Source organism: Monodon monoceros, unplaced genomic scaffold (genome assembly GCF_005190385.1).
Source record: "Monodon monoceros isolate NGI ecotype Baffin Bay Population unplaced genomic scaffold, NGI_Narwhal_1 Super_Scaffold_18, whole genome shotgun sequence".
In the NCBI taxonomy this organism is placed as follows: domain Eukaryota; kingdom Metazoa; phylum Chordata; class Mammalia; order Artiodactyla; family Monodontidae; genus Monodon; species Monodon monoceros.
Genome location: NW_021703774.1, coordinates 173846265 through 173989730, shown reverse-complemented (window position 1 = coordinate 173989730; position 143466 = coordinate 173846265). Strand labels below are relative to the sequence as shown.

General features: G+C 48.5%; 1 protein-coding gene and 1 pseudogene across 2 annotated transcripts; one reads left to right on the top strand and one right to left on the bottom strand.

Moving 5' to 3' along the window:
• Positions 1-62860: 62860 nt before the first annotated feature.
• Positions 62861-111252, bottom strand: LOC114898055 (annotated as a pseudogene).
• On the top strand, positions 111071-141428 carry SLC25A33 (solute carrier family 25 member 33). Of its 2 annotated transcripts, XM_029227136.1 has the most exons (7): positions 111071-111369; positions 120399-120578; positions 132208-132285; positions 134443-134543; positions 136510-136576; positions 139485-139765; positions 140940-141428. In XM_029227136.1, the coding sequence occupies exons 1-7, from the start codon at positions 111314-111316 to the stop codon at positions 141140-141142; spliced, it is 966 nt and encodes a 321-aa protein (XP_029082969.1). In that variant the 5' UTR covers positions 111071-111313; the 3' UTR covers positions 141143-141428. The 2 variants fall into 2 exon arrangements, with proteins under 2 accessions (XP_029082969.1, XP_029082968.1); XM_029227135.1 differs by having other exon boundaries at positions 139485-141077.
• Positions 141429-143466: the final 2038 nt, after the last annotated feature.

Sequence of the window (143466 nt, the reverse complement as noted above, 5' to 3'; positions counted from 1 at the left end):
TCATTCTCTGGATGCACCGGCGGGCCCCACCCACAAGGACAGGGGACAAGCCTCCCCAGCCCCAGTGGATCCCAGGGCATCCCACAGCCTGGACTCACATCCCGCCGCTCTCTGCCACCCCCGTGGGCTGCTCCTTCTTCATTCTACCCCCAAAGCATCCAACACCAAGCCAGGCGGGCGACTGGGTGGCAGTAAATGCCAGGGTCCTCTCCTCCTTAGTATCATGACACACAGTCTTTCCAGTGTCCGCTTTGCCCCAGTAGGGTCACTCACAGATCGGAAAGTAAATAATCAGCAAGAGCTGGTTTGCGTGCCCTTGGAGGACGTGACCGAGGAGCAGCCTGGGCTCCCCCTGCCCTGGCCCCACCCCAGGGAGATGTTGGCGGAGCCCCTGCCTGGGCCTGTAAGTGGAGCCGCCCTCGAGCCCCACTCCCTGGGAGGATCCCGCTGTCACTCAGATCCGCAGGCTGCCTCTGGGCACCGTCCTTGTTTGCAGTTTGGCGCTTCGAGCAAGCGGAGCCCTGTTTTGCCAGCTGCCGGACTGGCAGCTCAGCCCATCCTGCAGCTGGGGGCCCGAGCCGGGAGCCCGGACGAGCCCTTGGAAGTCCCTGTCTCTGCCGACAGCCCTTCCCTCTGGCCTCCCACTAGGGGATCCCACTGCCTCTGGTGTGGACAGACACCCCCAGAGCTCGGAAGAGAGCAGCCATCTTTCCAGAAAACATGCAGCCAGGAGGGGCCTGCTGGGAGCCGCTGCCTGCAGCTCTCGGGGCTGGGACCATAGGGGCTGTGGCTCTCTGCAAACTGACGTGGGCTTTGGGGTGCAAAGGGGAACCACAAGACCTCAAGGTGTCGAGGCCAGCCCGTCCCAGCCACCTGTCACACAGGCAGGGCTGAGGAGAACCTTGGGGGGATGTTTAGTGCCAGCTGCTGCCTTGTACCCAGGACTAGAGGTCGGGCAGCTGGGATTAGTCAGAGATTCCGAGTTGGGTCTTCGGCCAGCCCAACCATGGGGATCTTCTCCAAGTGAAAACCTCGGCCCAGGCTTGGCTAGCAGTTGGCTTATGAGCTGGAATCAGACCGGCCCACCTGGCTGGACACACCGATGGCCCAGACCACGTGAGCCTCTGGGGCTCTGCAGGGAGGAGGAGTTTGGCTTTGAGATCTCTGGCCCCCGGAGGACAGGAGTGGGCTCCTTCCTGCCAGGACCCAAGAGGGGTTTGGGGACCAGCAGCTAAGCCCCCAATTCAAGCAGCCAACAAATGCCCCTGAATTCTGCTCTGTGCCAAGCCCTGTGGTTGGTTTTGAGATGTGGAAATACACAAAACCAGTCCCTAGCTTAGAGGAATTCCCTGGAGACAGGTAAAATTACAGCATCACAGTATGTCTGCACAGGTGCACAGAAGCCCAGAGAAGCCTCCAGCGAACCACCTGAGAAGTGCCCCGGAGCTGGGCCCTGCACAACGGGCAGACTGGGTCAGCAGGAAGGGGTGAGGATGCTGGAGACAGGGCTCTGCAGGGCTGAGGGGGCCCGGGGCTCATTTGTTCAGCCATCCCTCCCTTTCCAGCGTCCAGGGTTCAGGCGCTAGGAGGCATGAGCCAGCGCGCAGGCCCCCGCCCTGGAGCCTCTGCCGTCCAGGAGGCCGCAGCTGCACCTGCCCAGCCGGCGGCCAGGGGAAGTGACTCGCCTCCCAGGCTCCTGCCGGCCGCATCCCGGGGGAGCCCACAGGAAAGAGTTTGCAAGTTTTACGGCCACTGAAGTCAGCTCAGGCCTGGGCCGGGCGCGGGCCAAGCCGGCCGGTTCTAATTAGGGGATTGGGCTCCTTGCAGGAGCCCTCGGGGCCGGGGGCGGCGCCAGGTTTGCAGAACGGCCAGCACTGTTTTGTACCGGTGTCTCCCAGCAACGGGGGGCACTCTGATACAGGCTGGGCGGTGGGGGGGGCGGCACCCCGGGAGCTGGCGAGAGCCGAGGCCAGCCTGCTGCACAGGCCTGTGAGCGGCCAGGCCTGGACACCCTGGGCTGGAGGCGGTACTCCCACTCTTGCGGCCCCCTTGAGGGCTGACCTTGGGGAACAGAGATCCCTGTTGGGCTGAGGGAAAACTGCTCTCCCTTGCCCAGGGCACCAGTGCCAGGATGGGGGCAGGGCCTGCTTCTGGGATTTACTTTATTGCCTTGGGTTGCCCTGAGAAAGCGTTCTACTACCATGCCTGGCACACACGTTACAGTAGGTGTTCAAGAAAATGAAGGACAAATAGCTGGAACCTAGTATCCGGACAATGCCTAGCACACAGTAGGTGTCCAAGAAAGGTACACTGAAGAGCTGAATCCAGTGCTTAGAACTTTGCCTGGCACATAGTAGGAGCTCAATATAAATGTGTTGAACAAAGGAAAGAATGAGGTTTGTCTTCAGCACGATGCAGTCGGCTAGAAGCAGGTACCCTGCTGTGCCCCCCGCCCAGGTTCCCACAGCCAGAGTGCCCGAGCCTGGGCAGGATGGGCCCCAGCGAGGTTCCTGCCCCACTGCTGGGGGTGGGGGTAGGGGAGACGCCGGCAGGCAGCTGGTCAGACAGTGTGAGTCTGGACTTTGAGTGCTATTCCCGGCAGTTCCTCTGATTCACAGCTGTCCCAGGAACAGTCATGGCTGTGTCAATAAATATTGGTGACTCTGAATGACCTCTCCATCTCGCAGGGCCGTTCGGGCCTTCCTGCCCCTCCAAAGATCAAGTCCAGGCCATTGTTATTCCAGCCAGCATGTCACTCTTCTTGCTAGTGAGAGGGCCTTGGAGAATGAATGGCCTGGCGAGCTGATAATCCAGGAAGCGTGTGCCGCGTCCCAGCTTTGCATTTTCACATACCCAGAACTGTCCAGACCTTCTGGGAATTCATGAACCTGGGTGCAGAGGGATGGGTGACACTGCGAGGCCCAGACTCAGAAAGACCCAGAAAGATGCTCAACTTTGACCCTGCCCTTCCCCCCACACCCTTGCCTGGGTGTCCCTTGCTTCCCTCTGTGCTCCGAAAGGACAATATCACGTCTCAGACGGACGCCACCTACCGGGCAGAGACAAGCTGCCCTTGCCGTTTTCAAGGTTCGCACTTCCCATGGTTTAGACTGAGAGTTTGAATTCTCAGTATTTCCTCAACTGCTCTCCCTTTACGGGGTACAGATTTTATCATGAAAGGAAAGGAAATTCTGTGAGCACACAGAATTAACGGTCGTCTCCAGATTCAACTTCAAGAAATACGGATTCCCTGCTTTCTATATGCCAGGAACTCCGGGGAACAGAACCAAACCCAGGACGGGCTCGGCCTTGCCCTTAGAGTGTGTGCAAAGCAGAGGACTAAAGAAGCCGCTCCATGGGGAAGGATCAGGGCTTTGCTGGGCAACCTCTGGCGGGTGCTGCCAGAGGGGTCACCAAGGTGAAAAGGTCTTGCGACCAGACACCGCGTGTAATTCTTGCTTGGATCCCGGATTGAAGCAAACTAAGGCCAGTCGCTAATTTTAGGGACTATCGGAGATTTAAATCATGGATCGTATATTAGATAATATTCCTGCATCAAAGTTAAATTCCTGGAGATGAAAATGGAATGTGGGTCATGCAGGAGAACTGATCTTGATCTTAGAAGACACTTGCTTAAATATTCAGGAGTGAGGGTAATTGTGCCTGTGATCGGCTTGAATATTTAGGTGTTTTTTGAGGAGGCAGGCACCTGCAGCCTGAGCAGGAATTAGCTGAGAAAAGCAGAGAGAAGGTGCCCGGGACAGAGGACAGCCTGGCAGAGGCCAGCACTCAGGGGTGGCTGCACGGAGAACAGCTTGGAGGCTGGGAATCTTAGGACGTGGCAGGCAGGATGCAGCAGGATGGAAGGACAGGGGTGCTGGTGGTGGGTGTGGAGAGAAGCAGGGGCTATCTGGGACGTAGAATTGACAGGGCTTGGTGTTGGCTTGTATGTGGGGAGAGGGGGTGCAGAAATATCGAGAGACCTGGTTTCCGGCTTGAGATCCAGGACGATAGAGGTGCCACTGTCAGAGGCGGAGACCCCGGGGAGAAGCAGATTCGGAGCGGGAGAAGGTCAGAGCTCGGCTCAGACCCGCCAAGTTTGGGGCTTGTAGGGCATCTCTGTTAGCGTCCCAGGAATTTGAAAGTGCCTCTGGCCAAATACCCGGGAAACCAGAACTCTGACCTCAGGCATGGGCCGTGGGATGCTGTGTCCTTTGGCAACACCAGGCAGGCAGGCTGGACGCTGCAGAGCTGGGGCCTGATGAGGACGGACAGAGGGACGTCTAGAACAGAAACTGTGTGGCTGCCCATCCCACATCTGTTTTCCCAGGTTCCTCTTCATCTGCCGGGAGGGATGGGTTGGGCTGGGACCGTGCCATCCCTCATCCCCACAAGGCCCTCGATGGGAGCCAGGATTCTGAGATGCACCCAGAGGCCACCCACCTCCTGTCACGGGTCTGATTTCCCAGAACTCAGTGGAAACGAAGCCACACATTTCAGCCTGGATTTTCTGCGTTCCCACGTGTCTTGTTTATTTATCACCAGGGCAATGCCGGGTGGCTTGGTCAGGTGGGGGCGGGCTGGGCCAGCCTCAGGGATCAGGCTGGGTGCCTGGGCCCTTCCCAGCTCCCTGGAGGCAAAGACCTTTCCCCCACTATATAGTCACTCAGCGCGTAATTACTGAGCACCTACTGTGTTCCAGGCATCATTCTAGATGCTGGCAATAGAACAGTAGGCAAAACAAGAGGCCAATCTATAGTAATAATCATTTTTTATTGTGGTAAATAATTAACATAATATAGATAATAAGGGGTCAGTATATGGTCATGGCTACTATTTATTGAGAACTCAGTACATGCCAGGCACTGTGCTCGGCGCCCTCCATCCCCCGTAACCTTCACGGCCACCTACTGTGTAGTATTAGTATTCTGATCTGACAGGTGGGACAACATGGGCTCAGAGAAGCTAGCTGCCAGCCCACCCTCTGGCAGGTGGAAGTTAAGAAGTTTGAGACCACAGACGTACTGGAGAACGGACTTGAGGATATGGGGAGGGGGAAGGGTGAACTGTGACAGAGTGAGAGAGAGGCATGGACATATATACACTACCAAACGTAAGGTAGATAGCTAGTGGGAAGCAGCCGCATAGCACAGGGAGATCAGCTCGGTGCTTTGTGACTGCCTGGAGGGATGGGATAGGGAGGGTGGGAGGGAGGGAGACGCAAGAGGGAGGAGATATGGGAACATATGTATATGTATAACTGATTCACTTTGTTATAAAGCAGAAACTAACACACCATTGTAAAGCAATTATACCCCAATAAAGATGTTAAAAAAAAAGAAGAAGTTTGAGACCAGAGCCTGGTTCAGGTGCAGGTCTGCCCCCAGCGGTCCAGCCTGACACATCACTTCGGCGTTCTCCCGCTCCTGGGCTCCTCCTTGAGTCTGGATCCCCACCCAGAGGGATGGCTGGAGAAGATGACCCAGGGTAGGTTCAGGTAGGTGCCGGTGGCAAAGAGTCGCCAAACATTGCGAGGGATGTACTTAGACTAAAAAGTTATTTGTCGTTTATCTGAAATTCTAATTTACCTGGAAGTCTTCTTTTCACTTGCTAAATCTGGCACTCTTAGGGGCGGGACTGCAGAGCAACGTGGCAGTTCCCAGCAGGTGGGGGCAAGGGAAGGGGGTTTGGATGAAATATCCTGGGAAGATTCACCTTTGGGCCTGCTATTTATCTATTTATTTGTTTATCATTGAAGTCTAGTTGATTTACAGTGTTATGTTAGTTTCAGGTGTACAGCAAAGTGATTCAGTTATACATATATGTGTATATATCTATATTCTTTTTTCAATTCTTTTCCATTATAGTTTATTACAAGGTATTGAATATAGTTCCCTGTGCTATACAGTTAAGCCTTGTCGTTGATCTATTTTATATACGGTAGTGTGCATCTGTTAATCCCATATTCCCAATTTATCCCTCCTCCCACCTTCAGGCCTTCACCAGTCCCCCGGTGCCAGTCCTGTCAGGCAGGAGATGCGTGATCTTAGTCGAGGACCCACTGCACCAATCATCCTCCCGGGTGGACTGGTCCTGCCACCAGGGATGTGCTTTTAGCTTGTGCCTGCTCAGGCGGGGGTCCTTGCAGGCTTTGAGCCTCCTGCCCGGCTCACTCTCCCAGAATGAGGCTCACGCAGATTCTCAGACATTTGAGAACCTTTCCTTCCTGCCGCCTAGAAGTTCAGGAGTCAGCTTCCTGTCTCCTGATGGTTTCGTTCAACCAACATTCGCTTATGAGCTTCACTAGCAAAAGAGTGACATGGAAGCCTGGCTTAGAGCTTACTATTTACAGCGGTCACTGTGACCCTTCTTCCCCATCTAGCCCTGCACATGCTGCCACTCCCCCATCCTCCACCAATTCCAGCCATGCTGTAGAGCTGCCGGGGCCTGTCCCTTCTGCCTGGAACACTATCTCCCCAAGAGAAAGAAAGATAAATGAGCTGGATGACAGCACCCGGCCCAGAGCCGGCACAGACAGGATGTTTTTTGAATGGTGTTTGAATAAATGAATGACTCAGTGCAAAGGGCCTGGTGCCCAATATTTTGCCTGCTAGGCTGGACTCACCCTGAGTGTGCCCCTCGAGGTCACCCCCCCATCCCCAAAGGTCACCTAGGCCCACATCCTGCCCTTCCCACCAGCTCAGCCCAGGTTCACCTGGGGTCTCTGGGCCATCTCCCAGGATGGGTGGGCACTGGACCCAGCCAAACCAGGAGGCCCTCACCTTGGGTTCTCAGATGCCTCACCTGCACACAGGACACAGCCTGTGTGTGTGCCAGGAAGCCACAAGGATGCCCAGCCAAGGTGTCTTGATGGGCAGGGAGAGTGGACCCTGCAGGCCATGGCTACAAGAACCAGTCCCCGCCTCAGCTCAGACGCAGGTCACCTTCCCACGGGGCTCCGGCTGCAGGGCCATCGGCTGAACTGACACTGTGGATGGAACACTGTCTCTGCATTAAGAATTTTGACATCCACGCTCACGTTCTGTGCTGTGCTGATAAATGCTTAATGACGGGCTCTCTGGGGGGAGGTGTGCCCATAAATATATGTACATAAGTTTAGTATAAATTTTACTACAAATAAGTGCTTGATTACCATCCACCTCAGCAAAAGAAATCATTCACATCATTGAACAGAGAGTGCTGTTCTGACATGAAGGTTGATTAATATTTACACTTATATTAATGCATGAGGAAGAGTGAAACAGTGAAGATATGCATCGGAACTTCACTTTTTTGCTGAATTGCATCACAGTGTTTGAACACAGGAAGAATACGTCCTTAATTTTTTGTGCTCTTCACGATGCAGTGACCCGAGACACAACTCACTTTCAAGTTTAACCTGCATTATTACCATTTTTCCTATCACCTTCTTAAACCTAGAAAATAAACAAAACAACAAAGCAAGCCCTGACTAATGGTGTTTACCCACTTCCCTGGGGTAAAGCTTCCACCAAGGCTGATTCCAAGCCACCAAGGCAGTGTCACTGACCGCGGAGTTGAGAAGAGACACAAAGCAGCCGCCCTTGTACAATGTTTCCACCACGCAGGTGCGACAGACGTAAATAACCTTCAGAGCACAGACAATAGTAAAATATAGTAAAATAATGAGGAGGTGCTGAGTTTTGAGTATTTGCTTTGTTTTTAATAGAATTTATTGAATTGTAAGTTTGTAAAACTGAATTGTTCATGATGGCCATATTTAACTGCTGGCTCACGAAATTCCTGAAAACTGACAATTCCACCCTCATGAGCCGGCCCAAGCTGGCTCCAACAATCCAGTGAATGCACATCTCATCCCCCTACAACTCTGTAGGGTAGGATTTAGTCTCCCTGTTTCACAAATCAGGAAGCTGGGGCTCAGAGGCCACAGGACAAGGGCTTGTGCCCAGGACGGTCTGATGCCATGGTGACATTAGACATGTACCCGTGGCTCAGTGGGGCCGACATGAGCAGGGACTGAACAGCAGGTGTGTCTGGGGAGTTGCTATTGTGTCAGGAATCCATGAACACACTCCTCTCAGTCTGGTGTGGCCTGCAGATGTCACAGCCCCAGGACGTAGAATCCACTAGAATAAAGTTAACAACAGGAGACTTTCAAAAGAAGATAACATGGTGGCAGATTTTTCCTTTCCATAACACAGTACAGGAGAGCTTTGCCCATCTAGTTCTAAAAAGAGGGGTCAAGTCTCATAACCCAAATGCTGAAGCTCTTCAGCCAAAAACATTGAATAGTTCAAAAGCGTGGAGTCAGGCCTCAGGGTTCCTCAAGCTCAGGACTACTGACATCTGGGGCTGGTCATTTCTCTGTTGTATTGAAGGGAGCTGGCCTGTGCATCAGAGGATGTTGAGAGGCATCCCTGGCCTCTACCCACCAGATGCCCCAGCACCCCTCCACACCCAGAGTTACGACAAGAGCCAAAAGTGTCTCCAGAGGTTGCCAGGAGAGGAGGGAAGAACCATCCCCATGTTGAGAACCGTTGGGCTTGGGAAAGGAGGAGCAGGGAGAACCCAGCTCAGAGTGGACACTTTGAGGGCACAGACTGATGAATGGGCTACATGTGCCCTGGGCCCCAGAGTTGGCCTTGGTTGCTGGCTGAGCAACAGGAAGCCTTGGCAAGAGTGGGAGGAGCCAGGCAGTGGGAGGAGCCAGCAAAACACACTCCAACGTATCTGCCAGCCTTGAGTCTTGAAGTCTGGGCTTTTTGCAGAATGGCAGCCATAGGGATTTGTGTGAGAGAGAGGCCTGGAACGGTGGACTTCTTTCAGACTCACCCACTGTGTCTCTGATTAATTTAAGAGCTATGGAGTCCACCGGGTGCCTGACACTGCCAGGTGCTGGGGATACACAGCTGAGAGGGGAAGAGACCCTGTGCTCTGTCCCTTGCTGGAACAAAAGCTCCATGGGGACAAGAATGTTGGGTTTTGCAGAGCCCACAGTAGGCGTTCAATATATACCTGCTGAATGGAGGAATGAGAGATGGGAGTTTTCAGCCTGGCTGGGGGACGGACACATAAACACATAGTTATACGAAGCCAAGGAAAACTTTGTGGACCCCTGAGCAGAATCAGGAAGCATCGGAAGAAGCCAGCCAGCTAGGAGTGCCAGGCAGAAGGCACAGCATGTGGGAAGCCATGAAGGTGAGAGAGAGACAGAGAGAGACAGAGCATTGCTGGCTGAGTGTATTAGTTTCCTACTGCTGCTGTAACAAATTACCACAAGCTTAGGCACTTAAAACAACATGTTTACTCTCTTGTAGTTCTGGAGGTCAGAAGTCTAAAATCAGTCTTGCTGAATGTTATAGACTAAATTGTGTTCCTCCTCCCAAATTCATATATTGAAGCCCTAACCCCTAATGTGACTGTATTTGGAGAAAGGGTCTTTAAGGAGAAAATTAAGGTTAAATGAGGTCATAAGGGTGGGGGCCTAATCCGATAGGACTGATGTCCTTTTTCTTGGCCATGCTGCACAGCTTGCAGCATCTTAGTTCCCCGAGCAGGGATTGAACCCTGGCCCTTGGCAGTGAAAGCGCAGAGTCCTAACCGCTGGACCGCCAGGGAATTCCCAGGACTGGTGTCCTTATAGGAAAAGGAAGAGATACCAGAGAGCTCTCTCATTTTTTCTCCGTATGCACAGAGAAAAGGTCAGGTGAGGGCACAGTGAGAAGTCAGCCATGTCCAAGCCGGGAAGAGAGCCCTCACCAAAAATCAAATTTTCCGGCTCCTTGATCTTGGACTTCCAGCCACCAGAACTGTGAGAGAACAGATTTCTGCTGTTTAAGCCACCTAGACTATGATATTTTTTTATGGCTTACCCAGTAGACCATACCCAGGGCTAAAAGCAAAGTGTCAGGGTTATGTTCCTGTGGAGGCTCTAGGGGAGAATACGTTGCCCGGCCTTTCCCAGCTTCTAGAGGCCACCTGCATTCCTTGTCTCATGGCCCCTTCCTCAACTCGCTCCAGCCTCGGTTCCTGTTGTCACCTCTCCTTCTCTGACTCTGACTGTCCTGCCTCCTTCTCTGACTCTGACCGTCCTGCTTCCCTCTGATAAGGATCCTTGAGATTACAGGGCCCCACCGGAATAATTCAGGACACTCTCCCCATCTCGAGGTCCTTAACTATAGTCACATCTGCAAAATTCCTTTTGCCATGTGAGGGCACATAGTCATGGGTTCTGGGGACCGGGATGTGGACGTCTTTGGAGGACCCTTATTCTGCCTACCACACTTTGGTCAGCCAAAGAGCAGCTTGTGCAGTGTGTGTGTTAGGGGCTGGGGGTGCCATGAGGACACAGAAACAATCTGGGTCAAGACTTTGTGTACCGGGTCTAGTTGTTTAAAAAATCAACTTGAATCGGTTCCTCCTGAGGACCCAAGCCATATCCAGCAGAGTGGAGCAGCAACAATAACCCCTGTGGTCTTCTCTCTTACTTACTAGTACCAGAAACCCAATTCATTCTAGCTTAAAGGGGGAAAAACCTATGAGCTCTGATCTGAAAACTTCACGATGGGCCAGCTTCAGCTTCAGGTACATCAAGATCTATGAGGTCAAATGATGTCATCAGGTCTCCATCCCTCTCTAAGATAAAGTCTCTCTAGGAGCAGATTGTGGGGGCGGGGGGGGTCACCTGAAACCTAAAACTTGCCGTTTTTCCAATTCACCTGCCCTCACCAGCAGGAAGGAGAGCTCCTGCCCAGCAGAAAATTCCTGGGAGGGCTCTGATTGGCCAGCTTGGGGCATGTGCTTATGCCTAAGCCAATCACTGCAGTCAGAGGTGTGAATGGGTACCCTGATTGGCAGGCTCTGAGTCATGGGCCCACCCCTGAGGAGAGGAGGGCCGGGTCTTGGAAATGCTGGGAACAGCGTGATGGTAGGCTGCTGCTCCCAGGGGATGGGAGGGGTGCTGGTCCTGCAGAAACAGCAGTGCCCCCTGGTTGGGGTGGCCTTGTTGAGGCTCCTCCCAGCTTTAGCTGTGCAGTCATCCTTCCAGTGGACACCCCAGTCTCTGGGTACCTTTCTGTCCCTGAAACCAGAGGAGTCCGATCACAGCACATAGGGTGGTTCAGGCCTCCTTCCTCTGCCTTCTGGGTCACCACCTTGTCCTGGGTGAGCGGCCACCTTGTGGGTTCTGCCACTGATTCTGGGGCACCTTGGTGTCTGAGGCCCCCTCGTACCACCCACAAGGATGTTAGAAATACAATCTCAACCTAAAATAAATGTCTAATAGATTAAAGGGAAGTCGCTAAGAAGTTTTACTTAAATTCCAACACACCAGACTTAGACAGGAGGCCAGGTCTACAGAGCATCACTCCATCCCCTGAAGGGCCTAAGACGTAAGAGACAGCATCGCTCCAAGTCTGGGCTAGAGGTGAGCAGTGGGATGACAGAGGTTTCCTTTGAAAACAAACCATATATTCTGCACCCAGTAGGTGATTAGCAGATGTTTTCTGATGGATGTAGGCTGTTAGAGAATGGAACCAAAATAATTCCCATCACTGAAAAATAAAAACGTGGCCATATCCTGTGCCACATCCCCTTGGGCCTTGGGGAAGAGCATCTAGTCTACAAAAGTACTCTGAAGTTCCTCTGCGTGCCAGGCTCTGGAGGGCAGTGCAGCAGGCAGTCCTTGGGTGCAGCGCCCCTCCCTCCCATGCCTGCTCTGGTCCCTGGTCCCTGGTCCCGAGCCCAGCCTTCCCACCCTGTCCTCACCCTGACCCAGCAAGCAGGGCTTGGCTAGCCTGACCTGTTTTGCCTTCTAAGTGGAAACAGTCTGCTGAAAAAGAAAGTCAGCTCAGGGCAGAACCCAGTAACTCTTGATTCATGTTCACCTCTGACCAAGACAGAAACCCAGCTGTGGTTATCAGAGAGCAAGTGAGAGGCTGGGAGTGGGAGTGGGGGGGCAGAAGGAGGAGGAGGGGTTACGGGGAGGGATGTTGGGGGGAATAGAGAAGTTCTGAATCACGGGATCTTATTCATGGGGCAGACGTGGCCACAGGATGGGATGGGGCGAGGGTAGGGAGTCCGAGTCCTGTGCTGAGGGCAGGCTGCACGGAGCAGGGCTTCTGCATCCCCTGCCTCCCTCCTGCCCCCCTCCCCAGAGTGCACGGCATTTCCTAGGAAGAGTGGAGGCAGCAACTATCCCTGAGATCAAGGGCGTGGAGATGGTCCCAGGCCTGAGAGGAGTGAGCTGGCCTGGTCTATGGGGGTGAATGAGTCAACAGTCACCTGAATCCTGCTAGCACATTACCAGGGGACCAGGGAGGTGGCCTTGGCAGAGCTCTGGAGCAAACGTCCTCAGCTGAGCAGGGCGAGGCCGGGCAAGGCCCAGCAGGCCCGGGACCCACTGAACCCCCAGGGCCAAACCTGCCTGATTGGCCAACCCATGGAACTGAGATGGAAACCCCCAGCCTGTGGCCAACAACTGCCAAAACCATTTGAAAGGGAAAGTCTCCCACTGGTTAGAAACTTCAGACTTTGCAAAGGTCAGGATTAATTAGCAAATCGGTTGCTTAGAGATCCTTAGACAGGCAGTGGAGGGCGCAGGACCAGGACCTAGAGGCCAGAATGGAGAAGGTGGGCCTGGGGGCAGCCCGTCAGCAAGCTGGTTCCCGGGGCGTCAGCTCTCAGGTTGGCGGTGGTGGCCTCACCCTGGCCCGAGACTCCACACAGGGAACAGCTCTCGTACCAGGAGCCTGAGCCAATGTCCTAACTCTTCCCATAGTCACAGGAAACTTCCAGGGAACTGGGACCTCCAAGCCCAGAGAGAACGCCTCCAAAATTCCTTGGGATTTTTCTTTTCTAGTCAACCGAGTGTCTATTTATAGATGTGGAAATATGCATGGAGAAAGGACTGGAAGGAAATACGTAAAATGTTCACATGCTTGTTTTCTTCTTTTTGGTGCTGTTTTATAAATTTAAAAAAAGACTCTCAAGATAAGAAAAAAGATTATTTTAATAAAATTAATCTTGATATAAGTATTCATGCTTGTTATAGAAAAGTGGGAAGGGGAAATTAGAAATCACCCACGGCACTGTCAACCATTAACGTCTCACTGTGTTTTCTTTCACTATTTCTCCTATGCAGACATGTCTGATGTAAGGTTGTTGTTTGTTTCACATAGCCGTGATCACCTTACATTATTACAAACCTTTTTCATGTGACCACAAAATCATCAAAGCATCTTTTAAAATGTCTATCTAATATTTATGCAGTGGATAATACCATTACTCCTGTAGCCATTCTCCCATGTTAGCATACACAGGTAGTTTCCAGTTCTTCACGGTTATAAATAACACTGCTGTGAACATCTTCATCTGGAAAAGTCTTTCATTTTTTGGAGATTATTGTCTTCAGATTCTCACATTTCCAGATGTGGGATTACAGTGTGAAAGGTAGTCACACATGAAGTAACAGGGTGAACTTGAACCCAGTTAGTCTCCCTCCCAACTCCCCAGCCTTTAATCCTAACAAAGGGCGTTGAAAGAAAAATAGGAATGAGGCTCCTCTGGGGACAGGGCAGGGGTGGGATCTCTCCTGCCTCCCCCATGCCCCCTCCCCGACCCCATCCACCCAACACATGTGGTTTTCATCGTTAGCAGTGGTGTTGGCTGTGAGCCCAGCCCTGCCACATTTGACAGGATGCTGCGGGGGGGTGAAGAGGACTGAAAGACTCCCCAGCAGAGTTGGGGAGCTAAGGTCTTAAGAATGAGCAGCTTGGACCATGAGGGAGAAACCCCTTGTGCCACGAGTGGGAAGGCTTCTCACACATCATGCGCCAGCCACATCTTCCAAGTTGGGTAGGGTTCCTGCTGTCAGCAGGAGGAAAAGCACGCTCCCAGGGCTGGGGCCCCGGGGCCCCGGGTTGGCAGTTAGGGCCCATGCAGAGGAACCCAGGAGGTAAGAAAGCAGTGAGAGGCCAGGATGACATAGGGGCAAGTCAGTTCCAGGTGGGCACGTACGGAACTTATCCCCCAGTACATCCCTGGGGACGTGAGGCAAAGCCCCACCCCCCCCCTTCAGTGTCTTGGAGCATTTCCGAAGTTTCTTCACCTTGCAAGTATCCCAGCCCCTGATCTCCCCCACCCCACTCCAGGCCTATCTCCCACCCGACCCTCGCAGCCACTGCCTCCCTCAGGTCCCTCCCTGGTTCCCGTTGTTCTGTGGAGACCACAGCATCCTGTCCTGGCCCAGGAGGGCTGCTGCATATGCCGAGGGTGAGCGACCTCCTGTCCCAGCCAGACTCCACGGGGGGTCCTGTCTCCTGGCTGGCCCAGCCCCAGAACAGAGGGCAGGCTCACGCTCACACACACACACACTCGCTCCCACCTTCACACACCCTCTCCACCCTCCCCGTGGCTCAGAACACCTTGCCCTGCTGCCCCACGAGAGGAGAAGGGTCCTGGTCAACGGGACCAGCTGGCTGGTGTCCACTGCCCCCGGCAGCTGCAGCCCCCGCCTCAGCTCCTGCCCCTCCATGGACACAGGGGGACACGCCCAGAGGAAGGACCCAGGTCCCAGCCCCCGTCCCACCACTTGGGAAGAGACTGGGCTCGGAGCCTGTTTCCCTGCCTGCAGGGAGCTTGGGCAACTAAAGGACATAACGCGTGCTAAGGGCTGGGCATGGTGGGAGCTATGTGAGTCACACGGATGGGATTGTAAGTGGCAGAGTTAAACATCACCACCATTAGAAGACCTCACACGTTAGGTGCCAGGCCGGCACCAGGGCCCCGGGGCTGAGCGCCCTGCCGCTGCTCTCTGTGCCCCAGGCTGAAGCCCAAACCCAGCAGCCCGGGCCCTGCCCAGCTTCCTGCCAGCCAGACACACCCAGACAGCACTCATCCCCAAACTGGGGCAGCTCCACCCTTGATCTGGGGACCCCTCAGCCCCTCCTGCCCAAGGGACTTGATCAATAAGCATTTTATAACTATTTTATAACTGCCCTCGGCTCTTCCTCTTTGCTCTGATCACCGTGGTGCTTTCCTTCCCTCCAGCCCTGGGGTGCACGCTGCCCCCTCCCCCTTTTCTGGCCTCAGAGCCCCTTTCTGCTCCATCTTTCCCTGTCCTCTCTGCCCACATCCCACCCCGAACCGCTTCGCCACTTCACACCCATCCCCACCTCCCTCTCCCCCTCCCACCTCCTCCACACCTGCAGACCCTTTCCATGACCTCCTCCCCCTCCCCTCTGACGGCTGACCATCCTCGCCACCTAATCAGACCAAGCTAGCTCCCTGGAACCCGGCCAAAATTTCAGCCCAAGAGAGTCCTGTCCTTGGAGCAGTCTCTCCGCAGACGAGGGCTGCGGTGGGGAACGAGGTGATTCCAATGGGAGCGTCAGGAGAGCAGAAACGGGCGTGACCAGTGTGAACCGGGCTCAAGGGCCACACCTGTGTCCATCCTGCCGGGAGCCCCAGATGGCTGGGGAACTCTCATTGGCTCTGCCCTCCCTCTCTCTGGGGCCAGGCGGTCATCCGAGAGGCACATGTGGGGCAGACTGGGCTGAGGCCTCCTGCCTGTCCTGGAATAGCGCTCCTGCTACACTTGGAGAGATGCCCACAGCCAGGGACAGCGCAAGCACCCAGCCCCTCCTGAGGAGCCGTGAGCCTGTCCCAGGCTGATCTGGCCCATGGCAGCTGGGAGGCCCGGCTCTGCCCCCAGCAATCTCCCCAGGACCTTCCTGTGGGCTGCAGGTGGGGATCCGTACCTCGGCTGGGAAAATTCTACCCTGGCCATGGTGCCCAGGGCACACTCACACTGGTGGCAGGCATTTGAAATTCATCTGCCCAGGATGGTTCACCTCATGTGGGGCTGCTTATCATGAATTCGGTGCCACCAGGTGAGAAACACAAATGCAGTTCACTCTGCTTTGCACTCTGTACAGCATGGCAGCCAGGTTTGGGACCAGACAGACGTGAGTCTGAGGCCCAGCAATGCCTCTTCTTAGCTGTGTGACCCCAGCAAGTTACTTAACCCCTCTGAGCATTGGCTTCCTCACCTGTAAAATGGCGACTGTCAGAGAACGTACCTCTAGGGTTTGGAAAGTGAAATCAGCTCGTGCTTCTAAAGCCAGGCACGGGGTGGGCACTCAAACGTCTCCTCGGAAAGAAGTAGCAGTAGATGCTGTCACTGATATTATTTCTCAGCTCGGAGTATAGGAAATGAGGCGTTGTCCCGGACGCCCAGGTGGGGACAGCAGCCTCAGAGCCCCAAGCCAGGACCAAACGGTGGAATTTGAGCACGAGGCCTGACCCAGGATTTCCCCGTCTTTGCAACCTGGAGCCCACCCTCTCCCACACCCCAGAGATAGAAAGGGAGAATGAGTCCATAGCAGGTTTGTTTCCACTCGCTCTCAAAGGAACAGCAGGCCAAGCTCTGCTGGGCTGCCCATTTGCTTTCGGCTGTTGTCACTGAATGAAGGATCGCGGTAACCCTGCTGGTTTCCAGGGCTTGTGGAGGAGATAACACCCGACTTCCGCTCTGCTTCTCCCTCTTCCAAGAGGGCTGTTTCCTTCCATCCTTCATCCTTTTCTTCTCCAAGAGGTCCCAGGTGGTAAACGGGTGGGTGGATAGACATCACAGTTCAGGTGGAAGCAGGAACCGGTTGCTGTGAGAGATAGAACCGTCCTCCTAGTTTCACCTTCTTTTCCTATGTGAGCCTTTGCCCGGCAGAATAAGGTATGAGAAAACCACACACCCCCACCACATACACGCACCCCAATTTTTAAAAAGTTTTTAACATCTTAATTGAGATATAATTTACTGACAATAAGCTGTACCCACTTAAAGTGTACAATTCAATGAGTTTTAGCAGGTGAATATGGCTGTGAAACTACCACCACAATCAAGATAAAAACCAACTCTATTTAATTGGCTATGGGTGGCCCATCTGTATTATTCACGGCATTTTTATTGGCAGATGGCAGGAACTCAACTCACACTGCCTAGGCAAAGAAAGGGGAATACTGATTTGTGTAACTGGAACATTCAGGAATATATCAGCTTCGGGTATGACTGGATTTAGGAGTTCAAGTGACATCATGAGTGTCCCTTTGCTCACTCGCTTTGTCTCTAAGAAATTCTCTCCCTGTGGCTGGCAAGATGGCTGCTGAAAGCCCCAGAATAACATACTATATCTCTTTATCAGTGCCAAGGGAAAGAAATGGTCTTCTCTGATGGCCCTAAGAACTCTGATACAGCACCTCTGGGTCACGTGCCCATCCCCGGATGGGGCAGAATCAGCACCACTGATGTGCTGTGAAGGTTCAGTAATGACATGTTTGTAGCTTGAAACTGGCCATGGTGGGAGCACAGGCAGACCTCAGAGATCCTGCGGGTTCGGTTCCAGACCACTGCAATAAAGCAAATATCACACTTAAGCGGGTCACGTGATTTTTCAGTTCCCCAGTACATATAAAAATTACGTTTACACATAATTTTTATATAATTATGTAGTCTATTATAGACTACATAATTATGTATTCTATTACGTGTGCAATAGCATTATGCCTTTAAAAACAATGTACAAAGCTTAATTTCAAAATATTTTATTCCCCAAAAATGTCAACCATCTTCTGACAACGCCAGGTTGCAAACACACCACGGAGTCAGCCTACCTAAACCAATGAAACAGGTTCTCCTGAGGAAAGACACATTCTGTTACCGAAAGAGGGGAAGTAGAGGGGGGTCAGACAGAAAGAACAGAAGAACTCCACTTTGTTCATGCAGAGCTGCCTAGAGCAGATTTCAGAAAGGAATCTTCCAGGGTTTCCTCCCACCCAAAACCCTCGTGAGAACACTGACCAGGCCAAGGCCGGACCCGCCACAGAAACAGTCCAGCCAACGTGCAGGAGAAGCGTCCAGGCTCTGTTCCCCAGCCTCCACCTCCCCCCACCACTGCCAGTCACGGAAAATTCAGGAACTTTCTGAGCCCGCCACTTTCTGCAAAGCCATACCAGCAACCAGAACCATGATTTTCAGCTTGTTCAGCTATTTTAAAACAACTCTTTCAAAGCAGCCCAGAAATGGGGGCTGTGGCTTGATTTGAGGTTAAACAAATAAGTGTCATTTATCCAGCGACACTCTAGGAATGAGAGATTTCTTAAGGCAAATTCCCCAGCTACGTGCTCCAGAAAAACTACTGCCCCCAGTTGCTGGGTTCTAGTCCACTGTTCTCCATTTCTGAAGATATCTGGGTTGCTTTCGGCTGCGCTCTGCACAGAGCATTTGGAGTGAGGGTGGGACTGGCAGCCGGGCACACAGCCTCTAGGCTGTGTCAGCCTCCCACCCAGTGCCCACAGGACCCTGGAGCTCCGGGGTATTTCTTGGCCTGCTGGCAGATGGCTCCCCTCCAGCCAAGGGAGCCAGGCCAGACTGCTGGCTATCTGAAGCAGACCGCTTTTCTTCCCATGTTTTGAGGGTAGGCAAGAATGAGAAAAAGGAAGAAAAGAAAAAAAAAAACCCAACAACCACATTCTCAGACAAATAAAACTCAGCTCTACCAGACAGGAAAGCTGAGCTTCTCAGCACATAGGGTGCAGGAGCAACTCAACAGAGAAATTTTCCTTTTCTCTCTGAGAGATAGCAGTCTTTGGGCCCCTGCTGGAAACCTGGGTCAAGAGTTTTCAGCTCTCCCTACTCTACGCACGAAGTACCCGGCAGCAGAATCAATGGTGCTCCCCAAGTATGCCATTTGCTCCCCTGCCTTTCCCAGCTGTGCCGTGTGACTAGTTTTGGCTGATGAAATTGAGCAGAAGGGATGCATGTCATTGCAGGCTGAAACAGTAAAAAGCCCAGGCCGTGATCGCTAGTCTCTCTTTCCTGGCCACTCTGACCATGGAAGCCAAGTGTTCCAGACAGTGCGGCTATAAGATGACGGAGATCCCGCCCGCCTGGGTCCCTGAGTGAGTCTGTGGAGCAGAACTGCCTGCTGATCTGCTGGGATGTACAGCGTGAGCAAAACCCTTGTTGTGTTCAGCCACTGAGACCCAGGGTTGGTTTGTTATTGCAGCATTACCTGGCATGCCCTGACTGATTCAAGCTCTGGTGTACTTTGCCATGTTGTCACTGGGAGAGCCCAGCATGCAAGAGGTGGAAAACCACACTTCCTCCCTTTCTGGCCAACAGCCTTCACCCAAAGGATTGCTTATATTCAGGGGCCCACGGTTCCCTGTCTCACCAAAGATTTAAGGAACTTCTCTGAGGCTTGGGCCTGGGTCTGTGCCTTCCTTTGAATTTCTTTGCAGCACTTGGTTGAACACAAGCATAGAAATGGTCATCTCTCACACTCTCTCATTGAACAGGAAATGAAGCACTGTCACTGGTGATCCCCCATGAGGAAGGTGGGATTGCCTTAATTCCTATGTTAAAGATGAGAACATTGAAGCTCAGAGGGAGTTAATTCCTCCTGAGGTTGCACAGCTAATTAAGGAACTTGAACCTAGGTCTGTGCCTGTCATCACAACACTGGTATTTCTCAAAATGTAGCTCATAGACTCCGAGGTGGGGCCTGGGAATCTGCATTCCCAGAGCCCAGCGTGCTAACCATTACACCATGGAACTGCACGGGAATATGCATTTTCAAAGCTCCTCAGGCAATAATGATGCTCGCTAAGTCTGAGAACCTTTACACCACCTGCTTCCGTCAGACAAAGCCACCACCAGAGAGGTGGGGTTTGAGGGGCACAGCAAAGGATCGCCTCTCCAACTAAAACAACGTAATGTCTCCCCTGCCAGACAGCTCGTGAAATTCTCCCCAAAGAGCCCTTTCTTTGGGTTCAAATACAAGTTGTCCTAGAAACACGTGAGGCTTTCTCGTGAATTAACTCAGATTATCCCCAGCTAGGAACAACCGTCTGTAAGACGTCACTCTGCAAGGGAAGTTTCTGCAGGGAAACAAGACCTTGCTCTGAAAGCGTGCATCCAGCTGGAGGCTGCAGACGGCGATGTCCTGGACTGCAGGAAGAGGCTGAGCCTCATGGGGTTGGGGGTGGGAGGAGGACTCCAAGGAGAAGAAAGAAATGCAACTGCAGGAGGTGGTTAAACCCTCACACAGGAGAAAGAGTCAGAAAGAACTGGAGTAAAGTCTCAGCCTTACTATTTACTACCTGGGTGAACTTGCAAAAGTTACTTCATCTCTCTGCGCTTCAGTTTTCTCATCTGTGAAATGGAACTACTCCCAGAACCTACCCGTAGTTAGGCTGCTGTAGGAATCAAATGCATTTGCACATCCATAACAGTTATCTTTTATCCATCCCTTACCATCTGCCAGCAGCCGTTCTAAGTGATTCACATATATTAACTCACTTAAACATCACAACTATCCCATGACGTGGTTATTGCTTTACCCGTTTTATAAGTGAGGCAACAGAGGCACAGAGAGGTGAAGTAACTTGCCCAAGGCTGCAGAGCTCATAAGTGTCAGAGTCAACATCTGAACCTAGTTGGTCAGACTTCAGAAGCAATGACCCTGGGGACTTCCCTGGTGGTTCAGTGGTTAAGACTCTGAGCTGTCAATGCAGGGGGCGAGGGTTCAATCCCTGGTTGGGGAACTAAGATCCCAAATGCTGTGCGGTGCGGCCAAAAAAAAACCCCAAAGAGGCAATGACCCTAATGGCTACATTCAGGGTGTAAGTGGAAGCCTTATCTCAAAGGGAAGGATGCCACTGGAGGAGGGCTGGAGTGGAGTCTGTTGAAGGCTGGAGTCCCCGTTGCTCATGTCCAAATGCAGTCTGAATGGCAGCCATAATTATCAACACAAATACCAGCACTCTTGCTCTGCCTCCAAGCCAGGCAGTGTCCTGGGAACAATGTTTTGGTTGTTGTTTTATCTCTTTTGCCTTTTTAGTGCATCCCCTTAAATAAACTGCAGTGTTGCAAGTAGAAGAGGGAACCAGCATGTCTTGAGCAGTTACTACAGGCAACATTCCATATCAGGCAAATCCATGTGTCTCATTGGGCCTCACAATTTCATGAAACAGATATTATTGTCTCCATTTTATGGATGAGGAAAGTGGGCCTAGAGAGGTTAAATGACTTGCAGCAAATCAGTAGCACGGTGCTGCTTCAAACCCTTGTCTGTTGAATCCAGAGCCACTTATGAGAAGTGATGGCAAGCCAGGGCTTTTAGATCCAACCCCCGAAGATGAAGCTCCCTGTTCCTCACCCATTCCTCCACGTGCTGAGTGTTTTTGAATGGCTGCTCTAGGCCAGGCACCAGCTTAGTGACCGTGGCAACCCGGCTTCGGCTTCATTCTATTCAGCAGGGATGCAGGTCTATCTTAATAGTATATTTGGAGAGATTTCTATTGTCCCCGGGATCTGTGAGGGCCGACCATCAGCCCAGGGGCTGCTTCGCGGGGCTAGGGGGACTCAGCCTCCTCCTGGGAGAATCCAGGCTCTGGGTGTTTCAGGAAATGTCTGACCTGCCAGGTTTCCGTGTGACTGATCAGTTAGAGCTGAGGAAGGGGGGTCGGCGGCCGGGAGGGGAGGTTTCCCGTCAGCCCAGCTTTTGTCTCGCACATGAGCCCGAGACAGACAAACCACACCACAGACTCGACCAGCTGTGGAAGCATTGAACAGGAAACCCAGAACATCTGGTGCCCCACTTCCTCTGAAGGCTGTGCAAGTCTGGGTGTGTGTGTGTGTGTGTGTGTGTGTGTGTGTGTGTGTGTGTGTGTCCCTGCCTGTGTGCACGTCTGTTTTCTCTCCCTCTGTTGTTTAGTGGGATGGGGATGCAGACAGGGTTGGAAACCACAGGACTTGTGGTGACAAGGGAGCCTGACACCCGCTCCCCAACCCTTACGGTGCCTCAACCCTTCTCAGACAGTGACCCAGGATCTGACCCACCCTCACAGGCCACCCTCCAACACCTAGCTTCAAGTCACCACGCACTTCAAGGAAAGGATTTTTTTTTTCCTTTTGGATTTGGGTGGTTTTAGTGGAATTTGTTTGGGGATGAGGTGGGAGGGCTCTGCTTAAATCTAATTTGGCCTCAGCACACAGACTCACAGAAAGCAGCGTCTGGATGAAGGCTGTTTTTAAAACAATTTGAGGAGAACCTGTGGATGACCTCTGAGGCTGTGTGCCGGTCAGGGGGCTGTTTTCCCACTAGTCGTGTTGTCCTCTGTGTAAGGCCTGAGAAAGACAGGCACCGAGAGGGGAAGAAATGTAAGGAAGTGGAAAGAATACCCCCCACCCCCCAACCAGGGCACGAAGTTTAACTCTCACGTCTGTCATCTTTAGGAGGTAGGGTTATGCTCATTTTTACAAATCATGAAATTGAGGTGCAGATGGAGTTCATAACTCACCCAAGATCATTCAGCAAGAAAGGAGCAGGGCCAAACATCAAGACCAAACCTGACTCCTGGCTGCACCGTATCTCCTAGATCTCACTTCATTCTTTCAATGAACAGTAATCATGCCCCACACACAACTGGTGTTCAATGAATGTTTCTTGAATGAACCAATGAAATGAGCTGTCATGGATGGCAGGGGCTGGCCTCATCACTGTGTCCCCAGGGCTCAGCACCAGTGGGTGCTTCCTAAGTTCCAGAACAGTGACACTTCATTTACCTGGAGGTCATTTACTTAGCCAGGTCAACTGCTTGGATCCTGGCTAAAAGTCTGAGCGAAGGTAAAAGGAACCACAAGCTGTCCACAGAAGTCGCAAATGCTTAAAAGTTCAAATACTTGGCTCGGAGACCTTCTCAGGCCCTCAGTCGGAGTCTGGTTACCCTTTCTTTACAACTCGTGCTAATAAGTTTGCTTGCTGACCTTACAAGCGTTGGCTGAAAAGCTTCCTGCTAGAGGAAGCTTGCTGGCAACACAATCTGGGAATTCAACTAGCATTTTCAGACTAGTAGGTGGCATTATGGATGGAACAACGCACCAGGAGAGGTAACAGGCGAGACAAACTGCCCGATTCTCCGATATCTGCTAGCTTTGAGAAAGCCAGTTGGAACTACAGCATCTCTGACGATTTCTCTGGCCAAAATTAAAGGAACAGCAGCGAGAGCACGCAGACCTCAACTGTGCTCGCTCACGACTTGGTGTTTAAGAGCTACACATGCGCCAACCTGAGATGACACATGTGCAGTGTCCGAGGCCGTGCTCGTTTTAGTCGGCAGAGCCCACTTCTGAGCTGGGACTGACGTCATGCAAAGCGCCGCGGGGGCATGACGTCATCCGAGTGCGCCTCCCACGGTGCCGAAGCCCCCGGGCTCCTACTAAGGTGTTGCTGTGGAGACGGGGCGTCGAGCCCCACTCCCGAGACGGGATTGGAGGAGAGCTGGTCATCTGACGTTGGTGAGGTTTCGAAAGCGCGCGGGAGGCGCTATGGGGCGCTCTCTGCGCGGTTCTCCTGGCAAGTCAGATACTTCCCCGCAGTTCTGCCCGGCAATTTCCGGGAACGCCCTGCCCCCCCCCCCAAATTAGAGTCAGAGCCCAAAATTCAATTTGAGGGGCTTCTTGACTTACGGTAGTAAATTTCGGATGTACCTCTTGTCCAAGTAAAGTACAAATTCAAAGTGCCCTAGACCCTATTCTGCGTGGGGCAGGAGGCCCCGTTAAGGCTTAAGTTTATCACTTAAACAGCGTAGGGATGGGAAGAAGCGTCTGTACCAGAAGACTTAGTCCTAGGGGCAACCTAACCTTTCTTTAAAATAAATTTATTTATTTATTTACTTATTTTTGGCTGCGTTGGGTCGTCGTTGCTGCACGTGGGCTTTCTCTAGTTGCAACGAGCGGGGCCTACTCATTATTGTGGCTTCTCTTGTTGCGGAGCACGGGCTCTAGGTGCGCGGGCTTCAGTAGTTGTGGTGCGTGGGCTCAGTCCTTGTGGCTCGCGGGCTCTAGAGCGCAGGCTCAGTAGTTGTGGCACACGGGCTTAGTTGCTCTGTGGCATGTGGGATCTTCCCAGACCAGGGCTTGAACCCGTGTCCCCTGCATTGGCAGGCGGATTCTTAACCACTGTGCCACCAGGGAAGTCCTCAATTTCCTCATTTTTAATGTCAGTGAAATGATACTTCTTTCATTCAAGAATATGGAACCCCCCTCCATGTGACCAGCAAGCACTGTGCTAGTTGCTGGAGACTCTACAGAGAACCTAAATGCACATTTCCTCACTGCTCTGGAGTCTAGAGCCTGAGGAGGGGATACAGATAATATCCCTGTAGTCCTCCAAGTAAGTGACTATTTGCAAACTGTGATAAGTGTGACAGAGGAAAAGCAATATAGTGCTGAAGGGGGAGGGGTGGGGGGAATCTCTCCGGGGGAGTGACTTCTTAACTGTATTAGTCAGCTTGGGCTGCCGCAACAAATACCACAGGCCAGGTGGCTTAAAAACAACAGACATTTATTTTCTCACAGTTCTGGAGGCTGGAAGTCCAAGATCAAGGTGCTGGCAGGGTTGATTCCCCCTGAGGCCTCTCTCCTTGGCTTGCAGGAGGCTGCCTTCTCCCTGCGTCCTCACATGGTCTTTCCTCTGTGCACTTGCAACGCTGGTGTCTCTTCAGATGGTTCTAATCTCTTCTTATAAAGACTCCAGCCAGATCGGCTTTGGGCCCACACTAATGGCCTCATTTTAACATACTTACCTCATTAGAGGCTCTATCTCCAAATGCAGTAACATTCTGAGGTCCTGGAGTTAGAACTTCAACATATGATGGGGCGGGGGGCACCGTTTAGCTCATGGCATTAATTAAGATCCAAAGGATGTTGGGCTTCCCTGGTGGCACAGCGGTTAAGAATCCTCCTGCCAATGCAGAGGACACGACTTCAAGCCCTGGTCCAGGAAGATCCCACGTGCCCCGGAGCAGCTAAGCCCATGCGCCACAACTACTGAGCCTGCGCTCTAGAGCCCGTGCTCCACAACAAGAGAAGCCACCACCATGAGAAGCCCGTGCACTGCAAAGAAGAGCAGCCCCCGCTCACCGCAACTAGAGAAAGCCCACGTGCAGCAATGAAGACCCAACGCAGCCAAAAATAAAATGAATAAATTAAAAAATAAAAAAAGGATGCATAGGAAGGAGAGATGGGACAAGGGGAACCCCAGGGAGAAGGAAGAATATGCACAGAAATCCCATGGCTGGAAGGAGTGTGACAGCTTGGAAGAAATGACAGCCCCATGTGGCTTGAGCTCGGGGTGAGGGGTCTTGGTACGAGATACGCTGGGGTTTGGGGGGAGCAGCCCACACAGAGCCCTGGAGGCCACCTAGGCCTGTGGTTGGTGATGTGGTAGGTGTCATCTTATGAAAAGATTCCTCTGACCACGGTGGGTGGAGGGAGGCTGTCCCCAGCTCCAGGGTTGTGGTGTGCTGAGGGCTACCTGATAGGTTACACAGTGAGTGTCTCACTCAAGGGCTCAATAAAGGGTGAACTGTGGGTGTTTTAACAACGCCCCCCCGACACAGCTGATGGGAGACTGATGAAAAGGAGACCAGGCAGGGGCTTAATAAACTGAAGTGATAAACACAGTAAGGAGAAGCATGAAGAAGGACGGAGTCTCCACACTTGGGGGCTCTGGATATAATACAGCTTAGACAGATGTGATTTATGATGAAAACTGAGAGTTTTAGATGAACCTAACGCAAAAGAGAAAAGGTGTAGATAGAGCAGTTGAATGCTTACCCCCTATGTCTGTCTCCTAGAAGCCAAAATACAGTGGAAGTGATCTGGTAAGAAGGAGCGCTCATCTTTTTTATTTTTTTTTCAGGACCAGCTAAAATCTTCTTCCCTTAGGTTTTACCTTGGGGAAATGGATACACAGCAGGTAGTCCTAAAAGACTTGGAGGGAAGAAGGGGTGGTCATCTCCCATAGGCTCTCAGTAACGATGGGGGTGTGGGCGGTGTTCCCATTTCATTCCTAGAATTCGTATCAGGAAGTGAAACCCGGTGTCACTTCCCTCCCACCTTCAACTTGAGTGGTGAGTCTGCCCTCTGATGACTTAAGGCAGCAAAGACTCATTGCCTCTTTGCATTGGAGGGAACCAAGATGAGCATTTCATCCCAGTGGCGAAAGAGCAATAACTATCCACTGTGATACTCCGGACAGAGGGCCCTCTGCCAGCGACTGGGAATCTACAGGGCAGCCCATCCTAATCTGGGGTAGAATGAACTGTTAGAATCTGCTTTGTAATATTAGGCCACATCTATGTCTTGTAAGTCTTGGCCTGGCCTTGAGGAGCTACACAGACCATGATCCCTCCTCTTTATAGTGTCAAGTATTTGACAATAGCTGTATGGTCCCCTTCTGAGGCCTCCAAGACTTCTGTCCCCAAACCGAACACCCCCCCTCCCCCCAAAAGTGTTCTTTTCTTAACAGTAATTTTATGAATATCCTCGTACATAAATCTTAACATAACTGTCTTTGGGTACATTTCTATAAGCGAAACTACTGGGGCAAATGGTACGTTTTATAGTTTTTGCTCTGTGTTTCCAGATTACCCTCCAGAAAGGGTGATTTTGTTTGTACCTCTTACAAAAGAGCCTGTTTCCCCACACCCTCGCCACCAAACTGGGGAATTTTCATCCTTTTAAGCACTGCCAATCTGATAGGGGAGAGTGATTATCTCATGCTTGCTTTCATTTGTATTTCTTTGATTACGGGTGAAGTTGGACATGTTTTCCAATCACATCCTATACTTTTGCAATCAAGTTTTGGAGCTGGACGCAGGAGCTTACATGTATTCCAGTTAAATTTTATCTTGCTGGATTCCACCAATCATTCCTTCCTGCTGAGATAATTTGGATCCTGGTTCTGTGATTCCAACATATTGGCCTTCCCACACAGCCTTGTGTTATTTGCATGGTTGATAAGCAGTTATCTTTGGCTTCATCCAAGTTGTTGATAGAATGTTAAAGAGTTTAGGGCCAAGGATAGAACGGCTTGGCAGGTCACTGGAGAAAGCCTTGGGAGGACACCGTCCCATGTGCTGTTAGGATTCTACCTGACCACGCCCAGGAGCCGTGGCCTGTGGGTGGAGCCTTCACCTGGGACAGGGGCCAGGCACAGACTCCAGCCCGGACACTAATCGGCTGTATGGTCTTGAGCAAGTGGTGTCGCCTTAGAGGGAGATGTGACACATGATTATCTATTTTCTCTTCAGGCTCTGGAGGCCTTTTTGTCACTATTTTGTCCATAAAGATTTCATGAGAACCTTTCAAACTATTGTCAAAAGTCATCACTCTGGGACTTCCCTGGAGGTCCAGTGGTTAGGACTCCATGCTTTCACTGCAGGGGGCACAGGTTCGATCCCTGGTCAGGGAACTAAGATCCTGCATGCTGCACGGTGCAGCCAAAAAGAAAAACGATATATAGATATAGATATAAAGTCATCACTCTATGGCAAAACGCTCACCAAATTTACTAATCTAATGAAAGACATTCCTTCGATGATCAATATTGACCCTTATGCTCGCCCTTTCTAAATGCTGGTCAACCATTCATGTGATTATCTGCTTTAGAATTTTGCCCAGGATCAACACTAAGCTCACTGGCCTTCCATTTATCCAATTCGTAATTTTTTTTTAATTTGGGACATTTGCCTCCATTCTGCATGATTCCTGAAAGGACTCTGAGCATCGGAAGTGTCCCGTGCTCCCCACGGAGACAGGGCGGTTCTGCCTCCCTGGTTGTTTTCTTTCATATCATGAAGGGGCACATCACTGGGATTGTCTCCTCTGCTCTCAGCATGGACAGAGGGTCCAGGGAATCTGAGGAGGGTTAATAAATAACTTGGACAGTATTGACAAGGAAGCAGGTAGAATGGCCCAGTTTGAGGGGAAAGAGGGTCTTTGTGAGGCTGAGGTTTGCCAACTGTTCTCGTCTTTGGCTGAAGAAACAGCTCCAGTGGGCCTGGGAGAGGGGCCTCTGGTTATCCAGCTCCGGGCGTAATGAAGAAAACAGGCATCAACAGAATCGCCTTGATGACACACGATGGCACTTTTCTTTGAGTGGCTTCCATATCAAAAATCAGACAAGACTATTCTAAGGAAGGAACAGTAAACACCCCCATGTAACAGATAAAGAAACTAAAAGAGAAATTAGGTCACTGATTTAAGTGACATAATGAGTCAGTCCTAACTCTGGCCATCTGACTTCTTACAGCCATGTCTGCGAGGTAGCTGTTGATTTTCACCTTGTAAATTTACCACTAACGTACGTAAAAATGGTCATTCCTTACCGTGTGTTGTTGCTCAGACTAATAATAACCATAAGAATGATAATAAAGACTGATACTTAGCTCTCCTGTGTGTGTGCCAAGCACTGTCCGAAGTGCTGCACGTGAGTTAACCCTTTAATCCTGACAGCACCCCTGAAGGGTCAGTGCTGTTTTCACTTGGTTTTTTCACAGATGAGATGGAGGCACAGAACAGAGTTTAAGCGACCTGCCTGAGGTCACACACCCCTGAAGGGGCACAGCTGGGGTTGGGACTCAGGCAGCCCGGCTCCCCAAGTCAGGAGAGGTGAGTAAATGAGGACGAAAATGGAATAGCTAGTGGAAGTTATTTCTCCCCCAAATTATGAATGTCTTGCCAACAGTGGTCTCAACTGCTGTGGAGGAACAAACCGACTCACCCCCTGAACGAGCTGCGTGAAAAGGAAGGAGGAGCCACGTGGAAACTGGAGCTCGGGATGTGAATAACCTGTCGGGTGGGCGCACAGGCTCTGCGGAATCCCGAGGGGACGGCGTAAACCGACGGTGAGTGTGACCATGGCGTGGGACACACAAACACCAGGACCCGGGATTACACCCAAGCCAGATCCGTGAGACGGGGCCTCGCTCCACGGCCCCCCGCCTTCCAGTAACAGGATTGCGAGTGCAGTGGCCACTGGCGCAGGGGAAGGAAGGGCTGCAGACCCGGCCAGGACTGGGCTCTGATCGGCAGAGTCCCAGTATTGTCTTCCAGTCGCTAGACTACACTGCTTTCCAGTACACGACTAGGGACATAAAAACTAAAATGTAAGGAAAGCATTTTCATACAAATAATTTCAACCGCAACGAGGCAAACTGGCTTCTGATGAAGTTGGCAAGGGCAGGTAATGAACTCACTCCAGTTGACATATTGAGAGTTGCTCTCTCCAGATCCAATTGGCAGCTTCATAATTATGGAAACGTCCGTGTTGTTTCCACTTATCCAGGGTTAGGCCTGCTGGTATCTGATTCAGTGTTTACTTCATGAATGAGGTCAGTTCCCAGCACAGCTGGGGTTTCAGCAAAGGAACCAGAGCCGCTGGTCAGCAGACAGCGTTCCCAATCACCTCTGAGCGTGGATGTCAGGGCCGCCTTCTCACAGCTCACCCACGCTGGCCATTCTCTCTGGCATTTTCTGGGGCTTGGCTCTCCTCCCTGCTCTGCAGACGGAACCCGAGCTGCAGCCTGAATGTGATGAGATCACATCCAAGTTTCCCACAGCCCAGCGGTTCACTCTTCAACCTGCCCCCCGGCATTGCGACATCTCGCCCCTTCTGAGGTTCAGAACTGCCAGGAAACCGGGTCGCTGTTTAAAATTATTTATTCCAGGCTGGTTCCACTTGTGTGGCGTGAGAGTGACTCAGAATACCTTGGAAGCCACCTCCAGAGGTAACTATGTCCCACAGGCCAGAGCATTCTCTGGGCCAACTCCCCACACTGGGGAAAACAAGAACAAAAGCTCACGAGGGCTCAAAACACTCGTTTACGGAGTGACATCCCCAAAGTTCACGGAGGTGACAGGGAAGCCTGCTGAGGGCAGAGAGGAGGGGCGGCGCTCCACGGCAGGGCTCGGCTCCAGGTGACTGCGGCGGCAGCAGCAGGGGTCTTCAGCGTCATCGATCTGCTCCCCTGCGTCCTGAGCCGCAGCCTTGGGACAGCAAGCAGCGACAAAGCGTGGGGTCCAAGTCTGGAGCGGCTTTCTCAGCTCTGGCGGGGATGGCTTTATCTCAGTGAGAGAAGGTGGTAGGAAGCTTAGGGACAGCGATCTGGTTTGGACTGCACAATGATCGTGGGAATCATATGCTGAGACAGTTTCACGCAAAATCTGTGGGCTGTGGGGGGAATCTGGAGTAGGACGTGGTTTAGGAGCACGAGGCAAAGGCAGATTCAACAAGGAGGCTTCCTCCTTCTCACGCTGACAAGGCAGAGTATGTGCCACGACCCACGTTGTCACCGCCTAACAGACCGGGGGGCTGCTGACACAGATGCGAGAGAACAGCGTGGAGGAGCCACAGTCCCAGATGTGAAGAGGTGAGCTCTCTCCTCCACTGACCTCAGCAGAGGGCGTTTTAGGATAAAGACTTCATTCTCTCTCTCATCCCAAGGGTTGGTCCAGCGGCCACAGGAGACTTCAGAACGTCTCTGCCCACCGGAGGGTCTAAAGAGCCTGTTCGACTCGAGTCAGATTCAGATCACTTCCCTGACATGCTCCCTCAAGAGAAAACCTGCCTCAGCCCCAAGATGTTCCGTCCACCGATTCCTGTGACCCAGACCCCCGTTACTTGCTGGCGATTCTGTTGCCCGTTGTATCCACTGTTGTCATGTCAACTTCTAATCAAAATGATCTTTTCCCTAGAATATGCTTCTGGAAGTTTTTGGAGATGAGGCCCTAAACAAAGTTCATTCCTTCACCCTCTCTGGCCTCATCACCTTGGCCCTCCGCCCACTTGGCTGCAGTTGCTGACACTTGGACGTACCAGACACACATGCACCCCAGGGCCTTGGCACGCGCTGCTTCCTCCGCCTGGAATACTCTCCCTGGGTTGTCCACGTGGCTCCGTCAATCAATCCCTTCTTTTAGGTCTTAATCCACATGCCTGCTGGCCAGTGAGACCTTCCCAACCACTCTCCTCCCCAGACCCTCCCATGTGTGTCCTCCTTCCATACATGTTTGTCCCTGGAGCTTTTAACCCCATCTCAGACAGCACCCACTACCTGTCTGTTCTCCACCTACCTCCCCCATTGGAACGCCAACTCCACGCGGGCAGGGATTTTTGACTCTTTTGTCCACTGTCGCAGACTCATGCCTGTAACAGTGCTTGGCTTATCCACCCTGAAATATTTACTGAGTGTTCCCTGCACACCAGGCACCGATCTAGACACTGGATGTTTTTGCAAAAGTTTGTCCAGGGCTTCCCTGGTGGCGATGCAGGGGACACAGGTTCGCGCCCCGGTCTGGGAGGATCCCACGTGCCGTGGAGCGGCTGGGCCCGTGAGCCATGGCCGCTGAGCCTGCGCGTCCGGAGCCTGTGCTCCGCAACGGGAGAGGCCACAACCGCAAAAAAAAAAAAAATTGTCCACTGATTGAGGCATTGTCTCAGTAGGTCCTATAAGCTGAAAGAAGCTGTGTGTCTCCTGATTCCTCGCAGAGATTTGAGGACTTGGATAAATACTTTGCCTCTCTCCCTCTCCTTCGCTGCCCCCTTACTTCTGTATATTCTGCTTTCCCAACAGACACAGGAAAGGGGGCTCATTCCAGAGGAAAGGCAGAACCTTCTATGATTTAGGAACACAGGTGCTCGCTCTGCCGGGGCCAACTGAGCCTGCTTTTTACGAGCTTCTGAGGAGGAAATGCATCTGACGTGTTGTCACCTCCCGGTTGTTAAGAGAGAGCCCTGGGACTGGTTGAGCTGTGGGCGAGGCAGGCGGCCGGGCCGTTACACAAGCTTTCCAGAGACATGGGGGGGGGAGGTTGGCGGGGTGAGCTGATGCCTCAGCCACAGCAGAGGGACTGAGGCCGCAGCCTGCAGCCAGCAGCCTGGCTGGAAAGTCTGCGTAAAGGACACCTAGAGGAAGAGGGGCCTCCGTCCCTCTCCACCTCGCTGTAACCCTGCATTTCTCCCCCCCTCCCCACCCCAGAGATTTGCAGCCCGGGAGGCTCACTGCATCTTGATCATTTAAAAGCTCGCTGGTTTCTCCCAACAAATCAGAACTTCTTTTCTTTCCTCCCTTTTGAAAAGCCTTTTGTGAGATTGGGAGTGACCCAAAAGTAACCTCTCTATTCCTGTCTGAAGGGAAAATATTTCCAGATCAGAGTGAGCAGTCTGCAGTGCCAAGCCCGGGCATATATGAATACTCTCGATTATGCCTCCTAAGCCGCCAGCCGGTCTCAGTTTCAGAAACGAACCAGAAGCAGAGAAAAGAACTTGCGAATCAAGAGGTTTATTATTTTCCCCTATGCAGTATTTTGAAACCGAAGTTTCCACATTTTTAAGGGTTTGATGTCATAAAATTCCCATGTATGACTGCATTTTGAAAAATGGAGTCATTGTGTGTGTGTCGGAATGTGAGAGGTTTAGCATATCACTTAGAACCAGGAATCTGAGATGCACAGACAAGACAGGCCACTGGGCATTTGCTGTCATGAGTTCATGTGATGGTAAGACTGTTCCGGGACAGTCTGGAAGTTAAGTGTCAGTCTTCCGAAAAGAACTGGGACCTCTGAGTGCCAGCTGTTGTTATGACAAGTGCAGTGTAAGCAGGTTTCTATTTAAAACGTTCACAGCTGGTACTTGGCCATTTCTTGTTTTCCAAAGGGCACCCTCTCTCCCTCGGATTTTTTTCCACGCTAGTCTGGTTTAACCCAACCTGCTGGGTCCAACCCAACCCAAAGGCATGAAGAGAAGGACATTGATAAAAGGAGCAGGGAAGGTGTGGTCTTGTGCTGCTGGAACCAGGCTCAGATGAAGACAAGACAGCCCTTGGAGACAGTGCTGGAGGGCGAGGGGTGGAGAGCCGCCAGAGATGGCGAGGAAGGAGTGTTTCCCTGGCTTTGCGTGAAAGAGGCGGCAAAGGCAGACACCCAGGACTTATCCCTTCACAGCCTGTCTGGTAAGGCCCTTGGGTGCCCCCTGGGATCCAGGACGCCTAATCTAAGTAAACTCCAGATCTGTCGACAGCAGTTGCCTATGGCGGGCAGGGGACACTCAAGAGAGGAAGAAGGAGAATTCAGAAGTGGGGTGCGCGGGGCTGGAAACGGGGAAATGGAGGGATCTGCAGCACAAGCAATCGAAGGCAGAGACCAAGGATGAGCTGGGTGTCAGGACGGGAGCCCAGAGTCTTTGTTATCATTTAGGTCCCCAATCTTCCTCGCCTTAATTACGGAATGAAAAGTGGTGAGGCTCGGATACTCGAGGACCGGGGCTTTAAGGCTGTGGATTTGGTTCCTATATTTCCCCAGTTGTGTAAGACTTCTCCCTTCTGATCTTCAGAGGGCCCTCCTCTCCGTCCTCCCACCTCCATTCTCCCTCTTCCCTCCTCCCTCCTCCTTCATCAGCCCTCCTCCCTCTCTTCTCCCTCCTCCATCCTCCATCCATCCTCCATCCTCCATCCTCCGCCTCCCTCCTCCCTCCTCCCTCCATCCCCTCCCTCCTCCCTCTTCCCTCCTCCATCCTCCCTCCACCCCCTCCCTCCTCCATCCTCCCTCCTCCGCCTCCCTCCTCCCTCCTCCATCCTCCATCCTCCCTCCTCCGCCTCCATCCTCCCTCCTCCCTCCACCCCCTCCCTTCTCCATCCTCCCTCCTCCATCCTCCTCCCTCCTCCCCCTCCCTCCTCCCTCCTTTTCTCCATCTTCCTTCCTCCCTCCTCCCGCCTCATCTCCCTCCTCTTCCTCCTGGGCACAGCCAGTCACAAAGGGGCAAGAGTGACCCCAGTGGGGACAGAGGTGTGCTGGAGCTGGGCCTGCAGTAGTCAGCCCTGGAACAAGGCAGCACTTGTGTATATAGAAGCTTTTCAAGGCGGTTTCACAGATACAGGGACGTTGGAGTGAGAGGAACAGAGAAATTCCAGAGATTTTTCACGTGCAGGCGGATATTTCCTTTGAGAGTTCGTAGACTAAATACTACTCCTTGTGTCTGAGGGACGGTGTATACTGCTGACCTGGCAATGTTCTCTGCGCGAGGCAGGCACCAGGAGCCCCCGGCGGCCTGGAGGGAGATGGAGGCAGAGGAAGGTGAGGCCGCCTGAATAAATGTCTTTATGGAAGAACATCGGGGGTGTTCTCCCCCCGCCGGACAAGACATCCATTTCAAATATGGAGGAAGAACGTGTTGGCAGATCTTGGGAATGAAATGGGCTGGACTTCTCAAGATAAATATACCCAGGCCTCTCTATTAACCATTTTCACATATGTACATATATTTTCATCGACTTTATTTTTTAGAGTAGTTTTAGATTTACAGCCAAAGTGAGTGGAAAGTACAGAGAGTGCCCATCTATCCCCTGTCCCCACACGCACAGCCCCTCACTATCAACGTCCCCCACCAGAGCGGCATGTTCGTCATGCTCAACAAACCTACACTGACGTCACTGTCACCCAAAGTCCACACCTCACATTAGGGTTCACTCCGTGTTTTGTATATTCAAAGATGTTGACAAATGTATAATGACATGGTGTCACACGGCCTAAAAATCCTCCGTGCTCCCCGTATTCATCCCTCCCCTGCCTCCAACCCCTGACAAACACGGATCTCTTCACTGTCCACATGGTTTTACCTTTTCCAGAATGTTCTATAGTCGGAATCATGCAGCCTTTTCAGATTGGCCTCTGTCACTCAGTAATGCATGTAAGGTTCCTCCATGCCTTTCATGGCTTGATGGCTCCTTTCTTTTTCGTGCTGAATAATATGCCATTGTCTAGATGTAGCCATTTTCATATATATTTAAGCAGCCAGATTTTTTAATGGGGTGACATAAGTTACTAATAAAATCTATGATAAGATAAAGGCAACACTTGGCTTAAATGGAACAACCTCTATATCAACCCTATTAATATGAGGGCTATTATCAATCCTTCTGGTTGTAATAAGTAAACTGAGGCACAGAGACGACCTGACAGTTAAGTTAGTGTGGGGAGAGCCATAAAAAGAACAGAAGAGTCTAGAATCCCAGCTGTTTGCTCTAGCTCAGATCAGAGCGTAATAATACATTAGTAGTGTGTTTTTTTTAATATAAATTTATTTATTTATTTTTGGCTGCGTTGGGTCTTCGTTGCTGCGCGTGGGCTTTTCTCTAGTTGCGGCGAGCGGGGGGCTACTCTTCGTTGCGGTGCACGAGCTTCTCATTGCGGTGGCTCCTCTTGTTGCGGAGCACGGCCTCCAGGCGCGCAGGCTTCAGTGGTTTTGGCTCGTGGGCTCTAGAGCGCAGGCTCAGTAGTTGTGGTGCATGGGCTTAGCAGCTCCATGGCATGTGGGATCTTCCCGGACCAGGGCTCGAACCTGTGTCCCCTGCACTGGCAGGTGGATTCTTAACCACTGCGCCACCAGGGAAGCCCGTTAGCAGTGTTTTAAGTTGATAAATGTGGGGAGGGGGACGGACCCTTACTCCCAGCTCTTCAGGTTGCCGGGCAAAGGGAATTCCTTAGAGTAACACTCCTTGCCTCTCCCCCTCCCCGCACCACTTCCTCCTTTCACCCCAGGGGAGGAGGAGCCACTTTCTGAGTTGGGTAGATAGGGAAGAACTGGGCATGCTCAGAGTATCCCCCAGCTCCTCTCTGGGATAGCCTGGCTGTGGAGCACACACTGGTCAGCTGGTCAGCTCTCAGCCAGCCTGTGTAAATCAGCAGGTCCAATTCAGGAAGGTGACATCAGCAAGCCCACTGGCCCACACACCCAAGCCATGTCCTACAAACAGGTTCATAAGAATAATGACACTAGCATCCCAATCTCATTTTCTCTGACTCCTACCTCTGACTGGTTGTCCTGATTTAAGTGGGGAGGACACCCACTTCCAAACCTATAATGTCATCATGAGTGGCTCTGACAGGCTCTTAGCACCTTATCAGCCAGATTCTTACTGGTGCCAAAGTGTCTCCACCATCACTGAATCTGGTAACTCTGAAGCTATTTTAGGCCCAAGGGACAAGATTTAGTGAACTGAGGTAGTAAATTACATTAAAAGCACTGAGCTAGCCTGGAAGCACAGCCAGCCTACTTTCAGGTAATCATTTGATCCCTTAGAGAAATCCAACTGAAAAACTAATTTTAGACCAGAAATTTAACTGCTTACAGCCTATACAACAAGTCTATCTGGAAATGTCTACATAGAACCAACTGCAAACTAAAATTTCCATGAAAGAAAACAGATATTAAGACTACATCCAAATTTTTATCAGTAGTTGCAGAAAACTTCCCTCTTCTGCCCTAATGCTTTTTTTTTTTCCTAAATGATGTTTTATTTATTTATTTATTTATTTTGGCTTCGTTGGGTCTTCGTTGCTGCACATGGACTTTCTCCAGTTGCAGCGAGCGGGGGCTACTCTTTGTTGCGGAGCATGGGCTCTAGGCGCGCGGGCTTCAGTAGTTGTGGCACGCGGGCTCAGCAGCTGTGGCTCACGGGCTCTAGAGCGCAGACCCAGTAGTTGGGGCACACGGGCCTAATTGTTCCACGGCATGTGGGATCCTCCCAAACCAGGGCTCAAACCCACGTCTCCTGCATTGGCAGGTGGACTCCCAACCACTGCGCCACCAGGGAAGCCCCCATCCTAATGGTTTGATACACATTTTCATGCCTTGAGTCCATCCCAGTACATCCAGGTCATTTGGTAACATCTGAGTTCTCTTGAGCCAAGGTTGAAATACCACCATGGCTTATTAACGTCGACAGCGACAGTAAAAAGTGTAATGTTTCTGTATCTGCCTACGTAGGGACTACACAAGAACCACGATGAGCCCCTTGAGAACAAAATCTAATTTACATATATGTCGTGTGTCTAGTCCACACAGCATCATTCATGAGAGCCCATTAATATTTGACAATTAGGGGAAGGAGGATGGCGATGATGATGGAAAAGGGTTTCCCGAGCTCAGTTACCATCTTGGCTGAGGTGGGCTGCTCAGTGAGACAGACACTGACTCACTGTGACTAACAAGTTACCATTCCCAGCCCCCTCCTCCCTTGTCTACCTCAACTCAGGCTGCAAGAGCCAAATGCACCTGGCCCAGTTCTACCAAAGGACACAGGCATGGATGTCTTCTGGAGGCCCTCTGCAAGAGGTTTTGCTTTTCTTCTATGAGGTGGATAGAACTGGTGATGCCCCTTCCCCTTCTCCCTGCCTTGACAGTGGGCATGATTCCTGGAGCAGCAGCAGCCAATCATGACCATGAGGTGACCAACCAACTCTCTAAAGCTGCTAGTAGCCTAGTGCACAAAAGCTACTCTAGCTGCCAACCTTCTCTCCCCTGGGTGTAACTATGGCCATCACAGGACATCAGAAATGCCTGGAACGTCATTAATCCAAAGAAGACAAGCTGCACTATTAAAATTAACTGCTGGCCTACTACCCTCAGCTAATACGAATGGAACAAGATGTTAAAAAGTGATTCTGTTTCAACTCTGGCGAAGGTCCTGAGGCAGTACCAGTAGGTCCCAACTACTCTCATGTTGCAAGGAGGCACTAGACCACGTCTGCATGGCCTGCAGAGCTGTGACCACCCACGGGTTGGAGGTGGCAAGGCCTAGAGGGAGAGATTGGAAATTAGATGATTTCTTTAAAGGTAGTTGTTGGATGCTGTGACCCCAACTGTGGACGAGAGGAGGGGGCCTAGTATGGAGGGCTTTGAGGAGGCCATTCACAGGGCTGGCATACATACCCAGTAGTTTGGGGGACCAGACAACTGGTGTCTGTCACGTGCCCGAGAAATCTTAACAGCAAGAAGCCCTAAAGTTGGGACTTCCTTGGTGGTCCAATGGTTAAGAATCTGCCTTCTAGCGCAGGGGACTCGGGTTCGATCCCTGGATGGGGAGCTAAGATCCCACATGCCTCGGGGCAGTTAAGCCCGCGCGCCACAACAAAGATCCCGCGTGCCACAGCTAAGACCCGACACAGCCAAAGAAAGAAAGAAAGAAAGAGGCCCTAAAGTCATTACAGGGGAGGTGGCTGCACAATTAGGGACAGAGTCCCACCCCTGGTTTTCCCACGGAGCAGAGCTGGCCCCAGAGGGCTGCCGGCAGAAAGGGGCTGAGCCATGAGGCTAAAACACTGGCTGAGCAAGTCTCCATCCCCCTCGAGGGAACCACATGTGAGCCAATCCCCCAGCTCATGGGGAGTCTCCAAGAAACCCCAAAGCCCATCACAGCTTTGAGTGGCCAAAGGAGGTAATGGCTGATTACATGGGGCCCCAATCACTGCACCCTGGAGGGGCCCAGTGAGTGGGAGGGAAGAGAGTAGACAGAAAATGTGGAGAAACCAAGTGTGAGGGTTCATTTTATGTGTCAATTTGACTAGGCCACGGGGGGCCTAAATACTGGGCCAAACGTTATTTCTGGGTGTGTCTGTGAAGGTGTTTGTGGACGAGATCAGCATGTGAGTCCGTAGACTGACTGAAGCCGATCGCCCTCCCCCCAACCCGTGAGTGGGCCTCATCCTATCCATTGAAGGCCTGAGTAAGAAAGAAAGTTCCCTCTCTGCCCGACTGTCTTCCAGCTGGGACATCACCTGCTCCTGCCTTTGGACTCACGCTCGCACTGGGACTCACGGCTTCAGCTCTCCTCAGTCTCCAGGTTGCTGTCTGCAGATCTTGAACGGCTCCACCTGCATGATCCGTGACGGTCAGTTCTTTAGGGTAAATATATATCTCTGTCTCCTATCCGTCCTCTGGAGACCCCAGCCTAAAACACAGGGGGAACTTCGAGAAGGGCGCCTCTGCCGTCTCCCACCGCAGGTTGCTGGCGGGGCGCGGAGTTCTGGAGCTGAGTGGGAAGAAATGTAACCTCTATACATCCATGTTGCACAGAGACCCTGTGGACTTGAAATGACCAGAAGACTTTCTGCCATCCAGCGGCTGCTGGAAGGTCACAGAGCTGCAGAGATTGCCCTGGGGAGGGGGGTGGCGGTGGCTAGAGAGAAACCAGCCCCCCAGGAAGCGTGGGAGGGGCCCTGGAAACTGAAGAAGAGAGTTTCACTCTGCTGCGCCCACAAACCCCATCAGCACCGCACCTCGTTTCACAGACCTGGTGCGTGATGCCTGCAATTGATTTGTGGTTTTAGGCAGAACCCAAACATGTCCCAGGTCCCTTCTCCCAAACGCTAAACTCCTTTGTCCCTCCTTGGCAATCTGTGTAGGTTTTAGAGCACAATAACGTGTGGAATTGAGACCTCTGGTTTATTAAAAGTAAAAAGTAGCTTCAAGGAGCATAGAATTACACAGTTCCGTTTTAAATGTGCTTGAAAAGCAACTCCTTCCAAAGCCGTATCATTTCCCATCCTGCAAGAATCCCGCTGGAATTGGGAGGGTGGCCTCAAATCGAGTTCCAAGCTGTGTCTCAGCCGGTGAGAGACACGGCAGACAGTGTGTTGAAAACCACCAGACCAGGAGTAGCTGATGTTTATCTGTCTCTGTCGAATTCCCAGGGATACCACGGGGGTTTCCAAGCCCGTGTGGGAAGCGTCGCCAGCCTGTGTCCAGAGGTGCCAAAAGCATGAGATTGGGCAATTTCTGCGTCTTCACCCCCGCGGCCCGCATCTCGCTCGGTGCTGGCTCTCTCCGAGTCCTCTGGGCCCCTGGGCCAAGGCAGGCTAGATCCAGCTGGATACTTATAGCGCCGCCACATGAGGGTAGCTAGTGGGAGCAGGTGGTTTCTGAGAGGGGGAAGGGAAGCTGTTTATACCGGGAGTTGGATGAAAATTAGCCAGAGGGCGGGCTGCAGCCATAGTTGGTGTTCCTTGCCTTCTCAACGCTGGGGAAAGTCCTCGGGACCCTCAGGTGAAAATACCTCTCAGCCTCGCTGCCTAGACAGTTCAATTCAGCAGGTGCCGGTGGGGCACCGGGTGCCGGGTAGGCCCTGAGGTAAGACAGGCCCCTCTCCTCGTTACAGTCCAGGAGGGGAGAACTTGTGAAAGTAAACCGTGACGATGTGGTCCAGCTCTGCCCGCTGAGAGCGCCTCGGGAACACAGACACCAACGTGATGGAGGCTGCTGGGCCTTGGGGAATGGAGATGGGGTGGGGAGAGGGGAAGGAGTGGTCAGGGAGGACCACAAGGCCATGACTGCTAACCTGGCTTGGTGGGATGGACAGGAAAGGTCCAGGGAGGAAGGAATAGAATTCAGGGTGTGGAGGTTTTGCAGCCTGACCTGGTGCATTCTGGGAACATCCAGAAATCAGACGTGACCTGAGGGGAGAGGGGCTTCCTGAGGGATTTCGGAGGCGAAGGCTGAACAGGTGAGCAGGGCTGGGCCGAAAAGGGTCACTGTCCATGCCCAGGAATGCGCACTAATGCCAACTTCGCCTTCAGGCAGGAGGAGCTGGCAAAGCTTTCTAAGCCGGGAAGCGGTCATTATTCCAGGGAGCAGGGGAAACTGTGGATCTGTGGGCAAGTTCCTCCTGTGTCTCTGGTGGCACCACTCCTGGCACAGCCGGTACAGCATAAATGCCTGTTGAAAGAGCAGACTCACCAATCTACACCCCTGTCTGGAGGTAATGTGTGCAGACCATCCATGAGATGAGTCCAGGCAGGCTTGCTGGGCGCCGGATGGCGGCTGCAGGCACCGTCCCCTCCAGCCCCTTAGGCGGGTCCAAGCCTCCCCAAGGTTTCTTCCCATCTCACTTCTCTGCCCCACAGTCCAGCTCTGCTCTGCCCCCGCTCTGATTCTGCCCGTTGCTTTATCTCCACCTTGGCATCCACCCTGGCACGGGTGTGGCCTCAGGCCTTCTATTTGAAACCCAAGTAATAACCATAACAACAACAAAAGACACTCCTTGTGCTCTGGCTGAAGGTTTGGGGAGTTGAAGCAAGTTTACAAACGCTAACAACTTAAAACGGAGTATTAGCCTTCTGCTTGTTCTTAAGCATCCGTAAGCCATTTCTGCTTCCCCCCACTTCTTGCTTCTTCCTCTCCCTCCAGGCTTCTCCCCTTCTCTCTCTTCCCAAGTGCCTGTTCTTTGATTACGCGGGATAGTTTAAGGTGTTTGGGGTTTGGTTTGGTTTCTTGGTCTCCTTTCCTGCGAACTCTGACCGGTTCACCTTTCACCCTTTAGTGGTGTACTTTCGTAAACAAAGACCTTTTGTTCCCTAAGAAGAATGCTGGTCCCGTAAGGTAAGAAAGTCATTTTTCCCATATCACAGCATGATGGAGCAGCTGTGTGATTTAGTTTATACCTGGCACCATAGGGGACAAGAAAAATAAGAACTGTCCTTGGGGCAAATGTTGGAAAACGACAAAGATTCTTTGCTTGACCAAATTTTTTCAGACTCCTGAACCTTCTAGGCCCATCTGTGCCCTTCCTTGTAAAATCCGGTTTTAGCAAGAACCCTGCTAAGTCAGTTCAGCAAGAGCCCCCCAACCCTTGATATCTGATCGGTTTCTTATACCCCATTAGCCCCCAGGGCTGTCTGCCCAACCTGGCCTGTTTTCAGCAAGAATCCTCTGAGGTTCGTTTAGCCAGAACTCCCCTAAGCCCTGATGTTTCCTCTTAGGAATTTTCCACCCACCGACCCCACCCCTGCTCCTTGGCTATAAATCCCCACCTGGCTGCGCTGTGTTCAGAGCTAAGACCAATCTCTCTCCCACTGTAAGACCCCACTGCAGAGGTCCCTGCGCCCGTCGCCATGGGCCCCCTTTGAATAAAGTCTGCTTTCCCATCTTCAACAACTGTCACTGAATAATTTTTTCTTTAGCAGGAAAAAAGACTTAACCTAGAGCACTTTGACTTGGTATTTAATCACATGTTCCATGGGTGGCCACACTGTATAAAGTGTAGAAAGCAGAGGTGAAACATGCCCGTGGTGCTGGGAGCAGAGAGGACGGGAAAAGCGCTCTTCCCCATTACCTCGTATGAGAAGAATTAACACTCCAGGGCAGCTAATTGGTTTTCCGAGATGGTGCTGATGGAGGGAAGAGGAGGGGCTCGCTGGGTCAGCTCTGGGGATGAGGGAGAGTGGGGAAGGGCAATGACGAAATGGGGAAGGTGGAAAGAGAAGCCATTTGGAGGAAGGAGAAAATACAAGTTTTTTTTTTTAATCTTTATTAGAGTATCATTGCTTTACAATGGTGTGTTCGTTTCTGCTTTATAACAAAGTGAATCAGTTATACATATACATATGTTCCCATATCTCTTCCCTCTTGTGTCTCCCTCCCTCCCACCCTCCCTATCCCACCACTACCAAGCTAGTGGGAAGCAGCCGCGTAGCACAGGGAGATCAGCTCGGTGCTTTATAAGTTTTAAATGTATGAAGTAGAAGAAGCCGAGAGGCAGCTACCCGAGCTGTGAACAAGAAGTGCCTGGCAGCACCAAGGCCAGGGCTGGAGAATGCTCTGGACCAGCAGGTGTGGGCCGTGCTCAGCAGAGAACATCTCCAGGGGCAGCACCTGGTCCTCAGCCCCCAGCGGGTGTCAGATTCTCAGTGTGCCTTGTCTTAGAGGGATTGGGAACTTGCTGAAAGTTCTGGTATGTTCCCGACCCTTTGATGTTTGACTCAAACTCTTGGTTTCTTCTTGGAATGCTTCAAAGGTTTTCAATGCAAATCCAGACTTTTCCCCCCTCACTTATATATTTCTGTTCCATATCCATTTGGCTTGGTCAGGGCTTAGCAGAGGAAGCGAGGAAACACACGAGCTGGGTGCCACCGGTCCAGCCACTCTGAGCAGCGCCCCCACCCACCATGATTCAAGGTAATGAGGCCACTTTGGAGGAGCCTTAGAGACATGCACTAGGACAAGCACGCAGAGACGTGCAAAAGGCTACAATGCAAGTAAGTGTCTTTGTGACAAAGCAGTGCCAATCCCACCAGAGGCAGACACAGGACCCAAGGTAGAAGAGGACAGTAAGAGAGAGGCCCCAGGTCTGCAGGGCTTGCTGGGCCCTGAGGACAGGTCACAGGTGAGCAGGGAAATGCAAAAACACCAGGGCAAAGGTGGCAAGTTTTTCATAAAGCAAACCTACATTTCATTTAAAGGCCATCTGGGGGCTTCCCTGGTGGTCCAGTGGTTAAGACGCCATGTTTCCGCTGCAGGGGGCACAGGTTCGATCCCTGGTCCAGGAACTAAGATCCCACATGCATGTGGTGCAGCCAAAAAAAAAAAAAAATAAGGCCATCCGTTGGTCATTCATTCTAAGAGTAAACAATTCCTTGGGAAGAGCTTTCTGTTTCAGAAATGATCAGCTCAGCATCACTAATCATTAGAGAAATGCAAATCAAAACCACAATGAGGTATCACCTCACACTGGGCAGAATGACCATCATCAAAAAACCTAGAAACAATAAGTGCTGGAGAGGGTGTGGAGAAAAGGGAGCCCTCCTGCCCTGTTCGTGGGAATGTAAATTGATACAGCCACTATGGAGAACAGTATGGAGGTTCCTTAAAAAACTAAAAATAGAATTACCATATGACCCAGCAATCCCACTACTGGGCATATACCCAGAGAAAACCATAATTCAAAAAGACACATGCACCCCAATGTCCATTGCAGCACTATTTACAATAGCCAGGTCATGGAAGCAACCTAAATGTCCATCGACAGATGAATGGATAGAGAAGATGTGGCACATATATACAATGGGATATTACCCAGCCATAAAAAGGAACGAGACTGAGTTATTCGTAATGAGGTGGATGGACCTAGAGTCTGTCATACAGAGTGAAGTAAGTCAGAAAGAGAAAACAAATACCGCATGCTAACGCGTATACGTGGAATCTAAAAAAACGGTACTGATGAACCTAGTGGCAGGGCAGGAATAAAGATGCAGACATAGAGAATGGCCTTGAGGACACAGGGCGTGGGGAGGGGAAGCTGGGACGAAGTGAGAGAGTGGCATGGACATATATACACTACCAAATGTAAAATAGATAGCTAGTGGGAAGGAGCTGCATAGCACAGGGAGAACAGCTCGGTGCTTTGTGACCACCTAGAGGGGTGGGATAGGGAGGCGGGGAGGGAAGCTCAAGAGGGAGGGGATACGAGGATATATGTATACATATAGCTGATTCACTTTGTTGTACAGCAGAAACTAACACACCATTGTAAAGCAATTATACTGCAATAAAGATGAAAAAAAATTTTTTTAATGATCAGAATAGGGACTTCCCTGGCGGTCCAGCGGTTAGGACTCCTTGCTCTCACAGCCGAGGGCACGGGTTCAATCCCTGGTCGGGGAACTAACATCCCCGCAAGCAGCGCAATGCAGCCAAATTAAAGAGAAAAAAGAATAGTATGTGTCTGTTGCCCTTAAAGTTCTTACTTGGCAAAGCAAGAAGTCAGAAACATTAAGTCCTTCCAATTAAAAAGGAAAACAATGGCTCTGGGAGGCCGTGAACTTGAGGGCACCTCTCCATCGCCCAGCTTGGCACCGGCAAGCGAGGCCCTCTGCAGGGAGAGCTCCAGAAGGAAGGCCTGCGAGGAGAAACAAGTTTTTCTGACTTCTTTCTGGGAACGAGACCGAGCTTCCTTTTCTCTCCACGCCCCCAGCCCCGCAACAATCACCACATGAAATCTCTGTTGTAAAAATGTCCCAGGGCAAAAGCTTGCTCAAACTAGGCTCAGGGACGTGCACAGAGGCCGGTCCCATCCGGGCCAGTGGTGGCCAGAACACAGATCCCAGGGGACCAAGGGCCAAGCTGACCTGTAGAGGCCCTGTTTGAAACCAGAGCTGCTTTTCCATCCAGGGCCCCCAGCCATCCCAGGAGTGGCCTGGGGGCTCTGCAATTAAAGTATTAGATTGTGATGCCTCCTGGGCCATCCTCCCCAACGTTCCGGGCTCCCTGGAGCAGGTGGGTGGGGATCAGGTGGGAAAGCCACCTGTATTATCAGCGACACGGATCCCAGTGAGGCCAGAAACACCCATGGGTGGAAGAGGCACAGTGAGACCGGCCACCTGGGGAAATAGAAACAACACAGACCCCCAGGCCAAGAACGTTGACTGCTCTAGGGCCTCGCTTCTGCTGCCCGAATGCAAACTGCACTGATGGGCAGAATGGGGCGGGGGGAGGGGGGTAGGGACCACCCCAGATTGCATCCTTGTGACTTTTACACACACAGGCGCTCACACAGGTGCACACACACCGTTTTGTGGTACGACCCCCTCCCTTCGCTCACCTGGTGGGAGAGTTGAGATCCCTCTCCAAGGACTCCTGGGCTGGGCTCCCCCAAATAGTATTCTGAGCAGCTTTCACGCATGGGGCCCATCACAGGGAGTACTGTGACAATGGAGAGTCTGTCCTTGGACACCCTCCCCTGGCACCCCTGGCCGAGGACCGTGGCCCACCCCCTGTGTGGCTGAGTGCTTCCGTCCTGGTCTCCTTAGAACAACCAACAGCACCAAGAAGGAAAATGTCTTGGTATAGTTCCTCGGCGTAGCAGCTGCATCCAAGATTAACAGGTCTGTAAACAGGCTCTTTTTAGGGAAAGGCTCCATTTTTTCCGATGTACTTTTTTCAGACCTCTTTACCACTGAAGATCCCAACTGGGGTTATGCTGTCCTTGGAAAAGGGGGAAATTATTTTTGAGTCATTAAATGGAATGGAAAGGAAGAAGGAAACCCCGTTTGCAGTCTGTTGTTCAGTATAAAAGTTGGTTATTTGATCAAAGAGCCCTTGTCAGGTCCACTGAGTTTTCTCTCATAGAATCATCAGGCTCCCCAAGAGGCAACCTTGATGCCGGTGAGTAGTTTGCAAAATGGTGATTGTGAGAGTCTGGAAGGCACGCCCACCCACTCTCCTGAGCCTCTGAAATCTGGAAGCGAGACCAGGGGAGCAGTAAAGGAGTGTGGCGCCCTCTGGCGAGAGCGGATAAAAACTTCCCTCCAGAGCGCCCAGAGTGGGCGCCCGTGGACTCGGGCCTCCGTCTCCTAAAGCCGAACATCTTCCCACCTTTGTGCAAAACCCAAGATGACTAGTTTTGCATGTGGCCCTTCGGAGTCTGCATCCTCGGGCAGTGTGGAGCTGACGTGGTTCAATCCTGGAAGACCTAATTGAGATTTTGGCCAAGTGGGGAGGGAAGTGTTTATCCCAGGGGAGATACACAGACCATGGAGGGGCTGAGATCACGGAAAGCCAGATGGCTGAGGGGTCCAGGCCTCGTGGTCCCAAACGCTGACCACAGAACTCAGGCAAGGAAGCCATAACCGGCCAGCTGTCACTACTGGGGCTCCAGGGTTTTCCTCCAAGATAAGGAAGGACCGGGCAGACACCAGGAAGCCTCCAAGTTGAACCAAGCATCTCTGTCCATCTGGGATCAGAGCACACTTGTCAGATATGATTACAGAAATTCCCAGGGAAGATTCAAAACAAAAGCCACATGCTTGTGCAAGGGCCTGTTCTCGGAACAACCCAACACCAGGACTCGTCTTCTGGGTCAAGTGGAAAAGTTTGCGAAAGGCCAAAGAAGATGGATTCTGTGCTTTCCAGGCCCCAGTTAAAGCCTAGAGGAAGTTATAGGGAGTGAGCTCTGGACGCAGCCCCGATGCTGCAAGAGTCTCTCCAGGCTCAGATTTACACGCCTGACGTTTCCAGGTCCCAGACCGAGATTCCATTCAGGGGTGGATGATTTGATTCCCGTAAATAACATATGTGGCTGCGCAGCGTTGATCAGGGGATCTGGGCGTGAGCCGCGAGTCACCGGGGATCCAACAGGAATTTCTCTCTCCGCCATATGTGTTATTTGGAAGCTGAGCTCCTTCCAAGCATTCTGATATTCCTTGGAGGGATTGGCCACAGACTCAGAGCCAGGCAAGAGGGGCTTCAGTGGACCCTGACACGTGGAGGAGGCCGGCGCCCACCTCCTGCAGAGGGCTTGAAGGTCCTTGAGTCTGGGCTCTAGGAAGGCCCAGAAGGGACCCTGAGAAAGAAACTCAAAAGATTCCTTCACAACATTATGGGCCCCACTAGAGACAGTCTGAAGCTTGCATGTACTCTCTGGCCTTAACATGCCAGATTTTAGATAGTTTTTTTTCTGGAAGTACAAGAACACCAATGAGCAAACTTGAAAACATCCTTGTACTTTCAGTGGAGCAGGAAAGCAAAAGCTGTCTCAGATTCAGAGCCTTGGTGGTGGTGCTGGGGGGAGTCTGCCCTCCAAGGAGGGACTTGGGCTTGGGGGGAAGAGGCCTCCACACTCCCTTCCTCCCTCTGATGTGTCCATCCATTCTTTTTTTTTTTTGCGGTACGTGGGCCTCTCACTGCTGTGGCCTCCCCCGTTGCGGAGCACAGGCTCCGGATGCGCAGGCTCAGCGGCCATGGCTCACGGGCCCAGCCGCTCCGCGGCATGTGGGATCTTCCCAGACCGGGGCACGAACCCGCGTCCCCTGCATCGGCAGGCGGACGCTTAACCACTGTGCCACCAGGGAAGCCCCATCCATTCTTTTTTTTGGGCCGTGTGGCATGTGGGATATCTCAGCTCCCCAATCAGGGATGGAACCCGTGCCCCCTGCATTGGGAGCACAGAGTCTTAACCAGCGGACCACCAGGGAAGTCCCAATCCATTCTTCATCTTTGTGATGTCTACAGCTCTCACCCCTATTCACTTTTTTCTTATTCTCACTTTTGTGACATATACATTTTTTATTGAGATATTCACACACAATACAAGTCACCCTTTTAAAGTTATACAATGCCGTGGTTTTTAGTATATTCACAGAGTTGTGTAACCATCACTACAGTCCATTTCAAAACATTTGTATCACCCTAAAAGGAAACCCTGCGCTCTTTAGCCATCATCCCCAACCTTCCCATCCCCTCTAGCCCTAGAAAGCCACTAATCTACTCTCTGTCTCCATGAATTTGCCTATTTTGGACACTTCATATAAACGGGATTGTACAATATTCTGCTTTTTGTATCTGGCTTCTTCAGTTAATATTTCAAGGTTCATCCATGTTGTAGCATACATCATTACATCATTTCTTTTTAGGTATGAATAATTTTCCATTGCATGGAAATACCACATTTTATTTATCCATTCACCAATTGATGGCCGTTTGGGTTGTTTCTAATTTTTGGCTATTATGAGTAATGCTGCTATGAACATTTGTGAACACAATTTTGTTTACACATAGTTTTTCATTTCTCTTGGGTAGACACCAAAGAGTGGAATTGCTGGATTATATGGAAATTCTATGTTTAATCTTTCCAGGAACTTCCAGGCTGTTTCCACCCCTAGTCACTTTACATCTAAGAGTTGGTCAGTCATGTCTAGCAAAACAATAACAGAATCACTGGACCTTTCCAGAAAGATTCTAAACAAGTACCAGGGTTAAATTTCAATTTTAGCTAAGAAAGTTGGCTAACTGGCTGCTTTGTAGATGAAATTAATGGTAATACTTTTTAAAAATCCCATTTCGTTTTAACTTTTGCTGAGAAATATGCTAATTCAATTTGGCACGTTATAATTTCATCCCTTAGAAAGAAGGGAGCAGGGAAGATCATCTGACTTTCTTTGTCAGCTAGGATGTACCATCTTCAAGGATCGCTCATCCATTCACTAATATTTTTTTAAATGGAGTCGAGTTGATTTACAATGTTGTGTTAGCTTCAGGTGTACAGCAGAGTGATTCAGTTACATGTATATATATGTATTCTTTTTCAGATTCTTTTCTGCTATAAGTTATTACAAGATATTGAATATAGTTCCCTGTGCTGTACAGTAGGTCCTTGTTGCTTATCTATTTTATATATAGTAGTGTGTAGCTGTTAATCCCAAACTCCTCATTTATCCCTCCCTCCGCCCCTCACTAGCACTAATTAAGGGCCAGTTGCAGGTCAGGCCTGGGGGCTGGGTGCTCCAGATCCACAGGCGAACAAAATAGACAGTGTCTTTCCCTTCCTGGGCTAAGTTGTAGTGTGGCAAAGAGAGTCAGACAAAGCAGACAAAATTATTTCTTTGAAGGTAACAGAGGAATGAGAGAAAATTACAAAGGTGTTGGATGGCCGGGGGTAGGGGTGGGCTGCTTCAGACAGGATGGTCAGGGAATTCCCTCTGAGGAGGTAGATTAGTTTTGCTGCCATAACAAGTTACTGCAAATTCAACAGTTTAGAACAATACCCATTTATTCGCTCTCAGTTCTGTAGGTCAGAAGTCTGGTTGGGCTCACCTGGGTTCTATGCTTAGGGTCTCACACGGCCAAAATCAAGGTGTTGCCTGGGCTGGGGTCTTCCCTGAAAGCTCTCAGAAAGAATCCACTTCCAAGCGCATTCCAGTTGTTCACAGAATCCAGTTTCTTGCAGCCATAGGACTCTGTCTTATTCTGTTGGAGCTGCTGTAACAGAATACCATAGACTGGGCGGCTTACACAACAAACATCTACTTCCCACTGTTCTGGAAACTGGGAAGTCCAAGATCAAGGTGCCAGCAGATTCAGGGTCTTGTGAGAGGCCACTTCCTTGTTCGTAAACAGCTCTCTTCTGGCTGTGTCCTCACATGGCAGAAGTGGGTCAGGGAGCTCTCGGGGGTCTCTTTTATAAGGGCACTAATCCCATCCCTGAGGGCTCCACCCTCCTGACCTAATCACCTCCCTAAGGCCCCACCTCCAAACACCACCACACTGGGGACTAGGTTTCAACATCTGAATTTGGGGGAACACAAACATTTAGTCTATAGCAAGGACTGAGATAGGAATTCCCTGGTGGTCAAATAGTTAGGACTCTGCACTTCCACTGCAGGCACCACGGGTTCAATCCGTGGTCTGGTAACTAAGATCCCGCGAGCCCCGTGGCTCGGCCAAAACAAAACAAAAGCAAGGACTGAGGTACTATCTTCTGGCTGGTGTCAGCAAAGGGTTGGTTACTCTCAGCAGCTCTGTGGCACCCACATTCCTTCTCACGTGACCCCTCTATCTTCAAAGCAACAGTAGTATCCAGTCTTCCTCGTACCTTGCAGCCCTCGACTTCTTCTGTCACCAGCTGGAGAAAGCACTCTGCTTTTAAGGTCTCGTGTCTTCCCACCTTAAGGTCAGCTGTGTCATAGAACATCGCACAACAGCAGGAGCGATGTGATGTCTCCTCATATTCACAGCTTCCAGGGTTTAGGACATAGAATGGGGAAGGGCATTTTTATAATTCTGCCAAGAACAGAGGTTTATTTGTTTGTTTGACCTAGAGATTATTATATATTTTAAATTAATTTTTTTGGAGTATAGTTGATTTACAATGTTGTGTTAGTTTCTTCTGTACAGCAAAGTGAATCATTTATACAACATATATCCACTCTTTTTTAGATTCTATTCCCATATAGGTCATTACAGAGTATTGAGTAGGGTTCCCTGTGCTATACAGTAGGTCCTTATCAGTTATCTATTTTATATATAGTAGTGTGTATATGTCAATCCCAATCTCCCAATTTATCCCCACCCAGTCCCCCCTGGTAACCATAAGTTTGTTTTTTACGTCTGTGGGTCTATTTGTGTTTTGTAAACAGGTTCATTTGTACCATTTTTTTAGATTCCACATATAAGCGATATCATGTGATATCTGTCTTCGTCTGTCTGACTTACTTCCCTCAGCATGACAATCTCTAGGTCCGTCCATGTCGCTGCAGATGGCATTATTTCGTTCTTTTTTATGACCGAGTAATATTCCATTGTATGTATGTACCACATCTTCTTTATCCATTTCTCTGTCAGTGGACACTTAGGTTGCTTCCATGTCCTGGCTGTTGTAAATAGTGCTGCAGTGAACTGGGGGTGCAAGTATCGTTTCAAATTATGGCTTTCTCCGGATATATGCCCAGGAGTGGGATTGCAAAAGCAGAGGTTGACGCTGAGACCTGGAGCAGGAGGAAGAGGTGAACATGTGGGCTTTGGAGGCAGCATCCTCTCTGGGGGAGGAAGGTGCTTGGTCTGTGTGAGGGACGGAAAGGCCAGCGTGGGCTGCAGGAAAGCATGTGACGTGGAGCATGGCTTGAGAGGGGGTGAGCTGCAGGGCGAGACCCTCTCAACCATCAGGGTTGTGGTAGACAGCCGTGGACAGGACAGAGCTGGAAGTAAACCAAGCCCAGGACACTTGGAGGAGACTGCCTTTGAAAATTAAACCCCTGAAATTGATTTTTTTTTTAAATAGCTTGATTAAGATATAACTGACACACAATACACAGCACATAGTTGAAGTGTACAATTTGAAAACCTTTGACATACGTATACATTCATGGAAACACCTCCACAATAAAGCTAATGAACATATCCATCACGCCAAAACGTTTCCTCAGGCCCCTTGTTAGTTCTTCCTCCTACCGCTTCTGCTCCCCCATCCCCAGGCAGCCACTGATCTGTCACTATAGATTGGCTTGTGTTTTCTAGACTTTTACATAAAAACAATCATACAGTATTTTGTGGAATGAATTGTACCCCCCTTCCCAAATTCATATGGTGAACTCCTGACCCCCATGACCTCAGGGGGATTTCCCTGGCGGTCCAGTGGTTAAGATTCCACGCTTCCACTACAGGGGTTGCAGATTCATCCCTGGCTGGGGAACTAGGACCCCGCATGCCACATGGTGCGGCCGTTAAAAAAATATATTAAAACATAAAAATTGAACAAATGTAAAATATAAAACTGGGAAATAGTGTCTTTAAGAGGTAATTAAGTTAAAATGAGGTCATTAGAGGGCCCTAATCCAATATGACTGGTGTCCTTATAAGAAGAGGAGATCAGAATACAAACACACACACAGGGATGACCATGTGAGGACACCAGAAGGAGATCCATCTATAAGCCAAGGAGAGAAGCCTGGGAAGAAACCAGACCTGCCAATGCTATGATCTCAGACTTCTAGCCTCCAGAAATGTGAGAAAATAAATTTCTGTTGTTTAAGCCACACAATCTGTGGTACTTTGTTATGGCAGCCCTAACAAATTAATATAAGTATGTGTGGGTTTTTTTCTTTTTTCATGAGGCATAATTATTTTGAAATTCATCTATGTTTTTGCATATATCACTAGTTCATTTTTTTTTATTGTTGAGCAATATTTCATTGTATGGATATACAATTAATTTATCCACTCACCTGTTGATGGAGGCTCAGGTTGTTTCCAGTTTTTGATTATTATAAATGATGCTGCTATGAACATTTGTTTTTGTATGGACATATATTTCCTTTTCCTTTGGATAAATTCTTAGGAGTTGAATGGCTGGCTCATAAGGCTGGTGTATGTTTTTTTTGTTTTTTTTCTTTCTTGCGGTACGCGGGCCTCTCACCACTGTGGTCTCTCCTGTTACGGAACACAGGCTCCAGACACGCAGGCTCAGCGGCCATGGCTCACGGGCCCAGCCGCTCCGCGGCATGCGGGATCCTCCCGGACCGAGACACGAACCTGCGTCCCCTGCATCGGCAGGCGGACTCTCAACCACTGCGCCACCAGGGAAGCCCAAGGCTGGTGTGTGTTTAACTCTTTTTAAAACTGCCAAACTATCTTCCAACGTGGTTGTACTATTTTTCATTCCCACCAGAAATATATGAGACTTCCAGTGGCTCCACATCTCCATCACTTGGCATGGTCAGTCTTTTTAATTTTAGCCATTCTAATAGGTGTGTAGCCGTTATCTCAGTGGTTTTAATTTGCAGTTCCCTAATGAGTAATGATTTTAGCATTTTCTCATAGGCTTATTGACCATCCAAAAATACAAGCTTATTAAACAAAATAAGCATTATTTATTTGTTCAAATATTTCACCCATTTTTTAATGGGTTCTTTTCTTAACTTTTGAAAGTTCTTTATATATTTTATCAGACATATGATTTGTAAATATTTTCGACCAGTCTGTGGCTTGTCTTCAGTCTCTAACAGTGTCTTTCAAAAAAATAGAACTTTTAAATTTGGATAAGCTCAATTTTTTAATTTGTTATTTTATGGATTGTGCTTTTGGTGCCATATCTAAGAAATCTTTGCCTAACCCAAGATTACAGGGTTTTCTCCTGTGTTTTCTTCTAGCAGTTTATAGTTTTAAGTTTTACATTTAAGTCTGTTTGGGGTTAATATTTTTAAATGATGCAAGGCATGGATCAAGGTTCTTCTTTTCTTTTTTTTTTTTTTTTTTTTTTTGGCATATGGATATCCAGTTGTTCCAGAGCATTTGTTAAAACGACTCTCCTCTTTCCATTGAATTGCCTTTGAACCTTTGTTGAAAATCTGTTGTCCATGTTTGTTTGGGTCTATTTCTGGGCTCTCTATTCTGCTTCACTGATCTATTTGTCTTTATGCTAATACCACACTGTCTTGATTACTGTAGCTTTACAAGGCTTAAAATCAGGGGGCGTGAGACCTCCTCCTTTGCCCTTCATTTTCAAAGTTGTTTTGGCTATTCTAAGTCCACTGCACTTCCATTTGAATTCTAGAATCAGTTTGTCAATTTCTACCCCAAAAAAGCCTGCTGGAACTTTGACTGAGATTGCATACAATCTACAGACCAATCTGAGAATTAAAGACTTGACAGTATATTTTAAATTAAGATATAATTTACATACCATAAAGTTCACCATTTTAAAGTGTACGTTGGGTGGTTTTTAGTACGCTCACGACATTGTGTAACCATCACCACTATCAAATTCCGGCACATTTTCATCACCCCAAAAGGAAACCCTGTACCCATTAGCAGTTAATTCCCATCGCTCCTTCCCCCCAGGCAACCACTAATCAACTTTCTGTCTCTATGAATTTGCTTCTTCTGGATATTTCATATCAATGGAATCATACAACATGTGACCTTTTGTGTCAGGCTTCTTTCACTGAGCAGATTGTTTCCCAGGTTCATCTAGGTTATAACAGACATCTTAACAGTATTGATCCACAGCACCTAAATCAACGGAGAGGTAGACCAACCCGGAAAGTTTGCAGAAACCTCTCTAAAAAAAAAAAAATCATTAGTTTATTATAAGAAACATGGAAATTATTTACACGATGAAAAGATTTCAGAACTTCAGTGGAATGGGCACCTTCACGTGATGCCACTTCAATAGTGAAGTATTTCAGTCTACATATTTTCCAAGAATGTCACCATCTCTAAATAAGAAGTAATCCTTGTCATCTAGAACTACTTTGGTGCTTCCACATTCTAGTAGAACTTTATCTCCAACTTTAACGCTAACTGGTGGAATTTCTCCACCCTTTCCTTTAGAGCCCAATCCAATAGCTACTACTGCTGCTTGCAATACTTTCCCTTGAGATTTTTCTGGAAGCATAATGCCTCCTTTGGAGAAGATGCTTTTTAGAATGAACCCCCTGGAATCAGCTTTTGTAACACATATATCTGCTTATATATCTCACTCAAAGTAAACGATGTGATTCGTTTCCGGTTAACTGAGGGGACGGCTGGCTGGTTAAATAAATTCATTGAACTTTAGAACTGACGGGAAACTTAGAAATTGTGTAGTGAAGAGGTTGCAAACTGGTTGCCCAGAGGCCAACTTGGCAACCGGAGGTGTTTGTGTGGCCTATACAGGATGTCCTTAATTTGTGAGCCAACATTTCAGAATTTGGGAATTTTCACAAAAAATTCTTTAAAAAAATCAGATGTCTGGCAGCCCAGGGCCCGCATTTTGCCTGAAGGTGATGGGCTGGCTGAGGGGAGGAGCCTCTTTTCCAGGTCTCCTTGGTCTCACCATCCCACAGGCCACCTGTGTCCCCAGACCTGCCCCCTTCCCTGTCAGGTTATCTACCCTGCCTGTAAAGAGTTGAGTTTGTTCCTCCCCTAATAGTCAGTCTCTCCTTTTTATAGATAAACCCCGGGGAGTTTACCCCATTTCGCAAATAGTGAGTTAGGGGCAAACCATGAATGCTGACATTGAAGCCTGCGCCTTTTCCTGCTGTGAACATCTCCTCCACCAAGGTGACCAGCTTATCCCAGTTTTAGAACATAAAGTCCTGTAGGCTGGAACCCTCTCAGTCCCAGATAAACCGGGATGGTTGGTCACCCTCCCTCTCACTTTCCATCCTTCTCTCCCAACAAAAAACATATCACAAGGGAATTCCCTGGCGGTCCAGTGGTTAGGACCCAGTGCTTTCACTGCCCAGGTTCGATCCCTGGTCGGGGAACTAAGATCCCAAAAGCCGTGCCGTACGGCCAAAAAAATAATAATGATGACATGACATAACACAAAAAAGTGGAGGTTTTTTGACCTAAGATTTCATCTTTCCTCCGGCCAGCTTGCTGGGCCAGACATGGTGCTGTCAGCACCGCCATCCCCGGCTGCTTCCTAGTCCAAGCGGTGTGCGGTGGTGCTCCTGACAACAGTGCCTGGGGGGGACGTTCTGGGCTTCCAGGGGCCGCGCGGCTGACACCAGGCCTGGTGGTGGAGACCACCTGGCACTGAGGGGCCTGGGTCCCAGCTGCCAGCAGCACGCTCACCCTTGCTGCCAGATGGCAGAGCGCACCCCCGTTTATGACTACGTGGCTGACTGCACTGGGAACCCAGCAAGCCAATGATGGAAGCTGTAAAGAGAACACTGTTATTTGACTTTTCATACTTTCCCAAGTAAATATGACACTCACGGCTGCTTGAATTACTAATGCCTTGGATGTGAGGGCCGAAATCTGTTCCCAAACAGACTCGTCTTTTTTTTTCCTCTGTCACCTAGGTGCTCGGCATTGTTGTCGAAATGTTTTCCTGGGCTCACCCATCCTGGTAACTCAGTACATTCCCTCGGAGAGAACTTGGCGCCCGGGAAGCCCGGATGGCCCAGCAGCCTCACTGCCCAGCGCCTCTGCTCCAGCTCCGTCCGCGTCCAGCAGGCAGCTTGCCGCGGGCAGGTGACCCCCACCGTCCTGTGATCAACTGCAAAAGGTAGCAGTGGAGAGGCAGACACAGGCCCCTTTCCAAGGAGACACTGCTTTGCACAGGCAACTTCAGGTAGAAAGGAAAGAACCCTGCCGGACACGCGACCTCCAGGCCCCACTCTGGGGCACTTAACTCCTTCCTTGGGCCACCTGGGGACAGCCAGAGAAGGTTCCTGGACCCAAGGGGCTCTCGGGTCTCTGCTGTCTTTATTACTGCTTAGAAAAGCTAGTAAACAGATGGTTTGGTTTAGAGAAAATATGCAGCCAGGGTTTAAAAGAAAAAAAAAAGCAGAAAAATGAGGAGAGGAAAGGGAAAGGCAGGAAGGCTTGTACACAGCAGGACCGGTGACAGCTCGTAAATCCCAATGCCACTGGTTCTGCATGTGTCTCTGGCTGGGCTTACTGGGTCCTCACTGAGCCCATCTGTCCCAAAAGAAGCCCCAATAAAACCAATCGCAGGTAGAAAACGCACTCCTCCCTCCTCACCATCCCACACGTACCCATGACACTCTGGTCAGATGGGGCTGGGGGCTCTTAGAGCCACAGAGGTCACGTGGGCTGCCCTCTGGCGGGGCCGGTCACACCGTGGCTGGTCACAGGGAAGCTGTCCCTCCGCAACGGTGACGGACGATGAGCACCCTCGGAGACGCCCCTGAGCGAAAGGAGCCGAGCCCACGGATCTCCTGCGGGAATACCGAGGACGGAGTGGGCGGAGGGCGTAGTTACGTCCCTGGTGGTGACCTCAGCCGGGATAAAGCCGCCAGCCCACTTGGACGCCGAGAGCCCTCCCTCAAGGAAAAGCCCAGGACGTGCGGGCTCAGGATTGAACCCCAGGACGGAGACTCTTAAGCAAGGAGGGGGCAGAGATGCCCCGTACCCCCTCCAGGAACCCCCTTCCCACGCCCTCAGCATCTCCCGGAGGGTGACATCGGGCTGCCAGGATACAGTGGGTTGGGGGAGGGGTGAGCACAGGAAAATCGGGGTGCGGCACCGTCTTCATGTCAGCAGTGCAGTATTCCAACCCAGCCCCAGAGGAAACGTGTCCCACATCTAAGGCAGAGAAGCCACGAGGTGCCAAACGAAGCAAGGTGCGATTCCTAAGGATCTGTAAGAAACTGAAAAGAGCAAGGCTTCTGCGCTCAGGGTCTCATACAAGGTGGGCAGAGGCTTCTCTCTTTTACTTCCGCAAAAGCAACATACACGGGAATAGGAAGAGGACGGGACCTGCAAGGAGCTGGGAAGGGGGCCCCAGGCAGACGCAAACAGGAGGGACCACTCCAGGTCAGCCCAGGGCAGGGCAGAGGGCGGTCTAAGGCAAGGCTGCTCCAAGTGTGGCCCACAGACCTGCGTTGGTCAGCGAACAGCATGCCCACAACCCACAGAATAAGGATAGAAATCGAGAGTCAGCACTCAGAGATTTCTATATGCCTTTTGCCCCTCGTTAGGTTTGTCCTATTAGATCTTGTGAAATGCAATTTTGTGACCATTGAGTCTAATGATAAGAAAAGAAGTGGGAGCTTGTACTTTGGATGGCTTTTATTTCTCCCATTTCTTTTTCTCACCTGTGTCATGGCTATTGTATTTCACAGAGACAGCAGTCTGTGATGGCCTGGAAATGTTGAAAACTGGTCCTTCTCTGCAGATACTCACTGGCCCAAGGGATGTGAAGCACCAAGAAAAAAAACCCCTCCTCAGGACTTCCCTGGCGGTCTGGTGGTTAGGCTTCCGCACTTCCACTGCAGGGGGTCCGGGTTCAATCCCTGGTCGGGGAACTAAAATCCCGCAAGCTGACACCCCCGAATAAGAAAGAGAGAGAGAGACAGAAAAAAAGAACCCCCTCCTCGATCCTGGGACAGAGAGTGAAATCCACGTGGCAGCAGGGGCTACACAGGGGTACTGAGCCCAGGACTGCCAACCCCACCAAGACACACAGGTTAGGGTAATCCCTGCCCTGCCCCGACCAGGCATAAGAACGAGGGCGATCAGAGCCAGGCCTGCAGTGGAGAGGTTCACTGGACAGTAAAGAGGATGTGGGTGCCCCCAGCGTCCTGCCACGAGACACGAGGACTTCTGGGAATGGGGCTCTGGAGACCCACTGGGCAGGCTTTGTTGTGACCCCGCGGCCCCCTCCTTTCTCCCATCATGCACGTCAGGTGGAGACTCGAGATCCACAGCACAAGGGAAACGGATGCTGTGGCTTCTTTCGAATATCAGACCACCCCCGCCCCATTCTCTACATGCTCTCCATCCCTGTCCTGACACCCACATGGCCTGTGGGACAGGGAAGGTGTCTTCTCCTCCTCTGCGTTCTCTCTTCCCCGGAATGGTGGTGAGAAGGGCCACGGGAACCTCCTAGAACCTAAACATGCTGTTGGCTTCAACCCAAGATGGAACATAGCGTACGCGTCCCTCTATGTGAAGTTCAAAACCAGGCAAAACTGTGAGCCGCTAGGATCATGGTCACCCTGGGGGTATAGTGACGAGGGGACAGGGGACCTTTGTGGGGGCTGCTCTTGTTGAGGTGCTGGTGAAAGGGAGAGTTCACTTTGCAGAAAAAAAATTGCACCTTTATAACTTGTCCACTTTCCTCATGTACATTATGCTTCAATAAAACATTGGAAGAGCCTCTCGTTTCCAACCATAATGGCGAAAACAAAATAAAATATCGGGGTAGAGCCTTGCTCGATTCTCTTCCTGTTATGTGAAAAGCGCCGAGCCGTAGGCCCCCCGAAAAGAACAGTTACCCTGTAAGAGAAGCTGGGATCTGTTTTTTGGGTCACTGTTTTCCCAGGTGGTCGGGGGGGTGGGGGGACGGTTGACTCATTTTCCTTTCTCCCCTCCTGCCCTTGTCCCCTCCATGTGGGGCTGGCCGGGGGCCAAGGGCTGGGCGATTTCGGCTGTTGCCTTGGTAATGCTTAAATATTGGCTTCAGGTTATGATGGTAAAATAAACAAGCAGAAGCCTTGGGGAGCTCTAAGTGGCCCTGCCCGGTGTTCCAGATGCCTGTCAAAGCCCTTGCGAGGACTTGGACTTGGCTCACCAGCAGAGAAGCATGGAGCTCTCTCCTGGGGAACGGAGCACAGGTTAGGCGCCATGTGTGTCCCGGATACTCAGGGACCCTTCACCATACTAGATGCCCGGTCTCGACAGACTGTCCTAAAATCCTTGCTCATGGTCGTGTGGTGATACAGAGGCCGAGAACCCCAATCCAGAGCCTTGGGAAAACTTTCTCTCTGAAGGTGGGGTGGGCACAGAGGAAATTCATGGAGCTAAAATCACTGCTGAAGGTAAGATATACTCACTTTCAGAAGGTGAGGGCCAAGAAAATAAGAGTTGTTTCTAGAGCCCAGAAGCCACCATGCCCTGACTCGGGGGCGGGGTGGGGGTGGGGGACACCTCCAGGACCCAGGAGCAGGTGAGCTGAGATTTGCAGAAGTGGCCGAGAAGATGACAACCCTGGTCCAGGAAGTAGAACAGAACTTCGCCCAAGATAAATTCTCCATTCCAATCCCGGCTCTGTTGCCAAGAAGCTCTTTGACTTGGAGGTGTATAACAGGTCCTTAGCAGCTCTGGGCCTCAGTTTCCCCATCTGTAGGCCATTATTTTTATAGACGGAGGTGAGAGAGAGAGTGGGACTCCAGCCCCGGGAACAGTCCCTGCGAAGCTCATCCCATCACACGCTCCCTGGGCAGCTGTGGCAGACGTGCAGTGCGTATTCCAGGATTTACGATGCGGCTGCCCTCGGGGAAGTGGAAACTGTTCGCCTCGCCCATTCCGAAGCATCCAAATAATAAACCTCCACTGAAGTCCTGGCTCAGGCAGTCTGCTTGTCCTGCTGTGTGTGCAAGGGAGGGAAGAGCACACAAGCTTGGGCAGGGGTGGGGTGCGGACAGCTCCCTCTGGGCAACGTTGAAGCATGAGGGCGGTGCTGGGAGGGGCCCTGAGTGTTTGACACCAGCATTAGGTCACCACTGTCTTGCCCCTGGGGTGTGATATGTCAGCAGGCAGCCACTGGCGCGCATGCCATGATTCGAGGGGCGGGCATTCCTCGCCCTGGGCCAGGGCTGCCCTTCCCGGCCCTCTCCTTGGTGCTGTCCCCTCGCGGCTCCCTGCCCAGGCTCCAGCCTCTGGAAGCCAGGAGGGAGTGGAGTGAGGCAGTGCACCGGCAGGGCCGGGCCCGGACACACTGGGCATGCTCCTTTTGACTGGTTGGTCCTCTCCAGAGCCACGGGCTGCTCCCTGAAAATTTATTGAGCTCTCTGCTGTTCCGTCTACACAGTGATTGAGCCCTTTCTGTATGCTGTGTGTCAGATGCTCTAGGTGTCGACTGTCCTTTGAGGCAGTGTTTTTGTTTCCTAGGGTGCCCACTACAAATGACCATAAACAGGGTGGTTTAAAACAACAGAAATTCTTTCTCTCACAGTTCAGGAGGCCGGAGGCTGGAAATCCAAGTGTTGGCAGCCCATGCTCCCTCTGAAGGCTGCTGGGGAGAATCCTCTCTGGCTTCCTTCAGCTCTGGGGGCTCCAGGCCTTCCTGGGTTATGGCCACATCACTCCCCTCTCTGCCTTGTCTTCACATGGCCTTTTCCACTCTGTGTATCTCCGTGTGTCCTCCTCTCCTTTTCTTTCTTTCTTTTTTTTAATTAATTAATTAATTAATTATATTTTTGGGCTGCGTTGGGTCTTCGTTGCTGCGCACGGGCTTTCTCTAGTTGCGGCCAGCGGGGGCTACTCTTCGTTGCGGTGTGCGGCCTTCTCACGGCGGTGGCTTCTCTTGTTGCAGAGCATGCGCTATAGGGTGAACGGGCTTCAGTAGTTGCGGCACACAGGCTCAGTAGTTGTGGCACACGGGCTTAGTTGCTCCATGGCCTGTGGGATCTTCCCAGACCAGGGCTCAAACCCGTGTCCCCTGCATTGGCAGGCGGATTCTTAACCACTGCACCACCAAGGAAGTCCCCTCCTCTCCTTTTCTTACAAGGACACCAGTCATCAGACTTAGGGTCCACCCTAAATCCAGGCTGATGTCATCTGGGGGGTCCTTAACTAATGACATAGGCAAGGACCCTGGTTCCAAATAAGGTCATATTCGGAGGGCCTGGATGGACATGAATTTTGAGAGCCCCCTTTTTATTTTTTTTATTTTTTTACTTTTTGCCTACACCTTGCGGCTTGTGGAATATTAGTTCCCCCACGAGGGATCGAACCCGGGCCCCCAGCAATGAGAACACGGAGTCCTAACCACTGGACCACCAGGGAATTCCTGAGGGACCCCTTTTTAGAGATGAGGAAACCGGGGACCAGTGAAGCAAGGTGGTTGGTCCGGAGTCCCCCAGCTGGAAGGTGACAGAGCGGAGTCAGGATTCAAACTCAGGCCCCATGACCCCAGGACCCACTGTAATATTTCTGCCGGAGCCCAGCATCTGCAAGAATTCCTACCCTGCACGTCCAGGCAGGAGGTAAAGCAAGTAGGAAATCCTCAGCTTTTGGGAGCAAAACATAGTCCCATCCTCCAGTCACTCTCTAACTTCAGCTGGTGAACAAATCCCCGAACGGAGTTTGTAAAATCCCTCTCAGAGGTTCTGACCCAGTCAGCTGGATCTGCATTGTAAACAGGACCCTAAACCCCAGATGACCAGGTACAGGTGATGCAGGCGGGTCCAAAACCGTGACCTGAGAACCCCGAAGCATCACTGAGATCAGACCCTGGGGTTAAGATCAGCCCGTCACAGCTCAAGGCAGGAGCAGGGAGCACAGCTCAGCCAGAGCGACCGCTCCCCGTGTCTGTGCCAGATGAGCCCAGAGGGCCAGGCCTGCCAGGGACCAGAGGGCCTCATCCCACCACAGCCAGCTGGTGCCGAGCAACCCAAGGAGGAGTGTTTGGATTCAAACTCCCATTCCTGAAGGAGCTAATGCAAGCTCATTCTGGGAGAGCCCCAAGGCAGCTCTGGGCTCTGCCCAAACCCCAGCATGGAGGATTTGGAAAGGCCCAGAGAATGAGCCAAAACCCTCTTTCCCCTTTACAATTCCAGCGCCAATAGCTTTTCCCCAAGACCAGCCCTTTCATAGTGGCGTCATCTGTACATCCTCAGTGCCAAGCGATGATGGAAATCGGCATTCCAAGTCTTCCCGGCCAACTGGGGCTGCAGCCTCGCACCCTACGGAGTACAGCTCCTGTCCACCACCCAACGCGGGGAGGAAAACAGGTACAGCTGGCGAACAAGACGTCCTTGGCATCTCACTAGAGCCCTCTGTACCAGGTCTCATGAAAAGACATGAGCTCAGCTTTTGGACCAACCACCCAGGTCTCCAGGGCCACTGCGGTGGGCAGTGGCTCTGCCAGTGGCCACACCCAGAATCACCTCTGGCTTAAAATTCACTGCAAGTCCCAAACCCCCTGAGGTTTAAGAAGGGAAAGAACAGGGGAAAAAGGAAAGAAAGGAGTCGCACCATCCAGGTGGCCCTGTGAAATAAGGAAGCATTCCAGGATGCCTGGAGAGTAGACATCCACTGTGTTTGGGGTTCGTTTGTTTGTTTCTAACAAACATTTTTTTAATTGAGGTAAAATTAGTATATAACATTATGTTACAGATGTACAACAGGGTAATTCGAAATTTGTGTACACTACAAAATAATAGACCACAATAAGTCTAGTTACCATTATTACCATACAATCACGCCCCTTTGCCGATTTCACCCACCCCTCCCCCTTCCCCTCTGGTAACCTTTTATTTTGTATTAAGACATGGACATCTATGTTCCTTTTGTTCTTTTTTTTCTTTTCTTTTTTTTTTTTTTTTGCGGTACGAGGGCCTCTCACTGTCGTGGCCTCTCCCATTGCGGAGCACAGGCTCCAGACATGCAGGCTCAGCGGCCACGGCTCACGGGCCCAGCCGCTCTGTGGCATGTGGGATCTTCCCAGACCAGGGCACGAACCCGTGTCCCCTGCATCGACAGGCGGACTCTCAACCACTGCGCCATCAGGGAAGCCCCCCTTTTTTTCTTTAACTTCCTTTTTTTTTTTTGGCTGTGCAGTGAAAGCACCGAGTCATAACCACTGGACCACCGGGGAATTCCCAACGTGGACCATCTAAAAGCAATGATGCTGGTGTGTCCAAACCAGGTTTCTTCCTCTTCCCCATTGCAATTTATCTTTTCATAATTTTCTTATTCCTCTTAGCACATTCAGGGTATAACATATTATCTTCTAGGTCTGGGGATGGGAAAGTGCAGACAGGTAACATAAAGAGAGAGATCATCCCCCAGGGAGTGTCAGGCACCCAGGCCTGACCTGCACGGAACTGCAGGCGAACCCAACCTTCTGTGTCTGCCAAGAGCGGTCTGCCAGGGACCACACACCACTGGACAGCTGAGGCTTGCGGCAGAAAGGACTCAACAGAGGTGGGAAGGGGCTGTGAATTCATAGCCTTAGGCTGAACGTTTTTGCAGCAATTCTTGACCATGCTGCCAACATGGCTTCCTGAGCTGAAGTTATCACTCCAACCACAGTAGTCCTTTCCTGCTCTCCCTCATCCTACTTTTCCGAACACTTGTTCTATTGGTCACCATCTCGCGTTTCCTTGAACGTGACTGCAGTCTGGACTCCTGTGATGATTGAGGAATATACTGATCCTTTTCGGGATAAGCATGTTTCTGGAGTCTCAGATAAACCCCTATTTTCTGGCCAGCAGTACAGTTCCATAAGGTGTCCCAACTCACTTTATTAATTGGAGGCATCATGGTCGGCAAGGGATAGACTGGTTTACTACAACTAGATTTGGGGCAAGCCTTGAACCCTTCGCTTGTTTCAGGAGGATGAGCTTGATCATTTGTATTCAGTGGTTCCACACTGACTTCTTTTTTTATATTTTTGTTTATTTATTTATTTCGACTGTGCCGGGTCTTAGTTGCGGCACACGGGATCTTCATTGTGGCCCGAGGGATCATTTAGCTGCGGCATGCAGACTTCTTAGTTGCGGCACGCGGACTTCTTCTTAGTTGCGGCGTGCGTGCGGGATCTAGTTCCCTGACCAGGGATCGAACCCGGGCCCCCTGCATTGGGAGCGCGGAGTCTTACCCACTGGGCCACCAGGGAGGTCCCTCCACGTTGACTTGTGAAGTTGAAGAAACACCTGGTTCCCTTTGACGGTCTTCAACAATTCCCTCATTAACTGGAACCAATGTAAGAGTCACATTTTCTTCATCTAATGTCTCTCCAAAGAAATTCTTCTCGTAATTTGGGTATGCCATTTTTCTGGGGTTTTTAAACAATTTTTTATTGAGGTGGTATTCACACAACATAAAATGAACCACTATAAAGTGAACAACTCAGTGGCATTTAGTACATTCACAGTGCTGTGCAAACACCACCTCTATTTGGTTCCAAAACATTTTTATCACATCAAAAGGAAACCCCCTGCCCATTAAACCACCGTCACTCCCGTTACCCCTCCTCCCAGCCCCTGGCAACCACCAATCTGCCTTTTGTCTCTGGATTTACCTGTTCTGGACGTTTCATATAAATGGAGTCATACAATATGAAACTAGACGTCTGTTGTTCGTAGCTGCCCAGTGCTCCATTTCCCCCTCTTCTGATCGCAGCGACCATATTTCACTTTGGGGAAGCCACCCCACAGCTCCCCTAAGTCCACTTGGCTGCCCACCTGCTGCGTGCAGGGGCGGGCGCATGACTCAAACCTGGCAAATCAGTCAGCGTGATTGGTTCAGGGATGGGCTTGTGACTCAATCTCCCCCAATGAGAGCAGCCACAGGACTTCTGGAGCAAGCGGCTTCTCTGCTTGGCTCACTGAATCAGCAGAATGGGAGACTGAGGTTGCTGGCAGCCACCTTTGTCACCACGGAAGGAGTGCCCACCTGGGAAAGAAACGCACCTGAAGGAAAGCAGAGACAAAGCACTGAATCCGTGCAAAGGACTCGTGTGTCCGAAGCAAAGAAAGCCAAACTGAGGGTGGGAGTTTGCAACAAAGCAAGGATTTTGTTGCAGGGTGCCAAGCAAGGGAATGGGAGACAAGTCTCAGATCCACTCCAACTTGGTCTCTGAGTTAGGGATTTCTAAAGGGGAAGAACAAAGGAGCTGGGGTTAATCACCTGTGGTCTATGTGTCTTTGAACCTGTGGTCTGTGACCCGGGGGCATCTGTGTCAACATAATCTGTACAGGTCATCTTGACCTGGAAGGTATCCCAGAACATCACAGAAACGGTGATGCTTATTGGAAAGCTGTGGCTCAAGGCCCATGACCTTCGCTACTCCTTATTAATTAGGCAAACATGTGATCAAACAGGTATGGCCTAGGACAGAGAGGAATAAGGAGACCAAGAACAGAAACCTGGGTATTATTTTAATTATAAATTAGTCATTATAATAACTAATAAGTTTTAATTATAATTATAGATTTTAAAATTTTAAATTTTAATTATAAATTATTTTAATTATAAATTAGTCGGTTTCAGCGGGAGGCTGGTTCTTGTCCACATTGTCTGAGCACCTGGATCCAACTCCGCTTGAAGGTAGCACTATCCTCAAAACATTTCACTTCTGAAAGTCGATCACATCCTGTTGTGATCAAGCTGATTGGAACTGGGTTTCTGTAATATGCAACTAAAAGAGACCCAAACAATACATGTGGCATTTCACTCGCCTGCCTTTTCATACTCCCATCCTTTATGAAATAAAATACAACTCCTTAGCAAGGAACATACAGTCTTCCTGATGCAGCCCTGTTTCCTTCTTCCTTCATCCCATGTAACACCCTCTCCTCGTTTATTATGCCAGCCACACAGTTCATACACACACACACACACACACACACACACACACACACTTACACACACAAAAAATGCTTTTCCTGCCTTAGGGTCTCTGCTCTTTCTGTCTCCTCTGTCCAGAATGCTCTCATCACCCCCACCCAACTCCCAAACACTTACTCATCCCGTATCACTTGATTCAGGCATTACCTCCTCCAAAAAGTCTTCCCTGACTCAGTGCCCCACCTCTCCTCCAGCAGAAAGGCGTGTCCCCCGGGCTCCACACCGCCCTGAGTGTGGTTCAGTCACAGATCTTGCCCACACGTTGTTGTTCATTATCTGCCCAAGTCTGGTCTCCACCCACACCCTGCCCCACCCTCCCCCTCACCCCCCAAACAGGGATCCTCCAGGGCCAAGTGTGTGCCTGGCTCTGCTGACAGTACACTGCTTGGGCCACAGTGAGGCTGAACTGCTTTATTTTTTTTTCCTTTATTTTTTTGGCTGCATTGGGTCTTAGTTGCGGCATGTGGGGTCTTCGCTGAGGCCTGCGGGATCTTTCCATGCAGTGGTGCGGGCTCTTCGTTGCCCCGAGGCATGTGGGATCTTAGTTTCCCGACCAGGGATCCAACCCGCATCCCCTGCATTGGAAGGCGGATTCTTTACTACTGGACCATCAGGGAAGTCCCCGAACTGCTTTAAAAGAAAGCTTATTTCCCAAGTTTTTCCCAAAGATTTAAATTTATGCAGCAGCCTTCACCCAGGCAAGCATCAGCTCTGCTCTGTCCCGTGCTTAAGGATGCAATGTCTGAATAGAGACACAGACATAGAAACCAATGTATGGATACCAAGGGGGAAGGGAGCGCGAGGTGGGAGGAGTTGGGGGATTGGGATTGACACTATACACTATTAATGCTATGTATAAAATAGAGAACTGGTGGGAACATACCGTATAACACAGGGAACTCTACTTAATGCACTGTGATGTCCTAAATGGGAGGGAAGCCCAAAAGGGAGGGGCTATATGTATATGTGTGGCTGATTCATTTTGCTGTGCAGTAGACGCTAACACAACATTGTAAAGCAACTGTACTGCAATAAAAATTAATTAATAAAAAAATAAAAATTCAGATTCTGAAAATCAAAAAAAAAAAAAAGGATGCAGCGTCTAATATTTCAGTGATTGGTCTTTGTTTTGGCTGAGGTTGGACTCTGGAGCCCTCCCCTCTCTGGAGCCACACCACCCCCGCCCATGGTTGGGGGAAGGCGAGAATGCGGAGAGATGGGACCCGCTCACAGGGAGGCCTCTGACTCCTACTGTTGAGGCCCGGGAGCACGGAGATCTCTCCCCCAGCCTGGGATGATCCAGATCAGGCCCTTCGATGCCACCCAAAGCCTGTCTAAGGCTTTTCGTAGCGGCCACAATCATGTCTTTAAATGTGAGAGCCTGGAGGCTGTCAGAGGGAGTCACCTGTCGTCCCCCCTTCCTCACCGATGACTGATCTGCAGACCGGCCAAGGCAATCACGTCCGGCCTCTGTCTGCCTCGGGCTAGCTGGCTCCATGCACTTAAAGGCAATGGCTGAGCCTCCGTGAGCAGAGAGGGGCGTCGGGAGGTGACAGTGGCAGGGTGGGGCTAGGAGCCTGCCAGGCACGCCTTTCCTTGTTTCTGGGTGTCCCAGAAGGGACCCCCCCTCTGGATGCCGCTTAAGGTGTGAGCAGGTGGGGTGGGGCTGAGCTGGGTGCCGGGGACGTTGGGAACTGGCTATCCTGAGTCAAAGGATGAAGATGCACGGGTGCCTTTGCCTCAATAATAGGCAACTTCAGCTGGTTCCCAGTGGTTTCCTTCCCCTACCAGTCCCTCCAGTTACTTGTCAGGGAGTAAAAGTTGCCTCTCTGGGGCTTCCCTGGTGGCTCAGTGTTGAGAGTCTGCCTGCCAATGCAGGGGACACGGGTTCGAGCCCTGGTCTGGGAGGATCCCACATGCCGCAGAGCAGCTATAGGCCCGTGAGCCACAACTACTGAGCCTGCGCATCTGGAGCCTGTGCTCCGCAACAAGAGAGGCCGCGATAGTGAGAAGCCCGCGCACCGCGATGAAGAGGGGCCCCCACTTGCCACAACTAGAGAATGCCCTCGCACAGAAACGAAGACCCAACACAGCCATAAATAAATAAATAAATTTAAAATGCACAGTATTCCAAACTGTATAAAAATAAAATTATAAAAAAAAAAATAAAAGGAGGGCTGTATATTTGTAGAAATGACATTTAAAAAAAAAAATGTTGCCTCTCTGGACACTTCGTGCCTCCTGCAACTGCTGGTCTAACTTCCCTGGACCAACTGCACACCGGGGCCCTAGAATTCTAATGACCCGGCCCATCCTAGGACTCACTCAGGGAGAATGGGTCCCACTGTTCTGGCAGGTATTGGGGAACCCACTCTTGGCTTCTCTCCTGGGGTCAGCAGGTCAGAACCGGGCGCACCAGAAGCCTCATCCTCTGAGAAGCCAAGCCACTCACCAGATAGCTGCCTGCATTTGAAGCACCTGCATGGCCCTTGTACTCCTCTCCAGGGTCACTCAGTGACCCTACAAGCTCCCGACCAGACCCAGCTGCCCCAGCGGACGAGCACGGGACCCAGCTGCCCCTGGAGTCAAAGGTTGCTTCTTAAGGATTCATTTTTCCAGGAACAGTCTATTCATGTGGGAGAAGAGGGATGTTTCATTCACTTATTCATTTATTAAACCTTCATCCAGAGCCACTATGAACCAGACGCTGTGCTAGGTAGTGTGTGGGGTGCAGAGATTTAAGGCAGTGCCCACCCTGGACCCAATAACAATAATATGAGTTAAAAATAGCTGAGTGCCCAGGAAATCCCTGGCAGTCCAGTGGTTAGGACTCTACAATTTCACTGCCAAGGGCCCGGGTTCAGTCTCTGGTAGGGGAACTAAGATCCCGCAAGACGTGCAGCATGCCAAAAACAAAACATATTTGCTAAGTGCCGGAAAAGCACAGTGACAGAGCGCTCTGGGACCTGGGACAGAACGAGAGAGCCGGGGTCCCTCCGAGGCTCTCGCCCTCCCTGATTTAGTTTATGTGACAAGAACTTACAGAGCCTTCGGTGCCAGGCGTTGTTCTAAGGACAAACACTAAGCCATTTCATTCTCATAAGAGCTTTGTGGGGTCGGTATTATTATAACCATATTTTATGGAAGCTGGGGGGCACAGGGCACAGAGAGGTTGAGTTGCCCAAAGTCACACGGCTGCTAAGTGGCAGAGTGCTGTTTGTACCCCAGCAGTCTAGCTGTGGTCCTGCTCTTAGCCAGCCCACCAGGATCTAAATGACTCTGAGGTCAGAGGTCAGCCGAGCCGAGGGCTCCACGCAGGGCTGTAGGGCTCTCAGGCTGGAGAGCTCTGTCTCTGTCCACCAGCCATCAGGGGTGGACTCCAGGAGCCACATGGGTCCGTGCAGTGCAGAGCAGGAGGTGGCCTCCCACCCCTCAGAACAAGGTTTTACACCCCCATTCAACTTGAATGAACCGTTTGTTTTTGAAGGGAAAGCAACACAATGAAACCTGACACTGGGTAAAGGGCCTCTCCTTCTACCAGTAAGGGTGGATGGGCTCTGAGAGGGAGCTCCAGGACCCATGCGGTCCCTTCTGCCTGGACCTCTGACCACCACGTGAATGCCAGCCAGAGAGAACATTCCGAGGCCCCGGCGGCCTCATCACCTCTCCCAGGGGTTTGGGAGGGAGCCTTAGAGGGCGGCCCGGCTAGGAGCTTGCAGCTTCCCTCGTGAGAGCTGACTCTCTCCTGGGAAAATGGACGGGTGAAATTCTAGAAGCAGGAGTGGATCATGTTCCAAATGGTCTCTGCTCTCAGAAAGGGGCACCTTCTGGATTGGGACAGCCTCACCCGGATGGAAACTCCACCAGGGCCCGGCTTCTGTCTTCTTCACCATGTCTGTCATCCCAAAGCCCCACAATCGTCCTGTAAAAGACAAGACAACCAGCTGTTTAAGTCCACAGGTCCCACCACCCGGTTGAGACCATCACTCTGCCACAGCTGCTTTGCCTTGTTCAGTACATAAGGATGGGCTTGGCTTGTCCCAGTAAAACTTTCTTTATGGACACTGACATTTGAATGTCATATTATTTTCACATGTCATGAAATAACATTCTTCTTTTGCTTTTTATCCCTCCTAAGTGTTTAAAAAGGTGAAAACCACCATTAGTCTTCAGGTTGTACAAAAACAGGTTGTAGATGGATTTGGCCAACAACCCCTGACATGGTGGCTGCACAACCCTTGGGATCAAACCCAAGCACAAGGCTTCTCACACTCCGCCAGTTAGGGCCCCCTGGACCCCCCATGGACCCCACGTAACATCTGCGGTTCTCAGTTCACACCTCTCTTGTGGGTTCTTCTGGATCATTCTTCCTCCCTTTCCTACGCTTGATTGGTTTTTTTTGTTTGTTTGTTTTTTGCAGTACGCGGGCCTCTCACTGCTGTGGCCTCTCCCGTCGCGCAGCACAGGCTCCGGACGCGCAGGCTCAGCGGCCATGGCTCACGGGCCCAGCCGCTCCGCGGCATGTGGGATCTTCCCGGACCGGGGCACGAACCCGTGTCCCCTGCATCGGCAGGCGGACTCTCAACCACTGCGCCACCAGGGAAGCCCCGCTTGATTGTTTTTAAGGCCCAGTTCAAGCATACCACTTCTGGGAAGCCTCTCTCAATACACAGTCAGGTTTAGATGCCCTTCTCTTTATCGCTTGAGCCACAAAACTGGGCGCCGGTGGGGTTGATGCCAAGTCTGAGGACAGCGGTTTGCTCGCTGGCCTCAGGCATCAGCCTGGAAGCTCCTAAGTGCAGAGCCTGGGCTTTCCATCCCCATCCCAGGGCTTCCACGGGGCTTGGAACATGGTAGGTGCTCAATAAAGTCTTGTAGGAAAAATTCAGCCTTCCTCTTCCCGCTCCCCTTCTCCTTCCCCCCTCCCCCTCCCCCTCCTCTCCTAGTCCCTAAGGTTGTTGGTCCCCAGGGCCCAGGCCTGGGCTCTTCTTTTCTTCATTCACCCTCACACCTTCTGTGAGCTCACCCCACGTCGGGGCTTTAAGGCCATCAGCTTCCCACTCATATCTCCAGGTGGATATGGGGCAGGCATCTCGAGGCTTCCATGCCCCACACCTGCTCCTCTCACAGACTTCCCCATCTCAGGTGCCATGCCCCCAAATCCTGGGGTCGCCCCTGAGCCCTCTCTTCCTCTCACAGCCCCTGTCTAATCCATCAGAAAATCCTATTGGCCAGACTCTCAAAATACATTCACCACCTTCACTGCTCCTGCTGGCCCCAGCCACTGGCCTCTCACCTGATGGAGGCCGAAGCCTCTTAACTGGTCTCCTCTCTCCCTGGTCTCTGCTTGACCCCCCTTCACACAGCAGCCAGAGGGACCCTGTGACAGCACAAGCTCTCAGGCAAGTCACGCCTCTGCTCAGAGCCCTCCCGTGGCGCCCATCTCCATGGACGAGTACATGATCTTAAAAGGGGTCTGTCTGCCAGGCACCACTGAAGCGCCTCACTCATTGTCCCTCAGGAGAGCCCTGAGGTAGGGCCTGAGAAACAAAGGCCCAGGGAGGTTAAGTAGCTTGCCCAAGGCCACACAGCTATAGCCATGATAGAACTCAAATTCCTGACACTGGCCTTCCTGATCACACTCTCTGAGGTCAGCTGCTCCACCAGAAAGGGAGCACCTTTGTCCCAGGTACCCTAGTCCCCTCCTTCTTTCTTTCTTGTAAATATTATTTTTCAATAAGTACTACATGTATATGGCCTCGAATTTAAAATGTATACAAGGGGGGACTTCCCTGACGGTCCAGTGGTTAGGACTCAGCCCTTTCACTGCTGGGGCCCGGGTTCAATCCCTGGTCGGGGAACTAAGATCCCACAAGCCATGTGGCGTGGCCAAAAAATAATAAATATATTTTTTTAAAAATTTTAATGTACACAAGGGAAATACAGTAAATCTCTCTCCAACCCCTGTCCACCCACAGCCACCCACTTCTCCTCCCAGAGGCAACCTTCTGGAGTTCAGCGAAGCACCGCCCTCGTAGGTGTCACGGGCATGGGGTCATGCGCCGTGGTCTCCGCGTTACACGTGCAAGGTCTGGGAGCGCTGGCTGCCTCTGATCAAGTCACTTGCTCTGTGCGGGCCTCAATTTCCTCACCAGCGAATCGGGGGACCAGAGGAGATGATGCGAATACTTCTGCCGCTCCGAAGGTCAGCTTCAAGTAGTAACAGTGATAAAGGAGGTAATAGGCATGCAAGTGCCTTGTCAGCCGGAAACGTTGAGGCATCATGACCCCGTGGGCAGAGGAGCCATAGAAATCAGAGACTGGCCTGGGAGCGACCAGCCCAGTGTGTGCTCGGCTCAGACCTGAGGCCAGAAGGGCATTGCTTGCTTACCCCGGGATTCCAACAGCATCCCCTTCATCTGGTCCTCCATCCATCCTTCGCTCCCTGTGTGGATAAAGATGCTCTCCAGCCGGCTCACGCATCTGCTTCTCTTTGCTAAGCTCTCTTCTAAGCCTGTGTTCACAGGCCAGAGCCCCGTCCACCGCCCTGAAGACCTGGGCTGCAAACCCACACGGCATTTCCAAACTTGTGAAAGAGACAAGGGGCCTGGAGATGAAACATCTGAGTTGGGGAGGAGGTGGCCACTTCCAACAGAGCAGCTTCTAAGACTTTGATCTCGTCAAATGTTAGCTGTATCGAGCCCTGGAGCATGTCTATGGCCCTTGGGATCCTATTATCCTCCTAAACAGGCTCTTTGCCCAGAAATCATCTTGATCCACAACCTATCACTTTCTTTTCATAATATCACACCCTTACTCCTACTTACATCCTCCCAGACTTTCCCAACCTCTCCTTCCATCTGGGACCCTTCACATCTGCCAGATGAGGCCGTGTCTCCCCAAAATCTGTGCTACGGCCAAGCTGTCGTTTCATCTTTGCTCATAATCAGGCCCTCCAGCCTCTTCATCACTTTTATTGCCTCTTCTCCTCAAAATTCCCTCCAGGGTCGCCAGTGCACTCTCCATGTGAAGACCCAAAAGAAAATTCTCCCAGTGAGAAACATCCTCTTATCTCCAAGGTGCTATTTTTGTGCAAGGACTTCTCTTCAGCCTGACTGCAGACACGATTTTGGCTGGATCGAGCGTATTTGCGATACTCATGGTATCACATGCTCTATCTGAGCGTGGGTTTTCTCCCCACTCCCAGCCTGCTTTCCTGCTCTCCCTGGATCCTCTTTATCAAGCTGTAAGAGGAAACTACTTTGTGTTATGATCTGTTTCTGCCTAAAGCACATTCAACCTGAGGAACAAAGCCGTGGGGCTCAGCAGGTAATCCTGGAGCCCTGGGCCCGCGCCAGCCACCTCTGCTGGTCGTTCCTGCATCCCAGGGCCCCTGCAAATGTCCGTGGAGCATCTTCCATGTGGCAGGTAACGCCGGAGGGCTTGGCCACATTATCTCATTTCCTCTGAAGCAACAATCCTAGGGGCTTTCCATTATAGGGAGTGGACACTAGGGTTGGACGGGTTAAGTAACAAACTTGGCCATACAGTCGGGAAGCAGCCAGACTGGAATTTGAACCCAAGGCCTCACCTTTCCTGTGAAACCCGTAATGCCTCAATGGCTGTGGCCGATCAGCCGGGACACCATGGAGCTGGTACTTCTGGTAAAGAGGGACTTTTTCGGGCTTCCCTGGTGGCGCAGTGGTTGAGGCTCCACCTGCCGATGCAGGGGACATGGGTTCGTGCCCCGGTCCAGGAAGATCCCACATGCCACGGAGAGGCTGGGCCCGTGAGCCACGACCGCTGAGCCTGCGAGTCCGGAGCCTGTGCTCCGCAACGGGAGAGGCCACGGCAGTGAGAGGCCCGCGTACCACCAAAAAAAGAAAAAAAAAGAAAAAAAGAGGGACTTGTTCTCCAGACACTGCTCTACCTCCAACAGTAAACAGCCAATGCGCTTCTGGTCTCTGATCCAAGCTGAGCAAAAGATACTCCAATGACTGCACTCGTGCATCTACTTCCCCAAGAACTGCGTCACACCGTCGGTCCTTAATGAGATGAGAATGCAGGAAAACTCCAGATTCGGGGCCCAGAACTTTCCTGTACTTGAGCACTTGGTGTTTGGTTCTTCTAGGTAGGCCTTAACATTTACCCCTTTAATATTAAATACATGAAACAAACTTGGACACGAATGTTCATAGCAGCACTATTCACAAAAGGTGGAAACCACCCACGTGTCCGTAGACAGACGACTGAATGAACACAGGGTGGCACAGCCGTGCAATGGAATGTCGCTCGGCCATAAAAAGGAATGAAACGCTGGCACACGCCACAGCCCGGGTGAACCTTGTAAACGTGCTCCGTGAAAGAAATCAGACCCAAAGGGCCACATATTCTATGATTCCATTTTATTTATGTCCAGAGGGAATTCCCTGGGGATCCAGTGGTTAGGACTCTGGGGTTCCATGGCAGGGGCCACAGGTTCAATCCTTGGTCGGGGAACTAAGATCCCGCAAGCCACGCGGCGTGGCCCAAAAAAATTTTTTTAAGTTCTTTTCTTCATTAAAAAAAAGAAAAGAAAAGAAATGTCCAGAATAGGTAAAGACAGAAGGCAGACAAGTGATTTCCAGGGGCTGGAGGGAAGAAGGAACCGGAAGTGGCTGCTTAATGGGTGGGGGGCTCCTTTTGGGGTGATGATAAAGGTCAGGAACTAAATAATGGTCATGGTTGCACAACACGGTGAATGTATCTAATGCCACTGAAGTATACACTTTAAAGTGATTAAAATGGTAAACTTCATGTTATGTGTGTTTTACCACAATAAACGAAAATTAAATGGGGCTCCAGGCTGCCATTGCAGACCCCTCTTGGCGGACACAACAGCTCTACCATCCTTCACTGGGTAAAGTGGCTGGAAGGGAACCTGATATGATCTCGTACTGCCCATTTGCCCATTCTGCCCTGCAAGATACGATGGAGGCCCAGGCGTTTTCCTTACAGCAACGAAGCGGAGTTAGCCTCAGGGGGTCTTGTCATTTGTAGACAGTATGATGGCCGAGATCTGCTTCAAAATAATACAGGATGGGGATATGTGGAGGAGTGAGTGGAGATGTAGGCAAAACAGGACTGGCCACAAGTTGACCATTGCAGGTGCTGGCTGACAAGTACGTAGAGATGCATTATAATATTCCGTCCACTTTTGTATATGCTCACCATTTTTCATAATATGAAAATGGCACTTTTTAAGCTTTGGCAGAAATTTTTGAAAATATAGGAAAGTTCACGGACTGCAGCAGTCATCTAGAATACCACCACCTGGAGACCATCCCTGGTGGTGTCTTCGTTCCATCCTCTCCGGGTCTTTTCCACACGCACGTGCAAGTCATGCTCTAAGTTCTATGCTTTATCACTTTGGAAGCTTATCATCAGTGGTACCTGGCTTTGGCTACTAAGTCCGTGGCATGCTGTGCTCAAAGTGATACCTGTAAGTGCTATGAAAAGCAGAGCAAGGAAAGGATTTTGGAAGTGCTCGGGGTGGAAGGATGGGGTGGGCTGCCTTTTTAAACAGAGTGGTCAGGGTGGGCCTCCTGGAGAAGGTGGCTTTTCTCAGGACTTGAGGCGAGACAGCTGGCCATGGGTTCATTTGGGGGTGTTCCCAGCAGAGAGGTCAGCCAGAGCAAACACCCCAAGGCCAGCAAGTGCCTGGTCAATTGGAGGCACCATGAGAAGGGAGGGAGCAGGGACTAGGCCATGAGGTCAAAGAGATGAGGAGGGTGTATTTGTTTTCTGACGCTGCTGAAGCAAATCATCACAAACTTAGTGGCTTTTAACACATCAGTTTATCTTCCTGTGGTGTCCTGAGGTCAGAAGTCCAAAACAAGTCCTGTGGGGCTAAAATCAAAGTGTGGGGAGGGTTGGTTCCCGCCGGAGGCTCCAGGGCAGTCTGTTCCTGCATCTTCCAGCTTCCAGAGGCCACCCGCATTCCCTGTCTCATGGCCCCTCCACTTCTGCCTCTGTGGTCACAGAGGCTTCTCCTCTTCTGGGGTCAAATCTCCCTCTGCTTGCCTCTTATAAGGACACTTGAAACCATACTTAGGGCCCACCCAGATAATCCAGGATGATCTCCTCCTCTCAAGATCCTTCACTTGATCACATCATCAATAGACCCTTTTCCCAGGTAAGGTGACATATTCACCGGTCCCAGGGGTTAAGACATGGCCATCTTTTGGGGCGCTGTTATTCGGCCCACACAAGGGGTCTGATCAAAGAGGGTCCTGTGAACCTTGTACAAACTTCAGCTTTTTCTCTGAGTGAAATGGGGGCCGCAGGAGGTTTTGAGCAGAAACATGATCCGATTTATGGTTAAAAGGATCAATGTGGCTGCTGTGTTCAGAAGATTCTAGAAGGGCAAAAGGGAGACTCCATAGGGGGTTATTACAGTAATCGGGCGAGGGGAGGTGGTGAGAACAGTCAAATCCGGAACATCTTCTCATGTCACGTAGAACTGAAAGGATTTCCTGACAGGTTGGATGTTGAGTGTGAGAGAAAGAGCCAGGGATGACCCCGATGTCTTTGGCCTGGGCAACTGGCAGGATGGAGTGCAGGTCACAGGGGTCAGGAGCCGGTTGGGGTGGGGAAGGCAGAAGTGGATTTACAGAAGTTAGGTTTGAGCTTCCTGTTGGGCAACTCGGCAAGATGGAGAGGGAGGTGGATGGGGCAGTCTGGAGTCAGGGGACAGTTCGGGCTGGACTGATGGCTGGGAGGCACCTGGGGGTGACCAGAAGAGCAGGGGTCCAAGGGCTGGGTGTAGGGCACACCAGCATTGCCAGCTGGCAGAGGAGGAGGGACCAGCAGGGGGAACTGAGAAGCAGCCACCAGAGAAGCAGGAGAAAACCAGAAGAGCATCACCCGTGACCCAAGAGCCATTTCAGGGGAACGGTGAGGGCAAGAGCAGCCCAGAGCCTGAGACTGGGAACGTTCCAGATCTCGCTCTGCACCCCAGTTCTAGAAGGAGACCTCAGATCTTCTGCCCACCTGGGTGAAAGACGGCCCCTCAGGTTCAGTCTTTTTTTTCTCTCACCATTTTAACCATTCTAAAGTGTGTAATTCACTGGTTTTGAGCCTATTCACAATGTTGCACAACCGTCACCACCATCTGACTCCAGAACATTTTCATCACCCCAAAAAGAAACCCCACCCCCATTGGCAGTCACTTCTAATCCCCCTCCCCGCAACCCAGGCAACCACTAATCTACTTTCTGTCTCTATGAGTTTGCTTATTCAGGTCATTTCCTATCAGTGGAATCATACAATACGTGGCCTTTTGTGTCTGGCTTCTTTCACTGAGCATCATGTTTTCAGGGTTCACTCATGGATCAGCACTTCATTGCTTTTTATGGCTGAATAGTATTCAGTACGGCTATACTACATTGTATATTGTTGATAGACATTTGGGTTGTCTCCACTTTTTGGCTATTGTGCATAATGCTTCTATGAACATCTGTGTACAAGTTCTTTGTACAGACCTATGTTTTCAATTCTCTTGGGTGTAAACCTAGTCTTGGAATTGCTGGGTCTTGTGGTGACTTTAAGTTTTTGAGGAACTACCAGCTCATTTTCCACAGGGGCTGTGCCATTGTACAATCCCCCAGCCATGTATGAGGGCAGTCAGAGTCTTTTTGAACTGTAACTGCTCATCACCCTGCTCTAATTCTTTGTGTGTGCACACATGTGTGTATGGGGTGGGTGTGATCCAGTGGACCCCAACCTCTTTAGACTCTAATTTTAGAGAAGCCAGTTTTATCGATCAGTCTAGAGAGTATCATGGCAACCTGCAGCTTCCGTGTTCTGGACCAAGCTCGCTGAGGGAGGGGCAGGAGGCCCCTGGGGTGTCCCGTGATGCTCTCATTTCCAGGGTGAGAGCGAAAAAAGCCTCCTCGTTCATCAAAACCGCAAGGGGATGTCCAGCGTAGAGAAATCTACAGACGGAAAGTAGATTGATGGTGACTTAGGGCTGGGGACAGGGGATGGGAAGATAGTCGGGGGATAACTAAACCATATATGGTTTCCTTTTAAAGTGATTTAAAAAAGAACTAACACTGTAGGAGGTGATAGTTTCACATATCTTTGAATATACTAAAAAGGACTGCATTGTACACTTTAAGTGGGCGATCCGTATGATATGTAAATTATATCCCCCAAAACAATTGTGTAAAAAAAACCCACAAGGGAGACTGGAGAAACTCTGGGACAGAAGCCAACAAAATCAAGTTCTCTGAAGGAAGCAGCAGGAAAGCCCAGTTTTCATCTACAAGTTTTCAGCAACATTCCTGCACCCTCGGTCCTCGCCTTGCCTTCATGCACATCTCTTAGGTTTGTGCCCAAACTTTCCCCCACGGAGGAGTCAAATCTCAGCACATCTCACAGGAGGTGGAGAAAAGAGCCAGGAGGACCTGTCCAGCCCCTCTGCTCTGGGTCAATTCACGTGGTCTCAGCCGCCCCCTGGTGGACACTGGGGACTGAGCCTTAGAAAGGGGCATAGGGAGGGAGCTGGCGGCTGGACCAGTCTGAATAGCCTGGCATACTCTTCCCAGCCCACAGGGGTACCTCTTGGTGTCTGAGTCCCTTTGCACCCAAAGAAGGTCAGTTCTAGCCCCTGTGTGACCCTTTTTAAAAAATTTAAATCCTTTTTATTATGGGCGTTTATTATAGAGAATTTAAACATTTTTAAAATAAAGAAATAGTCTAATGAACCCCTACGTAGCCACAACTCTGCTTCAACAATTAGCAACGTGTGGGCAGTCTCATCCTCATTTTGTCTTGACCTCCGTCCACTCCCTCCAACTGTATTATTTTAAACCAAATCCCAGAGAGCATAATATTCCATCTGTAAATATTTCTGAATGCATGAAAGATAGACTCTTTTTAATCTCATCACAATACTATCACACCTAAAAAAAAAATCTTCAACATAATTAAATTACTAGTGTCATATTATCAACAGTCTCCTCAATGCCAAAAATATTCGTTTTTTTTTTTTAAACAGACTGAATCAGGATCCACTAAGTTTGGTTGGTCTGACATTTAAATTTCTTTTAGATAAAAAGGTTATAGGCTCCCTGTTCATCTTGCATCTTATTTGTTGAAGAAAACTGCTCTTCTATTTTTTCCAGCTTTATTGAGGCATAATTGACAAAAAATTATATACGTTAAATGTACAACAAAAAGATTTGATATACGTGTACGTTGTGAAATGATTACCATAATCAAGCTAATTAACACACCCATCACTTCACATAGTTATGTTGGGGGGGTGGTGGTGGTGAGACCGCTTAAGACCTACTCTCTCAGTGTTTTTCTATTTTAACACATAATTTAGATTTTCTATTTTAACACATAATTTAGATTTGCAAGTGGCCTGGGATTGCAGCCGTGTTCACAAACAGAGGGAATGGAGCCACATGCCGACCGTGTTTGTGGTTGGAGCTACAGTTTTATTTGCTTTTCTGTCCCAGTTTTCTCAGCTCTCTGTGGCTCTATTACTTTTATCATAGAAAAATGATTTTTAAGACAGAAAATACACCTGAGACTCTGTCAGAGAAAAATGACAAATACCACACAATTGATGTCTTTCAAATGACCCGAACCTAAAATTTGTCCAAGTCCTTCTGAGATTTCCAAGCCTGTGAAGGAGGCGGTGAGAAATACAAGGATCTCTGAGATCCTGAGTCCAGGTCTGGGCAGGTGAGGCCCCCACTCGGTTCCCAGGCTGGCCCCAGTCTACACAGGGAGCCCTGGACCCCTCTCTCTTAGCTGCCCCTCTTCCCTGAGCTCGGAGGCGCTCCTCTGTTCTCCTTCCAGAACAGTCTGCCATCCTCCAGCCCTGGTGGCCCCGTCACACAGCCTGTTTGCTGGCAGCACTCTGATATCCAAGGCAACATCAGTGATTTTAAATATTGTGACCGATTCAGATGTCACTTTGGGCCAACTTTGCCCCTTGAAATTTAGATAAACATGGCTCAGATGTCCTGATTTCACAACCGGCTCAGGTCCAGACTAAAACCCCAAATGGACACATGACACACAGTGTTCTCCCCTCCTCCCCTGTGGTTCCCACTCTGCTCTCCCAGCAGTGGCGGCGGTTGGGGGACCTCCATTCAGCTTCTGGTCAGCAGACCTGTGCCCCTTGCCAGTTTCCTCCAGAATCCAATCACACTTAGGATGTCCTGGGATGGGTAGCTTTACTAAGATACTAATGGCCAGGTGTGTGGGGCTCCAGGGCTCCCTCCTCAGAGGGCTCGAGGGTGGCTCTTTAGCTGGGCTAGAGCTGAGGGCACATTGACATGAAAGTTGCCACCAGTCAACTGAGGACAGCACCAGAAAATAATCCAGAAAGATGTTATTAATAAATACTTTTCCGGGACTTCCCTGGTGGCACAGTGGTTAAGAATCCGCCTGCTGATGCAGGGGACACATGTTCGAGCCCTGGTCCGGGAAGATCCCACATGCCGCGGAGCAACTAAGCCCATGCGCCACAACTACTGAGCCTGTGCTCTAGAGCTCACAAGCCACAACTACTGAAGCCTACGCACCTAGAGCCCGTGCTCCGCAACAAGAGAAGCCCCCACTCACTGCAACTAGAGAAAGCCCGCGCGCAGCAACAAAGACCCAATACAGTCAAAAATAAATAAATTTAATTTAAAAAAAATAACATTTAAAATTTATTTATTTTTTATCTATTTTTTTACATCTTTATTGGAGTATAATTGCTTTACAATGGTGTGTTAGTTTCTGCTTTATAACAAAGTGAATCAGTTATACATATACATATGTTCCCATATCTCTTTCCTCTTGCGTCTCCCTGCCTCCCACCCTCCTTATCCCACCCCTCTAGGCGGTCACAAAGCACCGAGCTGATCTCCCTGTGCTGTGCGGCTGCTTCCCACTAGCTATCTATTTTACGCTTGGTAGTGTATATATGTCCATGCCACTCCCTCACTTTGTCACAGCTTACCTTTCCCCCTCCCCATATCCTCAAGTCCATTCTCTAGTAGGTCTGTGTCTTTATTCCCGTTTTACCCCTAGGTTCTTCATGACATTTAAAAAAAATTTTTTTTAATAAATGTTTAAATAAATAAATAAATACTTTTCCTTACAAACACGTTACTAATAGGGTTTTTTAAAGTGGAATCTAGAATTTTCCCCTAATGACCGATCAATTACTTCACCAGTACATTATCATTTTCTCTTAATTTCTTCCTTTCATGAGTTAACCAGTAGTCCCATCAATCTGGGAATTTGAAACACGTACTTTGCCAATTTTTGTACCCTTATTTGTGATTGCTGGAGAAGATGGGAGTGGGTAAATCCCCTCCAAGTGCTGGCACTCAGCGTCCCTCAAAAACCAGGTGGCAGGGCCCTTCTCTGGACTTCCTGCCCCTTGAGGGAGGGTCCCAAGGGAGGACCTGTCTGTGTACCCAGCCCTAGCAGTCTGCCTTAGTGGGGTGGGCTGTCCAGGGCTGGTGTGGGCTTTCCAGAGGGGAAGGGGTTGTCTCCTTCCACCTCTGCGGATGTGTCCTGGGAGAGCCCAAAGGGCATGGGGTAGGCGGAGATAGAGGACCAGGGGTAGGGTCTCCATCCCAGGTAGATTTGGTTATGGGTGTGTGAAAGGGTTTAGAGCAGAATCCTGCAAGCATCCACCAGTCCTGTCCTGGGGATGGTGACCCCAGGACCCGAGAAGAGGAAGCTGGGAGAACTCAGCATGGCCACCTTTGGGGACCTTGATTAGTACGTCATAAACCGCTGGCAAAGCAAGCTGCAGGCAGCTGCAGGGGCGAGTGTGGCCAAGAGACGGCCAGAGCGGCCGCTCCCGATGCGGCCACCAGGCGGCGCAGCGGTGCCAGCAGGAGCTCGGGGAATTGACAATTCCCTCCCGCCAACAATGCCCTCCCGCCACTGCTGTCCAACTGTCAACCCCGGGTCATCCACCCGTGTCACCTCGGTAATCTTCACCGACGCCCACGGGAGGTGCGATCGCCATGTTACAGACAGCCACAGACTTGGCAAGTTTCCCCGCTGAAAAGTGGTGAAGCAGGACTGGAGCCCAGAAGCAGTCTGCCCACAGGTGGGAAACCACCCAGCCCTTGTTTTTTATTTTTGCTGCTGCTGCTGCTGTTGTCGGCTGCGCGGCATGTGGGATCTTAGTTCCCAGACCAGGGATTGAACCCACGCCCCCTGCAGTAGACGCGTGGAGTGTCTGGACCACTGGACCGCCAGGGAAGTCCCCGCCCAGCCCCTGTTTTATGGTCACCGTTGGCACCTCAAGTGTCCCCTCCAAGGCTGATGAGGCCTGGGGAGATGAGAATGACCCGGGCAGGCATGGATGTGGGACAACGGCGGTCCTTCGCCTCTCTGGACAGCCTCTCCTGGGGGCCCTTCTCCTGTGAGCCCCAGCTTTCCTTCCACTCCCAGCTCAGGGGCTGATGACCAGGGTGAGGGGTTTTTTGGCTCAGTGAATTTTTTTTTTTTTTTTTTTTTTTGCGGTACGCGGGTCTCTCACTGCTGTGGCCTCTCCCGTTGCGGAGCGCAGGCTCAGCGGCCATGGCTCACGGGCCCAGCCGCTCCGTGGCATGTGGGATCTTCCCGGACCGGGGCACGAACCCGTGTCCCCTGCATCGGCAGGTGGACTCTCAACCACTGCGCCACCAGGGAAGCCCAGTGAATAATTTTTTAATGGACTTTATATTTTAGAACGGGTTTAGGGTCACAGCAAAATTGAGGGGAACGTTCAGAGATTTCCCATTTACCCCCTGCCCCCTCATACTCACAGCCTCCTCCACTACCACCATCCACCACCAAGTGGTACTGTGGCTACAGTCAATGAACCTACGTTGACACGTCATCACCCAAACAAAGTTCATACCTGACTGTGCGGTTCATTCTTGGTGGTGTACATTCTATGGGTTTTGAAGAATGTATAAGCACAGGTATCCATCATTGGAGTGTCATACAGAGCAGTTTGATGGCCTAAAAATCCTCTGGGCTCCTCCTATTAATCCCTCTCTCTCCCCATCCCCTGGCAACCACTGATCCTTTACCATCTCCACAGTTTTGCCTTTATCCACAATGTCATATATGTAGTTGGAATCATAAAGTATGTAGCCTTTTCAGATTGGCTTCTGTCACTTGCTAACATACATTTAAGTTTCCCATAGTCTTGGGACTTCCCTGATGGCACAGGGGTTAAGAATCCGCCTGCCAATGCAGGGGACACAGGTTAAATCCCTGGTCGGGGAAGATCCCCCGCGCCGCGGAGCAACTAAGCCCGTGCGCCACAACTGCTGAGCCTGCGCTCTAGAGCCCGCGAGCCACAACTACTGAAGCCCACGTGCCTAGAGCCCGTGCTCCGCAACAGGAGAAGCCACCGCAGTGAGAAGCCCCGCACACCGCAACGAAGAGTAGCCCCCGCTCTCCACAACTAGAGAAAGCCCGCGTGCAGCAACAAAGACCCAACACAGCCAAAAATAAATTTTTAAAAATACATTTTAAAAAAGTATGATGTTAGCTGTAGTTTTTTTGTAGATTTTTTTATGAAGTTGAAGAAGTTCCCCTCTTCCTAGTTTGCGGAGAGTTTTAGCCATGAACGAGTGTTGGATTTTGTCAAATGCTTTTTCTGCATCTATTGATATGATCATGTGATTTTTCTTCTTTACGCTGTTGATGTGATAGATTACATTCACTGATATTTGAATGTAGAATCAGCCTTACATACCTGGCACAAATCCCACTCGGTCATGGTGTTGAGAGAATAACGTTATGCGCTAGCCCTGTGACAGGCTATGCATGTCAAGTGCTTCCACACCTGCGCACCCCAACCAAGTCGACGAGTGAGATTGCAACGCTCACCCTGACTCATGCCTCTGATTTGGAGAACTCCCTCCTTCCCTCAGTTTCCAACTTTTTAGAGCAAGTAGACATGGCCAGGAGCCCGCAATCCTGACACTTTCCTCCTCTCTCCTCTGCTATCTCAGGGCTCTGCCCACTTGAACTGGAAGCCACCCCAAACCTTAGGCGACAGGTCAGGGGCCTAGCAGGTCCGGATCGCCCTCCTGTTGACTCTACATCCCCTACACGGTGAAACACAGGCTCCGTGGCCAAGCCCCTAGGCCCACACAATGTCCCCAGCTGGTCTTTTCAGCCTTGCTTCCTCTTACCTCCCCACTCCAGTTCCCGGCCCCTTAAACTCTGGCTACAACAGACAATAAACCAACGGGTGGTGCATTCATCCTGTACATAATTACCAAGAGCCCCTTTATGCCAGGCCCTAAGCTTGGTTCTGCAAGACAAGGCGACCTAGACCCAGTCCGGGCTCTCAGGAGCCTTCAGTGCTGTGGGAAAGAGATGTGAGGAAACCAACCCCTGTAACGCAGTTGGGGAGTCAGTGCCAGAACAAGGGTGACACAGGGGTCTTTGGAAGCTCTGCAGTCTCCAGCCTCTCTGTTCCTTCTCTTCTACTCACCTTTTTAAATGTTCTTCCTGGGGAATTCCCTGGCGGTCCAGTGGTTAAGGACTCGGCGCTTTCACTGCTGTAGCTGGGTTCAGTCCCTGTTGGGGAACTAAAATCCCACGAGCCACAACCAAAACAAAAAGTTCTTCCTGGATTCTTGGTGCAGCAAACTCCTATTCATCCTGCAAAACTCAGCTCAAATGTTTTCTATTTCATGAATCGTTTCTTGGTTGTCCTTTCTGCTCAGGCAGACTTAATTGCCCCTTGGTCTTTGCTTTTATAGCATTTGATGCATGCTCCAAGGCCCACCTTTGGTTCACGCTACACTGGATATTCCTGACCCCAAGTACAACTCCCTAGGAGAGTGTAATGCTGGTCCCTATGTGGCCACCATGTCCCACCAGGCAGCCTGGGCTTCTGCTTTCAGCTCCAACTGCATCCCCCCAATTCTCCCTCTGGTGCCAGCATGAGACCTTCCCCAGTCCCCCTCCTTTCTGCTGCAAGCACTTTAATCTCCAGCCTTCTCCCAAGACTAGAGAAGCATCATTTAAAGCGTCCTTGAAAGCGCTCAGTGGCACTGGGCATTGGGAGCCCGGACAGGGCCACCCTGTACGGTCGGGCGGGATGTGCACATCGCACATCAAAGGGGGTACCATTCACATCACGGGCACGCTGGACATCATAGATATGTGTGTTTAGTGCACCAGTTTCTTGACAATCAAGGGTCTTGAGGAAGAGATACCTTTTACGAATTTTCACAGGGCAATGGCCCTGGGCCTGAGGTAGCCGAGGCTGGAGGAAGCCAGCTGCCTCGGGTGCTGAACAACACTGAGGACGCTGGGCCCAGGGAAGTCGAGGGAAGGAGGGGGAGGGGAGAGCATGGCTCCAGATGCAGCCTCAGCCCTGGGCTTCCCCCTGTTCTGGACTTTGTGCTCCTGGTGGCTCCCACTGGGCCAGGTACGAGTGACTACTGATTAATGGAGGCCTACAGGCAGCTGTGTGTGGCTTTTACCACGAGCTGTGGGCGTGTAAACTTTTCAAAGTCAAGTGTGGGTGAAGAGGCATCTAGCATGGAGATCGAGAACAAGGCTGTGGGTGTGGTGAGCAACGGGTTCAGCCCCAGCTGTACGTGACCTTGGACCAGTCATCTCATTTCTCAGCCTCCACATCTGTGGGTTTGGGGCAGCAAGGCTATCCACCCACCCCACGGGCCTTTTGCGGAGTAGAAATAGGACTTTGCATGTAAATCGCTTAGCACATAAACCTGGATACGGGTGACCATCAAAGAATAAAACAGCAGTGGGATGGAGGCCCAGCAAGAGGCACCGGGCTCTGGGACCTTTAGGAGACCACAAACCTGTTTTAATTACTTTACAAAATCGGAAGAAAAAAAGTGAATATATTAGTAATGAACGTATAGTGGCAAATCCAGCCTGAATTATGTTTGTCTTTATACCAATGCACTTATAAAATATATCTTAAAACAATTTTAATGAAGGAAGGGACCCAGGAAAGCAGAAATTCTCAGGGCCCGTGGAAGTCACAGCACAGCCCTGAGCCCTACAGTGTGCGAACGTTCTGGACGCCCGTTCTTCGGGGATGTCAGTCCACTTTGCAAATAACAATGAAGCTCTGAAAAGGACACAGTGGAGGACAAATTCCAGGCAGATGCTCTTGGGGCCCCCCCACCATGCCCACAGCCCCACTGTTGTCCTGGGGGAGAGTGGAAGACAAACCACACATCTGGACCTTCGAGGCCTTGACAATGGATGACAGAAAGTATTGATCCAGTGATTTGATTCTGGGTTTCCCTGGCGATGGTCAGGTTCAGATTCTCATTGGAGAAAGAGAAACAGGAAAACACTTGGCACCAGAGACTCAAACAAACCGCTCTGATCCAGGAGGGCTGGCGGCAGCCAGAGCTTATAAATAACTGTGGCGTGGCCCCAGCCCTGGAGCCAGCACATACAGGCCGTCCCGCCTGGGCCTCGGCTGGCACCCGTGGCATCAGCGAGCTGTTATTTGCTGCTAGAGAAGGAGGGAGTGGCAGAAGGCGGCTCGGGTGACTTTCATGGGTGCACTTGCTCTGGTCCCCCAAGTAGACAGGCTCCCAGCCAGCCAGCGTGGGAAAGGTCACGGGGCTAATGTTACTTGCCTTTTGAACGAGTGTCCCTCAGAGCCCCGCAGCCTGGGACCCAAACGTGTTTCTTATGAAATGTGTTTTTTATTTTTTAACATCTTTATTGGGGTATAATTGCTTTACAATGGTGTGTTAGTTTCTGCTTTATAACAAAGTGAATCAGTTATACATATACATGTTCCCATATCTCTTCCCTCTTGTGTCTCCCTCCCTCCCAACCTCCCTATCCCACCCCTCCAGGTGGTCACAAAGCACCGAGCTGATCTCCCTGTGCTATGCGGCTGCTTCCCACTAGCTACCTACCTTACGTTTGGTAGTGTATATATGTCCATGCCTCTCTCTCTCGCCCTGTCACAGCTTACCCTTCCCCCTCCCCATATCCTCAAGTCCGTTCTCCAGTAGGTTTGTGTCTTTATTCCTGTCTTACCCCTACGTTCTTCATGACATTTTTTTTCTTAAATTCCACATATATGTGTTAGCATACGGTATTTGTCTTTTTCCTTCTGACTTACTTCACTCTGTATGACAGACTCTAGGTCTATCCATCTCATTTCAAATAGCTCAATTTCGTTTCTCTTTATTCTGAGTAATATTCCATTGTATATATGTGCCGCATCTTCTTTATCCATTCATCCGATGATGGGCACTTAGGTTCTCTCCATCTCCGGGCTATTGTAAATAGAGCTGCAATGAACATTTTGGTACATGACTCTTTTTGAATGTGTTTTAACAACCGTGCTGCTTTCTTCCAGGGCGAAAGGATGCGAGAGGAGGGGTGCACGTGGGCAGACTCCTAAGAGCCATCGGGCTTAGAAGCTGTGGCTGTGTGCAGGGACGAGGGGTCACCACCCTCCGAGGGTCTCAGTGAGCCCATTGTCCCGTGGGCACTGTCCCTTCTCACGGGGCCTGGCTGTGCCCTGCCAAGCTGTCAACATCTTGCCATCACTCCCGCTTACACACACCAAAAGGAAGCAGCAGGCCAACCTGCCTGTCACCATCCAGCTTAGACTCAGTGTCTCCCTGTACAAAGAGAGGATGCTCTCTGGGGCCACTTCCGGGTCTGACCTCTGGTTCCCAGCCTGACTAAGCATCCCTCTCCTGACTAGGGTACTTTAGGGGTGGGAAGAGCTGCCGAGAAGAGGACCTTCTGGGCAGGGCAATAGATGACCCCCAGGACCACTTCCAAGGCCTGGCCGCTAAGGTTTGGGTTTAACCCTTTAATCCTCCCCAGCCCCCCACCCCACGCCCCTCAGGTTCCTGCAGTGCTAGCTGGTGCCGGAATGGAAGATCTCAGGGAGAGGCCAGGCCAGAGGCTCTCTGAATTAGATTCCCAGTGCTCTTTTGAGTATTAGGGAGCCAAGGGCAAGAGCCCTGGGGGAGCTGACCGCAGAGCAGGTCCCTGCCTGGCCACGGCCCGATCACAGCCTCCCACCACATCTCCCTCCCGCGTGCGCAAAGCTGACTACTAGTGTCCACCGCGCAGGTTATTCCAGGGATTAGGTGGTGCAAGTAGGTTAAGGCTTAGCCTACATAGTCCCTGACACATGGCGAATGCTGCTTTATTTTAATATACCTTACAGATGAAGCACAGAGACTCAGGACTGTATTCATTTCCTGGGGCGGCCATAACAAATTTCTACTAACTGGGTGGTGGAAAACAACAGAAATGTACTCTCTCACAGTTCCAGAGGCAGCATCTGAAATCAGGGTGTCGGCAGGACCTGGCTCCCTCCAAAGCTCTAGGGGACGAAACTTCCTGGCCTCTAACAGCTTCCAGTGGTTCCAGGCCTTCCTTGCCTTGTGGCTGCCCCACCCCAGTCTCTGCCTCTCTTCCTCACGACCTTCTCCTCCTACTGTCTTCTGTGAGAATACCAGTTATTAGATTTAGGGCCAATGACAGATAATCCAGGATGATCTCAAGTAGAGATTTTTAATTACATCTGCAAAGATCTTTTTTTTCCAGATAAGGTCACGTCCACAGGTTCTGGGTGGACCTATTTTTGGGGGAGGGGAGGGCACCATTCAACCCACCACGGGGCCTAACACCCCACGTGAGTTCATGGTGAAAGGGAAGATAAGCCAGCTCCTTCAATGCCCGCTGGTGGTGGACGGGGAGAACCGGGCACCAGGAAACACGGAGCGTCCAGATTCCCCACCGACGTGCTGAGAGGTTACAAGCAAGGCCAACAGGTCTGCAGGTAGAGCTGGAAATGGAGGGAGAGCGAATTCTTCGTAATTGCTCTGAAAAGCCACCTGGCCTCCCCCTGCTTCCCCCGTGACAAGTCACTCTCATTGAGAACAGATGCGTGTGACTCTGTACACGTGACACTCCCTCTCAGATTAGCTTCTGGAACTGATTTCTTTGGCTTCTTTGCTGTTTCCTAACCCTGCTGCTGTAATCACATTTGATCTGGCAACAGAAAGTGGTCCCTGCCCTGAGACAGGGCCACAGTCCTGCAGACGGGGCTAAAATTCTGTCACTTGCAAAACTGTCCCCCATTCCAATCCCAATTCACGTCTTAGAGCAGAGGGAGGCGAGGGTCCAAAGGTGAAACGACCGTGACTATTTTCTTTGTGCACGACCTTCTCCACCTCTGGGACCCACAGCCTAAGAGGCTTCACAGGTGTGCATGGCCAGCTCCTGTGTAAGGACAGATCTGGGCACTTTTGAATAAGCCTCCTTGGCAGGACCTGAGTCAGCCTGAAGCCGAAGTTGGCGCTGTCATGAAAGTAACCCTGAGTCAGCCTGAGAATTCACCATGAGTGTGACTAATCTCAGTGGATTATCGCCTTAAAGCAATCGATAAGGGTATGGTTTTGTTTGTTTTGTTTTGTAACAGCTTCATTAAACTGTAGTTCACATAGCATACAATTCACCCATGTAAAGTGTACAACTCAATGGTTTTTAGTATAGTCACAGACTTGTGCAATCATCACCACAATCAATTTTAGAACGTGTTCATCACCCCTTACCCCTTAGCCATCACCCCCTAATTCTCCCTCCCCTCAGCCAGTGACAACCACTAGTCTTTTCTTTCTGGCTATAGATTTGCCTGTTCTGGACATTTCATATAAATGGAATCATATAATACGTGGCCTTTTGTGTCTGGTTTCTTTCCCATAGCTTAATGTTTTCAAGATCCATTCATGCTGTAGTCTGTATCAGCACTTCATTCCTTTTTACGCTGAGTAACATTCCATTGCGTGGATGGACCACATTTCGTTTATCCATTCATCAGTTGATGGACATCTAGATTTTTATGCTGTTTGGCTATTATGAATATGCTGCTATGAATATTCATGTATGCAAGTTTTTAAAATGTTGCTTTCCTTTTGAAATCACCAGCCAGAAGATGTACAGATGCCCTTAAGAGAGCCACATGCACTGTCTAGCCTGCAGCACTAAGAAAGCGTGGGTTATAAATCCTTCAATGGCTTGACACAGATGTGACTTAAGCATCAAGGACCCTAGCAATGGTCCTCTTGTGGTCAAATATTTGCAAAAGTGAGATATTTAACTGCAATTAGTTAAACATTGCTTCTTTCCACTCAGACGGAATTCCCTCCAACTCTCCGCCCCTCCTGTCAGGGGACATTACAGTGGCTGTAAACCACGTTTGGGGATCTGGTCGGGGAAGATGAGTTGGGTTTGGTGGAGAATATTTATACAGCTTATGGTCAAGTCGGTATATGTGAAGTTATTGTAGAAAAGTCTTCCGGAAATGCCTCCACTGCTCCCACGTCTCCCACAGCGACAGCGGTGCGAGGTCAAAGAGCCTGCAGCCAAATGTGGGGAAAAGAGCACTAGGAAACTGCCTGCTGGGCAGCTGGTTAATTTTTTTTTTTTAATATTTATTCTTTTTTTTTTTTTTTTTTTTTGGCTGCGTCGGGTCTTAGATGCAGCGTGCGGGCTCTTCATTGCAGCGCGAGGGCTTGTCTCTAGTTGTGGCGCGCGGGCTTAGTTGCCCCGCGGCATGTGGCATCTTAGTTCCCCGACCAGGGATCAAACCCGCGTCCCCTGCATTGGAAGGCGGATTCTTCACCACTGGACCACCAGGGAAGTCCTGCTGGTTAATTTTTTAATGCTGGGAATTCCCTGGCGGACCAGTGGTTAGGATGTAAAAATGTAAAAACCAGGGCTTTCCCTGATGGTCCAGTGGTTCGGACTCCATGTTCCCAGTGCAGGGGGCACGGGTTCAATCCCTGGTCGGAGAACTAAGATCCCGCATGCCGCGTAGCCAAATAAATAAATGATTTTTAAATAAAATTAAAAAATTTTTTTTTTCTGGATTGATTTTTTTTTTTTGTCTGTTCCCCACTTTGTGATGATTTCTTCTTGCCTCATGGAGGGCAGCAGAGATAGAGGTTGGTTTGGGTCCTGCTGTGCTAGAGGCACCTGTGAGAACATCTGAGCGGGAGGTCCAGTGGAGATCCGGAGGAGCTGATGTTCAAACAAGTTCGGACGGGAGGGGTCCACGTGGAAGCTTATTAGCACCCAGAGAGGGAATGAGTCACCAAGGAGAGACACCGCAGAGTGAGAAGGATGGGCCCAGGCTTCCAGCCCCAGGAGGTGACCACAGAGGAGATGCAGGGCCCTCTGGGTTTAGCAACAAGGAAGCCATTGGGGACCTTGGCAGGAGCAGTTTCAGTGGCGAAGAGAGAAGTCAGGCTGAGGGCAAATACAGAGTTTGGCTGTGAAAGGGAGATGACAGGTGATGCTGTAGTGGGAGATACCCAAGGTGATCGGAGAGAAGGGTTTTCAAAGATGCTAAATGCTGGTGGGCAGGAGCCCATGGAGAAAATCGAGTTCAGTTAAAATGCAGAAGATGGAAAAAAGAACAAAATAATGCCATTTGCAGCAACATGGCTGGACCTAGAGATTGTCGTACTGAGTGAAGTAAGTCAGACAGAGACATATATCATATGATATCACTTATATGTAGACTCTAAAAAAGGGGTACAAATGAACTTATCTACAAAACAGAAGTAGAGTTACAGATGTAGAAAACAAAGTTATGGTTACCGGGGGTAAGGGAGGGAGGGATAAACTGGGAGATTGGGACTGACATATACACACTACTATATATGAAATAGATAACTAATAAGGACCTACTGTATAGCACAGGGAACTCTACTCAATACTCTGTAATGACCTATATGGGAAAAGAATCTAAAAGTGAGTGGAGATATATATATATATATATCTGATTCACTTTGCTGTATACCTGAAACTAACACAACATTGTAAATCAACTATACTCCAATAAAAAATTTTTTTAAAAAGAAAATGAGCTATAAAGCCATGAAAAGACAATAACATAAAATAAATAAATAAAATGCAGAAGATGGAGATGGAAAACTGATCAGTGCTTGCCAAGGGTAGGAAGGAGGGCTGAATAGGTGAAGCACAGGGGATTTGTGGGGGGGTGTGAAACCGTTTTGTATGATACTGTGATGGTGGATGTGTGACATTGCCCATTGTCAAGCCCCCAGCACAGAGTACCTTAATGGAGGCAAATTTTTAAAAACTCAGTTAGGAGGTTGAGGGATGCCAGCACGGAATGCAGACTGTGAGAAGAGAATCTAACTGCGTTAGAAAAGTGACATAACCTCCCTGAAGGAGGTGGGGGAGAAGAGGTGCTGATCTAAAGTTACCTAAGCAACTTTGGGAATGAGTGGCAACCATAAGACTTTAGACAGGGTCTTCAGACAAAAGGGGCTGCATGTAGCACTGTGCTCTTGCTGATAGAGTCGTTTCTCATGGTAAACAGGCTAACAATCGTGAACCTCACGGATAAATAAACAAGTAAAGGGATGACGGGTGGTGGGAGCCTGGTCTCTCCCTGTCAGAGAGGGAAGTTACAGATAAGCCAGGGGGAGGCTAGAATGAACCACGTGGTACTGGTTTAGGGCTGGAGACATCAGTAGGGACTCATGTTTAGCTTATATAAATATAGATGCGTAAACACAGAAATCCTAAGTACGTGTCTATACACAGGTTTCTTATATTTACACATACATTTCCAGTTTTGTCCCTTGAGAGGGCCGGAAGCAACGACACCCACGTAGCAAGGAGCACACACAGCACCCAGACCTGGATTCCTAAGCCCATTCCTCAGTAACAGACACCAGGGCTCCTTGGAGAAGTGGCTGATTCTAGCCTGGGGGAGGAGCCTGGAGCATCTTGTAAAGCCAGGAAGGAAGTGCTCCCAAAACAAAGTGATGGGGCTACGTCAAAGGAACACAAAGCCAACAAAAGAGCCCCCAGTGGCAAACGTTGGAACAATTTGAACAAAAAATAATGTATTTGATAACAACTCGAAGAATAAAATAAATATCTGTGAGTCTACACTGATACAAATAAATGATTGAATAAGCAAATAAATGGGGGAGAGAAATCTCCCGTACAGGAAAATTCTAAATAATTGAAGTAAATATTGACCCTTCAGGGAATGGGATGAATTGGGAGACTGGGATTGACATATATACACTAATATGAATAAAACAGATAACTAATGAGAACCTCCTTATAGCACAAGGAACTCCACTCAGTGCTCTGTGGTGACCTAAATGGGAAGGAACTCCAGAATAGAGGGGAGATAGGTACACGTATAGCTGATTCACTTTGCTGTACAGCAGAAACTAACACAGCATTGTAAAGCAACTATACTCCAATTAAAAAATATATATATCGACCCCCTCAAGGATGTGAAGCATGACCCCCCACCCACTAAGTAGGGGCTGCACCTAGTGACTTCTTCCAAGGAGCACAGCATGGAAGGAGGACAAGAAAGAACTTCACAGACATCACCTCAGCCAGGTAATCAAGGTGAGCATCCACGGTGGGAGGTATGTTGGCAGCAGACACCCTCGATATGACGTGACGAGAATGGCATTTTGCCTGTGTGGTCTTCCTCCCAAGAGCGCATAAACACCAGTCTAGTCATGAGGAAAAAACAAAAACCACCACACAAACCCAGAACGAGGGGTAGTCTACAGAAACACCTGACCCGCACTTCCCAAAACTATCAAGATTATCAAAGACAAGGAAAGTCTGAGAAACTGTCACAGCCAAGAGCAGCCTAAGGTGACATGACAACGAAATGTCATGTGATGTTCTGGGTGGGATCCTGGAACAGAAGAAGGACATTAGGAAAAAACTAAGGAAATCTGAATAGAGTATGGACTTTAGTTAATAATAATGTATAACTGGGTGGGAGGGCTGTGTATGGGAACACTCTGTATACTTTCCTGTAAATCATAAACGATTCTAAACATAAAAGGTCTATTTGAAAACAAAGCCACAACGTATAAGAGGGGACCGGGATGGAGCTGGAGGGGCTGTGGGAGTTTGGGGCCCCACCCCCTTCCACCTCCCAGGAAGGAGGGGAGAAGGGATGGTGCCGTGTGCATGGGTCCCTGGCAGGAAGCCACGGGAGTTCAAGGCAGCAGCCCGTCATCTGTTTTCCCTTTGCAGACAAGCTGGCGTCTTTTAGGGGCTGGGAAGGGGGGTGGGTGGAGTCCGAGCAAAGAGGAGGTTTGCAGAGGCCATTGCTGGGAGAGCACCCAGCGGAGGGCAGAGAGGTTGAATGTGCTGGCGTCATCTACTAAACTATGGGATACGAGCATTTTGCCTCCCTACTCTTGGAAAAGAAAAAAACGCAACAATCTGTGACTCTCTCCCTTTTGCCACCTTAGGACATACCGACTGGGCTCTGGGGCTGGACACTCAGAATTCTCTGCTCTGGGACAAAGTTCAGAGGTTTTTTAGTCTCCAAAAAGAGTTGAATTGTCTGCAGCCGGGGGCTGAGGGAGTGGCAGGCAGGGAAAGGGCAGACTGAGGGCCGGTCTGTGTCCTTGGGGGCCCAAGTGGAACAGCCACTGGAGGATGTGGGGACCATGTGGGACTGGGTCTCCCAGCTTCATCCAGAAGAGGGCAGCTAGGACGGAGGGCAGAGCAGCAGCGACCAATGAGGCCAGAAGTTCCGAGGGTCCTGCCCCAACGTCTCAATGGCCTGAGAGGACCCTCAGCTTCTCCGAAGGTGGGAAAGCAGGACGGCGGAGCTGCAGTAAAGCCTGATAATGAATTTCCCTTCCGTGCTGCATGACCCAGCCCCAGAGCAGATACACTTTGATTTAAAGAAAATTAAGTGTCCGGGGACTTCCCCGCTGGTCCAGTGGTTAAGAATCCGCCTTCCAATGCAGGGGACGTGGGTTCGATCCCTGGTCAGGGAACTAAGACCCCACATGCCGTTGGGCAACGAAGCCCACACATCTCAACTATTGAGCCCAAGCGCTCTAGAGCCCACGCGCCACAACTAGAGAGAAGCCCGCACCACAAATAGAGAAGCCCACACGTCTGCAACAAAAAGCCTGTGCGCCACAGCAAAAGGCCCTGCGTGCCAAAACTAAGACCCGACGCAGCCAAATAAAATAAATTAATTTTTTAAAAAAAGAATAAGTATGGCATGCTGCCATTAAAAAAACAGAAGAGGGCTTCCCTGGTGGCGCAGCGGTTGGGAGTCCGCCTGCCGATGCAGGGGACACGGGTTCGTGCCCCGGTCCGGGAAGATCCCACGTGCCGCGGAGCGGCTGGGCCCGTGAGCCATGGCCGCTGAGCCTGCGCATCCGGAGCTTGTGCTCCGCAACGGGAGAGACCACAACAGTGAGAGGCCCGCGTACGGCAAAACAAACAAACAAAAAAAAAAAAAAAGAAGAAGAAAATAAAGTGTCATGGAGTCAACTGTGTCCCCCCAAATTCATATATTGAAGTTATTGTCGAACCCAAATCCATGCGCCTGACTAACAGTGGGACCAAACAAGCCAAAATGTCAGAGAGTTTGAAGCAAAGAAAGGTTTATTTGCAGGGCACCAAGGAGAAGGGGCAGTTCATGATTAAAAGACTCAAACTCTCTAATGGCTTATAGGCAAGGGTTTTTAAAGACAGAGTTAGGGGGTAGGTTACCTGATCAGCTCATGCACCTTCTTCTGACTGGTTGGTGGTGAGGTAATAGGGAGATGTTTCCAGAATCGCAATCATCAAGCTCTGGGTCCAGCCAGTCTGGGGTCTAGTGCTTGCGGTTAGCATGCCGTCGTCATCCTCCACTAGGTGGGAGTCTTAGTTTCTGCAGAACAACTCAAAGGTATGCATCAGACTGTTATCTCTGTCTCTTCAGGAGGAACTAGGAGTCCTGTTGTAACTGTATTGTTATTATCATTAACTGCTGGATCTGCTCTTTGAAACTCCGGGCGGGGAAGCCTGGGAGACTAAAGTCTTTTTTCTACAAAAAAGAAACGGGACACGGATGGGCTTTTGTACCCAATAGGACCCCGGAGGGTCCTGCTTACTTTCAATCCCCATTTTCTTAGATACTCCTCAATTCGGAGGGTAACAGGGGACAGGATGAGAAAGAGAATAAAGTTCTGGAAAAAGAGGTTAATCATAAACTTGGCAGGAGAACTCGGTTTGAGATGGACTCAGTTTCAGAAGTCCTAACTCCTAGGACCTCCGAATGTGACTGTATTTGCAGTCAGGGCCTTTAAAGATGTGATTAAGATTGAGTGAGGTCATACGGATGGGCTCTCATCCAATGGGACTGGTGTCTTCCTAAGAAGAGAGGGAGACACCAGGGAGGGAAAGCCAGGTGAGGGAGGACACAGGGAGATGGCGGCTGTCTGCAAGCCAAGGAGAGAGGCCTCAGGAGAAACCAAACCTCCGGCACCTTGATCTTGGACTTCCAGCCTTCAGAACTATGAGAAAATCAATTTCTGTGGTTGAAGCCACCCAGTCTGGTATTTTGTTCAGGCAGCCCAGCAGACTAAGACATTAGGTAACCTGACATTTGAGAAGAGGGAGTGGCATTGACACCCACTTGGATGGGAGGGGTGAATTTCTGAGTAGAGTGGGTGGGCTCCTGGGTGGCTGGCCAGGGGGCAGTCTCCTGATGCCCTGAGTCTCATCATGCTGGCATTAACCCTCATTCTCCAGAAGTGTGTGGGTTTCCAGGGGGCCATGACCACCACGTCCTCTTTCAGGCCTTGACATTGGTGCAACCTGGATCTGGGAATGGTCTCCACGTGAGACCACGTGATCTTTTTGCTCACTCACTCCATCCATTCCTTCGTCTGTCCTTCGATATGCAAGGAATGCTCAGTAGCGGGGCGTTTTACCAGGTGCGGCAGCATCATTAACTCCTTTATCGCCAATATCCCAACCCAAGGCTCAGTGAACCTTCTGCAAAGTGCCAAAGAGTAACTTCAGCTTTGCAGCCATCCCATCTATGTCTCTATTCCATGGCTCTGCCTTCGCAGGGAAAGCAGCCACAAGCAATATGTAAATGAATGGGCACGGCTGTGCCCCACCAAAACTTTAAGAACACAGAAATTTAAATTTCTATAGTTTTCACCTGTCACGAAATATGATTCTTCTGGTGCTTCTTTCCCAATCCTTAAAAAATGTAAACACCAGGACTTTCCCTGATGGTCCAGTGGTTCGGACTCCACGTTCCCAGTGCAGGGGGCACGGGTTCAATCCCTGGTCAGGGAACTAAGATCCCGCATGGCATGACCAAAAAATTTATTTATTTCTTAATAAATTTTAAAAAATAGTAAAAATGTAAAAACCATTCTTAGCTTCCGAGACATACAAAAACAGACCTACAGGCTATAGTTTGAGGACCCTTATTCTAATTTAAAAAAAAATTCATCAAGCCAGATGTATAATAAGATGACCCCGAGTGTAACTGATTCATCAGGGTTACTCTGTTTCAGTCCTTGTTGATGGATATGATTCTTGATGTCATATCTGAGCTACAAAAATCAAAGCTAAGATGGGGCTGTTTCTACGATTCACAATCGCCAAGACATGGAAGCAACCTAAATGTCCATCGACAGATGAATGGATCAAGAACGTGTGACCTACAGATACAATGGAAAACTACTCAGCCATAAAAAAGAATGAAATAATGTCACTTGCAGCAACATGGATGCAACTAGAGATTATCACACAAAGTGAAGTAAGTCAGAAAGAGAAAAACAAATACTATATGATATCACTTATATGTGGAATCTAAAATATGACACAAATGAACTTGTCTACAAAACAGAAACAGACTCACAGACATAGAGAACAGACTTGTGGTTGCCAAGGAGGGAGGACGAGGGAGGGATGGATTGGTAGTTTGGGATTAGCAGATGCAAACTATTATACAGAGAATGGATAAACAACAAGGTCCTACTGTATAGCACAGGGAACTATATTCAATATCTTTTGATAAACCATAATGGAAAAGAATACTAAAAACAGAATGTGTGTGTGTATATATATATACATATATACATATAAAAGAATCACTTTGCTGTACAGCAGAAACTAACACAACATTGTAAATCAACCCTACGTCAGTTAAAAAAGAAAAAGATGGCGGGACTTCCCTAGCGGTCCAGTGGTTAGGTCTCCGCGCTTCCACTGCAGGGGACACTGGTCGGGGAAGTAGGGTCCCACATGGTGCACAGCACGGCCAAAAAAAAAAGAAAGTAAGAAAAAAAAAAAAGATAGGAGTGTTTCTGCAGGATAGGTACCCCCACCTCCGGCTCCTCCTGGGAAGCTGATTCTGGAATGAAAACATTCACTTAAATTCACTTTCCCAGTTTACTCCTCACTCAAGACCTGTGACTTGTGACCAATCTGCTTCTAAAATTCTGCAGATGGAAATGTGATCCATGACTGTGGGGTCCCCTGTGAGGGCACAGATGGGGCCAAGTCCCTGCACGGTGTCCCTAACAACCAGGGTTGAAGTGCCGGCTCTGCTCCTCTGTTGGAAGACTGGCCTGGCCCTGTGGTTGCCTAAGAAATGCTGGCAACCCCAGGCTTATCCTAGAGCATCAGCTGAGGCCCCCTTATCCTCCCCCAGGGGAAGGTCTTTGGAGAGAGAGGGCAGAGCCGGAGGAAGGAAACATCTCCAACCTCACAGTACAGCAAGTTCCCGGGACCACTGCCAGGACCAGCTGGTCTCCCAGGGATGGACAAACAGAGAAGGAAAGGAAGCAGCACCGAGTTGGCCAGTGTGTGCCCCAAACCAAGAGACACATTTAAAACCTCACTCTATGCGTAAACCACGAGGCCCTACTGGACAGCACAGGGAACTATATTCGATATCCAGTGATAAACCATAATGGAAAAGAATGTGTATGTATATATGTATAACTGAATCACTTTGCCGTACAGCAGAAATTAACACAACATTGTAAATCAACTATACTTCAATAAGATAAATTTAAAAAAACAAAACAAACCTCACTCTACACTGAACGGGAGGTGAATCTCACCTCAATTTAAAACAAAGACAAAAACATAGATATCCACACTTTAAAGGGAGACCTGGTCTAAAATTCACAGACTCTTTTAAAGAATTAAGTGTTATTATATTCACAGACTCAGGGTTACTGAAACTAAGTTGACCAACTTTTCCATAGCAAGGCTCACCCTTGACAAGGGGATGAGAGGGAGGTCTGGGCAGGGCAGTACCTTTCACCACTCTGTTATCTACTCACTTCACGTGTACTTCCTGGGCTGGCCACCGGCTGGGCAGTAAACGCTAAGGCAGGAAAGACAAATGTAAACAAATGGGACATCTGGCTGAGGTGTCCTAGGGGTGCAGAGGGGAAGAATGCTTGGGTCGGGGAGAAGGTAAACCTACAGCAGGGAAAGGAGAAAGAGTCCCAGGCTGAGGGTACAGCATATACAAAGGCATGGGGGCATGAAAGACTGTCACGTGGCAGAAGAATCTGGGAACACTCCCGGGGTAGATTGTGCTTTTTTTTTTTTTGGCCGAGATGCAGGGCACGCAGGGTCTTAGTTCCCCCAGCAGGGATCGAACCCGCGCCCCCTGCGGTGGAAGCACAGAGTCTTAACCACTGGACGGCCAGGGAAGTCCTGATTGTGCTTTGAAATGGTGGTTTTGAGTTCACACTCAGCTTGTGCCTTAGGATGGGAACCCTGCAGAGCCATGGTTGAGGGCGTAGGCCTTCTGCTAGACGCCCCCAACCCTGCTCCCCGGACTATTTAACTTAATGGATTAAGTGTTTTCAGGCATCCACCTGCATCCCCTCAGCCAGCCCCAGAGTCATGGCGGACACTTCCCAGGCAAGCCCCAGTGGCTTCCCGAATCCTCCATGAGGACATGCCCGGACCGGGGACACACACGGTCGGAGGGAACCAGGCGATGGTCGCCCAGGAGCAAATCTGAGGGAGAGACGCCCAGCCCCCAGTCCCCTCGGGGCCGTCCTGAGCTGCGTCCACTCCGCCTCCCTGGGGCCCTGTGGGGTCTGGCTCCACATCCCCGCGGTGGTAACAGCTCGTTGGCACCTGCTTACCCTTCCTCCCTCCACTCACCACCCTGCCCAGCCTGGGACCATGTGCCCCACCAGCTGCCCACAGCCGGGCTTTCTCATAGGCCCTGGGGTCTTTCTGGGTCACCAAGGCGGTATAACTTCAAAACCCAGACTCACATGAAGGCGGGCCTGTGGGCACAAATTGTCTTTTTAAAAAAATAAGTTTATTTATTTATTTATTTTTAGCTACATTGGGTCTTCGTTGCTGCACGCAGGCTTTTCTCTAGTTGCGGCGAGCAGGTGCTACTCTTCGTTGTGGTGCGTGGGCTTCTCATTGCGGTGGCTTCTCTTGTTGTGGAGCACGAGCTCTAGGTGCGTGGGCTTCAGTAGGTGTGGCACATGGGCTCAGTAGTTGTGGCTCGTGGGCTCTAGAGCGCAGGCTCAGTAGTTGTGGCTCACAGGCTCAGTAGTTGTGGCTTGTGGGCTCTAGAGTGCAGCCTCAGTAGTTGTGGTTCGCGGGCTCAGTAGTTGTGGCTCGAGGGCTCAGTAGTGTGGCTCACGGGCTCTAGAGTGCAGGTTCAGTAGTTGTGGCTCACGGGCTCAGTAGTTGTGGGGCACGGGCTTAGTTGCTCCTCAGCATCTTAGTTCCCTGACCAGGGCTCGAACCCTTGTCCGCTGCATTGTCAGGTGGATTCTTAACGACTGCACCACCAGGGAAGTCCACAAATTTTCAGAGGAGCTTTTTTTTTCTTTCCTCCTGAGTCCAGATGGACAGACACGTTTCTTCACCTGTCTTTGCTGGCAGTTATGTTAAAATCCACCTTCACAGAGGCTCTGGGCCCTGGAGGGGCCCCTGCACCCTTATTCCTTCAGTCTCCTCATGCCAAACATCCTGGCTACAAAGTTCAGCCAACAACTGAAGGGCAGTCGTGATTCCCTCTCCATAGACCCCCTGGAGTAATTTCTCGAAGTTTTATGGAAGACAATATGGCAGTTCCTCAAATAATTAAAAATAGAACAACCACATGATCCAGCAATTCCACTTCTGTGGAATACCCAAAAGAACTGAAAGCTGTCTGCAATCCTAAACAGACATTTATTTATACACCCACATTCAGAAAAGTCTTATTCACAAAAGCCAAAAGGTGGAAGCAACCCAGGTGACCATCAATGCATAAATGGGTAAACAAAGTATGGTACCATATTGTTCAGCCTTAAAAAGGAAGGACTGGCACTGCCCTGGGGGTCCAGTGGTAAAGAATCCACCTTCCAATGCAGGGGACACCGGTTCGATCCCTGGTCAGGGAACTAAGATCCCACATGCCATGGGGCAACTAAGCCCACACACCACAACTACTGAGCTCGCACCACAACTAGAGCCCGCGTGCCTCAAACTACAGAGCCCACGCTCTCTGGAGCCCGCGCTACAACTAGAGAGAGAAAACCCTCACGCCACAACTAGAGAGAAGGCCACACGCCACAATGAAAGATCCTGCGTGCCACAACTAAGACCCGACGCAGCCTAAAATAAATAAATAAATCTTTAAAAAAAAAAAAAAAAAAGAAGGACCAACAAAAACAACATGGACAAACCCTGAGGACATGATGCTGAGTGAAATAAGCCAGTCAGAAGAAGACAAATAGTGTAGGATTCCACATATAGGAAGTACTTCGAGCAGTCAAATCCATAGACAGAAAGTAGAAGGGTGGTTGCCAGCGGCTCTGGGGGGAATGGAAAGGTAATGTTTAGAGGAGACGGAATTTCTGTTTGGGAGGATGAAGTAGTTCTAGAGATGGATGGGGGCGATGGTTGTACAACAAGGTGAATGTATTTAACGCCACTGAACTGTATTCTTGAAAAAGGTTAAAATGGTAAATCGTGTGATGTCTATATTACTACAATTAAAAATAAATACAGAGAATAACTTGGTTTTGTGTTCTAAACGTTATCCTTTGTGTCTTATCTTGGATTTGGAGGAGTTTTGTAGCAAAAGGTGTTTTGGGGACCTCAAATCAGCCGTATTTCCAGAAACAGAGGCTCTGGGACCAAGGAGTGAAGGGCCTTGAGGGTCCCTCGGTGTCCCTATCACCATCCCCTTTACAAACTGTAAACACGGTTGGTTTGCTTTGCGAGCCTGTTCCTCCCTGACTGTGTGATTCAGCCATGTCTGTACTGCTACAGACTCACGGGGCTTGAATCGGTGAAGTTTCGGCGTATGAACTGGGATGTATTCAGAATGTAAGTTGCTGCAAGCCAATCCCCAGACTCAGGGGGAGGGGGTGGGGGTGGGGTAAAAACAGGTCCTGAAGGTTGGAGTCCGTGTCTGTGCACACAGCCTGCCTGGTCTGGTGAGGACCTACCTCTCCATCCCCCGGCATCTCCCCTCCCCTGCTCACCAGCCCCCAGCCACACAGGCCTCCTTCTTCCAACTTCTCACACAATCCAAGCTCACTCCCACCTCAGGGCCTTTGCACCTGCTATATCGCTGGTGGGGACACTCACCCCAGGTCCTTACATGTCTAGCTCCTTTGCATCTTCCACATCTAGCCTAATGCCACTTCTGCAGACAGGCCTTCCCTGACCACCCTCTCCAAAGGAAATGTTAGATACTTAAAGCATTTACCATCACAGTGCTCCACTTACTTCCTTCGTGGCATTGGACACGAGGTTATAGTTTATTGTACCATTTGTTCCTTTGTTTATTGATGGTCTTGCCTAATGGAATTTGAGCTCCATGATGGGTGGGGACCACTTCTTGTTCTTATCTGAGTCCCTAGCTCTCAGATCAGAAGGAATTCAGCTAGAAGCTGTGAAAAAAGAAAAAAAAAATCAGACTTTTCATGATTCAGTGACTCCATTAAGTCCTGAACTGATTCCAGGCCTAGAAAGCAACACGTGGGTGGCGATGTCCTTCTGATGGAGACCATCCAGTGGGGCAGGTGAGGTGGGCTGGGGAGGATGCGCTGAGGAATCAGTAGACGGGCTTTGTCAATGTTCGTCCCCACCTGCCTATTCAATCCCCATCTGGAAGTGTCAAGTAGGTGGATATTCCAGAACAAATCTAGGGAAAGGGTGGAGCTGCAGATAGAAATTGGGAGTCAACACAAATGTCATATGGATGGTTTTTTAAGTCTTGGAACTTGATGACGTCACCTAGAGAGAGGGTTTGGCCCCCAATCACAGCATTGGGTGGCTTGGCTGTCTTTGAGCGGTAGGGACCACATTTAAAACACTTTGTCAACCACCCAGCACATAGCCTTCAGTGATGGGCATTGGGATCCCATGGAATCGGGAATGATAAGACTCAGGTCTCCTGTTATTTCTGTCCCTTACAATTTGTAGAGCTATCGAGATGCAACGTCTCTAAGCCTCAGTTTCGCCATCTGTAAAATTACTGTGGGGCACATGACTTACTTTATTTATCAATAATCCAACTACACTCCCCCAGTGCCCTCGCATGCTGGTGTTGGGAACGACCTGTCCCTGTCCTGGACCCCACAGTTTAGTGGGAGAGCTGCAAGGAAGGAGTGGGCTGAGTCCCAAGGAAGCAGGAGGGGCCACTTCTAACTCTGAGAGAGGGTGTGTGTTGGGGAGATTCTGAATACCCCGATGAAGTAAACATTTTAAGCATCTTTTTATAAAAGAGGAAAGTCAGGTTCACTGCAGGTCACACAGCCCGTAAGTGGCAGAGCACACAGTGACATGCTCGGCTATCATTAGCTTTGATGCTCATGGCCATGGCCGTGGCAGCCAAAGCCCTCTGGTAATGAGAACCCAGCTTGTCTTCTTTCCCTACCCCTGCCTTCCTCTCCCTTCACTAGTAATAGATTTACAAATCAGCACAAAGAGGGGTGATCGATGGCAAGGTGGCTTACAGATCAGGGAGAAAGAATAACTATGCATTCTGCTGAGAGCCCCTAATCCAGTCCTGGGAGGTTGGGACATAGAGTCTGGAACCCAACCACACTGGTTCAAAGCCTCTGTGCCTCAGTGTCCTCATCTGTAAAATAGGGACAAGAATAACATTCTCCCCTCACGGGGTTGTTGGGACAGTTGAGTGAGTTAATACAGGCACAGGTGCTCTATAAAGGCTACTAGGATTCTGGCTCCCTTTTGTACACCTGCCCCCTCTCTTGACCTGGGCCCAGGGTAACAGCAGCCCAGCTCTGCCCCACTTAGACTGTGGGGCTGCCAGGCCTGCAACCAGAGCCAGCTCCCCCTGGGAGGACAGCAAACGTGGGATAATTGCCAAGAGCTAATGAAGCCTTCAAACCCTGGTGCCCTGGTTCCCCCTCCCTGGGCCAGGCAGCCCAGGAAAAAAGCCCATTGAGAAGTCAGCCATCAGAGCCTGAAGGACAGACCCAGGATACACAGGCACCTGTGCCCTCCTGCACGTCTGCAGGGACCCACCAGGACTCCACCCCTACTCTCATGTCCCCTGTCTACCAACTCCCCTGTGGTCCTACAGAAAGCCAGAGAGAGCTGTAATTTCCCCCAGTTCTGTCAGGTACAACTGAGCTGAAGCTGCCCCAAGAAAAAGAGCCCTTCTCCACCCAGCTTCCCCAAGGCAGATCCTCAGTGCCTTTCTCCTGTTTTGCTTACACGGGTGGGTGGTTTTCGGAGCAGGGTGAAGGGGAACACTGGGGTCGTCACTGGGCTCTGACATCCGCCATCATCAGCGTTGGAGTTGGCACGAGCACCCTGGCTCTAGGCCATCTACGTTGGGCCCACAATTTTTTTTTTTTTTTTTTTTTGGCCCTGCCGCGCGGCTTGTGGGATCTTAGTTCCCCCACCAGGGATCGAACCCTGGGGCCACAGCAATGAAAGTGCTGAGTCCTAACCACTGGACCGCCAGGGAAGTCCCTGGGCCCCCACTTTAAAATCATAACTGGTTCAGGCTAGGCCAGGAGGGCCCAGCGTGACAGTCAGCAAGTTGGAGGAAGGAGGTAGAGGAAGCCATGCCCCCGCCAGCCGAAGGCTGTAACGGGAGTGCCCCCCACTCCATTATATGTGGGCTCAGAAAACCAGCTGTCTGCCACAGGGACCACGGTCTGTATCCCCACCTCACAGCCATCCCTCACATGGTCTGTCATCTAAATAAATGCACAGCCCTTTCCTCTGCCCCCTATGTCCTGACCCTGCTCTAGGCTACCACTCTTTTCTTGTCTGCACCATCCAAACATCTCTCTGATTCTAATCTTCCACCAACCAATTCTTTGACCACACAGCAGCCAGAAGCATCTTCTTCAGACGTCTTCTCAGGTCGTACCACTGCCCTTTTGAAACCACCACCCTTCAGTGGCTTCCCATTCCCCCCAGGATAAAGTGCAAAATCCTGGGCCTTATTGGTCTGACCTGGCTGCCCTCTCTCCCTGCCATTCTCCGGCCCCATGGGACTTGTTTTCTCTCCAGGCCTCAGGCCCTTTGCCCCTGCTGCTCTTCCTCCATGGGCCATTCTCCCCCCTCCTTTTAGCCTGGTTCATTCCAGGTCAGTCTTCAGGTCTCCAAGAGACTGAAGCCCCAGGCATGCAGGACCCTATAAAATTCATCCACTAAGGATGCCGTGTGCCAGGCTCAGGTTTGCAACAGAGAAGCGGGCAAATCAGTATTTGTTGCATGAATGCATGAACGAATGAATGAGAAGTGTCTGCCCTGTTTCTCTCTCCTGCTCAGCCCCGTCCGCCTCAGTGGTTGGAAGCTGCTTTGGGTCTAGACACCGTTGCCTCTCCCTGTGGGATGGCTGCATCCACGCTGATGCTCCTGGCCCAGAATCCCTCAGATGTCAGCACAGTCAGCACTGGGTACCAGGTTGAGGAGAACAAGGGGCCTCTCCCCAGTTCAAGGCCCCACCCTGTGGACAAAATCCCAGACCCCGCTTCTCAAAGTCTCTCACCCAACAGCCTTGCCAACTGCCGGCAGCAGCCCCCTCCCCAATCAGTGTAGCTTAAACCCATATCAAGGGGCTGGGGAGCCAAAAAGCATGATAATAATGAGACTTATGTTTACTGGCAGTTTCTCTGGCCAAGGCACAATTAGCTTATGTAATCCTCTCTACAACCCTGAGAGGCAAGCACCGTTAGTATCTATCTCCTCTTTAGAGTAGGGGAACAGATGCTCAGAGAGGTTAAGTGACTTGCCCAAAGTTCTGGAACTTGAACCCACATGGCCTGACTCTATGTGGGTATGGTTAACCTTTGCCACCACTTGGTGGTAAAGCACTCCCATTCTGCAGGCAGGGTAGCTTGCTTAACCTCTCCTAAGCTCAGTTTGCTCAGCTGCAAAATGGGTATAATAAGAGGTCGTGGCTTGTTGGGAGGATTAAATGAGATAGCACTGGACCTGGCTAGCGTGAATGCTCTTGCCATTGTCTCAGGGCTCTGTGACCTCAGGCAAAGTCCTCAGCCTGGCCGCCCTGGTGAGATAATACCCACCTCCCAGGCTTGATGGGAGGATGAAGTGAACCACTCCTCCACAATCCCTCATCCACCATCCTAAAATGCAGAAGGCCCCGCAAATTGGAAGCTAACTCCCTCGGCAGCAGAAGCTGACCTGGAGCCACCTCATGTGGTGGCAGACTCTGACCTTGCTGGATCCTGAAGCTATTTACACGGTGTCTTTTAATCCCACACAGCGTGACCATCCAGAACGGTTCTGTGCTTGCGGATGGAGTGCTGTCCTGGGCCTGGGGTGTCATCTAGCATGCAGTATATGCACCGTCCAGTGTTTCTAAAATCATCAGAATAGCTCTGACTTGTGACACACACCCCAGCGTTTTGGATAAGGGGTTGTGCTTATAGCATCCTCTGCACAAGGCTGGCATATAGCAGGTGATCAGTAAATAACCGCTCTCTCTTCTTTTAGGGTTACACACGTCCTTAACCCTTCTCTCCAGCCTGCTCTGCTCTTTTAAATTGGAAATGACAGTTCTTGTGCATTTCAATGGATGCAAATAGATACCTGGTGAGAATCCTGGTCATAACTACTGTGTATTCAGTATTGATCATGGGTAGGGCTCTAAGCTCTTCATGTGTCCTACCTCAGACCACGTAGCTGGGTGGTTAAGCACATTCTCTTTGTTCAAATCCCAGCTCTGTCACTTATTAGCAAGGCCTGCTGTGTGATGACCTCCCCCCACCCCATGACATACTAAATGGGGATACAGTCATAGTTCCAACTGAAAGTGTCCTAGAAGGACTTAGGACAGCATGTAGCACATACTCAGTGTTAGCAGAATTATTATTATTAATCATTTTGAAGTACATACCATAACTAGCCTGGTTGAACAAGTGGGGTGACTGAGGCATGGGAAGACTGAGTAACTTGGCAGTTGGGTGACACAGTGCTATATTCTACTGCCTCTCAGAAGTCAGGACAAAGGGAGGAGTGGGAGGGAGGGAGGAGGGAAGAAAAAGGGCATTATCCACCCCGGCAGCGTCTGCCCAGCCGGACAGACTGTCCAGTCAAGTCCCAAGCTTTATTCAAAATATATCTGAAGCACAAGTCTGGGCCTCCGAGAATTTACATTTTACCGAAGGCGCTTTAAGGAAAGCGTCAGGAAAGAAACGGTCAGGAAAACGTGGGGTCGGGAATAATGAGCTCACAAAACATTTGGAAAACAGGTTCCAGCCTGTGGACAAGGAGAGGGAGACCCACTGGCAGTGGCTTATCCTTGCAGGAGCCAGAACAACACAGCCTTTCATTAATGAGAAGGCTTGGCTTGCAGAGCCTCATTAGGACTGTAACCAGAAACCCGGCTCAGGCTGAGTCTGGTAAAGAGAAAGGAAAGGAGGGAGACAGGCTGCTGGCCTGTGTCCTTTGCCCCCAGTCACACCACCTGCCCCTGCTTCCCTCCAGCCCCCAGGCAGGCACAGGCCTTTCAGCATCTCCTGAGATGTGGGACCCCTCAGGAGAGACTTGTCCCTGCCCCAGCCTTAGGCTCTGCGAAGCTGAAATGCTCCTTACGAATCTCTGCAAAGAAATGAAATCTCAGGCCCTGGGGGTGGGATGGGTAGTGGGATGTTTTCTCAATAGTGTCCCTTTTGAAGAAAAACAAGGATTAAAGAAGCAATTAAAGGTTTGACAGCCAACTCTCAGATGAAGAAAGCAAAAAGAAACTGGTAACAGGTCAGCAGGAAGCCTCAGGACCTTCAAAACCAAAACCTCAGGTTTGGTTACCAAAAACCCAAGCAAGTCTCTCCTCCAGACCCCACCAAGTCTGGGAGCAGTCCACGTCTGAAACTAAGCAATGCCTAAGTGGATCTCCGGGGGGAACTATCTGTCTGTGCCCTTCCACATTTCTAAACTCGATATGATGTACACATACGCATTTATGTAGTCTGCCTTACTTTTTTCTTTTTAATGAATATTATTGAGATATAATTTACATACAATAAAATGCACCCATTTTAAGAGTAAGTTTTAATGAGTTTTGACAAGTGTGTATACCCTGACCAGAATACAGAACACTTTCATCACCCCAAGAAGTTCCTCTGGCCTCTTTGTAGTTAATCCCCTTCCCAGCCCCAGGCTCAGCCCGAGCCCCAGGCACCTACTGATATGTTCTCTGTCACTGTAGATTAGTTTTGCCTTTTCTAGAATTTCATATATAGAATCATGTACTCCTTTATGTCCAGCTTCTTTGTTGTTATTGTTGGGGTTTTCTGATACTATTGTAAATAAAATTTTTTTAAACTTCATATTCACACTGTTTGCAGCTAGCAAAAGAAGTATTTCTTTTTTTGTATATTGACCTTGTCTCCTTTGAGCTTGCTAAATTTACTAATTAGTTCTAGCAGTTGTTATATAGATTCCTTAGGATTTCCTAGTAAACTATTACATCACCTATGACTAAAGACAGTTATAATTCTTCCTTTCCAATCTTTATGCTTTTTATTTCTTTTTCTTGCCTCATTGCACTGACTACAACCTCTAGTACCATGTTGAATAAATGGCAAGAGCAGACATCTTTCCTTGTTGCCAATCTTAGGGGGGCAGGCATGCAGTCTTATGCCATTAATTATGATGTCAGCTGTAGGTTTATTGTGACACCCTTCAGCAGGTAGAGGAATTCCTTGCTCCAGTTTGCTAAGAACTCTTTTCAGGAATGGGTATCCTGTGTTGTCAAATGCTTTTTCTGCACAGAGTCGATACTCAATAAAAATGTCTTGAATGAATGAATGAATCAGATAGCTTCCTTGACATGGGGATCAAACAATGTATGCTTTTCAACATTTTGTCAGAAATGTCCAGACTTCCCTCTGAAAATGTCCCAGTCTTCTCTCCCACCAACACATACATCAGGGAACGAATGCTGGTCCAGCTCATTGCCACACGGCACAGCAACATGGCCTGGTAACCACAGCCACAGTCCCTTGGCTGAGCCATGAGGGATAGGAGAAAAAAGCACTCTATTTCCCCAGGAAGCAGGGGGTGGCTTCACAGAGAAGGTGACTTCTGAGCTGGTCTCAGAAAAGGTCCAGAGGAGTCTGGCCAATGGAGGAAGGGGACATCCTAAGCAACTGCATGTTCCAAGGCAGGGAGGCATGAAAGATTGTTGCATCAGCCACTAACTAGATGTGTGACCTTGGGCAAATCTATCCTGCTTATCCATAAAAAGGGAAGGAAAACAACAGGGCTGCCAAAGAGTGTGAGTATCCAATGAGATAAATACATGAAAGACCTTGCAAAAACTCTTAACATGAAGGCAGCATTACTATTAACAAGGGGATGGGGAAGCCTGTTTATGTGTCCAGCACAGCCTAGACTGACAGTCCTTAGGGAAAGAAGGAGGGGGCAGGGTGCTGCTGTGGTGTGAGAAGCCTGGGTCCCAGTCTCAGACACCTCTACGGGAGCACAGCCAAGATGGAGGGCTGTGCTCCAAGGATGGAATCTCCTTGGGTTTAGAATCCCACCCGGATGGGAACAGCTCCCTCCTGGTTAATAGGGTTGCATTACTCTCTCCTGTTTCTACTCATGCCTCATAAATCGTCTTCAGCTAAAACCAGCACTGACTTTCTGAGCAACTGAATCAAGGGATTTGGGAGATCCAGGAAGCATGAAGAAAAACCTTTCTTTTTTCCCTGCCTCCCTCATTTCCTTCCTTCCTTCTTTTTCCCCAAATATGGAGCACTAGTATGGCTTTCCCCCTTCCCAGGGGCAGTAATGGCTTTAATATACAGCATTCACTGTATTTGTATTTTGGATGACTGCTCCTAAGAGCTGTTTTTAAAGAGTCCTCCCAGCAATCAAATACCTAGCTGCTGTGTTTGCACACAATTTCCCTTCTGCTCAAGCTCTTGTTGTGTTTACACACAGGACATCTAGCAGCTTGGTCTGGTCAAGGTACTGCTTTTAGAAGCTCCGGGAGACTGAAAACAAAGTGTTGGTATATTCTGTACCTGGTGCCTCTGGAGAGGGGTGAGAGTGGAGGCCAACAGACTCAAGGGTTGGCCTGTGAGAGCAGGTAGAAGAGTTTTGTCACAAGAGACATGAGGACTTGAAACCAGCAGCAGCAGGGGAAGGAGCACAAAGAGGGGGATACTTTGGGAGAATTCCAGGAAACAGAAGTGCCAGGTGGACTGGGGTGGGGGGGCGGGGTAGGGGAGAGACAGAGGAGTCCAAAGTAACAGGAAAGTTTCTGGCGTTGGTGACTGTGCAGATGGTGGTGTCACCATCTTCCAGGACAGGAAATACAAGAAGCAGACAGGTTTGGGGGAGGGGAAGAATTAAGTCACAAGGTCTGTTCAGGACATTTATTCATTCGTTTCTTGGGCATTGCTAGTGGCAGATGCCTTGTCAGGAAAAACCGTGAACAAAAGAAACAAAGTCCCTGCAATCCTGAAGCTTACACTCCAGGGGCGGAAGGACAGTTTACACAAATAAAACAACAAAGTAACTGCAGAAGCCTATGTGAGGAAATTAAGCAGAGTCGTGTGGTTGAGTGTGCTGCAAGGGGGGCCAAGGAAGGCCTGTGTGTCCAGACTTGGAGTTAAGTTGCCAGGCTGAGTTTGACGGTGACCCAAGGACATACAAGCAGAGAAGCAGCTCGGATAGAGAAGCTCAGAAATCTGGGCTGGAGATGATCAGAAAAGAGGCCGAAAACCGTATCGCAGCATATAATGCTATTTCTAGAAAAATCAAAGATACACAAAATGATACCACGGGTACACTGGGGGTTAAGGCTATTTGGATCTTGTTTTTCCCCTAAACTGGGCGATGAATACAGAGCTGTGAGATGTCATATGTAATTTATATACTTTTTTACACAGCGTATCACAAAGTAAACTTGACTAAAAAAAGGGAAAAAGGCCAGGCGCAGGGTCTCACAACGCTCAACGAAGACCCCGTTTCTGTACCTCCCTCATCAGGGACCAGGCAGCCTTGGCCGGTTCTCGCTTCACGCGCATTGGCTCAGGCAGTCTCCCCGCCCATGTCCGCCCGCCAGCCAATGGGCGTGCGGGACCCGGGTCCACACCCCCGCCGCGCACCGCCCCGGGCCCGCGCCGCCTAGTGACGTCACGGCCCGGCCCCCGCACGTGACAGCGGCGCGCCGGGCTCCCGCTGGCCGTTGGGCTCCCGCTGACTGCCGGGCTCGCGCCGCAGAGGCAGGTGAGGCGCCTGTGGCCACGCGGCAGAGGGCGCGGGCCGAGGGAGCCAGTCGTGGGGGCGCGCGCGCATGGAGGCGGTGCCGGCGGCCGCCTGAGGACAACCGGGAGAGCGGAGAGGCCGCCTCGTGCATCCGTCAAGCCGCCTCGAGCCCGCGGCACCCGGCGGCTGCGGGCCGCGGAGCCGGCGCGGCCATGGCGACGGGCAGTCAGCAGAAGGAGAACACGTTGCTACACCTCTTCGCCGGCGGGTGAGTGTCCCGGCCCGACTCCGCGCCCCCGCCCCGCGCCCTCGGTGCGCCGGGGCCGGTTACCGGCCCTCCCGGGGCTGAAGCTCCGCCTGCCGAAAGAGGAAGTACCGGCGTGGGGGTGGTGGGGAGCCCCGGGGGGAGCAGGGCCTGTCCCACCTCCTGGCCGCATCCCCAGAGGGTGATTTTACGCCGCGTGCGCCGCGCCCACCCCCACCCCCATCCCCATCCCCAACCCCATCCCCATCCCCACGGCACCTCCAGCTTTTTCTCCTTTTAAACAGTTAGTGGCTGGTCTGACGAGTGTCACTCGGGGGCGGTCCTGCCTGGCCACGCTGCACTTAACGACCCTCTGCCTAGATTCTCCTCCTGGGCCTTTTCCCGAAGGCTCTGGGCGGTCTTGGGGATGCTTAGTTTGGCCCGGGAGTCCCTCAGGGTAGCGCAGGGGCGAGTTCAGATGGTCGAGAGGGCTGCCGGTATTGGGCATCAGCAGGGGCCTGGAAAGTGCTAGTGAACCGTGATGCAGCGGTCAACAACCTGTGGGAGAGCTGATGGGGGACCTCGGGACTAAGTGGAGTCGGGAAGGTGTGCTGAAATGCTTCTCACCTGCTGGTTGAAGCGTCCAACGTCAGAAACAACATTAAATCTAAGATGTGCCCTGTTTTGAAAGTATCATTAGCTTAATCGTCATGGCACCTTGAATTTTTTCAGTGGAGGCAACGTATTTTTAGGGAGGTGGGGTGGTAGGGGGTTAGGAAGGGAGCTGGTGTTTTTGTTTCTTTCAGAAAATAAAAGTAAAAATGTTTTGTATTAGTAATTTGTTTTCTTTTAATACAACCTTTGGGTCCTTTTGGAGTCTTGTAGATGTTTGGAGTCTTATTTGAGGACCTCACAGGCCTGGCACAGCCATTTTTAAGTGCAGGACATTCTGCATAAAGTAGAATTTATCCTGGATTATTATCTTGATTTGTGTATTTTAGTTGCAGCTTAGTGTTTTAGTTACTACCCAGATATGTTCCTTATTACAAACAAGTAATGGTTGAGAATTTATTTGCAAAAATGACCATGATGAAAGTGTTCCTGAGCGCTCTGTACTTTTTATCGTAGTGGATTACCCAGTTACGTTGTTTCTCCGGTCAGAAAATTGGTGGCTCTTCATACACAGGAACGATTTCTCATTCAGCTCTTCCCTATCAATCCCCCTCCTTTTGCTTCATCTCCCCGTTGATATTTACTTTGAGAGTAACACAAGGTTTGGGGAGGGATTCCTAAATTAAGACAGTACATTAATTTGTCATTGTGGGGAATTTTAAACAAGTTGACCATGTTATTTAAGTCATTTCTCAAGCTAAGAAGGATAGCTAATCATTTCCTTTTTAATGATTTTATACTCAGTGATTTTGATTTACAGTTTTTAAGTGAGGTGGTCTTTAAAAAAAGTCTTGTATTCCGAACTGGGAGAGTTACTTGCTCTGGAGCAGCCTCTGTGAGGCTTGCTTGGTAATTGATTCCCCTGTCGACATGAATCTCCCTACACGCCCTTCACAGTGCCCTCTGGGTGCTGATTCTCCTCCCGGAGCACCAGCCTCTTACCTTGTGATGGAGGAAAACTGCGGGAGCCAGCACAGCTCTGGACTGATTAAAACTTGGAGTTTATTAGAGGGGTGCCTGGGGCTATTGTAGTTAATAGGGTTCCTTTCCTTCATTAGCAGTTCGGGATTCCTTGCAGATATGCAAGAAAGAAAATAAATCTTCGAAAAGGATGCTTTCAGAGTAACTAATTGGATTTCGACTCATTCCCACTAGCCTAAAATATACTACTTCCATTTCTTTTAGGGAAAATCATTAAAGGAGCTAAGTATCAAATGGGTGTGTCATGTAGTGAAAATCAGTGGCGCAGTGGTCCCCCCCTGTGTGGTAGAGGGCTGTGTTGCTTTGCTCCAAGTAACTAGTTTCCACTGTTAAGCTGGCCTCTTTCCAAAGAACTGAGTACTTTCTTTGAAAAGGAGTCAGAGCCCCTGCTTTTTAAGGGGGGGCTCTGTGACATTTCTCCTGATTATTGACTAGCCGTTGGAAACTAACATCAAACAAGTTTAATGCTATAACTAACTAATGATACTGAGTAAATATTTTTATCAGGTATAACAGGCTTATGAATAGTTGAAAATTAATTTTAGATCCTGGAAAGTAAAAACTACACCCAAAATAACTCACTGTCTTTTAAATTTCTTAAAAAATTTTTAAGCAGTTTTATGAGTTCTTTGCAAGGCAAAAATACTCATAAGTTAACCTGTAATAGGTATCTTTTTAACATAGTGTTGCCCTTTAAGAAAGAAGAGAACTGGAGGAGAAACACCCACAAACCAACACCTAGAAATAAGCACTTAAGAATCAGGTCTGTGTGTGTATATGTGCGCCAAATGTAATTTCATAGTTAATTTTAAAATAGGCTCCCGGGCTTCCCTGGTGGCGCAGTGGTTGAGAGTCCGCCTGCCGATGCAGGGGACACGGGTTCGTGCCCCGGTCCGGGAAGATCCCACATGCCGCGGAGCGGCTGGGCCCGTGAGCCATGGCCACTGAGCCTGCGTGTCCGGAGCCTGTGCTCCGCAACGGGAGAGGCCACAACAGTGAGAGGCCCGCGTACCACAAAAAATAAAAAATAAAATAGGCTCCCATTCTTTATACATTGCTTCCTCCTTAGAAATATGTTGGGTTTTGATGGCAGCATGGTAGTGAGTTCGCTGAGTGTACTCCTAGTCGATCGTTACTGTTCTGTGGTCGCAGTGAAGAAGGTAAACACAGTTTCCAAGCCCAGTGACAGGAATTCAGGGAGGCTCTTACAGTGATTTATGACAGGGCTACCTAATTTATTCTGATTAAATAATTTCTTTCTGATCTTTCGTTGCTAATTTTTTGCCTTTATAAACTGGACATCCTTATGTGTACCTGTGTAGTTGTCTGATTATTTCCTTAGGATAAACCATTAGAAGTACAATTTCTGAGTCAAAACACATTTTTAAGGCTTTTGCTAGCTACCAGCATCTTCATAAGCCATCTCTTAGGGTGGTTTGCTTCTATGTGAGGGAACCTCATTCATTTGATGTCGATTTTTAGTATTTTTAGGGATTCTGCTGTTTTCTGCTTTCTCTCCTATCGCAGAATCTGGGTAGTATTGTTGTCAAAACAAAAAACCTAAACAAATTTTTTTGTAAACCTATCATTCCTTTTCTACTGTTTAAACCAGACCATTAAGAGAAACACTGAAATCCTCCGAAAGTGGCCCTTCTGTGTCTAGGCCTTATGTCTGTTGAGAAAAATCTCTTCTTAAACTTTCCCTATCAAATGACTTGGGAATTCTGGTTGTGCGTGTAGTGTTAGTGACGTCCTTCGCCTGCTGAACAAGCAACCAACGTGGCAGGGTGGCGATTCAGGAGAGTACTCAGCACCTGAAATAGCTGTGCGAAGCTGCCCTTAGATTAGAGGTTGATGGCCTCGATAATATGCATTAAGTCTTATTTTTATGGCATGGTTTTGTCATTAAATGTACTTACATAGCCTTTAAAATGTATTTTAATGGGGATACGGTATGTCTTTAAGGTTTTTAAAATATGTAACCTAAGATAATGTTCATAATTCAGTATTTCCCCCCATTACGGACAGCTGTCACCTGGTGTACTCCTATACTGCCCTTGTCCCTGCCGATTTAATCTGTATCAGCTAATGGTCAGTTTTGAAGTGTTAGACACGTTAATATATCTGCTAAGGAACGATGTAGAGAAGATGCAAGATTTGTTTGCAATGAAGAAAGAAGTTTTGATATAGTGTGCCCATTTATCTTATATAAGGCTTATATAAATGTATTAAGGCTATAAATTAACTTTGATTTCATCCAGTGTATTTCATATATGTGACATTTTTAAAAAATTTATTGTGTTTGGATGAAAGATGCCTGCTAGAATTTAAGCTTCATGAGGGCAGCACCCGTGTCTGTTTTCTTCACTGGTCCATCCTAAGTACACTGCCCACCCCGTATGTTAGAGGTACTTCACTGATACTTGTTTAATGAGTAACTAATTGATGTGGCCTGTTAAATTGTCCCAAATAAAGAAAAGCAGTACTTTATTTGTGAATTATGAACATGGTTCTGTAGTAAGATTTGCTGAAACTGAATTGGCATAAGGTAATATTATTTTGGATTTGTGTGTTTGTGAAAGATAATGATTCTCTTCAGATTCAGCAGGTACTGTAGAGGTTTTTTTAAATTAATTTTTTAATTTTATTTAGTTAGTTTTGACTGTGTTGGCTCTTCGTTACTGCACGAGGGCTTTCTCTAGTTGCGGAGAGTGGGGGCTACGCTTCGTTGCAGTGTGCGGGCTTCTCATTGCGGTGGCTTCTCTTGTTGTGGAGCACGGGCTCTAGGCGCGCAGGCTCAGTGGTTATGGCATGCAAGCTCAGTAGTTGTGGCACAGGGCTCAGTAGTTGTGGCTCGTGGACTCAGTAGTTGTGGCTTGCAGGCTCTAGAGCACAGGCTCAGTAGTTGTGGCCCATGGGCTTAGTTGCTCCATGGCATGTGAGATCTTCCCGGACCAGGGCTCGAACCCATGTCCCCTGCATTGGCAGGCGGATTCTTAACCGCTGCGCCACCAGGGAAGCCTACAGAGTTTTTTTATTCGGGTGCTGTTTCAGATTTTTTTTTCTAAATGAGGTAGAATATAGAAAATGGCATCTAAAGGATAGTTACCTGCATCAAAAAATACGTGTTTTGCTTTTACTGAGTGAATACAGAATTTGCATAATCAAAGTCTTCTAAGCCCTATGCTAGGTATTCAAATAAAACATTCCAGACAATTGTGTATAAAGAGGCACTCTTTTTTTTCAAGTAGTGACAATAGAGGTAGCAGATGAAAGGAGGAAATTACCAAAAGCTCCAAAGATTGGGATCACAGGGTGTCTGGCCGTATTATTAGTTAGTAGAATCCATATTGTAGTTAATGTATAAGCTGTGAGTCTGGAAACCAGTTTACTATCAATTGGGTAGCAATTATAATAAAGAGCATCTTGGTCTTGGCTTTAGTGTCTAAAATGAGTGAGTGTATAGAAAACAGCTTCTTGTTGAAAACATCTAGGTTTTAAAATCCTCCTTGTTGCTTGAAACTCAGAGTTAAAAGGTAAAAATTTGTGTACATAATTTAAAAATTTTGTCTCTGATCACATAAAGATTGTAGATTAATGTAGTGTACATACTGTAGTAGTAATAGTCCAGTTTTGCTCTGCTGTAAAGTGGAGGGGAGGAGTCTAATCCACAGGTGGAAGAAACAAGCAAGCCCTATGTGGGTAAAGGTAAACAGTTAAATACATCTTTATGTAATAAACACAAGACTTCAGTCCTGGGCAGGAAGAATGAGAGAAGGTAGAGAATGAGGGGAAGGGGAAGGAACAAGTAGTAAAAGATGAAAAAGGTGCAGAAAAATACAGGTAATGGGTTTTTTTTTTTAAGAAAATTAGGCAAATAGGTTTCAGAGAACAACTACCTCTTGTGGCTGCTTTGAGACATGTGTAATTTAACTGCTGAACAAGCAGCAACGTGGCAGGATGGTGATTCAGGAGAGTACTTAGCGTATTTTAGTGGTCCAGGATATGGGTATCCAATCAGAATTAGTCAGTTTCCTGACTGTGTGATGCCAGGACCGCGTCACCATGAAACTCAATGTTGAATGTGACTTTTACTGCCTTCTGAGCATTGGCTACCCGGACCCTCAGCTGAACCTACTCTAAGACTTAGAAGGAGGTGGCAGAATTTGCCTGACTGCCATTGACCGCTGCACCCCAGGCTGTATATGCAGAGCAGAAAGCTTATGGTTGTCAGCATTGTGGCATTTGGAGTGTTGAGAGAGGCTTTTCCCGTCATTGTCCCCTTCCCTGTCACCAGCCCCTACTGGTCTGTAGATTGAGGGAGGTTGTGAGGCTGAGAGATGGGCACCTTGCTCTGTGTCCAGAGGCTTCCTGAAGGTGGGAGGCTGCTGCATTATCGGCCCATGCCAGCAGCATGAGAAGGGGCAGTGTGGTGTGCTTGGGAAGGACGTAGGGCTGACTTCCTACCCAGTGCCAGTCTTGTTGCTTCATGGTGGGTGTGGAAGGACACTAGTGGGCTCCATTGGCTTGGTGTCAAGGAGCATGGGGACCAGAGGAAGGAAGGACACCTAGTGCTGCCTGCAAGGTTCCCAGGCCAAGTTAGGCCAAAAGGAGGTTGGGGGCTGGACTGCTGGTGGGCCGAATACAGGGGTTCTCAGTGTCGGGGCTCTTGGGGAGATTGAGCGCCACCCCAGGGAGGCCTGCACACCATTTACACTGACTCATAACGTTCTCTGAGGCCACCAATATACGTAACACATGGCCAGGTGGACCCACAGCTGGACCTGGACAATTTACATAAGACTGCTTCTCTCCCAGTCCTCGTGCCCAGAGAGCCCTAAAAGGAAGGGAAGAAAAAAAAAGACGGAAGAGCAGACCAAGTCCCCTCAGTGTGTTCACGAGACTGAATTTGAACAGCTGCAAGGGTAGGAGAGGCAGGATTCTGTGGAGCACAGCTGAAAAGCAGTGCCAGGGAGGACTGGCCAACAGAGCGGAGGTCTACACCGTCTCTGAATGGAGATTCCTGAAAAGCTCCCTTAATGCCTTCTGCAGAGTCACGGTGGATGGGGCTTCATCCCAGCTAGTTGACCGGGTGAGGGTCCAGGCTAATATTGAAGGTCTTTGCATTGAAGAATTGAGAATTGACAGGACGGTTTTTTTCCTACAAAGAATATAATTTGTTGTACTCTGAAGTGCTTTGGACTCAACTTGACTAAATATCTCTAGAAAATTTGGAAAGCCAATCTAGAGAAGGCAGTGTTTTGATTCATATGATGTTATCTCCTCAGACTGATGAATGTCTAGTACATGGGGTTCGTGAAGAAAGAAAAAGCAGTTGAACTGAAAGATTAACGTTTAAAATTCTGCTGTGAAATGTCTTAAATTTCAGGAAGAATATTCTTTGGACAATTTAGTTTAATGTCAGAACTTGTCTTCTAATTAAGAGTATTTTCGTGAATTTGTATCCAACACAGCTTAATGATTTAAAATATCCTTTGGGGGGACTTCCCTGGCAGTCCAGTGGTTTAGACTCCGCACTCCCACTGCAGGGGGCATGGGTTCGATCCCTGGTCAGGGAACTAAGATCCCGCATGCCAACCTGCATGCCAAGCTGTGCAGCCAAGAAAAAAAGCAAAAGTCCTTTGGATATTTTTCATCTAAGATTTTTTTTCCTGGTAGATGAGGAAGGGCTTAGCTACTCAGTTTACAGCTGGCAGTGCTTTCCCAGTTTTTAGTTGTTCCCCGCGATGCTGCGAGGCTGCCTCATCCCTCTTGTGGGAGAGGCACCTGGAGAGCCTCAGCTTGCCCTGAAGGAGGCCAGGACCTTTTCACCACCCCACCCCTGCCCTGGGCATGGTGTGTAATGTGTAGAACGGTGGCTGTGGAGTGAGTGTGGCCCACCATCCCCAGGAGGTGCCCGGCTCGCTATCGCTGGGCGTTCGCTTTGTTAGCAGGCACCGTCCGGCAGGCCATCCTCTGATCGGTGGCATTGGTGTGGATGGCAGTTGGCCGAGGTAAGGAGCACTGCTGACCTGGGGACAAACCAAAGGTGGTTGACCCGTGTCGTATTGGAACTTTTTGACTTTCTGATGAAAGAATTTACCCAAAGCTCTGTTTATTTTTTTATTTTTATTTTTTTTCAGCGACATGAAGTCAGGTTATTGACTTCAGATATTTCTTTATCTTAGGAGCTTGTAAGTTTTCCATTGTTTAAAATGTTATACTGTTTTTCAAGCACATGGCTCTTTTTAAAAAATATTTATTTATTTATTTGGTTGCACTTGGGTGTTAGTTGTGGCAGGTGGGCTCTTTAGTTGCGGCACGCGGGCTTCTTAGTTGTGGCACGCAAACTCTTAGTTGTGGCATGCATGTGGGATCTAGTTCCCTGGCCAGGGATCGAACCCAGGCCCCTGCATCGGGAGTGCGGAATCTTAACCACTAGAGAAGTCCCGAACCTGTGCATTTTAATGCCAGGGATACAAAGATGAATACAACGCAGGTCCTGATCTTCAGTGTTTTCCAAAGAGTAGAACCTGTGTCGCTGGTGGTATGGGGGTGGGTTTAGATGGTACAGGACATTGTTACCTAGAACCAGCCCATCAGACGTGCAGTTTCGTGGATATTATTGTTTAAGAAAAGATGAAAGTAGGTATTCTAGGATAAATAGGTGAAAAATATTTAAATTTTAAGTTCAGGTAATATTTCAATATGAACAAATTGTAAAGGGTAGTTTGGGGAACGCTGACCCACAGAGACAGTGCATCTAATGACATCTCAGAGGATGAATTGATTAGTTCTGACTGAGGGAAACACAAGGACTTAATGATTAAAAAGTAAACTTTAGTTTGATTTTCAATGGAGTCCAGATTAATCAGATTTTAATGAAAATCTGGGTTGTAATAAATACTGATTTTCAAAATAGTAGCATTACCTGAATAACTATTTTGTTTCACTGTGAAAAGATGCATTCTCTAGAATATTCATTGCAACATGAGAGTGAAATTGGAAATGACATGAACGTCTAACAGTAGGAAATAGGTTAAAATATTTTACACTGATAGAGAGGAATAGTATGCAACCATTACAAATGGTGGCGTAGGTGTCTATTGACGTGGAAAGACATTCACGATATCTAGATAAGAAGAAAAAAATGTGAGATTGAAAAACCACTAATGAAAAGCCCTAAAGGATGTACTAACGTGTTAACTAACAGTGGTTATCTTTTTAAGCTGCTGGGATTTCAACTAATTTTTTTTTAAACTCTTGGTATGCTCTAATTATGAGATGAACATAGGTACCTTTTTTTTTTTTTTTAACAGAGAAAAGTTCAGTTTCCCATTTCATCTGTGTACAGAACAGTTATAGCTTTTCTGATGCTGTTGTGATTTCTTCTCTTACAGGTGTGGAGGCACGGTTGGTGCTATTTTCACTTGTCCACTAGAAGTCATTAAGACGAGGTTGCAGTCTTCAAGATTAGCTCTTCGGACAGTCTATTATCCTCAGGTTCATCTGGGGACCATCAGCGGAGCTGGGATGGTGAGACCGACGTCAGTGACGCCTGGACTCTTACAGGTTCTGAAGTAAGTTCAGTGGCAATTCCAACTCCTACCCCCAGTCCCCCGCCCCCACTGTCAATGCAGAATGTTTATCAGGCCCATCAGATGGAATGTTCTGTTTGTACAGGCTTTGTCCAAATTTAAGAATTAGGTTTCTGTACCAATACCTTTGAACTTTGACCTTGCTCTCTTGGCCTGAGGGCTCCCTGTGTGCACGTGATCAACGTCCAAGGACAGTTAAAGTAAACCTAACAAAGCAAACCCAACATCCATGTTTAAACTGTTGCATCAAAGTGTTGCTCTTGCCCCAAATCTTATGAGGGCTAGCGAGAAGCTCTGAGGTGGTAGTGAAATTAAAACTTTTTAAATTACACAAGAGGAGGGTTGTGAATATTTTAAGAGGAAGTAATATGGAAATAAAATGTTGCAATTTTTTACTTTTTATTTGGAAATAATTTTACATTTATAGAAAAGTTGAAGTATATATTTAGTAAAATGGTCTTTAAAATTTTTGTTTCATACCTAGGCTGTCTGCCTAATTTATTATTTTTACTGCATTAAAATATCTCATTTGTTTACAAAGTAGCTAAATATTCTTAGGTCAAATTTGGCTTATCAGTCTCTATGTGTAAGGCAAAATCAGTAATTCAGAAGAGCGCTTGGCAATGTCTGCATTTTAGCTTGGGGCCTTGTGCTTTAAAAGAGATGTTCAGTGAATGATAGTTGACTTTGACTACGCTGACATTCAGAACTCTAGCACTGACCATTGGGAGAGCATGGGCGCAAGAGAGACACAGCTGTGTATGAGTGTGCGTGTTTAATTGGGAAGTGTTAGAAAAAGACGCAGTACAATGGAAGTGCTCTGTCGTAATAACCACAACGCTTCGCACTTTGGGCAGAATTCTGTCACATTTTAGATAAGGCAGGATGGATTGGAAAGCACTTAATTTATTTTTAGGTACGTTTTGTTTGTAAAACCGACTTCTGAGTCACTCAGGCACCCATGCCAAACACACGTATGAGGGTGCATCCAAGCTCGGGCAAGACTGGGCAGCAGGGCCAGCTGCCGAGGGCAAGGTCCCAAGTGGGAGAACCAGAAACCCAACTCGGGAAAGAGGCGGCTGCTACCCAAGACTCGAAGAGAATCTTTTTTTTTTTTTTTTTTTTTTTTTAATTGAACGCTGAGAAAGGTTGGGGAGGCACAAAAGGCAGAAAGTTAGGGGCAGGCGCAGGGAAGGCGGAAGCACAGAGACGGGAGGCACGCTTTGCTCTCAGTAAGGAGAGAGACAAGCCCGTTTCCTCCAAAAACATGGCTCTGAAGACACCCCATCTCAGTTCGCCTTTTTATAAGTGTAGTCACTAGCAGTGTCTCAAATGACGCCTTTCTTCTGAGGAACTTAAAATGCTTTGGACCTAGTGAAACAGGTAATTTGCCAACTCTGCTAACATCCAAGGTGAACTTCCTCTTACATGCTTGCCAACAACGCATGACTAGTGGATTCATCTACTTACTGTAACTGGGAAACTCTTGCCCGGAAGTTGAGGGTGTCACCGGGGCCAAGCCCGTAAGATAAATGGGACTGCTTCTCTAGTTCAAGTGTTTCAGGATGCGTGTTCTGCGCCCCTAGTACCTCTGTCTCTCTATCTCCAATAAATCTCTCTCCATGTATGTTTTTCCCCAATTAGGACAATTGTTTACTAAAATGTAAACCAAAGGGGAAGAAGAGCCTCTCCATCTTTTAAAACACATGAACAGTGCCCCCACCGCACGCAAGACAACCCATTTTCCTAAGTGGTCTGGTGAGAGACCTTGCCCCCTGCTCCATCCTCAGGAGCAGCAGAGAAGCTTCTGCCCAGATGCCTCCAAGGCCCATGCCCCACCCCCCAGTAAAAGCCAAAGCTACTTCCGGGGCCTGCCGGTCTCAGCACCCCTGTCACCCACCCTTCCCATTACTTCCCTGACTTCACCTCCTCGTATTTCCCCTCCCGAACCCTTTCGGCTACATCAGCCTCCTCCTGTCCCTTTAAAAGACTGGGAACTCTGGAACATTCCACATCAGGGCCTTTCTACTGGACATTATCTGCATGGCTGGCCCTCAGTTGTCACCTTTGCGGGCAGGCCTTGCAGTGACCATGCTGTTGAAAACAGCCCTTCCATCACTCCCTGTGCCTCCTTCCTGCTTTATTTCTATCCACAGCACTCACCTCTATCCAACACACAGTGTAGTTTACTTATTTATATTGTTTCTTTTCTCTCCCTGCCCCCACCAGAACGGAAGTACCTCAGAGGCAGGGACTTCGGTTTGTTTTGACCACCAAGGTACCCCCAAGCACTGAGAATGCCGCCTGTCACACAGCAAGAATTCAGGACAAATAGAACATGGCACACCAGTAAGATACTGAATATAAAGAGCTTAACACACAGTCCTCCCCCCACTGTGTAAATAATAAATATTAGCTGCTATCATAATACATACTTTCTGTACTTTTGAAGCATAAGAATTATAACTGAGTTTCTTGATAGCCAAGGCAAAAAGGGGACTCTCGTACTACATAATTCTCATCTGGAGAAAGCCCATGTGTTATTTCCTGTTAATCAGTTCTGAAAGCAGCCTGTTACCCAGTACTTACATCAGACAGTGTACCAGCATGAGAAGCATATCTTTTAGGATGCTTTAATGGAAGGTGACTACTTTTCACTTTACCACCACCCTCCTGGCTCATCTGGATCATTGGACTGCTTTCTGATTCTTCCACTTATCACCCCTAGGCTAGGGCAGAGCCAGCTCTTTATCCAGGAAATAGTAAACCGAGGACAGAGATCCAGGCCTTTTCTCTATGCCACAAAGCCCATCAAGGTTGTCTGTTCACAGTTTTAGAAGCCGTTGGGTTTATCAGATGATTATTCATTTAAAACTAAGCTGCTTATTATTAGTCTTACTCTTCCAAGAAGTACTGCATTTATCTTTTTTTTTTTTTAACTTCTTTTTATTTATTTATTTAATTTATTTTTATTTTTGGCTGCGTTGGGTCTTGGTTGCCGCATGCAGGCTTTCTCCCGTTGCGGCGAGCGGGGGCTACTCTTCGTTGTGGTGTGCGGGCTTCCCTTGTTGCGGAGCACGGGCTCTAGGCACGTGGGCTTCAGTAGTTGTGGCATGCGGGCTCAAGTAGTTGTAGCTCACGGGCTCCAGAGTGCAGGTTCAGTAGTTGTGGCGCACGAGCTTAATTGCTCTGCGGCATGTGGGATCTTCCCGGACCAGGGCTCAAATCCGTGTCCCCTGCATTGGCAGGCGGATTCTTAACCACTATGCCACCAGGGAAGCCCAAGAAGTACTGCATTTAAAGACTTAGCAGACAACAGAATTTGTGTACAGGAAGTTTATTTTTCAAAGTACAAATCAGTGTTTGCTTGTGTCTCGTGTTAGGTTAACCTATTAGAGAAAAAATATTCTCCAATGGAGCATCAGTTACCGTTATATTTTGAATATAGTTACTTAAAAAGAAAAAAGGCAAGATGTTAAAACAATTAGGCTCTCAATATTAAATTTACCACGGGGTAATTAATAATCCTTTTATTCAGGCATCTGCCTTAAAATGTCTTAGGACTTAGTCTTCTTTTTTTTTTCCTAATCAGAACTCCTGTTCTTTAAACTACTTCAGGTTACTTTGTTTTTTGAAGTACCTCTTTGAAAAGTAATATGTTAGTGAGGTCGTTTCTCTTTTAAACACTGATGGGTTCAGATGAGAGCTTTGTCCTGGATTGGTCAGTGGTATGCATAGTATGATCTAAAATAGTGAAGAGAATGAAACGCTCCAAACAGGACTCTAATTTCTTTCTGCATTTCTTTCCTAAATGAAAGTTTCTATGACTGTGGGAAAATTAGTCTGAGTCCTAACAAGCTGTGGAGTACCATTTATAGTAGGAACTTGATTGTTCCAGAAAAGTTTTGTAAACATCCAGCTAGGTTAGCAGTTTGAATTACGTAACAGATTTGAGTTTTTGCCCACTGTTAATATGCGTAACTATGGAGACAGCCTTTCTGCAGTTCTTAAAAGGCCTGAGTCACTTGAGGACATGCGTTCCCTACTGCATTATAGATGAGCGGCTCCCAGCTCCCTGGAGCCAGAGATTCCCTTAATTGTGTGTAGGTGACCCCTGGGCCGGCTGCATGGTGAACATTCGTGGGGACCAAAGATGGAGTCTGAACTTTAAAAATTGTTGAATGTATTGACCGTTTGAAATCTTTTACATGCTATACTATAAGGTGTAGGTCACTTCAGGGTGTTATTTGAGAGAAGTTTTGGTTGAGAGAGCCTGGCTTTTTAAAAGCCCAATCCTGTTTTGAGAAAGAGTAACAGTAAAGTATTTAAAGTTGAAAACACTAAACTCTGATGCCTGTATTAAGGACCAAATGGCTTGGTTTTGGCCAGTGTTAAAATGCACTGAAACTCCGTGTCCTTCATTTGGAGTGTTAGGTTTACAGAAACCCACGAATTGTCTTTACCCCAACCCTTGTTTCGTGGCTTTGTGGGCTACAAACATGAGTTCAGTATTTTTATAACCTATGACCTATAGCTTTTTTTTAAGAACTTTTTTTTTTTAATTATTTCTAACTTACAGAAAAGTTACAGGAACAGTACAAATAACTTGCTTATATACTCTACCTCAGGTCACTTTAACATTTTGCCACATTTGCTTATTTGTTTTTGCTCTATATACATACAGGTTTTTTTTCTGAACCATTTGAAAATAGGTTACATTGCATTATGTCCCTTTACCCTTAATTCTTTAGCATTTATTTCCTACAAAAAGGATATTCTCTTAAAACCACAGTACAGTTTTCAAATTCAGGAAATTTAATATTGATGTACTGCTTTTTAACTAATCTACAGTCTATATTCCAGTTTTATCATTTATCTATTGTTAAGCGATTGATTTAGCACAAGGGTTAAATTTTGTTTTAAAACTCTGTTCCTACAAATATGTCTTCTGTTTTCAAGAACTTTTTCAGTGAGGCTTTCTGGGTTTTTTTTTGTTTGTTTAACTGCTTTATTAAGATGTAATCTACATGCCATACAATGTGCCCACTTAGAGCACACAGTTCTGTTGTAGTATGTTCAGAGTTTTGTGCACCCATCACAACAATTCTAGAACGTTTTCATCCCCACTATAAGAATCCCCTAACCTGTTTGCAGTCACTCCCCATCCCTAGGACCCCAGCCCTAGACAACCAACTGCTAATCTTCCTTCTGTCTATATAGATTTGTCTCATGGATATTTCATCTAAATGAAATCATACAGTATATGGCCTTTTGTATCCAGCTCCTTTCACTTAACCTACTTTTTTTTTTTTAAGATTTATTTATTATTATTATTTTTTTTTTTTTGGCTGTGTCGGGTCTTAATTGTGGCACGCCGGATGTTTGTTGTAGTGTGCGGCTTCTCTCTAGTTGTGGCTTGCGGGTTTTCTCTTGTCTAGTTGTGGCGCGCAGGTTCCAGAGCATGTGGGCTCTGTAGTTTGTGTCATGCAGGCTCTCTAGTTGAGGCGCGCCATCTCAGTAGTTGTGGCGCATGGGCTTAGTTGCCCCAGGACCTGAACAGATATTTGGACACTCACATTCATAGTAGCCAAAAGGCAGAAGCAGCCCAAGGGTGAACAACATGAGGGGCATCCATATAATGGACTTATAATTTAGCCTTAAAAAGAAGGAAATTCTGACACATGCTATAACATAGATGAACCTTAATGACACTGTGCTGAGTGAAAGAAGCCAGTCAGAAAAGGACAAATACTGTAGGATTCTACTTGTATGAGATCCCTAGAGCAGTCAGATTCATAGAGACAGAAAATAGAAGGGTGGCTGCCAGGGCTGGGGTGGGGAGATGGAGAGTTAGTGTTTACTGGGTATGGAATCTGTTTGAATTTTATTTTATTTATTTTTTTAATACAGCAGGTTCTTATTAGTTATCCATTTTATACATATTAGTGTATACATCTCAATCCCAATCTCCCAATTCATCACACCCCCGCCACTTTCCTCCCTTGGTGTCTATACGTTTGTTCTCTACATCTGTGTCTCAATTTCTGCCCTGCAAACCAGTTCATCTGTACCATTTTTCTAAATTCCACATATATGCGTTAATATACGATATTGGTTTTTCGCTTTCTGACTTACTTCACTTTGTATGACAGTCTCTAGATCCATCCATGTCTCTACAGATGACCCAATTTCATTCCTTTTTATGGCTGAGTAATATTCCATTGTGTGTATGTGCCACATCTTCTTTATCCATTCGTCTGTCGATGGGCATTTAGGTTGCTTCCATGTCCTGGCTATTGTAAATAGTGCTGCAGTGAACATTGGGGTGCATGTGTCTTTTTCAATTATGGTTTTCTCTGGGTATATGCCCAGTAGTGGGATTGCTGGGTCATATGGTAATTTTATTTTTAGTTTTTTAAGGAACCTCCATACTGTTCTCCATAGTGGCTGTATCAATTTACATTCCCACCAACAGTGCAAGAGGGTTCCCTTTTCTCCACACCCTCTCCAGCATTTGTTTGTAGATTTTCTGATGATGCCCATTCTAACTGGTATGAGGTGATACCTCATTGTAGTTTTGATTTGCATTTCTCTAATAATTAGTGATGTTGAGCAGCTTTTCATGTGCTTCTTGGCCATCTGTACGTCTTCTTTGGAGAAATGTCTATTTAGGTCTTCTGCCCATTTTTTGATTGGGTTGTTTGTTTTTTTAATATTGAGCTGCATGAGCCGTTTATATATTTTGGAGATTAATCCCTTGTCTGTAATTTGCAAATATTTTCTCCCATTCTGAGGATTGTCCTTTCATCTTGTTTGTAGTTTCCTTTGCTATGCAAAAACTTATGTTTCATTAGGACCCATTTGTTTATTTTTGTTTTTATTTCCATTACTCTGGGAGGTGGATCAAAAAAGATCTTGCTGTGATTTATGTCAAAGACTGTTCTTCCTGTTTTCCTCTAAGAGTTTTATAGTGTCCAGTCTTACATTTAGGTCTCTAATCCATTTTGAGTTTATTTTTGTGTATGGTGTTAGGGAGCGTTCTAGTTTCATTCTTTTACATGTGGCTGTCCAGTTTTCCCAGCACCACTTATTGAAGAGACTGTCTTTTCTCCATTGTATATCCTTGCCTTCTTTGATAGATTAGTTGACCACAGGTGCATGGGTTTATCTCTGGGCTTTCTATCTTGTTCCATTGATCTATATTTCTGTTTTTGTGCCAGTACCATATTGTCTTGATTACTGTAGCTTTGTAGTATAGTCTGAGGTCAGGGAGTCTGATTCCTCCAGGTCCGTTTTTTTCCCTCAAGACCGCTTTGGCTATTCGGGGTCTTTCGTGTCTCCATACAAATTTTAAGATTTTTTGTTCTAGTTCTGTAAAAAATGCCATTGGTAATTTGACAGGGATTGCATTGAATCTGTAGATTGCTTTGGGTAGTAGAGTCATTTTCACAATATTGATTCTTCCAATCCAAGAACATGGTATATCTCTCCATCTGTTGGTATCATCTTTAATTTCTTTCATCAGTGTCTTATAGTTTTCTGCATACAGGTCTTTTGTCTCCCTAGGTAGATTTATTCCTAGGTATTTTATTCTTTTTGTTGCAGTGGTAAATGGGAGTGTTTCCTTAATTTCTCCTTCAGATTTTTCATCATTAGTGTATAGGAATGCAAGAGATTTCTGTGCATTAATTTTGTATCCTGCAACTTTGCCAAGTTCATTGATTAGCTCTAGTAGTTTTTGGGTGGCATCTTTAGGATTCTCTATGTATAGTGTCATGTCATCTGCAAACAGTGACAGTTTTACTTCTTCTTTTCTAATTTGTATTCCTTTTTCTTCTCTGATTGCCGTGGCTAGGACTTCCAAAACTATGTTGGATAATAGTGGTGAGAGTGGACATCCTTGTCTTTTCCTGATCTTAGAGGAAATGCTTTCAGCTTTTCACCATTGAGAATGATGTTTGCTGTGGGCTTGTCAAATATGGCCTTTATTATGTTGAGGTAGGTTCCCTCTATGCCCACTTTCTGGAGAGCTTTTATCATAAATGGGTGTTGAATTTTGTCAAAAGCTTTTTCTGCATCTATTGAGATGATCATATGGTTTTTCTTCTTCAGTTTGTTAATATGGTGTCTCACATTGATTGATTTGCATATATTGAAGAATCCTTGCATCCCTGGGATAAATCCCACTTGATCATGGTGTATGATCCTTTTAATGTGTTGTTGGATTCTGTTTGCTCGTATTGTGTTGAGGATTTTTGCATCTATATTCATCAGTGATTTTGGTCTGTAATTTTCTTTTTTTGTAGTATCTTTGTCTGGTTTTCGTATCAGGGTGACGGTGGCCTCATAGAATGAGTTTGGGAGTGTTCCTTCCTCTGCAATTTTTTGGAAGAGTTTGAGAAGGATGGGTGTTAGCTCTTCTCTAAATGTTTGATAGAATTTACCTGTGAAGCCATCTGGTCCTGGACTTTTGTTTGTTGGAAGATTTTTAATCACAGTTTCAATTTCATTACTTGTGATTGGTCTGTTCATACTTTTCTATTTCTTCCTGGTTCAGTCTTGGAAGGTTATACCTTTCTAAGAATTTGTCCATTTCTTCCAGGTTGTCCATTTTATTGGCATAGAGTTGCTTGTAGTAGTCTCTTAGGATGCTTTGTATTTCTGTGGTGTATGTTGTAACTTCTCCTTTTTCATTTCTAATTTTATTGATTTGAGTCCTCTCCCTCTTTTTCTTGATGGGTCTGGCTAATGGTTTATCAATTTTGTTTATCTTCTCAGAACCAGCTTTTAGTTTTATTGATCTTTGCTATTGTTTTCTTTGTTTTTATTTCATTTATTTCTGCTCTGATCTTAATGATTTCTTTCCATTTATTAACTTTGGGTTTTGTTTGTTCTTTCTCTAGTTCCTTTAGGTGTAAGGTTAGATTGTTTATTTGAGATGTTTGTTGTTTCTTGAGGTAGGATTGCATTGCTATAAACTTCCCTCTTAGAACTGCTTTTGCTGCATCCCATAGGTTTTGGATTGTCGTGTTTTCATTGTCATTTGTCTCTAGGTATTTTTTGATTTCCTCTTTGAATTCTTCAGTGATCTCTTGGTTATTTAGTAACGTATTGTTTAGCCTCCAGGTGTTTGTGTTTTTTACGTTTTTTTCCCTGTAATTGATTTCTAATCTCATAGCACCGTGGTCAGAAAAGATGCTTGATGTGATTTCAATTTTCTTAAATTTACTGAGGCTTGATCTGTGACCCAAGATGTGATCTATCCTGGAGAGTGTTCTGTGCGCACTTGAGAAGAAAGTGTCATCTGCTGTTTTGGGATGGAATGTCCTATAAATATCAATTAAATCTATCTGGTCTGTTGTGTCATTGAAAGCTTGTGTTTCCTTATTTATTTTCTGTTTGGGTGATCTGTCCGCTGGTGTAAGTGAGGTGTTAAAGTCCCCCACTATTATTGTGCTACTGTTGATTTCCTCTTTTATAGCTTTTAACAGTTGCCTTATGTATTGAGGTGCTCCTATGTTGGGTGCATATATATTTATAATTGTTATATCTTCTTCTCGGATTGACCCCTTGATCATTATGTAGGGATCCTTGTCTCTCGTAACATTCTTTATTTTAAAGACTATTTTATCTGCTGTGAGTATTGCTACTCCAGCTTGCTTTTGATTTCCATTTGCGTGGAATATCTTTTTCCATCCCCTCACTTTCAGTCTGTATGTGTCCCTAGGTCTGAAGTGGGTCTCTTGTAGACAGCATATATATGGGTCTTGTTTTTGTATCCGTTCAGCAAGCCTGTGTCTTTTGGTTGGAGCATTTAATCCATTCACGTTTAAGGTAATTATCGATATGTATGTTCCTATTACCATTTTCTTAATTGTTTTGGGTTTGTTTTTGTAGGTCCTTTTCTTCTCTTGTGTTTCCCACTTAGAGAAGTTCCTTTAGTATTTGTTGTAGAGCTGGTTTGGTGGTGCTGAATTCTTTTAGCTTTTGCTTGTCTGTAAAGCTTTTGATTTCTCCATCAAATCTGAATGAGATCCTTGCCGGGTAGAGTAATCTTGGTTGTAGGTAGGTTATTCCCTTTCATCACTGTAAATATGTCATGCCACTCCCATCTGGCTTGTAGAGTTTCTGCTGAGAAATCAGCTGTTAACCTTACGGGAGTTCCCTTGTATGTTATTTGGCGTTTTTCCCTTGCTGCTTTCAATAATTTTTCTTTAATTTTTGCCAGTTTGATTACTATGTGTCTCAGCGTGTTTCTCCTTGGGTTTCTCCTGTATAGGACTCTCTGCGCTTCCTGGACTTGGGTGGCTATTTCCTTGCCCATGTTAGGGAAGTTTTCCTCTATAATCTCTTCAAATATTTTCTCCAGTCCTTTCTCTCTCTCTTCTCCTTCTGGGACCCCTATAATGTGAATGCTGTTGCGTTTAATGTCCCAGAGGTCTCTCAGGTTGTCTTCATTTCTTTTCATTCTTTTTTCTTTATTCTGTTCTGCAGCAGTGAGTTCCACCATTCTGTCTTCCAGGTCACTTATCCGTTCTTCTGCCTCAGTTATTCTGCTATTGATTCCTTCTGGTGTATTTTTCATTTCAGTTATTGTATTGTTCATCTCTGTTTGTTCTTTAATTCTTTTAGGTCTCTGTTAAACATTTCTTGCATCTTCTCGATCTTTGCCTCCATTCTTTTTCTGAGGTCCTGGGTCATCTTCACTATCATTATTCTGAACTCTTTTTCTGGAAGGTTGCCTATCTCCACTTCGTTTAGTTGTTTTTCTGGGGTTTTATCTTGTTCCTTCATCTGGTACATAGCCCTCTGCCTTTTCATCTTGTCTGTCTTTCTCTGAATGTGGTTTTTGTTCCACAGGCTGCAGGATTGTAGTTCTTGCTTCTGCTGTCTGCCCTCTGGTGGATGGGGCTATCTCTGGAATCTGTTTGAGAAGATGAAAAAGTTCTGGAGATGGATGCTGGTGATGGTTGTACAACAGTGTGAATGTACTTATTGCCACTGAACTATACACTTAAAAATGGAAAATGGTAAAAAAAACTATGTACCACAGTAAAAAAGTTTTTAAAGAAAAAGCAGGCACAGTATTCTCTTTGAACCTGAGATACTAAGCGTTAGCTTTAAAGAGCAGTCATCGTCCCATGAAAGTTACTGGATTCTTCTGTTCCTCATTTCCCTGTTTAGGGCTCTCCTGTAATAGGCAAAGATCTAGAAGATAGGTTAGAAATAAGGAATAAATCCAAAAGAAATACCATCCGAAGAAATTTCTCAACCTGTTTCTCAGTGAATCTTGTCATAACAAGGACATCATTTCCTGTATCAGACCCTTTGCTGCTCTCTGCCTTCCTAGGATGTCGGTGGGTAGTGCAAACCCTGAACACCTTGCTCCTGCCTGAACAAGGGAGATTTTGAAGCATGTTTTTTCACTGTAGTAATGAAAGCAGTATTCATCAGTCTTCTGATTTTGTATTGTAATATAATCAGATAAGACCCTGGGCTTTTGTAAACATTCTGTTCTTTATTCAGGGAGCTAATGTGAAGGCTGAACCCTTATCATTTTGCACAGGCCTTGCCTAAAGTTTTTAAAGATACATCTTTTCTCGTTATTCAGGTCGATCTTGGAGAAGGAAGGACCAAAGTCACTTTTTAGAGGCTTGGGTCCAAATTTGGTTGGAGTTGCACCATCAAGGTAAGCATTAATCGTCCAGCTAGCGCACTGCATACAGTATCTAATACACTGAGTCCTTTCTTACTGGAGGGGCAATACTGCTAGATGTCTAGTTTCTTTTTCTGTGGGGGATTTGCCAAAGTGCATCTGACATATAGAAGTAGTGATAACTGTTGGCATGTCTTTCAGTGTGTGCGTGAGAAAGAGATTCTTAGTTATTTTATTCTTAAGTTGAGAATTATTCTGCTCCCATCACGTGGTGTCTTCTCTGAGTGTTTGCTACTCTAAGTGTGGCGTGTGGTCAGCAGCATTGGCATCACCTAGGAGCTTGTTAAAACTACACGATCTCAGACCACACCCCGGACCTACATCAGAATTTGCATTCTGCCAAAACCCACAGGTGATTCATATGCACTTGGAAGCACTGATCTAAAGCAATTTTAAAGGCTTCCAAGCTTACTTTATTTAAAAAATTCTTATTTGTGTTACAAGGTTTAATTCTCTTTAAAGCTTATTTGAATATATCAAGCTGCATTGTCCCAATGCAGTAGCCCCTGGTCATGTGGGGCTACTTAAATCAATTAAAATTAAAAATTCAGTTCCTTGGTCTCACCAGCCACATTTCAAGTTACTTAGCATTCATATGTAGCTAGTGGCTCCTGCATTGGAGAACATAGGTATAGAACATTTCCATCTCTGCAGAAAGTTCTTTTCGACAGTGCTGATACAGAGGATAGGCGTGTGTGGATATGAAAGTGAATGTCTCTGCGTGTGTGTGTGTGTGTGTGCGCGCATAGCAGCATATCTCTGAAAAGTAGGTAAGAAACTGCTTCTAGAAATTGCCTCCTGGGAGGGGGAGCGCAGTGACAAGGGTCACTTATGTGAATCCACATAGTACTTGAATAGACTTTAAGCAAAATTCATCTTTATAACAAAAATGAGAATTTTGTTTTATACAAAGTTAAGACTAAAAGCTTCTAGAATACTTGCATATCAGTGCTCCAGTTTATACGCAGATCTCCTGAGGATGTTGTAAAAATGCAGAGGTCCAAGAGGGAGGGGATATAGGTATACACATAGCTGATTTACTTCATTGTACAGCAGAAACTAACACAACATTGTAAAGCAATTATACGCCAATAAAAAAATGCAGATTCTTATTAAATCCTTTTGTTCCTTTGGAATTCTGTAGCTTATGTGTATAATCTATTGAAAATATAGAAAATACTAGTCTGTGAGGTTATATGAGGTATGCATTGTTAAGAGAAGGCAAACATACTGCATATATGTAGTAAATTTTTTAAATGGAGTCAGATCTACTTGTGGACAGTGCTAATTTGGTAACACCTGTCAATCTGATATAGAGTCCTGGCCACCACACCCATTTAGAACAGTTGGGACCTAGAAAAAAACGAAAGACTGTTTTATAACACATTCATGGTATGTAGTCAGGATCCTAAGTTGAAAAATACATTCTGCAATTGATCCATGGGCCAGCTGAAAAAAAGCATTTTCCCTGACATTGCTGGTGAAGAAGCAGGGAAAATCACAGCCAGGCTCTGCTCTCCAGCCCCAACAGGAGAGGAGACAGAAGCGGAGAAGCAGACAGAGGCAGAGAAGAGAAGACCGGAGAGCCAAGGTGGGGCGCCCGCCACCCCCAGCGGTCCCTTTCTGGGGCTGGGAGCATGTCAGTGGAGGGTGCACTTGATGAAAACACGTGTGCCACCGTACATGTTCCTATGTGATCCTGAGTCATCAGGAAAAAAGTTCACAGTACACCTGACATACTCATTTTGGTGTAAGGCAGGACAAGTGTGGTATGTTTTAGAAATGTATTATAAATTTTAACAGTTGTGGTATATGTTGGTGCTTAAAAGGATTGGCATTCATCCAGGATGAAGACTGTAAACAGACTTTGTATGTATATTACCAAAACCTCATTTTCCTCAGTTGTTTTGGGCACTCCCATCATCATTGAGTACTTTCTGGAGGGCCAATCAGGAGCTTCCTGAAGATGCCTGCAACAGGTTTTGGTTTTTAGCACAGATTAGGTCAAGCTTTCGGTTACATGTTAACTTCTTTCCCATATTGCTAAATTTTTCAGGGGTTGTGGAAGGACATACATATTATATAGCGTCGAACCAATGTCTTGATAGCATTCTCTCTTTGTTCTAACAGGGCTGTGTACTTTGCATGCTACTCCAAAGCCAAAGAGCAGTTCAATGGCATTTTCGTGCCTAACAGCAATACTGTGCACATTTTCTCAGCTGGCTCTGCAGGTATGTTACCGTAGTGAGTGGAGATGAGTTGCTCACTTTGCTAAAGCATGTGTTGTACCAAACAGCTTTCTCCAGGAATTAGAAATTACGTCTCTGCTTCTTTTGCATCTAAAATCATTTTCCTAAAGCTTTATGTTAGAAGTGACAAAACATGAGTGTTTGAGAGCGGTTTGTAACTTGCTTCCGTTTTCTTTTACCCTGAAGCTTTTTATTCTCCCTCAAAATTGACATGTTCTCATGCATGCTACTGGTTAGTGTGATGTATCTTTTAAAGGAATATTAATGTGTTTTCATGCCTTTTTATTACATTATTTTCTAAAGTTCGAGCTGCTTTTTCTGTGGCTCCCGACGGTGTCTAGCCTACCCTGAGTACAGTTGGCACTTCTGTCCTTAACAGTTGGATTCTATGATGAGGGCTCAGGGCTTGTAGCGGGATTCTTGCAGTAGGATCAGTGATAGATTAGGTAGCTTCTGTTCTTTTTTGAGGGAATCATTCCACCTACCATGGAAAATTCACAAAAGGATTTTTTCCCCGGGAAATACTTGGCAAAAACATGGACGTGTAGATTGCTGAGAGAAGGCTATGTCTTTTTCGATGTAAATTTTATGTCTATTTAAATAGAAGGGTGTTTTAGAGAATTAAATTGGCATTTTATGAAAACTTTCTACCCTCCAAGTTGTACGTATCAGTCTTGTCCCTGTTACTCCAAATAAAAGTACTAGTAATCCATCTGAATAGTTGCGGATAATAATTTCTGGACCCCAAATGGGAAATGACATTAGCAGAGCTGCTTCACAACAAGAAAGGTGTTTTACAGAATACGGAGCTCTGAGAGGAGTGCGTGGGGTTCAGAGGAGGCCAGGCTTCACTGCCAAGGCCGATAGGGAGTTAGCCATACGCGAAAGGCTGTGCCCCAGTTTTGTAACTTTTGCAAAATTAACATAGAGGAACCTTGGTAAATAAAACAGACCTGGAGGTAGATTTTTTTTTTAATGAAGTCTTTAATTTGCTGTTTTAAGGAGCTAATGTTGCTGTTATTGTTTTTTGTTTTGTTTTTTTTTCCTCCTTCCTGGTAACATTCCGTTTTTTGGGTTTTTTTGTAATTCTAGTATAGTTGATTTACAAAGTTTTGTTAGTTTCAGGTGTACAGCAGAGTGATTCAGTTTCTTATGTATATACACACACATATATATTCTTTTTCAGTTTATTTTCCATTATGGTTTATTATAAGGTATTGAATATAGTTCCCTGTGCTGTACAGTAGGTCCTTGTTGTTCATCTGTGGAGGGAGATTTTTAAACCACTATCTAGGGTCCTATTATCTAATCAATCTACTTAGGCTGTGGAGGGGATGAGGTATTCCAGAAGACTCACTGCGTGTCAGGTCAATACTGCTTTTTTGGTTGGTCTGGAATGATTAACAATATTAAGATGGAGAAGACTTACTTTAAAAATGGTTACTATAGGCAGATCAGTCTTAAAACTTTGATTTCCTAAAATGGTCAGGTATTAAAATGTTGAAGTTTGGATTCAGGTAAATGGAGATTTAGTTTCTTCTGTTTTAAGTTATATATCAGGTACCCTTTTGGATAAGATCAGCAACTTTTTAAAACAAATTATTTCTGAACCTGAACCTTTCAATTGAGTTTTAGAATAGTTTCATATATGTTTACCAATGGAACCACATTAACAGGAATATCAACAGCACCACCTAGCGGCTGAATGGACTAGACAGGGCTCTAGAAAATTGAGAGATAAATGTTAGGTCCTACATACCAGTAGATGTTACATTTTAGGGGACTATAGCTTCCATCTGTAGTATGGAAATATAACTGCTTCCTACCATCCGTTTTTATTATTAAGCCCTTGAAAGCCTGATTTCAAAGTTTATCACATGGAATAGACAGCTTTAATAAGCATTGACTCTGTTCACTGATAACATTTTCTATTCTTTTTTTCTTCCAGCTTTTGTCACAAATTCCTTAATGAATCCTATATGGATGGTTAAAACCCGGATGCAGCTAGAACGGAAGTAAGTTGTTAATTGTTCCTTCCTTAATATAAGAATTCTTAGGGCTTTTTTTCTTCCACCAGTTCCAGCTGTGGAGTGAGATTGTCCTTAGCCATCCCCATCCTTGTTTTGTCTGAATATAAGCATATGTAGAAACTCCTTTTGTCTTGAGGTTGATACTGCCAAGCCTTGTGGGGAGACAAAGGCCAACAGAAATAACACACAAGGGGGTGTCGAAGTTCGCTCAGTTGTGGCCCCTGATCTACAGGGTAGTCGGTGGGTCTCTGCTCCTGGATGACCCCACCGCCCCCAAGTTGGAGTGCTGCGGGCTCTCCTCCAGGTGGCCTCGCTTTCAAGTGGGAAGATGCCAGGAAGGGCAGAACAGCAAATGCCCCTGGTCTCAGAAGGGGCATTCTAATCTCCAGGGCCCTCAGATATCCAAGATTCCTGTGCTGAAACTAGCCAGGGATTCTTGGGATTTTTCATGCTGTGGGTTCTCTTGGCAGTCTCTGGTGAAGGCTGCAGGTGCTTTTTAGAACAATATTTTTAAAAGCAGTGAAAACCAATTATTGAAATACAGTTATCAGTGGTGTTTTTTTTAATTGCAATATAGTAATATAATTCTTTAACACATTAAATAACAAGATCAAAGAGCATCCCCATAACTACCGTAATTTCAAGTTAGTGAAGATGGTAAATGATGCTTTGTGATAGGATTCTAAGAACCCTTCTGTTACTAGGTTGCCTAGAAATGTTGTGTGGGGCGCTGGAAACTTCCAGCTAGTCCAGCCTAACCTTAAGCTACCCAGTAAAGAAAGCAGGGGAGAGAGCGAGCAAGTACGCCCCCTGGAAGTGGAGCTGGGGTCTGCCTTAGCTTGTTTTTTCTCTTCAATGACCCCCATAGCCTCTGAATTGGTCTTTGATTCTGTGTTTCCCCTAATCCATTCTGTCTGAAAGAACCTTCTAAAATGCATCAGGTCTAATCATTTTGAATAGATTGCTTGCTCAGAATCCTTCGATGAATGTCAGTGACTCTCAGGGTCAAATCCTCGCCCCTTGGCTTAACATTCAAGGTCCTTTGCGATTTTCTAAGAATGTCATGTGCTTTCATGCTTCCATCTCCCTGAATCTGCCGTCCCCTCACCAGGAATCCCGTTTCCCCTTCTTGTCCCTCAAGAACACCTTGTCCTGCAAGCTGCAGACCAGTGTCCTCTCCTGGAAACCTTTGGCAATCGCTCCCAGTTCCAGGTGTGCACACAGTGTCCTAATGTCACTTCTGTTTAGCAGCGGATAAATGCATGAGTCAGCTGAGAGCCTTCCTTTATACGCATTCTTTTAAATCTGGCTGGAAATGACCCGTGCTTAGGACATTTGAAAGCCGTGTTTGTGAGGGCTCTGTTAACGTAGCCCTCGACAATGAGTGTCTGTTGCGTGCTTCCTGTGCAACTAGTCACAGCAGAAACAGCAGGGAATAAGACATGGGCCTTGCCTTCCAGAAGCTCACAGCTTTACAGAAAATAAAGAGAATTCTAGGCTGGTGGGATAAGAGGCCTGAGGTGCTCCAGGACCCTGGAGGGTCCTTAATGCAGTCTGGGCAGGACGTGCAGCCAGGGAGGGGCTCTTGTGGCATCCACCCTCCCATCTACAGGATAGCCGGTGGGCAGCGGCAGGTGTGAAGGTGCCTCAGGCAGGGAATCTGCTGTGCAGAAAATCTGAAGGCAAGAAAGCATTGTTCATTCCGAGCTGCAGAAAGAAGGGGTGTGTCCTGCATGCAGATGTGCTGGAGAAGGAGGGAGGTGCAGGGAGATAAGACGGGAGAAGCCAAAAGAGAGGGCCACATCCTTAAAAGCCCTGGGGAGGAATGGGCATTTGGACTCGGCTTTATTTTGAGGCAGCAGTGGTTCGGGGGGCCTGTCTGTCCTCCGTTAGAGGATATTTGGCAATGTCTGGAGATGTCTTTATCCACTTAGGTGGCATCTAGTGGGTGGAGGCCAGGGCTGCTGCTAGATATTCTACAACGCATAGGCCCGCCCCCAGCGGAGAATTACCTGGCCCCAGATACCTATAGTGCCAAGGTCGAGGAGCCCTCCAAGGGGGTGTTAAGCAGGGGAGCGAGGTGCTTGGCGTTTGTGTCACAAAGGTCACGCCAGGTAGGGGGTGGGGCTGGGGGGCCCAGGACACTGGTCTGCTGCCCCACAGGGGGGCCTCCCATGTGCGCCCAGTGTGAACGCTGTCCAGTCCTGGGATTCTGTTTGTATCCTGGCGGTTTATGAAAACTTCCTGTCATGGGGTAGGAGCATCCAAGCCAAAGGCTTTTTAGTTATTGTAGAGTCTATTCTGTTTATAATTTTACAAATGTAGAAATAATGGAATCAAAATACACCCTTTGGAGACTAGAACGATAAGAAAGAATACTCACACTCACCACCCTGTCGGAATGTTGGGGAGTTTTTCCTTCAGTATTTTCTTAACGCATATGTGTACAGTAATCGCAATTATACTTTACATGTAATTTTGTCCGGCACTTCCCCATATCTGACTGCCTTCACAACTGTTTTAATCTAGTATATGTACCACGGTTTACGTATCTTTCCCCATGTGTAGACGTTGGGATTGTTTTGATTCTGTTGCAGTCGTATTTTCCTCTGTGATGAACACCTTCCATATAGCTCTTTCCAAAAGTAGATCGAAGACCCTGAGCACGAGTCTGTGACCCAGTACAGGTGCACGTCCCATCCTGTGGGCCTGTCGGGTGTCCCGGCTGATGGGCCTGGACTCACAGCAGGCCGGGCTCAGCCAACCACAGACCAGGGGAGACTGTGGCACCCACCATGCAATTTCTCTTTAGCTAATCTTTGTGACTCGGTGCAGCAGGCGGGCTCCCTGAGCATGTTGTCGTAACGGCCTCTCGTTGGTCTCCTTTGTGCAGAGTGAGAGGCTCCAAGCAGATGAACACGCTCCAGTGTGCTCGCTATGTTTACCAGACGGAAGGCATTCGTGGTTTCTACAGGGGACTAACTGCCTCTTACGCTGGAATTTCAGAAACCATCATCTGTTTTGCTATTTATGAAAATTTAAAGAAGTATCTGAAAGAAGCTCCCTTAGCCTCTTCTACAAACGGGACTGAGAAAAACTCCACAAATTTTTTTGGACTTATGGCAGCTGCTGCTCTTTCCAAGGGGTGTGCTTCCTGTGTTGCTTACCCCCATGGTAGGTTTTGCTTTTCCTTCCGGAGCAGGAAAATAGCCATCAGTTTGTGTCAGTGTATCCAGACCTCCGTAGCTCAGGTGGACGTGCAAGCACCTGCAGGTGACAGGGTAGCTGAGCCCAGCTCGGCTGGCTTCAGCTCACGTATGCAGCTCACGCGGGCAGTGAGAGCTCCGCTTTACTTGGCACAGCAGATTGTGGCCAAAACTCGGCTGTGTGGAATGTGGGCCCTGGGTTGTGGAACTTCTGATGTTTCCAAAGAAGCCAAAAGTCTGGATTTTATTTAAAATTCCTCAATTTAAAAAAATGATGTAGGAGCCAAGCTTTAAAAAAAATTTCAGCTTCCATTTTGAATGGAGTGCTGAGGAAAACTACTTTGGGTAAGTTTACTGTTTAAGGAATTAATAATAGACCTAATGTTCTACTGAACTACTTTTAAAAGAAAAAAAAAACAGCTTATTTTATTGTGCCATGAAAAACAGGTTTTGTGCACTGTCAGCTGTGACAAATGCACATGGTCAACTTCTCACAGGTCACTGAGCCCCCGTCACGTGCTGGGGCACCGAGCAGCCCCACGGGCTTGCAGAGAGGGGGTTGGATGCTTCCCGGGTCACGTGCCCTGAAGTCCGCTTGACAGGCAGTCACAGGTGTCATGCTGTGGGTGCCAGGGTGAGGCAGGGCCAGGTGGGCAAAGGGTATGAAAAAGGAGGAGGCTGGACGGAGTGGAGAAGGGTCCTGGTAGGAGGAGAAAGTTGGGGAGTACATGGAAAGAAAGTTTTGTTGGAGATGTCACCATACGTAATACAAATACACCTCCAGGGAAATGACAGTGTTTACTTCATTGAGAGTAGAAAACCGTGAACTATCTTAAAATTGAGTCCCATTCAAACTAAGCTTATTTTTTAAACCCCTAGAAGTTATTTGGTACTTTTGTATGTATACATCAGTCTTGGGACAATTGACCAATTCCCTAATTGACCAATTCCCAGAGTTAGAAAATGTTCTGAAAAGAACTTTTCATTGTCTCTCTGTGACTACCCCAGCCAAACAGAGCTGAGATGGCAAAGAGCCATAGCTGTACATTAACGTTTATAAAGCTGTGTGCTTCGCGTTCTCTGCACATATTGCTTGGAAGTACAGTTCATCTGTAGCCTGAAATGTGTGTTTCTCTCTGCAGAAGTCATAAGGACACGGCTCCGGGAGGAGGGCACCAAGTACAAGTCTTTTGTCCAGACTGCTCGGCTGGTCTTCCGGGAAGAAGGCTACCTGGCCTTTTATAGAGGACTCTTTGCCCAGCTCATCCGGCAGATACCAAATACTGCCATTGTGTTGTCTACCTATGAGTTAATTGTATACCTGTTAGAAGACCATGCTCAGTAACAGACCATAAAATTGTGGTCTAGAAGAATAAAACTGAGAAACTCTAGAGAATTTTTTTTTTTTTTCCATTGATGTGTAGAATGTTTGAGACCGAAACAGGAAAGGCCGTAGAATATCTGGCTTGTGTCACCTGTTGGACATTTCCTTTTGGATTCACGCTTTCTGGAAGGTTTATTTTCATTAACGTTAACAGTTAATTATAACTTTTGGTTGTTTTTGTTTTGTTTTGTTTTAACTTAAGAGAATTCAGGATAAAGCAGCCAGTAAATTAAATCATGGTATTTAAGTATAAATTTGTTTTGTGTCCTCTTTTATGTCCGCCCATAGGGTAAACTGTAGCTAAGGACTTCAGTGAAGCACAAGCCTAGAAACGCAGAGAAAAACTATCAAGTCAAGGTACAGTTGTTTTCTAATCTGACTGTAAGATCCTGCACTGTGGGACCGGTAGGAAGCGTCACATCTTGATGGCACAGGGCAGACCAGGACAGACTTCCCAGCTAGTCTCCAAAGACCTTCCACAGATTGATCATTTAAGCTTTCCAGCTGCTGAGTTTAAAAAAATAAGTACAGCTTCCTGACACTAAATATTTTAAACTATAAACCTTTTCCAGAAGTTATCCTCTATCCCCAGTTTGAACCAAAGGCAAGAGTTTTGTTTGTTTGTTTTGCGTTACGCGGGCCTCTTCTGCTGTGGCCTCTCCCGTTGCGGAGCACAGGCTCCAGACGCGCAGGCTCAGCGGCCATGGCTCACGGGCCCAGCCGCTCCGCGGCATGTGGGATCCTCCCGGACCGGGGCACGAACCCGTGTCCCCTGCATCAGCAGGCGGACTCTCAACCACTGCGCCACCAGGGAAGCCCAAAGGCAAGAGTTTTAAAGAATGGTTTACCAATTACCTTGGCCCTGGATGTACTTGCCCCAGTTCAGCCTGGTCAAGCCCAGGTCCCTTGTGAGAGTGTCAGAGGGCAGCCTCCGAGTCAGCTGTGAGTGTGGAACGTGGCGCGTCTGCAGCCCTGTTCTCGGGGCTCCACCACTGGAGAAGAGGGGCAGGGAGCACGGTTGACTGCCCACCCCTAGGGGAGTGCTCTTTTATTCTGACAGGAGGCATTGGTGTTGTTTAAATACCCTAGAATTTAAGGTTAAAAAGTTAAAATCCTAGAAATGAGAAATCACCAGAGTTTTAAACCCCCCCTCATTTTTAAAGGAAATTTAATAAAGGACAGAAAGATAATAAGACAGAAGGCAGGTAAGATAGATGGTCTTCCCATGAACTCTTCCACTGGAATTTGCATATACTGTACATTAAGGTTATTTTTCAATCTGAATATCTAGAAAGATACCTGATTCTAATCACTGATGCACTGTCACATCAGATTCAGTGGTAGATACTCTGGTAGGGATGAGAAGAGGTTATTTTCAAATTGAAATACAATTGAGTTTAATTCTCTTCACCTTTGGTCATAAAGGAGGTCGTTTGGTGTTTTTGAGCGCCCTCTAGCGTAATTTGCTACAACTGTCAACACTAAATGGAAGTCACAATAAATGACTTTAGTCCAACTTCAGTGATTCTACAATGCGCGACAGCAAAGATATTTCTATTCCAGAAGCTCATTTTAACTGTTTAATAGTGGCACTTAGCAACACCTTCCTATTTTAATACGAAAGCCTGAATTTTTCCTCAAGATTTTATCGAATATGAAGGTCAAAAGTTAGGTTGCTTAATATTCACTAGTTGGGTATGAGAATTATTTGGAAATAATTTTCACTTATACATTCTTGAGGTAATAAGTTTGACATTAAGCTGGTATAATTTAGTTCTCTGCTTCTGCACCAGGGCATTGAAATGAAAGAAACGTTGAGTACCAGAAGTAGGAAGAGAACAAGCAGGAAGAAAGTGATGCTTCCTCTGTAAAGGGGCTTACTGGATTTTAAAGTGGCATATATCACTGAGCTGTTAATGGAAAAATCCCATGATTGATTTCTCTCTTTTCCACAAGCTTAGTCACTGACATTTCACCATTTTTCAGTAGTCATACGTATAAGACTTTTTAAACCCTCGTTGCTTATCCGTGTGTGCCATGCACTGTGCAAGGTGTTACTTTCTCATTTAAATTCATTCTGACAAACTTGTGAGGCACGTATTACCATCATGCACATTTTACAAATGAGAGAGGCTCTGAGGCTTGCCTGGCTCGCCGGAGATAAGTAGTAAACTGGACCAATCGTGGGTTTGTGCTGCTTGCTGAGTAGATGAATGTAAGGTGGAAGGGGCATCCGAGCCTACGCAATGATCTGACTCTGAAGCTAAGGTACAGCAAACCATTCC

Bases quoted from the DNA above. Each gene is read 5' to 3' on its own strand.
- SLC25A33 (XM_029227135.1), top strand. From the start codon at position 111,314: ATGGCGACGGGCAGTCAGCAGAAGGAGAACACGTTGCTACACCTCTTC. The intron at 111,370-120,398 runs GTGAGTGTCCCG...CTTCTCTTACAG, and splicing joins CTACACCTCTTCGCCGGCGG to GTGTGGAGGCACGGTTGGTG. The intron at 132,286-134,442 runs GTAAGCATTAAT...TTGTTCTAACAG, and splicing joins GTTGGAGTTGCACCATCAAG to GGCTGTGTACTTTGCATGCT.